This window comes from Schistocerca americana, chromosome 11, assembly GCF_021461395.2.
Source record: "Schistocerca americana isolate TAMUIC-IGC-003095 chromosome 11, iqSchAmer2.1, whole genome shotgun sequence".
Taxonomy (NCBI): Eukaryota; Metazoa; Arthropoda; class Insecta; order Orthoptera; family Acrididae; genus Schistocerca; species Schistocerca americana.
In genome coordinates this window covers 98,297,260-98,441,438 of record NC_060129.1, presented here as the reverse complement: position 1 = coordinate 98,441,438, position 144,179 = coordinate 98,297,260, and the positions used below count along the sequence as shown (strand labels likewise).

General features: G+C 41.0%; 1 long non-coding RNA gene across 1 annotated transcript; it reads right to left on the bottom strand.

Moving 5' to 3' along the window:
• Positions 1-47,591: 47,591 nt before the first annotated feature.
• Positions 47,592-124,154, bottom strand: LOC124554043. The gene is made up of 4 exons (XR_006968215.1): positions 124,020-124,154; positions 121,999-122,085; positions 103,241-103,330; positions 47,592-47,666 (listed from the first exon to the last, which is right to left on the bottom strand). It is a non-coding gene; the product is annotated as an uncharacterized LOC124554043 (long non-coding RNA).
• Between the last annotated feature and the right edge of the window lie 20,025 nt (positions 124,155-144,179).

The following is a 144,179-nucleotide window of genomic DNA, read 5'->3' as shown; positions in this document are numbered from 1 at the left end:
GCTAGCTCTTTATTCGCACGAAGTAATGGCCGCTATCGACAGGGGTTCTCAAGTTGGTTCCGTATTCATAGATTTCCGGAAAGCTTTTGACACCGTTCCTCACAAGCGACTCTTAATCGAGCTGCGGGCCTATGGGGTATCGTCTCGGTTGTGCGACTGGATTCGTGATTTCCTGTCAGGAAGGTCGCAGTTCGTAGCAATAGACGGCAAATCATCGAGTAAAACTGAAGTGATATCAGGTGATCCCCAGGGAAGCGTCCTGGGACCTCTGCTATTCCTGGTCTATATAAATGACCTGGGTGAAAATTTGAGCAGTTCTCTTAGGTTGTTCGCAGATGGTGCTGTAATTTACCGTCTAGTAAGGTCATCTGAAGACCAGTATCAGTTGCAAAGCGATTTAGAAAAGATTGCTGTATGTTGTGGCAGGTGGCAGTTGACGCTAAATAACGAAAAGTGGGAGGTGATCCACATGAGTTCCAAAAGAAATCCGTTGGAATTCAGTTACTCGATAAATAATACAATTCTCAAGGCTGTCAATTCAAGTAAGTACCCGGGTGTTAAAATTACGAACAACTTCAGTTGGAAAGAGCACATAGATAATATTGTGGGGAAGGCGAGCCAAAGGTTGGGTTTCATTGGCAGGACACTTAGAAGATGCAACAAGTCCACTAAAGAGACAGCTTACACTACACTCGTTCGTCCTCTGTTAGAATATTGCTGCGCGGTGTGGGATCCTTCCCAGGTGGGATTGGCGGAGGACATCGAAAGGGTGCAAAAAAGGGCAGCTCGTTTTGTATTACCACGTAATAGGGAAGAGGGTGTGGCAGATATGATACGCGAATTGGGATGGAAGTCATTAAAGCAAAGACGTTTTTCGTCGCGGTGAGATCTATTTACGAAAGTTCAGTCACCAACTTTCTCTTCCGAATGCGAAAATATTTTTTTGAGCCCAACCTACATAGGTAGGAATGATCATCAAAATAAAATAAGAGAAATCAGAGCTCGATCAGAAAGGTTTAGGTGTTCGTTTTTCCCGCACTCTGTTCGGGAGTGGAATGGTAGAGAGATAGTATGATTGTGGTTCCATGAACCCTCTGCCAAGCACTTAGATGTGAATTGCAGAGTACTCATGTAGATGTACTTCCCTTTTTGCGTATTGGTATGACTTGAGGAATTTTCCAGTCTTTAGGTACAGATCTTTCTGTGAGTGAGTGGTTGTATATAATAGCTAAATATGGAGCTATTGAATCAACAAGCATATTCTGAGAGGAACCTGACTGGTATACAGTCTGGACACTTGTCTTTATTAAGTGATTTAAGCTGCTTTGCGACACTGAGGATATCTGCTTCTCTGTTTCTCATCTTGGCAGTTGTTCTTGATTGGAATTCAGGAATATTTACTTTGTCTTCTTTGGTGAAGGAGTTTCAGAAACCGTGTTTAGTAACTCTGCTTTACTGGCACTGCCATCAGTGACTTCACCGTTGTTACCACGTAGTGAAGGTATTGATGCATCTTGCCACTGGTGTGCTTTATGTATGATCAGAATCTCTTTGGGTTTTTGCCAGATTACGAGACAGAGTTTCGTTATGGAAATTATTAGAAGCATCTCGCATTGAAGTACACACTATATTTCGAACTTCTGTAAAACTTTGCCAGTCTTGGGGATTTTGCGTTCTTTTAAGTTTGGCATGCTTTTTCGCTGCTTCGGCAGCAGCGATATGACCTGTTTAGTGTACCATGGGGGATCAGTACCATCACTTATTAATTTATGTGGTATATATCTCTCAATTGCTGTTGAAACTATCATTCTGAAATCATTCCACAACTTTTCTACACTTACATGATCAGATCGGAAGACGTGAAGACTGTCTCTTAAAACGGCGATGATAGCATTTTTATCAGCTTTTTTAAATAGATATACTCGTGCTTTGCATTTCTTTTTGATGGTTGTAGGTGTTACGGCATTCAGCCTAGCAGCAACTGTCTTGTGGTCGCTAACCCTGTATTCATCACGATACTCACTATTTGTCCAGGATTATTTGTTCTAAGAGGTCAAGTATGCTTTTGCAATCATTTACGCATCGAGTAGGCTCATGAACTAATTGTTCAAAATAATTTTCTGAGAAAGCATTCAGTACAATTTCGGATGATGCTTTATGCCTACCACCAGCTTTAAACGTGTAATTTTTCCAGCATATCGAGGGTAAATTGAAGTCAACACTGACTATAACTGTATAAGTTGAGTACCTATTTGAAATGAGACATGTTTTCTTAGAACTGTTCAGCAGCTATATCTTCTGAGTTGGGGTATCGGTAAAACGCTCCCATTAATAGTTTAGTCCGATTGTCAAGTATAACCTTTACCCATACAATTTCGCAGGAACTATCTACTTCAGTATCACTACAAGGCAAACTACTTCTGACAGCAATAAATACTCCACCACCAACTGTATTTAATCTATGTTTTCTGAACCCTGTTAGATTATTTGAAAAATTGCGGCTGAACTTATTTCCGGCTTTAGCCAGGTTTCTGTACCTATAACTATTCCCGCTTCAGTGCTCTCTATTAAGGATTTGGAGCTCTGGTTCTTTTCCAACACAGCTACGACCATTTACAACTACAATACCGATCGTTTCTACGACTAACATACTGTGTTTTATCTGTCCCCTTTTAGACAGACGCCGTTTCTGTGGTTCCCTGAGACCTTCTAACCTAAAAAGCCGCCCAGACCCTTCCACACAGCCCTCGCTACCCGTGTAGCCGCTTCCTGTGTGTAGTGGATTCCTGACCTATTGAGCGGAACCCGGAAACCCACCACCCGATGGCGCAAGTCAAGGAATCTGCAGCCTACATGGTCACAGAACCACTGAGCCTCTGATTCAGGCCCTCCACTCAGCTCTGCACCAAAGGACCACAGTCGGTTCTGTTGACGATGCTGCAAATGGTGAGCTCCGCCTCAATCTCGCAAGCAACACTGGCAGTCTTTGCCATATCCACTAGCTGCCCGAAACCAGAGAGAATCTCCTCTGCTTCCAAGAGACACACGCCATTGGTACTGACATGAGCCATGAACCGACATAAGCTTATAAATGGCCAAAGCTAAATCATGAAGGATGTTCTTTACAGCGAATCCGCGTTAAATAACTGGGAACTGAATCACTAGGAAAAGTGTGGCCTAAACGTTTCTGAACATCGTCACTAACATTTGCTAAAGAAATTATAAATGTAGAAATAAGTCTAACAAAACTGGAATACTATGCAGAGTCTTTTCACCTTAGCCACTGTTTCTTTTCTTTCTGTGTACTAAGAATATGTAAGAATAGCTGATTTTTTCTTCAATAGAGCTGACTATTTCACTGTTAAGAAACTGATACATAAATTTTGTTCTTATTTAAAGAACCACACACACACACACACACACACACACACACACACACACACATGCACACTGTGTTGAAATTTTTCATCTGTACTGCTACTGAAAAACCTACCTAGTACTGTGCATTCAGATATCTAGCCTGTGTTATGGAAGAACATTCAATAAAAAAAAAACAACTTGGCATAGAAAGTTAGCAATGTGCCAAGAAAACAAAGTATAATAATAAAATAAGAACTAGGAAGACGCAGATGTATGAAATCAGATACTGTAACATGGGTGAAGCACGGTGAATGTAGATTAACTTGTGGTATTAGCAGATGACGACAGCAATTTCATCGTCATCGTCGTCCCCTCCCTCCTCCACCATGCATCAGTATCAATACTTTCTTCCCACGAAACCTTAACTTTGCTGCAGTGTTCCATGCCATTCATACATCTTGAAAAACATGGTGAAATGCTTTTGTTGTTCTATTCTTTCAAACGTGAGTCGACCTTCATGACAGTGTGTCTAATGACCATGTAGTATTTGAGTTCTGTGGGATGTTTCTTCAATTTTTACTCTTCCTCACATCACACCAGATTATTTGTAATTTATCGTCCTACGTTTTTCAACCTCATTCGATATTACTGAGATCCCCTGCTATATCCGTAGGCCAGGACAGATAGTTTAACTTGTGGAAAGCGGCCAAAATAAGTGGCTGTCAGCTGCACTTGAACATACTACTTAATTCATTTTACAAATATTACAAGAGTAAAGGAAACATTAAAAACAGAGCAAGCCCAACATTAATTTTAGAACTTAATTCCCAGCTAAATGCACCATTCAATCTCACTCTTCAAGGGAAAAACGACTTTCATTTAAAACTGACTGAAGGCCAACCACTTAAGACTCAAAAAGGAGAATTTGAGTTTTAAAAGGCAGACGGCCTTATCTTAAAACTTTTCTCTAAATTGGGCTGAAGGCCCAAACAATCTCACGCCTTAAGGGCAAAACACGTTTAATTAAAATTCGGCTAGAAGCCATACACAAACAAACAAGGACAAATAAGAAGAGGCAGCACATCCAATGGCGCTCAGAAGTTTCCAAGGGCTGGCCTGAAACTCAAACTCGCTTAGGTGAGAGAGGCAGTTGGCCCAACATTTCTCAACTGGACAGCAACCCAACTGACAGACAGTCAACGGAACAAGCGACAGGATAACTTCCGCTCCACCGAACCAGCACACAACAGGGAGCTCAATGGAACATGTATAAGGTATCGGCGCCCACAACGAATTACACCTTCAACTGTCAGACTAAACACCGTGCTGGACAGCCACAACACGACAAGGAAAATACACTGCCTGAATTTAAGTCAATGTCCAGGGCAGGATACCAGAACGTTAACGGCCACAAGGCAGAAGATTTCGCTGGTGTACTTCAATTCAAAAATAATCAATTTAAGTTAAACTCCACACGAGGGCAGCTAGAATTTCGCCAACTTGAAAACAAACGTTGTTGCTCGCGGGAATGCCCCAGTAGCTACAACTAGATTCAAACATCACAATGTGAACAGTTGGGACTGGCTGGTAGATTAAGTAACGACCCACCTTTGCTGTTGAGGATCGCTGAGCCATGGACCTTGAAGCAATGGGAACACTCTGACTGCGCGTGGACGCCGGCAGCGGGCCTATCCAGACACGTGCCACAGAGACTTCGCTGCTGCACGCCAACCAACCAACTGCCTGCACAGCACAGCCAGAAACTAGAAGCGTGAAGCCAAAGATAGTACAAAGGTGCGAATATCGATACACGCTGCTGCTGCCACTCACAGAGACAGAGTATAACAAGCATAATCGTGATAACTGCGGGACACTAAACACAGAATAGCAACCAATGTCTAATGCAACGCATAAAACAAGCCAGCTATGGCTCAACCTCCCCCCCTTAAACTCAACACAGGTAGGGGGTGACTCAACCCATGAGCTATCTGAACTTCTTGGCTAAGGCGAACCCTATACTGCTTACCTGAACAGTTATCCTTGATCAACAGATTTATCAGGTCTAAGATACGTACGATGGTGCAACGCCCCAGAAAATGGGGAGTAAATTTGCTAACATTCCCGCCAAGCACCTGCCCCCAGGAAATTTCAGACATAGACATGATCCCCTGGCCTCCCCTTAAAGGTTTCTCAATTATAATTATAACGCTCAGCTTGTTTATTATGGGTTCTGAGTATAATACGTCTGGCCTGGTTCCAGTTTTCCTTGATAACTTGAGGACTAATATCAGCCAATATAAGATCTTGAATACCCCACAAGTTCGAAAGAGGGGAATTAATGGGATAGGAAAGGATCAAGGAGGTGGGCGTAGCTCGCAAAGCTTCATGACTGGCGGTATTAAAGGCAAAACTAAGCCAAGGAAGACTGGATTTCCATTTACTAGGGGTTTTCTGATGATAATTAATCAAAGCGGACTTCAGATTTCGGTTAACTCTCCACAAAGGACCCCAGGGGATAAAACAGGGTGGTCGTGATATGTTCGACAACGTTCTGAAAACAGAAGGCCCTGAAAGGAGCCGAAAGAAAAGCAGGAGCATTATCGCTAACATGCTGCTTAGGTGGGACAAAAACACTGAAGACATTAGTTAAATGAGAAATAGTGTTGGCAGCGGTAACGTTACGGCTCGAAAGGAGCCAATAAATCTGGAGAAAGCATCGATGATAATTAGCACATATCGATGACCCTTCTTACTACGAGGTAAAGGTCCTAAATAATCAATGTAGAGCTTGCGCGTCGGACAGGACTCTCGTACAGAACTCAAGAAACCCAGTTGAAGAACGTTCTTGGGTTTGGCTACATTATACAAGCGACATTGGGATATCATCTCTCTCACATTCCAGTCATGGAGGACCAAGTTAAATGCTCCTTGATTTTTTGGGGAATCTTATAAGTACCTAAGTGGCCACCCACCAACGAATCACCAAAATAACGAAAAACCAGGAGCACCAAAGCTACAAGCAAACAGATCTTGCACTCCTTAGCATCGCCCACCCTCTTACAGAGAATACCACTCTTAACAACATACTCATCGGACATATCTCCTGCCAACACACGTTGCTTAATCGGGGCGCAAACAGAGTCCTGAGCCTGATGCTCAGCAACATCATCAAACAAAAGGGGAATTTCACCCAACACCATACAATTAAGACTGTCGCCCTCCACCTGCTGGTTTCCCTTACTCGGTGTAGTTTCGGCAAACATCCAGTTGAAGACATCTGTGAGGATATTTTCAGAGCCTGTCACATGTTTAACTTCAAACTGAAATGCTGAAATACTCACGGCCAACCTGGCAATACGGCTAGTTTTACATGGCCTAGCCAACACCCAGCTCAAAACCCAATTGTCGGTTTCTAACAGGAAAACCTGATGTTCAAAGTAGAAGCGCTACTTCTCTAATGCAAATAAAACGGCCAAAGCCTCGCACTCGTAGACAGAGCACTTAAGTTCAGCATCAGTTAATCGATGAGACACATAGGCTAATGGCTGTCTCTGCCCCTCAAACTCCTGGAGGAGAACGGCTGAAATACCAGTATTAGAAGTGTCAACAAACCTTTTATTAAAATCGGGTACCCCAAGAACCGGAGGACTGGTTATTGCTGCCTTAATGTGCTCACAGGCAGCCTCCTGGGCGGGTCCCCATTCAAAACGCGCGCCCTTCCGGCGTAACTGATTTAAGGGTGCTGCCGAGCAAAATTGGGAACGAAACGCTTAAAGCAGTTCTCCATGCCTATGAATTTAGCAATTCCCCGCTTACCAGTAGGCGGAGGCAAAGCCCGTAAGGCTTTAGTTCGCTTTTGGTCAATGCGAATACTGTGACCCGACACTATATGACCGAAGAAAGATACCTGCTGCTTGGCTAGCGTCAACTTAGTAGGCTTAACGGTCAGTCCGGCTCCCTGTAATCTTAACTTGCTGTATATGTTCCAAATGGTCCTGAAACGAACGTCTATAAATAACTAAGTTATCCAAATAATTATACACATAGACTAACTTCAAGACGCCAAGTTTATTATCAAGCAAACGAGTACTCACAGCCGTACCAGTGGCTAGCCCAAAAGGAAATCTGTTAAACTCAAACAAGTTCCAATCAGTACAAAATGCAGTAACATGTTTACATTCTTCAGCCAAGGGAATCTGATAATAGGCCTGATTCAAATCACGGGCTGTAAACCAATTATCGCCAGCAAACCAAGTAAAAGAATTATGCTGCTGAGGTAGGGTGCCGATTTAACGACAACCTTAGCATTTAAACGGCGGTAGTCAACCACAGGTCTTAAATCGCGCCCCTGATCTTTAGGCACAAGAGATATTGGGGAAACATAAGCAGATGTAGTAGGCCTAATCACTCCCTGTTGGAGCATCTGAGATATTTCAGCCTTGAGTATCTTCAACTTAGAGGGTGAGAGGCGATATAGGTACTGCCAAACCGTAATATTGTCGGACAGACGGATATGATAATCAACAACGTTAGTAACACCCAAGTTATCACTCAGGACGTGGCGAAAACTACGCAACAAATTGCGTAACTGAGAAGCCTGATGGGGCAATAGATGGGCCGGATCAAACTCAATAGCTACGACCTCAACAGCCAATGCGCTAACAGTACGATGTACAATAGGTTTATCGTATTCGCAAAGGCCAAACTTCTCCTCAGGAGCAAACTTAAAGGAAAAGGTGTGCCCAGAATAATCCAAGACCAACCCAGTTTTATTGATGAAATCACATCTCAAAATTAGATCAACTGGCAGTTCCTTAACCAAGGCTAAAGACATAGGCCAGGAAAAATCGCCGACCGATATACTCCCCCAGAACTAATCATGTAGAGGCAACACTTGGCCACTGGCCGCCCAACATCTCTGCACCGGCGAAGGGACTGACCGAAGTTTCGTAAGATGCCCAAATTCCGAAAACCACTCAAAGCACAATAATGAAAAGGAACTACCAGAATCCAAAAGAGCACAAATCGGCTCGTCACCTATCCGAGGACAAACGTAGGACAAGGGCGGTGATGGCGGAGTGACTACACGAGTACACCAAGGTCTGAATGCTCGATCCAGAGTTCACAGTCCAGCCCGGCGTCATCTATTGGCTCTGGGTGCATGAAGATGAACACCAGAGCACACCAAATGCGCCATATTGCCGCACCTGAAGCAACGCCAGCGTTCCCTTCTGATAGCTTCAGTGGATGTAGATACTCTGGAATCAGGGCTGACGACCTGCCCCTTAACCTTGTGACGTACATTGTTACCAAGTGGTATTGCAGATGCTGTTACCACCACGTCACGCAGCTCTTCCCAGGTTGAAGGCTGCTTGTGGAAGACAAAATGTGACTAATCCGCCGCGCGCATTCCCCTAAGAACAATAGAGACCAACTCTTGTTCCGGTAAATCAATTAACAATGTCAAAGAGGCTATCTGTACTCTATCGACATACTGATGTAACAGCTCCTCACACCATGTACTTCCCAAATGTAAAGTCACTAACTGTTTACGAATTCCGGTGGTCAACGTTTGCCTAATCACCAGCTCCATTAATTGCTGCAGGGAAAACCCTTTCGCCATGGCTCGCGAGAGGAGCTTCTGCAACTCACCTCTAGCTAACGGGTACAACGATGATAAAATTACTTGGTGCGGAATGCAAAAGGCAGCCATTTGTTATTCTAAGCGAACCAATAACAATACTAATTTTTCCACCTCATCAAGTCGCTCCACAATCAATTCAGTAATATCTCAGAAGAAATAGGCCAGAGGATTAGGCAGCTTGGCAAATACAGCATCTAACGTAAGAGAGGATGCAACAGTACCCCACCGGGCTGGCTCTCACCCTCTCTCTGAAAGCGCAAATCCCGATCTTCAATCCTCCTCCCATCCAACTCCAAACACGCAAGCTTAACCTGTAATGTGCTCACCAAAGTTTCCAACCCAACCGTTAATTTCCACTGATGATCTTCCGAATCTAACGTGCCTAAATCCGCTATCTGATTAGTTAAATACATTAACTGTGCCTGCACCCTATCCAGGTAACTGTCACTAGGTTGGGTTCCCTCAAAAACACAAATAGTTTGCTCAAAGCCTCTAACAGCCTCAAACAAAAATTCAGTTGCTGCTCCTGTCTCACCCACCCCCGCCGATGTGACGTCAACCAGATGAAGAATGGCAGCGCGCAAACGGGCTACTAACTCCGGAACACTGCCCTCAATCGGTTGGCGCCTTATTGCCTACTTGTAAACAAGGTGGTCCTTTCTGAGCATGCGTATCCCCAGACACTGTCTGACTGCCATTACGATAAACACCTGAAACAAGTAACAGCCTAAACAATATGGTTCCACAGAACACAAAAACAGAACAAGAGTGAGAGTGACAGCAGCTGGAATAGCAAACACAAGCGAAATCATGCTCTGCTACCAGTGAGATCCCCTGCTATACCCGCACTACAGGACAGATAGTTTAATTTGTGGAGAGGGGCCAAAACGAGTCGCTGTCAGTTGCACTCGAACATACTACTTTATTCATTTTACAAACATTACAAGAGTAAAGGAAACATTAAAAACAGAGCAAGCCAAACATTAATTTTAGAACTTAATTCCCAGCTAAATGAGCCATTCAATCTCACTCCTCAAGGGCAAAACAACTTTAATTTAAAACCGGCTGAAGACCAACCACTTAAGACTCAAAAAGAAGAATTTGAATTTTAAAAGGCAGAAGGCCTCATCTTAAAACATTTCTCTAAACTAAGCTGAAGGTCAAAACAATCTCATGCCTCAACAGCAAAATATCGGCTGGAGGCCAATAGCTAGAGACTCAAAAACAGATATTTGAATTTAAAAGGCAGACGGCCTTATCTCAAAACTTTTCTCAAAATCAGGTTGAAGGCCCAAACAATCTCACGCCTTAAGGGCAAAACAACTTTAATTTAAAGTCGGCTAGAAGCCATACATAAACAAACACCAAGGACAAATAAGAAAAAATAGCACATCAAACGGCGCTCAGAAGTTTCCAGCGGTCGGCCTGGAACTCAACCACTAATGCTAACTTACGTGAGACAGGCAGTCGGCCCAACAATTCTCAATCCGACGGCAACCCAACTGACAGGCAGTCAATGGACCAAGCGAAAGGATAACTTCCGCTCCACCCGACCAGCACACAATGGGGAGTTCAATGGAACACGCAGAAGGTATCGGCGCCCGCAACGAATTACATCTTCAACTGTCAAACTACGCGCCATGCTGGACAGCCACAACACGACGAGGAAACTACACTACCTGAGTTTACATCAACGGCCAGGGCAGGTAAAGTGGGCATTATCGGCCACAAGGTAGAAAATTCCGCTGGTGCACTTCAATTCGAAAATAATCGATTTACGTTAAACTACACAGGAGGGCGACTAGAATTTCGCCAAATTGAAAACACAAGTTGTTGCTTGCGGGAATGTCCCAACAGCCCACTATGACATGAAAGACTCAATGTGAACAGGTGAGACTGGCTGGTAGATTAAGTGAAGACGCAACTTTCGTGCCTGGGATCGGTTAACCATGGACCCTGTATCAATGGGAACTGCCCATCACATTCTGACTGCATGTGGACTGCACCAGCAGGTCCGACCAGACATGCGCCACAGAGACTTCCTCGCTGCTCCACGCAAACCAACCAACAGCCCGCGTGGCACAGCCTTAAACTTTAAGCGTGAGGCCAAAGATGCTACAAGGATGTAAATATCGATACACGTTGCTGCTGCCACTTGCAGAGAGAGAGGATAGCAGCATGATCGTGATAACTGCAGGACACTGAGCACAGAATAGCAACCTAGGTTTAATGCAAGGCATAAGACGAACCAGCCATGGCCCAATTACACTACTGGCCATTAAAATTGCTACACCAAGAAGAAATGCAGATGATAAACGGGTATTCATTGGACAAATATATTATACTAGAACTGACATGTGATTAAATTTTCATGCAGTTTGGGTGCATAGATCCTGAGAAATCAGTACTCAGAACAACCACCTCTGGCTGTAATAACGGCCTAGATACGCCTGGGCATTGAGTCAAACAGAGCTTGAATGGTTGCCCATTAAGCTTCAACACGATACCACAGTTCATCAAGAGTAGTGACTGGCGTATTGTGACGAGCCAGCTGCTCGGCCATCATTGACCAGACGTTTTCAATTGATGAGAGATCTGGAGAATGTGTTGGCCGGGGCAGCAGTCGAACATTTTCTGTATTCAGAAAGGCCCGTACAGGACCTAAAACATTCGGTCGTGCATTATCCTGCTGAAATGTAGGGTTTCGCAGGGATCGAATGAAGGGTAGAGCCTCGGGTCGTAAGACATCTGAAATGTAACGTCCACTGTTCAAAGTGCCGTCAATGCGAACAAGAGGTGACCGAGACACGTAACCAATGGCACCCCATATCATCACGCTGGGTGATACATGAGTATGGCAATGACGAATACACACTTCCAATGTGCGTTCATCATGATGTCGCCAAACACAGATGCGACCATCATGATGCTGTAAACAGAAACTGGATTCATCCGAAAAAATGACGTTTTGCCAAACGTTTACCAAGGTTCATCTTTAAGTACACCATCGCAGGCACTCCTGTCTGTGATGCAGCGTCAAGGGTAACCACAGCCATGGTCTCTGAGCTGATAGTCCATGCTGCTGCAAACGTCGTCGAACTGTTCGTGCAGATGGTTTTTGTCTTAAAACGTCCCCATCTGTTGACTCAGGGATCGAGACGTGGCTGCACGATCCGTTACAGTCAAGTGGATAACATTGCTGTCATCTTGACTGCTAGTGATACGAGGCCGTTCGGATCCAGCACGGCGTTCGGTATTACCCTCCTGAACCCACCGATTCCATATTCTGCTAACAGTCATTGGATCTCGACCAACGCGAGCACCAATGTCGCGATACGATAAACTGCAATCGCGGTAGGCTACAATCCGACCTTTATCACAATCGGAAACGTGATGGTACGCATTTCTCCTCCTTACACGAGGCATCACAACAACGTTTCAGCAGACAGCGCCGGTCATCTGCTGTTTGTGTATGAGAAATCGGTTGGAAACTTTCCTCATGTCAGGACGTTGCAGGTTTCGCTACCAGCGCCAACCTTGTGTGAACGCTCTGAAAAGCTAATCATTTGCATATCACAGCATCTTCTTCCTGTCGGTTAAATTTCGCGTCTGTAGCACGACATCTTCACGGTGTGGAAATTTTAATGGCCAGTAGTGTACATTGAGGCTAAATGCATTTGACAGTAAGTGGGCAAATTCTAAAGTAGTATTGCACACCTGATAATCAGCAGCATGACAGAGTTGAAAATATATGATTTACGCACTGCTTCTTGTCACAGCGAGTACTGTGGATTGGGAGGAATGGGATGTGCACTGCAAGTTTTATGTTGATACATAATTTGACGATATTTTTAAGCTTTAATACAAATTTATGTTGCCATAAGAGATTTATGGCGATGATGACACTGATGACAATAATGAAAGGTTTTAAAATCTTAACGAATTATTTACTTTTGAATACATTATGGGAGAGGCAGTGATCAATGTCTTACAAATATTCACTATTAAAAACAGTCCTGATCACGATTTATTTATCAAGGTGACCGGTTTCGACCACTACTGTGGCCATCTTCAGACCTACCAGTTGTATACAAATCTTTAATTAGAGGGCTACATACATTAAAAAATACATAAAGTTATAAAGCCATAAAACCATGAATTACCATTGAGTAGGAAACTCTTTCTCTTCGAGAATCGATACTGGACAAACCAGTGCACGTCTTACTATATATAATGGAGGCTCTGCCCCCTTCTGATGGCATGATGTCATTACTAACCAATGAGTTATAAGTCGAAATACAATTTAAAATTTCTTTATGAAAAGAATATTGTCAAGAATTAAAAATAAATACACACTAAACTTATCTTATTAAACAGCTGTTGTCAATTAAGAAGCGTTAAAAATATTTAAACATGTAGGTAAAATGAACTTCGGTTTGGCAGTACATGGGTTGCCCTCTCAAGGCCTGTTAGTGAACCATTTGGAACCACTGGTTGCCATGGTGAAGTTGGACGCTGTTCCAAAGATGAGGTAGCAGGCTTCTTTCCACTGAAGTTGTTGTAAAGTCGATAGGCGAGCTAGTGGTTGGCATGGTGAGGACAAATGCCAGTGCAAAGATGTGGCAGCAGGCTTCTTTCCAACGAAGTTGTTGCGAAAGTGGAATGGCAAAGACTGTCACGTCAAACGATGTATTATTAAGCAGGAACATGTCTTTATTGAAACGATTTTCAATGAGTAGGCTGCAATAATCTTTAGATGACATGTATACTACATGCTGCACAAATACAATACGAAGTTGTTGTCCATATATATGAAATATTGTCAATGAAGTTGGTATGTAAATTACATGTGACAATTTTTAAAAGGCATTGCTATTCATTAAGTTATATGCCAGTCTTATAAACAAATAAAAATAATGAAAATGGAAGGAATTTAAAATTATAATATTATGAGCCATAGTGTCAAAAATAAAAGGATGTGAATTAGCAATATACAGTCTAAAAGCATATAAGCAAAAATTCTAAAACAGATCGTCAGTTATAAAATAATGTTTGGTGAAATAAAATTACAATGTAAAGATAAAATATTTCCTGAAAGTCTTAATAATCTTAAAAAACGAAGGACAGAAGAGTACATAGACTAAAGGCAGATCATCGAAAAACTCAAAGAAATGTTTGTCTTTGAACTGAATTTGTTCGTTTAAAACAGATAATGGATTACTTTTGTGAAGTGAAAAGATTTCAATTTCTTCTAAAGTATTTAGCAGTGGTCCTTTTGGCACAGTATGTAATATTTTCAAATTGTTAGAAACGCAACCCTCAAAATGATTGTATCCATCAAGATGTTGACCAAATATTGATTTGGTATGTGCAGTACCAGTAGTATGTTCTTTGAAATGTGTTAGAAAGTTATGGACAGTTTGGCCAATATACTGTTTCTCACAGTCATTACATATTATTTTGTAAACTCCTGACTTTTGGTATATACTTGAGTCCCCAATTGTGTGTTTCAGTTTCATCTGCAAGAAGTTATTAGTTTTAAATGCTACTGTCACGCTTGTGTTCTTAAAGAATTTATTTATTTTATCTGAAATAGGTCCCATGTATGTCATTTTTGTAAATCTCTTCTTGGAATTTATAACAGCATCACTTGTTTCTTGTAATTTTTGATATAACAGATCAACCTGATGTGAATTGTAATTGTTAGCAACTGCTATCTGTTTTAATGTATCAATTTCCTCCTGGATTGCATCAGGTTGAAGACGTAATTTCAGTATCCTATGTATCATAATTTTAAAAAATGCCATTTTGTATCTTAATGAATGTAGCATTTATTGTTGTCGGTTGATGTGGGTTTTCTATAAATAGAAATATTATGTTTTCCATTCTTGTTTGTTATTGTGAAGTCCAGTAAATTAATACTATTGTTACTTTCGTGTTCTACTGTAAATACAAGTTTTGGGTGTAAAGTATTTGGGTTGTTAGCGAAAGCATCAATTTCTTCCTCAGAATGGTTATATAATAGCAATGTATCGTCAACGCATCTTTTGTAGTATATAATTTTATTTGTTATTTCTGGATTATTTTTGAAAAATTGAATTTCAACATAATTGACGAAGATATCTACTATAGTGCTAGCCAGTGAATTCCCCATTGCAAGTCCATCTTCCTGTATGTATATTTTATTATTATATGAAAAATAATTAAAATCTAGCGTAATTCTTAACAGTTCAATGAATTCTACTATTTCTTTGGGGCTCATGATTTTGTGATACATTAAGTTAATATAGTATCTTCAATGGGTATATTCATGTAAATATTTGTGATGTCCAACGATGCAAAGCATGCGTTTTTTGGAATATCCACATCATAAATTAATTTTGTTAATTCAAAACTGTTTTTAATACTATAATTTTCTTCATAAATGTAAAAGAATTTTAAGATTTGATTAAGCTTTTTGTTCAGGTTATAAGAGGGACTGTTGGTATTATTAACAATTGGATGAATTGGTAAATTTGGTTTGTGTAATTTGATTTGTGATCTCAACTTTGGTAAGGTGGGGTTCATAACTAAGTGTTATTTTATCTTTAGGTGAAAGTAAAGAGTCACTATCATCAATCAGCTTTTTAATATTTGTTTGAAATCTTGAAGTCGGGTCTTTATTAACCTCAGTTATTCCATTAGCGTCAAAAACTGTAAAGTCTTAAAAACATAATCATCTTCACTGACAAGGACAAGAGTATTCCCTTTATCTACCCTGATTGCAATAGCTTTATTAGTTATCAACTGCTGATTGATTTGTTTTACAAGTTTTAATTCATTATTAAGTTTATTTTTATCTTTTTCATTAGTAATGACATTTTTAGTTTTACGTGCAATGTCACGTATTTCAGACCTACTAAATTGTGAATGTTTTGCAGCAACCTTTACGTCAGCAATCACAAGTTCAATGTTTGCATTGCTCAATTCAGGAGCTAATTTATATTTTAGGCCTTTGTTTAAAAGTGTTGTCTCTGCAGGAGTAAAAGTAATTTCGGTTAGATTGCTTACTTTTGGATAAAAGTTATGTACATTTGGTGAAACATCTTATGAACACACATTTTGGTGACTAACAAGGGCTGCAATTTTCTTATTATGCTTATTAAGAATAATTTTTCGTACTGCATTAATTTTGTCATCTGTAAAGTTAAGTAACTGCGAAAATATTAATGGTGACAACTGACTGCTAATTTTTAAATGTAAATTGTGCATTTCAAGATTTAATGCATCTTTTTCTTTATATGCATGTTTAATTTCAGATCTAATCCATAAAATGCTAGTCTTCTGTCATAAAAATTTTTCTATGTTTGATCTGGTATTTAAAACTAATTGTTACATAATTAGGACTCACATGATTCATTAGGCATTGTTTGTTAAAAGAAATTTTGGAATTAAGTTTCATAATTTTAGTGCATAACCCTCTAAACTTCTTGCAATCTCCCAATAGCTGACTTGGCAATAAATTAATTACTTTTGAATACATTGTGGGAGAGGCAGTGATCAATGTCTTACAAAAATGAGTAAAATGAATTTTATGATCATAAGATAAAAGTATATCTTACACTGGTATCTCACACAGGCCAGTGAATCAAACTTCAAATGATTAATGAAAATTGCTTCATAAATTTTTGTCCATATTTATGTGCAATTACACACACACACACACACACACACACACACACACACACACACACACACACACCAGAGGTTTTCTCCTCTGTGCTGGACTTGAAACTCCTGACTCATATTACACTTCCAGATATCTAGCTAGCTGGAATAAGCAGAAGATGTGTTTTGTTGGTGCTGCACATTTTTCTATATTTAGACTGTTTAGCACATGCTGCAGTGTTCTTCTGTAGCACGCTAGGGTAGAAGTTGGCACAGAAACAGCTAACTTAAAAACCTGTGCAGTTAGCGTGTTTGTTTATATGTAAAAGTTGACTTCGGAATTTTCCTTTGTGTGAGACTGAAGTGCTGAGTTGAAATTCTAGATTCACATATTTTACTGATCACATCAGTTAAGCATAATCTATTATTGATTGTATTAATATCCGTTTGTATTTTGGTCTATTGTGAAATTCGAACATTCGTGAGTGTCACAGTGAACGCCTACTGTTATTGTTAATTCTAGGCTTAAACTCAATTTTGCTCTTATAAGAATTTTGAGAAGAGTAGGCCTATCCTTTTGAAAACAATCTTTCTCTAATTGCATTGTATAATTACTTGAGAAATACTTGTGAGAAATTTCAGTCGCTTACAAAACTATATTTTCGCAAGTTACCTCTGCGAGTGTTTTTGGATAACTTATTTCATAGAAAATCAATGTTTGTTTTTCACAGTTACTGCCAAAGAGTAGATCACCCCAAATTTCACCGTATATCGACGCAAATAAATGCGCATTTTTGAGAATTTTCAGAAGTAACTTCTCCTGTGCATAATCTAACTTGTTGTAAATCAAAGTTTGTGATTTAGGTACTGTAGCAGACATATAATTTTCCATTAAATAACGTACATATTACCTACATTTTTCATAAATTAACTCCATTTTCAAATTTCCAAGTAGCTATAACTAACCTTAAAAAGTTTACTCTCGTCTTAATAGAAATATCACTTTCTATATTTGCTTCAGTTCTTACGGGAATTAGTAGCTTTTTAGCTCAATGGACATAAAAGACAACATGCAGGCTTAATTTGAAGTTATTTGTTCACTTTCCTGCAATACATTGCGCCAGCCAAAATTGAGCCCTGGAGTGAATGCAGATCTCAAAAATGGGATGAGCTGGTTGACATTTGTAGGCAGCTGGAAATCGCCTTCACTACTGTCAAAGGACTGTCAGCTGCTGCGAATCAGTGTGGTGAAGAGTTCCTGAGAGTCATGTACCTGTGGTACCAGTATCAATGGTGACTCAAGTACTGTCCTCTCCTGTGGACCCTGTCTCCTCTGAAGAGAGTACAGAATCTCTCATTACTCGTGCACTAGACTGTAACTGGCGTTTCAGTGGTAGATCCAGGTCCATGGAGGCCAGGGACCATGGAGGCTTAGCGTGCTGTACTGATACCCTAAATATCAATTTCTAGGTGCTGTCATTCACTGCAATTGAAACTGAAACTAGGCCAGTAGGACTCACTTCACCTGTTTTTGGGAAACCGGTTTCGTCCAGTGCCAGTAGAAGGTAAACGCAAAAAGGCAGTGGTGTATTAACTGTTGGCTGTTCAATTGTACAGGGAATGATGGTTCCCCTTAGGGAAACGGCAGCAAGGGACAGGAAAGGGCATGAGGTGCACCCTGTGTGTATATCTGGAGGCCTCATTCAACATGTTGAAGAGGCTATTCCAACAGCCATTGAGGGAATGAGGTGCAAGCAACTGCAAGCAACCATGTTGGAATAAATGAAGCCTGTTATCTGGGCTCTGAGGTCATACTGGGATCATTCCAGCAACTGATAGCGAAGGCTGAGAAGACCAGCCTTGTGTACAGTTTCAGCAGACCTCACAATTTGCAGCATTGTCTCCAGAACTGATTGTGGATCATTGGTTCTGCACTGGGTGGAACCACTGAACCAGAGACTTCGAAAGTTCTGTGACAAGCTAGACCGCTACTTCCTGGACTTGCGCCATTTTGTTGAGAACTGTAGGGTGCTCTACATGGGTCAGGTGTGCACTACATATCAGAGGCTGCTGTCCAGGTAGCTGATTGTATGTGGGAGCAAACAAAAGTTTTTTTAGACCAGGCGACCTACTATGCAATCCTGGGAAGCAGAGTTGCAGTAAATCCAGAAGAAGTATCAGTGTAAGATCGAAACAAATGCCTCCCACAGGTGAGAGCATTAAAATCCTGGTGGTTAACTGCTGAAGCATTCGCAACAAAGTGCCAGAATTCAAAGCACTCATGAAAAGCAATCAAGCCTCCATAATACTGAAAGCCATTTGAAACCTGAAATTGATAGCAATGAGGTTTTGGGGGAAAATTTAAGTGTACATCGAAAGGATAGGCTAATGGGAAATGTAAGCAATGTATTTGTCACAGTACACAAAAACTGAAATCCATTGAGATAGAAACTGAAGCTGGATGAGAGGCTGATTGGGCGAGACTCTGTATCAGTGGTGGACATGAAATGGTAATTGGATCCTCTACTGCCTTCCAAACTCATCTCCTGATGTAACCAGAAACTTCAGACATTCTGTGGACTTGAACTACTCAAAGTAGGTGTCTATGATGAAGTTTGATGTTACAGCAACGGAAATAATGGCAGAACTGAAGTGATGAATACAGTTGATATAGATCCTGGTGTGTTTAAAACAAAAGCTTTTTACACCATCGGCGAGACCTAGGTCGAGAAAGCTAATAGATCAATGTCTGACGTGCAAATATGGGCCAGGGACATGTAAAGAGAGAAGAGAAATCTGGAGGATGTATCAGTATGGACGATTTTAAAACTGAGGTAAGCATATTACATGTAGAATTATGAGAAGAAAATTTTTGAACCTCATTTTCTCTGTTTTAGGTTCTCACGTTATTATAACCATTCAAATTTCTGGCAAAATAATATTCTTCCATATTTTATAATATTTTTCCGTTAAAACACAGCTCCTTTTTTTTACACATGCAAGATTTTAGATTTGTACATTAATAAATATGCTGTAATGATTTTTTAAATAAATGTTTACATTTTCCATTATATCTCCCCTTAATGTACAGTAAGTATTTTAGATCCCATGTCTCCTACGCAGTTTTTCTTGTTATGATATGTACTACTGCCTCTCAAAATATGAAATACTAGTTTCTAAAACACTGTACACATTTGTTTCTGAATTTGTCCCCTTTACTGTATTTCCTTCTTTCATTTCATTCTCTTGTGGACTAACAACTGGCTAATAAATTTTCAAATTTCCACCATTGTTAAACATATTCTAATTTTTGCACAGTATCAGTCTACTCATGGTAAATGTATTGGCACTTTGTACTTCTAATAAATTTTGATTCACACAGTTAAAATAATTATTGCTTACCACATTTATCCTCAGTATCAACACAGCCTTTTTGTGTCATTATTACTACAGTATTTCTGAAGACTCCTTCCATTACGATTGTCCAAGTGTTTCCAATATTTTCTTTTTCTGAGCATGTCACTTCAACAGTTCTGCCAGATATGGAATATGACAACAACTACCCTGGGTCACCTAATGGGCAGCAAACCTTTTCTTATGGATAATGTTTTTTTTATTTCGTTACTGTAATATAAACCAACCTCAGATCTGAACAAATTCTGCTGCCCTGTAATTTCATGTCCCTAACAATAACCCTTCACCTACACCCTGGCCTATTCAAAAGGGTGAAAGGTTAAGAATGTACAACTCAGTGTGCTAGTCCAAACAAGGATCCTAAGATATTAATAATTTTTGTCTTTTCTTTTTTCGTTACAGTTCTACCTTCTGTGCTCAATCGTAGCTCGGTGCATATGCTAGTACAGTGGAGTTGATTTAGTCCGATATGCTTGTGAGTCTTTTTTTATTTACTTGTGCTAAAGCAGACATGGTTTGTGCCATCTACAACAGCCTCACTTGTGTTTTATCTCTGTCACAGAGCAGGCAACCCATCGAGACTGGCAACTTCATCTTTCCTGGAGGGCCCAATATAAACTAGCACTGCAATAACTGCAGACTTCTCTGACTATATTCATGACTCTTAATTGGCCCTCAAACAATCACGCAACCATCAGCTCTATCTTGCCCAAAATCCACCTGGTGTTCTGCACTGCAGCAGCTCCTATATTCCCAAAAATGATGCTGATACAGTTTCATGCTAGGATTTCATTAGTTTCTATTTTTGTTTAAGCACATCTCCAAGCTGCTACTATCAATCATCCTTTTAGTGTTAGCTAAATTTTCATACACTGAGTACTAATATTTTCCACCATATCCTTACTTTCCCTGTTCTTGTCAGAAGGAATATCAAACTGTGTTTCTATTAAGTAGCTTGTGCATCTTCATACCTGCAAAATGGTGAGAGTTTATGCTATGATTGTGGCATTCCAGCTAGTTATCCATAAAAAAGATGCAGTGCTGGGTTTATTTCGTTGCTAATATCACTGTACCAAAAGCTGTCTTGTCATGTTTCCTCCACTAACGTATGAATAATCTTCTTTTCTCTGGACATTAAAAACAAATGATACAGTTTTTTCTTACTGTTACTTTTATTACATTATTTATTTATTGATTTGTCATTTCAAAAGTCCCGAAATGTCAAAAATATATATAAGTGTTGACATAATTTTACACAAAAAAGGACAAAAAATTTGACACTTCAAGTGCATTTGATGTATCTCTCATAAGGTCTTGCATGGTGCACGTGGTTGGTGATGAGGAACACAGCAGATTGGTCCAGCATCTCGTTGTGTTTCACCGTAATCTACTGAGAGACCTCCTTATTGACCACTTCTCCGAATACCCAGTAGGAAGTTCTTCCTTTGGTGCGATCCATTCTCCCAAATACCGACATTTCTCCCGCCATCGCGTGATCCTTGCCACATATGGATTCCCGATGAGAGCCTCAGTAGTTGTCAAGAAGCTCTTTCTTGATTTCTGCCTCATATAGTGGATGGGCATTCTTCGATGTGGCCTTACTTTTCTCAAATCTCGCAGCTACCTGACGTCTCATTACAGGAGGATCTTTGCCAGCGAGCCAATGGAGTTTGTCCACAGGAATAGGTCTTAAGCAACCTGTGACAATCTGGCAAAACTCATTTAGAGCCTCATCTGCGTTCCTGGCATGACTGGACTTTTACCATACTGAACATGCATATTCAGCAGTGGAACAACATAGAGCAGGTGCGCTTGAGCTCACAGTGCATGGATTAGCACACATGACGTATGTGTCAATTGTCGCACTGTTTTATTTCTGGCTGCCACTTTGTTTGGTGTTTAAGCAATGCTTTTTATATGTTAACGCGCGATCCAGTGTTACTACAAGATATTTGGGAGTAGGATTATGTTTGAGTACGATACCTGCCCAGGATATTTTTATGAATCTATTTGCCTGTTTATTCTTGAGGTGGAAAGTGTGGATATGAGTCTTGGCAGGATTAGGAATCAAGTAATTCCCATAATTGTAAACAGTGAATTCTTCCAAAGATTTTGATGGCGTACCTTCTACAGTCTCAAAACAGTCAGCCTGAGTAGTGATAGTGCAGTCATCATCAGCATAAATAAAGCTTCGAGCTCCTTCAGGGATAGGGTGATCGTTGGTATAGATGTTGAATAATAGCAGTGCAAGCACATTGCCTTGTGGCAGCTCATTTTTCTGAGTTCTCCACCTACGTTTCTCACCCTAAAATTCCACAAAAATATCTGGAATTCTGGGGAATGTTTCTAATATTGCACATGCATGTGAAGTCTTTAGTTATGTCATAAACTTTATTCAGAAGAAGCCGATGGATGATCGCATCACAAGCTGTGATGGATAAATACAGCACCTGTAATGTGCCATTTCTCATATCCATCTTCGATATGTTGTGTTAAGTTTAATATCTGAGATGCGCAGCTCTTCCCTTCTCTGAAAGCTGTTTGCTGTGGTATTAGAAGAGGCTCTGCCTTTTTAATCATTCTCTGAAGAATGAGCCTCTCCAGTATTTTGTGGAGGTGATAGAGTAAAGAGATTGGTCTATAATTTTTGGGCTCTTTCCTATCCTTTCCATGTTTCGGTATGGCAATTAATCTTGATTTTTCGCCATACTTTAGCGATCTTGCACTCGCGAACACAGTTGCCCATAAATTGCAGTAACCAAAGCATTTTAGCGGAACCAAAATTCTTGATTTGTTCAGCTCTAATGTCAACCAGTCCTGCTGCTTTTCCGTATTTACATTTATTCAGGGCTGAATTCAATTCTTCAACAGATAAATAAGGAATAAGATACTATTCTCTTGATCTGTTTGCCTGAATAATTGTTTCCTCTCTATATTTCTGGATTTAGGTGATCTGCCATTAATTGGGAGTTCTTGAGAAATTTTGTCTGGTTTAATATTAAAATATGTGTTGACCTGAGTGTTATCATTACTCAGGCGACGTAATAGCCTCCAGGCCTTTTGACTACTTTTACTCATGTCACAGTCTGCCATTAATTGTATCCATTGTTCTCTGTTTGCCTCAGATATTGAAGAGAGACCATTCTGTGCATGAATTGATGTGGCTGCACTAAAAGGATCTTCGTCAAACTTTCTGTAGTACTCTTAAAGAAGAGTGGTCGTTTCAGGTGTTATACCCTTGATATAGTTCATTCTGCATCCCTTTAGAATTGATGCTCAGGAGGAGGCATTAACGACTAACAAATTTTTATATTGATCTGTCACAGGTGCTATAGTTACAATTTTCTCATGTAATAACTTTGATAATTTCTGCCAATCAGCCGTTTTGAAGTTGTACCTTCATCTGAAAGTGATTACTTGAGGGCTTACTTGTGGGAGAACTTGACACATAATAGGTCGACGCGTATTCGGTATGGGCTTACAGACGTATTTAGTGCAGGTATGAAAAATACTTTCGCTAACAAAAAGCAGATATGGATTATAGCCAGCGTCCACTGAAGAAAGAATGAGGTAGTTTGCCGTCGTGAAGGAGTGAGAGATGGAAAGTTTCAGCCCACAGGAGGACAGCCTCACCATTTTGATCCTCTTGAGTGTACCCCCCAAACATGGATGTGAATGTTGAAATCACATACCACAATAGAAGCTTTCCCTGTAATAAAATGTTCAGTAGGGGTGAAGAAAAAATCTGTTGCTGGAGGTTTATATGCTGATGTGACTCTAATGTTACTTAACAATAATAATCTCAATATTGTTATCCTCTGACTGACGAACACTACAGACTTAAAGGTCAGGTCTTATAAGGATGGCGCTTCCATACTGTGCATGTTGTGTTTCAGCAACCAGTTTTATTCCAGGAACTGAAGGAAGTCTCTGCTGAGTGTTTGTGTGTATTTCTTGAACACACAAAATATCACAGTGCTTAGTGCGGCGCGTCTTGCAAGAGTTGTTGCTTGTAGGGAGGTATTACGTCAATATTCATGGATATTATAGTCAACACTGGCCCAAAAATGACCACTGACTTAATGTCTGTAATACTTCTGATGTGAAAGGATCAGTCTACTCAATTATTCGTAGTAATGCAAATACTTACGAAATGTCCCATAACATGCTTTATGGCAATATTTGTTGAAAATCAACTAACCTGAGTATAACTGAATAGAGTTAACTAATGCAACCACCACAGAGGGATACTGGTGTGTCTCAATCTGTTCTTTGTGAGACAATGTATGAATTACATACATCTATCTCATGTGCCATGCACTGTAACCTAAGATACGAAACTATGTCGATGTGCAACTGCATAGCTACAACCTGTACAAATTTATGGGTATAAATATAAGAGAGTTACACCTGCAGTCGCATGTGGCACACTAGTTAACTTCCCCTTAGTAACCGTAGCCACATTAAACTTAAACAATAAAAAATTTTAATAGCACAAATACTTACACACACACAAATCCAAATAAGTAGCATCAACCTGCAAAGTCTTTTGACAATTTTATATTTTAGTGAAAACTAGCTTTTTTTAGCGTTGTATGAAAGCTGTATCGTCTTCCAACAACCTCCAATCACTCAAGTAATTTCAAACAAAGAGTACTCTAATTCTTCTTATAACAATATTTAGAATAACACTTACTTTATTTATGATTCAGTTTGGCCTCAAGTGAACACTAATGTTAGTCTTTTGGCAGATGACTAACGGTATAGGTTTTGAAAAGAACCATTTTGGACAGGAGTGGAAGGTAACAATTATCGTATCAACTGATTTTCCTTAGAACTTTTTGGTTGGCCAATGCCACCCATATTAGCTTGAAGTGAATGGTAATATAATGGCATGTGACAAGGGCCTCCTGTCAGGTAGACTGCTCACCTGGTGCAAGTCTTTTGATTTGACGTCACTTCAGCGACTTGCGTGTCGATGGGGATGAGGTGATGATGATGATGATGATTATTAGGACAACAGAACACCCAGTCCCTGAGTGGGGAAAATCTCTGACCCAGCCGGGAATCGAACTCAGACCCTTAGGATTGACAGTCTATTGCGCTGGCCACTCAGCTACTGGGGGCAGAGCAATGGTGATAATGTGAAGATAGTCCTTGCAGCCTTTATGGCATTTACCAGATATATTTCAGTACAAAACGTCTAAAAGTGGTCAGGAACATCATATGATGATGGCAGTAATAACCAGTTACTAGTAATGACATTTGTTTTGGTGTTATCATGTAAATACCACATTTTAACAATTAATGGCACTTTGTCAAAATAAAGTACTATTGTCAATATCTCTCATTCCCTTTGTGATTTGAAATCCGATTTTAACATATCACTGTGGGTTACTTTACTCAATTTCTGTACAGATCTTCAGAATCAACACAAGCTTATTTTCAGTGATGAGACTATTAAAATAGGACAGTTTCGAGTCAGGATTTTAGCTTCATGAGAGTAGCAGTATTGTAAGTTTGTGAATTCAGAGCTCTGTTCTTACTTGAATAAAAATAGTAATGATTTTTGTCTCAGCAAGCGTTACTGAGAGAACAAAATATTTTCTGTTATGATTATAGTAGACCATCCACAAAGACACAGTACCAACAGGAACTATAGTAGAAACATGTAACTAAGTAGCTGGACAGAATAGTGTAACAACATTATTATAAGGAGAACGACACAATTTAAAATCCATGCAATTTCATTCCAAGTCACAACCAAAATATCTCATCAAGTGTGTGAAGAATGGGAGCCCACAAACTGCAACTAGATCAGCATTCCCTAAATATTTAAAAGCCACTGCAGTATTATAGCCCAGATAACAGCACACTATTATGTTGCTAGAACCATAATGACAGATACATTCTCATTTCTGTAAAAAGCCACACAGCTTAAAGTGTTGCGAAACTCATAAATGCCTATCACTTAAAAATAACTGTCTCAAGTTATTAAAAGTATGACAAAACTTAATAAACAAACTACCTTACACCAATAAGAAATTGGTAGTAAATCGAAAAAAAAAACTGACCAAAAACAAACATTATGAAGTATGAAGCAAAGCATTAGTAAAGATTTCTGAAAACCTCACATTTACTCAGAGAAATTATGGTAAATACACACCATGAAATCATGTTTAAAGCATATAAAAGACAACTAAAAAATCAAATTAAAACAAAGCAATTAGAAAGAAACTACATTTGATAAATTAACTTATTACAATGAAAATTAAGCATTCGGATTAAATTCATAACCTAGAAATCACACTGAGCTCTTTCAACTGTCCTTGTGTTTCTACAAACAATTGGAATTATAATCTGATGGTAGTACAGTAGTTACATGATATTTAAAAACAGACAAATAATTAATAGATTTGATGCATAAAATTAAACTTCATTAACTCAGAATTATGTACAGAGCTTTGTAATACAAATATTTTTCACAAGAAATGCGGCACTTGAACTGGCAATAGTGTATTGACATACAATTTAACAAAGCAGAAAAACTGAATTACTACACAATTTACCAAAAGACCCTTCTTTGTGAAGATACACTGTTGATCCAAATCATTATACCCACTTCCATAGGAGGAGTGTTTGCTACGCAGTGGCACTGTGGTTATGTCATGTAGTAATGAAACTATACAACCAGAAGTAAGTGGTTATCATTCTAGTGACAGTATGTGAAAAAATGGCATAAATAACTTTGCCAAAGAGCAGATGGTTTTGCCTGGCGCCTGGATAAGTGCATCTCAGAAGCAGCGAATGTGGTTGGCTGTGCAGATGCTTCTGTCATGAGCCTCTATGGAACATTGTTGAAATATGGTGAAACCACAAGTTGACAAAGGTTGCAGGATGCCCATGCATTATCTAGAACAAGCAAATCAGAACCTAGCTGCTCTGTGAAGTGGGATAGATGGCAATCTGTGGAGACAGGAGAAAATGCTTGAGCAGGTTCGAGAGTTTCAAGCTATTAAGCAGACACTGTTAACATGAGGCCCCAAGTTATATAACAGCTTTGTATTCCCATGTTGATCTAACAATGTTGTAAGTTACAATAGCAATACAAATAGGACGATCGAGATTGGACTGCATACCTATAAGGAAGTGTCACATGTTGGGATGAATAACATTTCTTTCAGACCAGGTCAATGGTTGTGCTCAGATATGTCATTATGCAAATGAATAGTTGTTTCATACATGCACCACACAACAGGTGCAGGAAGATGGAGGCAGTGTCATGCTATGGGGTATATTCATACGAGATGGCAAGAAAACAGCTGGTGATAACTGAAAGCACCATGACAGATGTGGAGAACATGAACATTATTGCAACCTTATCACTTAATGCTTGATGTATTTACAGAGAGTGACAACATCTTGCAGCAGGATAACTGTCCAAAATACAAGGTAAGAACCACATTGCAATGGTTCGAGCAGCATGATGGTTCACACTGTTGTCTTTCCCACCCAGCTCACCTCATTAGATCATGATGAAATGAATCTGGGATGCTATTGCACACCAACTAGACAGCAACAAACCAATAGCCTACAGTTAATGGGAAAGGTGTGAGATGTGTGTAGACTTATAGTCCAATTTACAACTGAAAAACTAACGAAGAACTAATGAGTCCAAACCATAGAGATGCACTGTTGTATTGCGGTTTGTAGGTGAATCAAAACGCTACTAGGTAGATGATTATAATTTTTCCCTTATCTCAGCATACTTGCCACCATCAGTTATTTCCCAATGGATGTAGATTATTGATCACACAAATAGCATTACTATTAAGGAGGTAAACCTCAATAATATGTTTGCATAATCAAGAGATTTTTGTATCTTTGTCCATTCTTGAGATAAATTTCCTACATTATGAATATGTAATAAACAGATTTCTGCTGTCGCCTGGGTAGTGGATACAGCTTCATGAAGATTTAAATTGCAGTTTCTTTCAAATAATTAGCAGCATACTGGTACATTCTCTTGAAGAATATGTGGTCCTGATAAATGCACAGTACTACTACTCAAACGAGTAAAAGATATATCTCGATGCACAAATTTCGGGTAGCCCGATCATTAAAGCATGGAGCATTTGCAACAAAAAATCACAATTGTGCGCTTCATATGTTGTATTTAGTATCTAACTTCTTCAAATGTGAAGCTGCGGAAATGGATTTGTCGTATTTTTTGTGACCTCTCTGTAGCACATGCGAACAATTTTCATAAAACACGAGTGGTCTTCTATGAACATGTGTAGGTCTACAGACCTCAACAATACTTTGAGTGGTCTCTATGTAGTGTGTATTAATTCGTGTTTCCTGTGACTGCCCCAATGAGTAAAAGATTTTCCACAAATACTACATGTGTAGGGTCTCTTTCCACTGTGTGATAATTTGTGGGCCTTGAAATTACTCAATACATTAGACCCCACAAATGTGATACTTGTGGTAAATTGTTTCTCTCCTGTGTGTATTAATTCATGTTTCTTGAGACTGCCCCTTTCAGTAAATGATTTTCCACACACACCGCATTTGCGTGGTCTCTTTCCTGTGTGTATTAAAATGTGGGTCTTGAGATTGCCCAACTGAGTAAATGATTTTGCACAGACATCGCATTTGTGTGGTCTCTGTCCACTGTGTATTAATTCATGTTTCTTCAGATTGCCCCTTTCAGTAAACGATTTTGCACACACATCGCATTTGTGTGGTCTCTTTCCTGTGTGTATTAAAATGTGGGTCTTCAGATGGCCCGACTGAGTAAATGGTTTTCCACAGACATCGCATGTGTGTGGTCTCTTTCCTGTGTGTATTAAACTGTGGATCTTCAGATGGGCCGACTGAGTAAATGATTTTCCACAGATATCGCATTTGTGTGGTCTCTGTCCAGTGTGTATTAATTCATGTTGCTTGAGATTGCCCCTTTCAGTAAAAGATTTTCCACAAACATCGCATCCGTGGGGTCTCTCTCCAGTGTGTATTAATCGGGTGTCTGAAGATTGCATAACAAAGGAAACTTTTTACCACAAACATCACATTTGTGATGTCTCGTTGCACTTAGCACAGTGTGGACATGAACATGGTCACTTGTAGATAAAATTCCACAGTCATTACATCTTTCGAGTTTCTCTTCAGTTTCTTTCACAGTATGTGTATTACATATGTCATTAAACGATTTTTTAAAAGTTTTCCTGGGTACCTTGTATGAAGGGGGCTCCTCAGTCTGTTCCACGATTCCGTCTTGTACACACTCGAAGGAGATATTGTTTTCATGATCATCACTGCATTCAAGTTTCTCGCTGTTGGTAGCAGATAATGCTTTGTCACCCTCCCTCATTCTCAAATGTTCTTTAAAGCAGTCATCAGTGGGAAATACCTCACCACATGACTTACACACATATGAAGGTGCCTGCACACCGTCAATGTGGATGAAGACATGCATTATGAGTCTGTATTTTGAAGGGAAGCTCTGTAGGCAGAAACTACAGTTAAACTTATGGAATTCCTTTTCGCTGATGCTACAACTTAATCTTGTGCCACATAAGCCGTCTTCTTGAGAAGTCTGTATTTTGGTATAGTTGTGAGACACACTGAAATCTGTTGACTTCTCTGCATATATCTCCAGCTTGTCATTGACTACTCCTTGATGTGATGTTTCTTGATATGAAACGTCACAGCTGTCACCAGCGCTTTGAATGAAACTGAGGAAGGAGGAAAGAGGTGTGAAATGTTGATTTACACAATACAGAACAATATTTCACCATCCACAAAATCAGGGCCTATAAACCAAAACATAAAAATGTATGGCCATCACAGATAACTTAGTAAATGTAAGTGATTTAAAATTGTCATGACATTCTACCAGAATGATAGAATTTTCCTAATGTGAAACATTTTTATAAAGCAAATGACCACAGGAAATTGAATAACGCCCAGTCTCATTCAGTGCTGACTAGGTTCCCTTATTCTCTAGTAGAATCTATTATTAAAAGTCTTGTAGTATTTTTAAAATACTGTTCTACAATCTTTTACACGAAATTATTACATTTATTAGAAATAATAGCTTTTGACATAAAAATTTCCACCAAAAGATAAAGGGAAACAAAAAATAAGAGTAATCTATGATTTTAAAATAAAAACCAATCACTATTTCCATGTGGATTTTTTTTTGTTTTGGAGGACAGTTTGGGCTTTGGGTAGAAATTCTTAAAACCACCAATGATCAATCTATTTCTGAAAGCAATAAAGCATCGCATTTTATTTGACTCCAGATTAATCACCAACTCCCACCAACATCACATTTCTTATTGACTAGGTGGTATGGCCATCAACCATGTCGAAAACACCTGTACATATATAAGAAATAATGTCAGGTTAATAAATGAAGGAACACATACATAAATTTCCAGACTGATAAACAAATGTGAATGACATTCACAAATTATTCCAACATTACATATGTATTGTTAGACGCACAGCTTACGTGTAGCCCTTTCTAATTGACATACTGTCTGGCAGGGAGGATGCCAATGCAGTTACAGACTCCCATTCAAAATTATCTTTACAACTACTCAATATCTGGCCCCTTGGAGTTCCAAAACATCCTTGACTGAATCAAACAAACATATCAATGGTGACACCAGCACGAATCACGTACAGCGAATCCTACCATAGTCTTCTGAGAGCAAATAATTGCAGTAGGTGCATGGTCCATCCGTGTGACATCTGGGTCCAATCATTTCACCTGCAGCTACCCCATTCCATCACAATGAAAATGGACATCTTTGAGCTTCCCAATGAGGTCATTTGAGTGTGGATATGGCTGTGGGTGGGTAGGAGCATGCACATACTCCTGTGCTATTATTCTATCCTGATTGCTGCTTTTGACTGTTTTGCTTTTTGATGGATATATGGTTTCAAGTAACCAATGACAGTCAGAAGTTACAGTTTGCTTTTATCAAAAACTGTAACTTTGCTGCAGAAGATGTCTGTGCAAAGAAACATACTAAGAAATATTTCAGTCATCAGTTCGGTCATACACGTTAGCCTTAAAAGCTCTGAACAAAATGATCATGATCTCAATTGTGCTGCAGATTGTTGATTGCTATTTTCTCTGATATACTGCAGATCACATAGTTGTGGTAAGGTTAGGACACGAGTTTGTTTCAATGCTACAAAACCTGTCATCTGCCACATTTTAGTCATAGGTCACTTAAAATCAGCTGTGTTTGTGTGTTGCCTATAACCAAGCAATGTAGCTGGTAGTGGATGTAGCAATATTGCAGTGGCAAGTGACACACATCAGCTATCAAGTAGTTTTAATCAGACTACAGTAAAAGCTATTTTCTATGTGATTAATAAAAACCTTTGCAGTTAATCACTACATTGCGTAGAACAGTTATACACTGTGTCAATAATGCCATACACCAGAAAACTTTCTTTAAGAGAAACTTTCAGTAAAATGGGCTTCTGTCTAAAACGTCCAGACACTAAGTTAATGTAGAATATTATATCCCACTGACTACAGTACCGTACGCTGAATTTTTTTTTAAAAAAAAAAAACACCTTTTCGGTATGCCCTACGTAGGTATATTACTTACACAGTTGCTTCCACATAGGCCATATTATAAGAGTAGATGCCTGGTGTGCCCATTATCAAAGTGGCTGGAAACACCTCCCACTTTCAAAGCTTACAGGTGACATAGATGGCAGGCACTGCCTTTGCCCTAACACTCCTATCAACACATATACAAGGAGGACAAAGCCACAATTGCACATTGTTCCAACATATTATCTGATTAGGGAAGGGCAGCGTATTCCAGCCATTCACATTCTCAGGATCGAGCAATATCCTTCAAATGTACACTGGATGTGAGTGCTCAGTTTCTTGGATTCTACAGACCAGGTATGGCACATGCTGATAGAATTTTTCTTGTCATTTGGCTTACTGTTGGTGAGGGCCACCTTACAGTAATTATTGTGCAATGTATCATTTTACCCTGGGTTCAGTAGAAGAGGCACGATTGCTTTCGCACATAAAGCTGAAATTTTCCTACTAGTTCAGCTGTTATGTAGCAGTACTTGAAAATAATAAGTCATATCTAGGTTTCTTGTGGCATTATATCAATACTGTCAGAACTACCTCCTTTTCTCCCCTCTGGTGTTTAGGTTTGTTCCTGCCTGACACAGGAGTTTTATGTGCTATCACAACAATAATAAATCCTCCTCATTGCTACTCATATTTTTGTTGACCCAGATCACAAAAGAAACAATGCAGACAGCTGTTCTGTGCTAAATATTCGCTGTAGACGAACAACATTGGAACTATCACCAAGCTTTGCAGATGATGAATACTGTGGGTTGACACTTACTTCTACAACAGGGCAAGTGCACCAACAGTGTGGTGAATCTACCTTGCAATAATCACAGTCTGGCAAGATGTAAGCATTTTTGAATATCAGCAGATGGTAAAACAATCCTCTGTTTGCTCTATGTGGTACCCACCTCAGTGACCTCCTTTTGACATGCATATGTGTGTAGGTTACAATTATAATTAAGCAGGATTAGAGACTAGTTGTGAGAAAACAAATAACTGTGCTGAAGTAAATTCTAGCACTTGTATTTAGAAGACATAGCTCATCTCTCAACCCACCACGAGATGCTGACATTACACCTGCATATTACTGACATTAATATCTCCTACAAATGAAATGACTGGCAAAATTTTAGGATAATATTAGCAATGCTTCTTGCAAAGAGGATCTCGGCAAATCAAAACAAAATCTATTGTTATCATTGAGTAACTCCCCTAAGAATTGATACAGCTAGTGTCTGATCTCAGTCCTCACTTAGCCTCACTTATGCCTCACACACAGCAAAAACACAGGTTGTCCATTCAGCAATCCTTACCCATAGTGGCAACCAGTCAGATAGTGTGCCCTGACAGCATGGGAGTATTGAAACATTTACAGAGTGACTCACATGAAATACTGTGACCGTCTACAAATAAAAAGTTTCATTTACTTCAAATGTGCTATCAAACTATGAATGCTCCATTGCAGTATAGGAGTAATTAAATCAATGAGAAGCTTTTGTGTCATTACTACAATTGATTAGGGAGATGACAATTTTAGGGTTTTCACTGTGGAACTTGGTGGTTCCAACACAAAACCATCAATATTTGCATCTAGGGGCTGAGTCCACTTGTGATTCATGGGATAGGGTATTTGTACCTGATGCTCTGGAAGCATCAAGTCTCATTATTTTGACAGTTGTTATTTCATTTATGTTTTTTCTCCAATGAGTATGGTGGTGGCTTTAGGTTTCAAGTATTTTCTATCTTGTTCTGTTGGGATCGAGTAGAACATCAAGAAACACCCCCATCAGCTGCCACAACCCCCAAGTCACCATCAAATGTGTTCTTGAAGACTTTGCTAGTGAAAGTTCCAACACTGAATATAGCAAGATGTCTCATTGGAACCACCTTCCCATAACAAAAGTGAGTGACAGTCATGGTTCAAGTTGGTACAACTGTTGAAACACTTATGTTCCTGAATCATATGCAGCTTTCTGCTATTTCCCATGGAGTTCTTGTCCCTTAAATGACAGTACAACAAAGCTTGTGATATTTGGGACTTTTGGCATCATTTTAAAGATGATTGCATGAGCAGTTACACATATTGTTAACCCTTATGAACTTGAGTTTAATATTATATCTTTTAACTGCAGCTTACCATTTTAGTTATTCATAATTTTCCTCAAGTATGTGTTGCCTCATTTCTACCAGCCAATCCTAATTCCTGTGTAGCTTCTGAACAATAACGTATGATAACCAATAACTTACTAAAGAATGTAGTGAGAATATATGATATTAAGTGTACAATTAAAAAGTCTATCAGCATCTCCACAGCACAATGTCATGATTTCCTAATTTTATGACTTTTTGGTAATAGCTAAATTATTTCACATGTTTCAGTTGTGTGGCACCCACTTACCATATGAAACATTTATCTTGGCAAAGTGAAGTGACATGCATGCCTTAACACAACAGACAGACACATAAAGTACATAAAACTGCAATGGAAGGATATCTAGGGAGGGTCCACACACTAACATGTGGTTAATGAAGATGGATGGCAGGTCTTTCTAGTAGTAAAGGTAACAGCCACCCCATACCATATGCTTGCTTGCAGAGTATCTATGTAAATATAAATGCAGAATGGTTTGGATGATTATACAATTTGGTCTTGTACCATTAGCCAACATGACCTTGCTATGTTAGTACTGTGAACAGCTAAAAGCAAGGGGAACTACATCTATTGTAACCACATGCTGCTCTGCTGCATAGTTTAATGATCATGACATCCAATTGGGTAAAATATTCCAGTAGCAATATAGCCTCCCAATAAGATCTCTGGGAGGGGGCTACACTCGTGGATATCAGGTGAAAGAAACAATATCGCTACATGTCAGAGTGTGGAATGTGAAGTCCCTCGATTGATTAGGTGAGTCAGAGAACATGAAATGAGAAATGGATAAGTTGAAGTTTGATATGGTGGGAACAAAATTTCTGGTCAGGTGAATACGGAGAAAAGAAGGGTAATGCACCTGTAGAAGTTATTATAAATAAGAATACAGATTTGTAGGTAAACTATAATGAACAGTATTGTTGACTCAGTTTCATAGCCAAGACAGATAAAAGGCAAAACTATCCACAACTGTACAGGCACATATAATTACTAGCTCTGTCAATTATAAATAACTTAAAAGAATGTATCAGCCTTTACCTAGATAAAATTTTGAAGTGGTGCAAGGATTGCCCGCTAGCTTCAAACATTACGACTAAAAATAGTGTATTTCACAAAAATGAGAGACATAGTATCCTATCACTACTCTCATATGTTCTTAAGTCTAGCAATATGTGAAGATACCGAAAGGAATCATCACATTGGTTCAGTTGTAGGTACAGTAGTCGGTCCATTGCTACGATACCAGAGAATCCATTGCTAGGATACCGCAGAAATCCAATGCTCTCAAAACAACTGTGCGGCTCACCTCAGAACATTGCTGAAGGTTGTATGATGCTTATCATATAGGCCTAACCAGAGATATTAATCTCTTATTTCACTGTGCTTCGCAAGGAACAGGTTTAGATCTAGACACAGCAGTCACACTCATCTATGAGCATTTACTAGGTGAAAAACGGTTAATTTTTACCATGGATATACACAGTAAATGCAGAATTGAATTTTTTCCTAAAAATAATTTTGCAACCTCATCAGTCCAGCTTTCCTACACAACAGGCAAGTGACTACTACAGTTCTAACACCAAAAAGGCATAGCTACAATTTGGGATGAGACCATCTTGTGACAGGAAAAAAGAGCTTTACTGAGCACAAAGGAAGATCTAATTGTGCACTACAGACAGTATAGCAGAATATTTCACTATCACAGTTTGTTGTCTTCTGAAGTAGGTAGAGCTCTCTCTACCTTGCACAAGATAATCAAGTCCAAGGAGTTATTCATCTCTTCCTCTTACTTCCAGGCAGTATTGTGGTGGTTTACAGAATAAGAATACTAGGAAAATTATTAACACAAAGTTTAACTGTCCACCCACACTGTGCCCCTTATATACCGACTGATAACATTTGTCCTGTAATTTCCCTCTAATTCTGTGATGACAATAGTTTCCTCCAATGATCTGAGCACAACTGGTCAATATTCATTTTACTGTCATGGCCAGATAAATTACAATCAGTTTTGCTCCCAAATCAGCCAAATTTGCAATGTGTGCACTAAGTCCTTTTGGGGAATTGTACTGTGTTAGATTTCCCATATTCAACATAGGGGATTCTAGGTGTCCTTTGTTAGCTTCTCTCAAGTCACAAAAGATGACTCACCAGTTAAGTCTTCATGGCCATACTAAAGCTGGCTACAGCAGCTTTAGGAAATTTAATAACATGATGGTGGCCTGTAAACTGTGAATACAACAAGCTTGTTTCCCAATCCACATTGCTGACACAGTAATCCAAGAGTTGTTCACCCCAACATTCATTAATCTGAAGGGGCTGAAACTTGACTCCAGGTTTTGGATATATAACCACTCACCCTTTCCTCTTACTTGTTCTACATGGTAGGACATTAGCCTGTACCCATCACATTGAATTTGTATGACTTCCATGTCATTTTCAATTCGAATAGTTAGCACTATACAGCTGCTGACACCTCACCTGCACTTTTGTATAAAAGAAGTACACTCTTTTATTAAAGAACAGACACACAAACCAGCTGTTTTATAGAATGTGTTACTGACATAACTGCTTTGTAATATTTTTACTTATGAATAATAATGAACCATCATATATATTTCAAACATCATGCTTAACATGAATTCACTTAAGATGATCACTTCATTAACACCGGCAGAATATCAGTACTGGCAGTGATGTGCATGATATTGTACAATGTTTTACTGGTTAACAAATTTCATTCAGCATGGATTACAAACTGTGTTTGAGTCTGTAGCATCATTACATTTTTCATTAAACCTGAATTGTCAATGTTTTTCTTTTTTCCTAATGTTTCTCTAGCTGACCTTAGTGCATAATATTGTTGAGCAATCACCATCAACAAGGAAAACAAATGTGACACAAACAGCGCGAAAAACTAGATTCTATCAACAAGTGCAATTCCATGTTGAGATGTGCTTTTATATTCTTTAAATAGAGCCAGTAGTAGTAACACTGAGTTCCAAGAAGTGAAAGGGTTGTCATGCAGTAGGAAGCACAAAGCACAGATAAGCAAGTGAAACTAAAAATTCTGCAGGAAGCAGAATATGGTGTATTGAAAAACAGCACAATTGGAAGAAGGTTTAGACTCAGCAAATCTACATTATCCACACTACTTAAATGAAATGTTCTTAATTCTGCTGCTCTGTGTTCCACGTGCATGCTGAAGTGACTTCACAGTGTTATATATGAAGATGCTGAACTTCTACTTTTACAGTGCTTCAGCTATATGTGCACCTCCATTGTACCTATAAGTGGAAATATAATTCAGTGAACAACAAATTAGACTGCAGAAAATTTAGACATTCAAAACAGACTTCAATTGTTTTGTTTGTTGGCTGTGTAAGTTCCAAAATAGATGCCAAATTTCATGCTCAGTGATAGGCAATGAAATGAATAAAGTTGATGAAGAAGGTGCAAGCATTAGTTGCATGAATTTGACCAAGTGAGAGAAAAGTTTGCTGTATCTTATGCCAGCAATGTGGACAAAACTATTATTTCTTTACAACTTCTGCCAAGTCAAACCCACAAAACAAAAGGTGACATGTGGCATCGTGGGGCCAGCAGTAAACAACATTCTTGGGTGATCAGTAAATCTGAGAAACTGATATGTTTTAAGAACATAAAATTAGTGCTTCACCTTGCATCTACTCTCATTACTGGAAAGCTTGGATTGACAGTTAATCATAAATGGATTTTTTGTTCTGTTTGTGCAGTTATTGCAAACCACTGTTATAAATGGGACTGATGTACCTTGTAATATTTGAAAGCATCTTTTAAATCTTCTGCAATAACAGAATAGTACATATAGTAGTGTTTTCTCTGATAACATTCATAATGTTGCTGTAGTCAGTATATACTGTATGTATATACTGCAAATGGTTAATATATAGAAAAAATAGAACTCCAAAAACAGAACTTTTTAAAAATAACTTATGGTATTTTGGTCCCTAGGGGTTATTGTTTGTTTTCCTTTCACATGGAGTAACTAAAAATTTATACTGCTCAAAAAATTCTGCAGTGCATAATAAAAACGTACCTTAAACTATCAGATGCTTTTCTTATTGGGGCTGCCACCTGAAATAGTACAAAGAATTACTGGTGATTTAAAACTGATGAAACAGTAAATAAATAAAATTGTATTAACACCCACTAACATCTGAATGTTCCAAACAGTACTTCGAAACAGTATTATCAAAAAGAGACACTACATAAATGTAGCAGTTATTGAAGAAAATTATAGGTAAAAATTAACACTTCATTTCAGCACTTTGTTTTTAGCTGTGTAAGTAACTATAGAAACATTGATTTATTTGGAAACAAATTTTCTACTTGATACTTCAAAATTAAATGCGTGAAATACATTTCACCTCTCGGGCACATACAATTAGGCAAAGTATCAAGAGAAAAATTTAAAAAAATCATCCGATTTTTATTGATGAAACTGGCAAAGGAAAGAAATGCAGAAATATCTATCTGAGCTGCTATTAATTGTATTTTTTTTCACAACTGTAGCATTAAATATTATGCCATACTCTTGAGATAGCTCACTGCATGGAACATCATAGTCGTTAAATGTCCCATCAGTTTCATCCACAGAGAAAATCCAGAAGTACAGCTTGACATGAAAGCTATAGGAATTATTACATGAAGTGGTTTTATTTTATAGGCATATAAATGACAAAGAATTGTGTAGTACCATAAATAGGAAATAAACAACATGGTCAACATGAGGACAGTGTTCTCTCCAAATGAAAGAATGTGCTTTCATACATTTCACAGCAGACGATGGATTAATACAACTGCAGATAAATTCAGGTGGCAAACTATAAACAGCCAGTATACAATGAATACATATGAAGAAGCAATCAGAAGGTGGAGAGTTACAATAGCACTAAAACAAGTTTGTTACTGGAGCCTAGCAGAAAACCTTTAACATCAAGGATAATCCAGAAATGCAGTGAGCAAACCCGAAGATGATCACCTAATGAGAAACGTGTCAGATTAAACAAACTATTTCACAATAACAAGAAAGACTGAGTCATCTCTGACAGTACGTTGAATTAAGGTAACTATATCAATTAATTGATTTCAAAAAAATAACTACATTGAAAATGAGTAATAACAAAGAAGGATAATGTATGGTGAATTGGAAAAAGAAACCATTTCTTGGTGGTGGTCATGATTTGTTATTCAAATTATGTAATTTAATGAAGCACCACTTTCATGTTATTAATGAGGAATATAATCAGTACAGCAAGGAACTTCACAACACATGAAATTTTAACATAAACAGAAATAACAGAAGGTTTCGAGATAGATGCAAAGGAAACTATCCAGCATCACCACACTGGTACCTGCATGAAAGAGCACTTCTTAACAATAAGCTGCCTTATTGATGTATCAGCCATAAGGGGCATACACATCTCATATTCACCTGTCAACCTTGAATTTTGTCTGATCTCACAGTACGTCATTTCTTTGTCGGGGTTTGTGGAAGGCTCTATCTATTTGCCTTGCCATGCAGTAACTTAAGGTTCACTAAATAAAAATAAAAAAAACTTTGAGCACAAGAACTCCAAATGTGTTTCAATAAGTATGGGACAAATCTATTGCCTCAATGTTTGTTGCGTGTCCAGTTAAAGGAATAGTGAATTTTGTCAAAAGTGAATGAAAACACTGAACTTAAACCAAATTGTTAAAAGTACCCCATTACACATGCATGCATATAGAAGATGTACTCATGATAAATTGAATGGTTTTTCTGCAAATAAAAGCTTTATAGCTATACATCTGAACATAAAGTTATCCTACATTTGTATCTTTAATCGTGTCAAGGATATAACCTTTTTGGAACCTACACACGATCTGGTTACACAGCTATCACTTCCATTTCAGTAAAAAGGGTGATCTTACTCTGTTTTCTTGTGCTGAATTTATTTCTTCATTTTTTTTATTTCATTCATAAATTTAATTTCCCTTTCAGTGTGAAATCATACTGTAGCCTATATCCTGGTCAGAGAGAGGGTGGGAAGGTTGGTTATTCATTCATTCATTCATTCATTCATTCATTCATTCACTCACTCACTCACTCACTCACTCATTCATTCATTCTTGGATCTACACATTGTATTCCACAAATCATATTGTCTAGAGGGTTGCAGAATGTGACACATAGCATATTAAAAAGCAGAGGCTGCTACTGCAGATTACTTCTGTGAAGTCTACTGACAATCAGATACCTATGACTATTGCTAATCTCCTCACACTGATAAATATGGGAGATGTTTCCAGATTACATTATTATCATTATTACTATTTCATACATTAACTTTTAAGAGATTGTGCCTAAATTTAAAATTTTTTTTCCTATTCCTACATCCTTCCCAATTTCTTTACATACACAATGTGGATACTTTTGATCAAACACCCACAAAAACATCGGTTTTTCATGTAAGGTGCATTGTGCTGTTACCTACTGCCAGGTACTCCATATCAGTCAACTCTGTAGTCAACAGACATCATGAAAGAGCAGCATGGGGCACTCTGCAGAACCCACAGACTTCGAACTTGGTCAGGTGATTGGGTATCACTTATTTCATATGTCTGTATGCCAGATTTCCACACTCCTAAACGTACTTAGGTCCACTGTTTCCATCGTGATAGTGAAGTGGAAACGTGGAGGGACACATACAGCACACAATAGTACAGGCTGATCTCGTTTGTTGACTTACAGAAACTGCTGACAGTTGGAGGGGGCCGTAATGTGTAACAGGCAAACATCTATACAGACCATCACACAGGAATTCCAGACTTCATCATTATTCACTGCGGGTATTATGATTGTTAGGTGGGAGGTGAGAAAACCTATATTTCACCATCGAGCACCTGCTCATAAGCCACACATGACGCAGGTAAATTCCAAACGATGCCTCGCCTGGACTAAGGAGCGAAACCATTGCATGATTGAACAGTGGAAAATTGTTCTGTGGAATGAAGAATCACAGTACATGATGTGGTGACCTAATGGCAGGATATGGGTATGGCAAATACCTGGTGAACATCATCTGCCAGTGTGTGTAGTGCCAACAGTAAAATTCGGAGGTGATTCTGGTGTTATGGTGTCAATGTTTTTCATGGAGGAGGTTTGCACCCCTGGTTGTTTTGTGTGGCGCTATCACAGTACAGGCCTACATTGATGTTTTAAGCACCTTCTTGTTTCCCACTGTTGAAGACCAATTTGGGGATGGCAATTGCAGCTGTCAACACAATTGAGCACCTGTTCATAATGCACGGCCAATGGCGGAGTGGTTACATGACAATAACATCCCTGTAATGGACTGGCCTGCACAGAGACCTGACCTGAATCCTTTAGAATACCTCTGGGATGTTTTGGAATGCTGACTTCATGCCAGGCATCACCGACTGACATCGATACCTCTCCTCAGTGCAATACCTGTTAAGAATGGGTTCCCATTCCCCAAGAAACATTCCAGCACCTGATTGAACGTATGCTTGCAAGAATGAAACCTGTCACCATGGATAAGGATGGGCCAACACCATATTCAATTCCAGCGTTACTGATGGAGGGCGCCAAGAATTTTTAATCCATTTTTCAGGCAGCTGTCTGGATACCTTTGATCACATAGTGTATGTCCTCTGTGGTCTCTCTTGTGGTCTTCCAAATATTTATATCGATTTCTGTTTTCCATGTGTTGCTGTTTAAGTATGTTTCATGGTCCTTAACTCTTTTTCGATTTATTATGTTATCTTGTGGGAGTCCAACTTCTTCAGTACCTATGACCAGTTTTGAATTGCTTTTGCTAATGCTTGCTACCTCAGAGATCTACCTTGTGAGCCTGCCGACGGTCATCCTGTGATGCATCCACAAAATTTTATCGCTTTTTATCTAAAGCTGTCTCTTATTGTTTCTATCTGTCTATAAATCTCTCTAAAGGGACTCCATATCCAAATTCGTTCACAGAAAACTGGTCCAAATATTAAAACTGGTCCAAATATTTTCCTGAGAATTTTTCTTTCCTGCTTCTCTGTCATTTTTGTTTGACCATGAATCACAGTACTTTCTGCAGCAAAGAGTTATTCCAGTAGTAGTACTAAAATAGATTTTTTGTTATAATGACTCCATATCAGCTGACAAGCTTTTGAGCCAGAAACTCCTGAAGTTAGGTTTGACAATAAGCGAGGATCTCACTTTTGAAAGACTGACGATTTTGAACAGTGTGATCCCAAGACTTCAGCTGCAAAACATGTGGACAAACGATGCCAGGATAATGGTGAAGAACTAAAATAGGAATGATCAGTCCGCAATGCAGATGAGCTGGAGTGTCTGGACGTCAGAAACTAAAAAATTTGTTAACTCTTATTGCCCTAATTTTGTGCGTTTACTTTCAGGTCTTTATTTTGCAGAGAAACAATTTGTTTTACTAGTATTATATTTAAAAGAGTTTCCCCTCTTATTTTTATGTTGGTCTAGGATTATTTTTAGTACTAATTTTCTGCTCAATTCTCATAACTCCAATACCAATACTATTCAGTAATTCACTATTACTTCAATATGCTTACAAGGCTCTGATTCAGATGATAATTTACAGTCTTATTTCTACTTTAATAATTTATCATCGTATTACTGTGGTTACTCATCATTAGGACCAACAATAAGACAGCAGGCTGTCATTCCATTTATCTTGCTTTCATTATTGTTGTGCATACATTATTCTAGCTCTGTTCAGGAACTTTCTCTTCCTGTTTTCAGTTGACCATTCACTGACCATTCACTGACCAGTGAAAAGCATGGTGGCCTTGGCAACAAAACCTCCCTCCTCCTGGAGATATCTCCCACTTTCACTTCAATGAACCTTGCTCCCCTACCATAATGCACTCTGATATGCTTTGTTCTCATACCTTCACTGGCCTAAAGTATCTATTATCTTCATGAGCCTTGTAGCTAAATGCACTAAACTTCATATTCACACACAAATGTTCGATCTCTGCCACCTCATCATAACAAAGTCTGTCACATATTTCAAGACACGGACCTACATCTGATACTTCCGTCAGAGATGTGGCTCCAACCAAGTATGTCCACAAGTTCTGTAAATTGAGAAGACTACATCTTTTTAAGACACAACAGATGTAACTGACAACTGGGTGGAGTAGGGGCATACACATGCTCTGATTTATCATATAATATACTTACACACATCCAACAATCACGAAGATAAACAAGAGAAATATGTTCATAGAGATCACATCCATTAACAGAAAGTCACCAATGTGTGTCCTCTACAAACGTCCTGCAGTACCCAGGTTTGGCTGCTTTTAACTTGCTCTTTGAACTCACATGGGAGCATATAATTACGCTCCAACCAGATCTTCCTCTTTTCTCAAAATTCTTAGATGGTGAAGGCTTCTTAAATTTCCTTTCCATGGAACTCACTATAGCAGAAAGCTATCTTGTACATTTATAAATCCTTTTTATACCTGCCATTATTATTGTTGTCATTACTACTGTTACCACCACCACATTAGTGGCAACAGCTGTAATACTACTAGTACTGTCATTATCAACTTTATTAGTTCATAGTCAGTATTACTTACATTGCCACTTAAAACACTAATATCATTTCAATACTATTTGTCATATTAAAATTGTTGTTTCTTAGGTAACTATGATGTATGTGGGAAACCCTGGTCCAATGCAAAAGAGAACCTGATGACCCTTGTCAGAATAGGATAGATAAATAAATATGTCTTGGTGATTGGATGATCTCTCCTGGATATTTAATGTATGTATCTTGTGACACTTCCTCATACCAAGTTATAATGGATAGACCATCTGTAGGCTTCCTGTCCATTACTGAGTTTTCTCACAGATGATTTGTAGACTAGTTTTCTTTGACATTTTGTGAAGCTTCTCCAGGACAAGTTTGGCTTCTATACAGTATCTTAGAATAGTGAGTGTCTACAAAAGCCATACACCTCATGTTAATCCTTTGCTCTTTTTTAATTTCGATTTGGATTCCCTTATCTCCTTCCCCTATGTCTTCATAACTTTTTCAGAATTATTTAAATTAGAGTGGATCGTGGATCTCTGGCTGCACACTGTTGTGCATTTGAAATGCTTCTGAAATTTCCCCAATCAGTTTAATGTCTAGTGTTGTACCCATTTATGTCTATTGGATAACTGCCACTGTTTTCCTGTCAATTTTGAATTCCTCTGACATACTGAATCAAGTCTTTTTCTGTCAAATCATAAGCCTTTCTGACACTTGGCAAAAGTTGCCACAGTATTTACACATCGTCATCTTTGCAAAATTGACTTTGGTTCCCATATCTGTTCTCTACATGATTGCGTTTGCAAAATCGTGCCTTATACTCTCCTATTAATAGGCCTACTTGTTCATCCAGTTGCCTTCACAGGGCTTTTTATAGAATTTTGGACATAACTGGATGCAGTGAAATTCCCTGTAACTATTCAGACTGGTTTTATCTCATTTTTATGAAGAGGATCAACTAATATACATTTCCACTCTTCAGTAATTTTTTCACTTTTACAAATGTTCAACATAATTCTGCCAGTTGTTTGTGTGAGATTACTGTTGCTCAGTATCCATATCCCCATACTACTATGAGTTTCTGTCTTCTGCACATGACTTGTTATATTGCAAAGTACTGATTTACTTCAGTTCCTCAACAGATGATTTTTAATCAGAATTGTTTTCTTCCAAAACTAATTGTTCTTTTAGAGGCACAGAGTCGAGAACTGAGCGAAAGTAATAGACAAAAATTGTTATTTTTATGTTGGTTTCAAGCGACCCAGTTTACACATTTTTTATAGCCTTGAACATTCTTTTGTATACTTTTAAGGATTACTGCCATTTTCTGGGGTTTGTTACCATTTAAAGTTTCCAATGCTTTTCCCCTCGCATCTACTAGACCCTCATCATAGGCAATGTTCCACTACCTGTGTTCTCTCTTCCTTTGTGGTTAGCAAAATCTGGTTTTCAGTATGTCTGCAAGTTTCTTACAATTCATGGTATATGAATGAATAATTTGTTGAAAAATGGATTAATGATGAGTGATTTATTCATGTGTGTTTCTTTCCTGACAGGTTGAAATCTAGTGTTTATATGCAAGAGACATTGAAATGACTAAAAAATTCCTCTCTTGCTCTTACACCGAGAATTTTTGTATCCTTACTGGTTATAACAACAGGGTCTATCTGAAACTCACATAAAGCGAAGTTCAGAAAATTCAATTTTTGTAGCTTCTTTGCAGGTTTAAATTGTGTGGTAGTGATTTTGATCTGATTTTCCCAGCTTTATCTCGCCATTTGCATATATTCTCTTTTGAACTCCGGTTTTCCAAAATTTTTTTGTTGGAACATACGCATGCTTGACAATGTGACATCCTACCAGTCAGACATTGAAGCAATTCAGTGGCATGCTTCTAGATTTGCTACTATTAGCTTTGATTAGCACACACATGTTATGGATATGGGTCAGATACTCAAACAGGAATCCTTGGAGGGCAGATTACGTTCTTTTTGAGAAAATGTAGGGAACTGGAATTTGAAGCATACTGCAGATGTAAATGTTGATCAGTGTGTATTGTAAAGGAAACATAATGAAAGTTTGTGTGTGTGATTCGTACATTTATTATTTTTATTTAGCGTATGGCTAATACAGACATATCATGAAATTACATATACATATGTACATATTGACACACAAGAAACTGAAGTTTGTCTTTACAACTGAATATCCAGTCCTTCAATCCAGCGCACTGCATCTGGAGTTGCTAGCAGGAAGTCCTCTTTGGCGCCTTGATAGGCTCGAATCCTGCATTCACTGACAATGTGGTGAACAGTCTGGTATGGAGCCCCGCAGTCACAAGCTGGATCAGGCAGCTTGTTCCACTTAAAGAGAGCATCCCTGCATCGCCCATGGCTGGTACGGATTCTGTTGAGAGTAGACCACGTCTTGCGTGGTAAGTCGAATCCACTTGGAAGTTTAGCACCTGAGAAGATGTTATGCAGGTGCACATCTGTCACTGCTTCCCACTGACCTTTCCATTCTTCAAGCGGTTTGAAATTCTTAGCAACCATGTCAGCAGCATCGCACAGAGTTGGATGACGTGATTTCAGTCTCTTGCGATTTAAAAGTGGCAGGTCGCTATGCACGGGTAGGTTAGAATTCCTGGAGATCTTGTGGAATTCTCTCATAAGGGCAGTACATCTGCGTAGATCAGGAGGCATTATACCGGTTAACAGTGGAAGCCAATAAACTGGAGTAGATCTGATTGTGCCAGATATTATGCGCATTGTTGTATTCAGCTGGGTATCAACAAGCCTTGTATGATGACTATTCATCCAAACAGGTGCACAATACTCAGCACTTGAGTATACCAAGCCCAGAGCTGAAGTTCGAAGGGTGGTTGCTGAAGATCCCCAGGTAGTTCCACATAGCTTATGGAGGATGTTGTTTCGAGTCCTCAGCTTTTGAGCTAAGTTAAGAAGGTGTTGTTTGAAGCATAGTGTACGATCCAGGATGACACCAAGATATTTTGGGTTCCAGTTGTGATGAAGAATTCTGCCTCTGAAACTTACCTCCAGTTTTACATTCGCCAACAATATTTGCCTATAATATAATGCATCAAACTTTGTGTATCCTCCGTAACTGTCAGAGATAGACAGAGCTTTATTTTTCTGTTTACTGTTTTTTCATCTAGTATCTTTGGTTACTTCTGAAATCATCTGTTTGTGTATACTGAAACAGGAAACTATTAATAGGATTTAGTGATTGTAATATTCTAGAAGTCAGAGTTTAGATTTAGGTTTTTCAGTACTCTACCTTCTATTCCCCAATATTAGTTATGTCTTATTCCTGTGAGACGTTTATGAATCTAACCATCCACTTTCTCTTACGCAAAGTGGACAAAATTAATACCACAATATTTTATTTTACTGGATTAAATTTTATGCTTCATACACGCAGACCTTATCAAAGCTGTAGGTTACGCCAAGAAGATAACTTATTTGGATCTGGTATGACTTCTACGGTGTGGTAATACACGGATTTATCTGCATAGGTTCTAAAGTTTTTCTGTGACTGGCAAATCTATAAGTAATTCAACATGTACGATTGAGGTAGCCATACTGTAACTATTCTAAGATCAATGTAGCAAGGGTGATCTATAACATACAAATAGTATCACACTTCAGACCTTCGGCACCTTTGAAAATTTTTGGTTCAAACTGACAAATATCAATGATTCACTGAAAAGATGAACCATGTGCAATGTATTCTTCTGCAATCCATGCATCATGAGTTACTGAAAGGAAGAATATTTTTCAAATGATCTGCACTCCCTTGGTTTAAACTTATACAAAATGTTTAACATCCAAAAGGGTCACTGAAAATATGGTTAAAAACATTGTTACAAATTCTGTTCAGATTCTATTCAGAACAATAATCAAATAACAGTTGCTAATCCGCATCAAGTGGATTAGCATAACAGTAGTGTAAAATTATTAATTGCATTTATCTCAAGAAAACTCATAACCTGTGCCTGTCTCACAGTAATGCATTCCTTACATCAAGCAATTACACAAATACATTTTTACCACCCTACATGCAATAAATCAGAGATGCAAATGCTTACAGTATTCTCAGTTTACACACCTCCAAATTTAGTTCAGGATCCTCCTTGATAAAATCATTTGCATGAGAGATTCCCAAGTTATCTTCAAGACACTGAAAGAAAGAAAAAACTTTCAGTTAAAAATGCTTATACCCTTCTGTACTTATGACATGGCTCAATACTTTTTTTTTTATAAATATGATACAAGTTTTCAGAGATTTGTATCATGTATACACAAAAAAATTTAAAAAAATATATTTTAATGAGCAGCTATTCTGCCAACATGCATCGCCATAATTTCACACTGTGCCATACTGCACTAATTTTACACATAATCAGTCATTACATAGCGTACTTCACGGTGCTTACTGAGCTCTATCCTTCATTTGATAACCTGACAGTTTGCCCGTAGCAAGAAGAAGAGAGAGTGTGCTTACTCCCTGTGCATTAACATAGTAGGATTGGAAAGGCAGCGAGCCCGAGAACTACAATGAAATGAATACTCCTAGCTCCATACAGGCATTGATATAAGTCAATGGAAACAGCTGAAAATATGTGCCCCAATCAGGACTTGAACCTAGGATATCCTGCATACATGGCAGATGCTCTATCCATCTGTGCCACCAAGGACACAGATGATAGTGTGACTGCAGGGACTTATCTCTGGCATGCCTACCACGAGACCCACATTCCCAACCTATTGTCCCACACTATATTCATAGTGCCCCTACCCACTATACTCATTACTCGGCTTTTTGCCAATTCCCGTAAGAATTCGGGCACTGTTTATGCATCCACATAGAAGATGGTTGAATAGCCAGTTAGCCCTTTCGGACATGTCTGAAAGAACAGGTACCATCTTCATATGCCCAAGAACTACGAGTAGCACTGTCACTTGAGACTCAAGCTGACGTGTAACCAGGTGGCATTTGTTGCTTCTGCCTCAACTTATTTTGAGAGTTTGTTTACGGGCTTGTCAGTGAATGGTTAAGAGTTGAAGGCTGTGATTATAAAGAGGTGTTGAGAGTTATAGTTACTGGTATTTATAGAAGAAAACGAACAAAACATGTCCACATTTTTCGATCCAGTGAACCGATGTCGCTGAAGAGAAACTAAAGGTAAATATTTTGTAGTTCTCCAAAAATTTTCAAAATGGTTGACAGCAATTCCTCGGAAAGACAATCTGACTCACCAGAGTTGTTTTGTGTGCGATTCACATTATAGTGAGGAACAACATATGTTTATCGTCAGTAAATAAGTTGAAATTTTAAGACAGGGGTGGTCTTTTAAAACCAGAGGGGCTCAGTGGTTCCTCGCGTATTTCCCAGTTTACTGAAATATCTGTCGAAAATATTACACAAAAGAAAATCTTCCGTCAAGCACTCGCTAAAGGGAAGCTGTGGAAGGAAGACAGTAAACAAGCTGCAGTTTCAATGTCTGCCAGCGCTTCTTCTGCTAAAGGAAAATGTAGGGTGCAGATCAGTACTGAACGGAGTAGTAATCACATAAAAACAATGTTGATGTGCCAGGAACTGGAAATTGTCAGATTACGTGATAAATTAAGGAAAGCAAATGCCAAAATCAATCTCTTCCAGAAGCAAGTCTAAGATGAAAACCATAAGATGGCTCAGTCGAATGTTCTACACCATTGTACACTCAGTAAAAACAGAAAATCATATTTTCCACTATGTTGAAGAAATGCCAATTTAAAAACAGCAAGAAAATGCACTATGTGATGTGACAATGAATTTACTCTGGATAGCATGCCCTTGAAAATGATAAGCTCAAAGGATATAGACATGGTGTGAGGCACGCATTGTTTTAACAAACTTCTGATACATCTCCAAAAGTAAATAATCTCAAATGCTCATGTGGAATTAACCAAGAGGCTGTAGAACAATTAAGAATTGTTTTCGGAAACGACAAAATGAAAACAAAGAGATGCTGATTTTTGATGAAGTAAAGCACAAGAAAAGGGAGAGGGAGGGAGAGGTGTGAGGGGGGGGAAGTGGGTGGGGCGGAAGCGAGTGGGTGTGGGGTGGGGGGGGGGGGAAGCGAGTGGGGCTGGGGGGGGGAAGCGAGTGGGGCTGGGGGGGGGGAAGCGAGTGGGGCTGGGGGGGGGGAAGCGAGTGTGGGTGGGGTGGGGGGGGAAGCGAGTGTGGGTGGGGTGGGGGGGGAAGCGAGTGTGGGTGGGGTGGGGGGGAAGCGAGTGTGGGTGGGGTGGGGGGGAAGCGAGTGTGGGCGGGGGGAAGCGAGTGTGGGCGGGGGGAAGCGAGTGTGGGCGGGGGGAAGCGAGTGTGGGCGGGGGGAAGCGAGTGTGGGCGGGGGGAAGCGAGTGTGGGCGGGGGGAAGCGAGTGTGGGCGGGGGGAAGCGAGTGTGGGCGGGGGGAAGCGAGTGTGGGCGGGGGGAAGCGAGTGTGGGCGGGGGGAAGCGAGTGTGGGCGGGGGGAAGCGAGTGTGGGCGGGGGGAAGCGAGTGTGGGCGGGGGGAAGCGAGTGTGGGCGGGGGGAAGCGAGTGTGGGCGGGGGGAAGCGAGTGTGGGCGGGGGGGAAGCGAGTGTGGGCGGGGGGAAGCGAGTGTGGGTGGGGGGAAGCGAGTGTGGGTGGGGGGAAGCGAGTGTGGGTGGGGGGAAGCGAGTGTGGGTGGGGGGAAGCGAGTGTGGGTGGGGGGAAGCGAGTGTGGGTGGGGGGAAGCGAGTGTGGGTGGGGGGAAGCGAGTGTGGGTGGGGGGAAGCGAGTGTGGGTGGGGGGAAGCGAGTGTGGGTGGGGGGAAGCGAGTGTGGGTGGGGGGAAGCGAGTGTGGGTGGGGGGAAGCGAGTGTGGGTGGGGGGAAGCGAGTGTGGGTGGGGGGAAGCGGTGTGGGTGGGGGGAAGCGAGTGTGGGTGGGGGGAAGCGAGTGTGGGTGGGGGGAAGCGAGTGTGGGTGGGGGGAAGCGAGTGTGGGTGGGGGGAAGCGAGTGTGGGTGGGGGGAAGCGAGTGTGGGTGGGGGGAAGCGAGTGTGGGTGGGGGGAAGCGAGTGTGGGTGGGGGGAAGCGAGTGTGGGTGGGGGGAAGCGAGTGTGGGTGGGGGGAAGCGAGTGTGGGTGGGGGGAAGCGAGTGTGGGTGGGGGGAAGCGAGTGTGGGTGGGGGGAAGCGAGTGTGGGTGGGGGGAAGCGAGTGTGGGTGGGGGGAAGCGAGTGTGGGTGGGGGGAAGCGAGTGTGGGTGGGGGGAAGCGAGTGTGGGTGGGGGGAAGCGAGTGTGGGTGGGGGGAAGCGAGTGTGGGTGGGGGGAAGCGAGTGTGGGTGGGGGGAAGCGAGTGTGGGTGGGGGGAAGCGAGTGTGGGTGGGGGGAAGCGAGTGTGGGTGGGGGGAAGCGAGTGTGGGTGGGGGGAAGCGAGTGTGGGTGGGGGGAAGCGAGTGTGGGTGGGGGGAAGCGAGTGTGGGTGGGGGGAAGCGAGTGTGGGTGGGGGGAAGCGAGTGTGGGTGGGGGGAAGCGAGTGTGGGTGGGGGGAAGCGAGTGTGGGTGGGGGGAAGCGAGTGTGGGTGGGGGGAAGCGAGTGTGGGTGGGGGGAAGCGAGTGTGGGTGGGGGGAAGCGAGTGTGGGTGGGGGGAAGCGAGTGTGGGTGGGGGGAAGCGAGTGTGGGTGGGGGGAAGCGAGTGTGGGTGGGGGGAAGCGAGTGTGGGTGGGGGGAAGCGAGTGTGGGTGGGGGGAAGCGAGTGTGGGTGGGGGGAAGCGAGTGTGGGTGGGGGGAAGCGAGTGTGGGTGGGGGGAAGCGAGTGTGGGTGGGGGGAAGCGAGTGTGGGTGGGGGGAAGCGAGTGTGGGTGGGGGGAAGCGAGTGTGGGTGGGGGGAAGCGAGTGTGGGTGGGGGGAAGCGAGTGTGGGTGGGGGGAAGCGAGTGTGGGTGGGGGGAAGCGAGTGTGGGTGGGGGGAAGCGAGTGTGGGTGGGGGGAAGCGAGTGTGGGTGGGGGGAAGCGAGTGTGGGTGGGGGGAAGCGAGTGTGGGTGGGGGGAAGCGAGTGGGTGGGGGGAAGCGAGTGGGTGGGGGGAAGGGAGTGGGTGGGGGGAAGGGAGTGGGTGGGGGGAAGGGAGTGGGTGGGGGAAGGGAGTGGGTGGGGGAAGGGAGTGGGTGGGGGAAGGGAGTGGGTGTGGGAAGGGGAGTAGGAGGGGGAAGGGGGTGGGGGGAGGGGAGTAAGTGGGGGAAGGGGAGTGGCTGGGGGGAGGGGAGTAAGTGGGGGAAGGGGAGTGGCTGGGGGGAGGGGAGTAAGTGGGGGAAGGGGAGTGGCTGGGGGAGGGGGAGCAGGTCTGGGGGAGTGGGGATGGAGGGGGAGGGGAAGTGTGAAGGTGTTTCATCTCTTTTCCACATGTGTTAACACTCCATTAATAATGGTAATAAAAGTAACATATGCACAAAAAACTATAACAAAGTACTTACTTAATAAACTGAATGTAACTCCACTGTACAAACATGAGCTCAGTGAAGATATTTTGTCTACTCACACAAGAGAACTAGATAAAAAATGCTGGGGAGGTATAGTCTGTGTAAATTGAAAAGCAAGCAGCACTCATGCTGATGAAATTTCCACTTCCCACAAAAAGGTACAACTTCCATACAGGACGACAGAATCAATTTCACCTCTGATAGCATAGAACAGTCTAGAAAGATTTTCAGAGACTCTGTCTGTGTGTGTTTCTTCTGTTAATGTCATTAGTAACTGATATCAGCTTTTCATTAAGTCTTGACGCATTCTGTGGAAAATAAATGGCCTCCAGGCATGTCTGCAGACTGCGGTACTGCGCTCTTCATAGGCACATTATGGACAGCTGTAATAACTTTTGGTGGCTTTGGTGGCTTCTTGTGACGTAGTGGTGTAGATGGAATGGGGAATCACCACCTTTATCTTCAGTCTGCAGACCTGTGAAGGAAGGAAGAGCATGAACATAATCTGGCTATCGATCTGTCCGTTGCTTCTACTCCCAATACCTCGCCATCATCCTGTTGCGCTCCCAGAACACGATTTATCCTGTAATATGGCTGTACTACACATACATGTGGTACACAAATTTGTTTTTAAACCCTCCATTTAAAGATAATTAATTTCGTATAGTTAAAGCAATATTGTTAATAATCTTTTTTTTCTATTCCCTGAAATGCGGAAGCTATTAGTCATAGATGCAAAAAGAACATTTTTAGCAAATATTATGCAGTTTGATTCTGTATGGGGAAACATTTTCAGTCGAAACTCAATTTTTCAGTTACTCAAAATAAATCATAAGATGTGACCTTTAAACATCACTGCCCCATCCCAAGACACACACCCTACCATTCAGGATTTTTAGCATATTGATCAGGACACTCCATCTTGGCACTGTGCAAAAATTTGTGGCTACACGATTTTTCCCCTTAGTGGAACTTCTTTGGGCTTCACAGACAGGGCTATGAAAAGAGAGTGTTCAGTAGCCATTAGACAAATTAACACAGCATTCCTTAGTGTATCACCATAATTTACAGAATTCCGTACTGTTTTCACAATTTCTCGCTCTGTCACGACACCTGTTCGGTTCATGTATTGTATCCTCTATACTTTTTAAATAGTTTTCTGTAAAATATTGTCATTACTGACAATCTAAAGCTTACAGCCCTGGATATGAGAGAGTCCATGATTTGATGGTATTTGTTGTAACATTATCACTAGTTTTATAGCGTTACACTCACATAATATTTATATTGCCTTCTTTCACTTTTTCTTTTCAAACTTTTATATGGGGCTGATCTGCAATTCCTATGAGAACTGACCATCTTTATTACAGAAAATAGTGATGCAGGTGGTGGTTTCCATTCATTATACCAATCATGATAGTGCATTCATGAGGTGCAAACAATTATGAAGAAAGTATTTGATTGATCTGCAATCACTGCCCAGTGACTGAAGTTTCTCACTTCCAGGAGATTACTTGAGATTTTTGTCAGAACTGAAAAAATATTCCAATATTAAATATGTCTTATGACATTCCTAACACATCCCATTGATCTTCCTCTCATTAATGCGTTGTTAAAGATTGTTTTCAAATAACCAAGTGTTTCTCCCTCTCTCACATTAATTAAAGGTCTCACTGTGTTAAAAATAATGCACCATTTGTTATAAAATAACTTTTGTTGGTGGTGTTTTCATCCAAATGCAAGGAAAAATTAAATCAATTAAGAAATCATTTTGTTCAGAATATGAAAGCCACACAACATTCCTGTGCGTATAAAACAAACTGGAATTTTCTGATCTCATAAGATATCAAATACAGATTTAATTAATTATTTTATAAAAGCCAGGAATTCAAATTTGTTGCTTGCAAGTCATTTGTAATGCTGTTTATATTTTGTCACCCTATACCAGAAATAGCTGCATGAATGGTCAGTCACATCTGCATAAGAATTCAAAGTTGTGCAGAGATTGTCAACTTGCTGTAAATGTTCAGAAAAATATTTGTGTGTGTGTGTGTGGGGGGGGGGGGGGTGAATTCCTAAGTGACCAAACTGCTGAGGTCATCGGTCTGTTCAGAAATTAAAACAGCACTTATATAGTACACTTTGATTCGCTGGTAAAATACTGGGTAAATGCAACCAGTACACAAAGAAGACTGCTTATAAAACATTTATACAATCCATACTACAAGCCTGCCCAGGTCTGTGGCACCTGCACCACATATGATTATCACAGAATACTCAACATATACAAAGATGAGCAGCACAATGTTCACAAGTTTGTTTGACCCATGTGACAGTGTCATGCAACTGCTAAGAAATGAGACACACAGATGCTTGAAGATAGATGCCAACTATCCTATAAAAGCCTATTTACAGAGATTTAAGAACCAGCAGTAAGTGATGCATCTAAAAATATACTACATCCTATTACGTATCACTTCCCCAGGGAGTGTAAGGACAAGGCTTTACTAAATACAGCACGCACAGAGTCATTTTGACAGCAATTATCCTGCACTCAATACGTGAATGGAATTGAAGCCCTACTTACTGGTGTAGTAGGATGTATTGTCTGCCATATAACTCTCAGCAGATTCTGGAGAATGGATTTTTATGAGGACATTGATGTAGATGCCCTTCACTCTTTTTCCATTTTCCCTTCCATTCAACTGAATTAATACATCACCAGCTGTATTAGAATCTACACATCGACTATACTGAAAGGATGTTTGTTTTACTTGCAATCAGTAGACTGCACTGCTCGCCCACCAACCCTGCAACACCTCTAGACTCAACCTATGCTAGTCCATGTCCTCTACCCATATCCCCTTCCTTGCTCTCACTTCAGCAACACACACACACACACACACACACACACACACACACACACACACACACACACACACACACAGTTCCCATTCCTTTAGAGTAGTGGCATGTGAAGAACTGCTTCGCCAGTAGTCAGAAACAGTTCAGAAATATAAATAAAAGTCTAATTCTACCCCTGGAGACTACTTTTATGTGTATGGATGGCCAGACTAATCTTGCAGTGCTGAGATTATCTAGGCACATCAGTTAACAATTCCCTTTGTGTATACCCTGCTTCCTCTTATTTTATCATCATTTCTCCTGACGTAGTTTGGTGTCAAAACATACTTTGGCATTCAGAGGAAAAAAGTTGGTGATTGAAATTTTGAGAAAAGAATTCAATACAAAGACAAACGCCTTTCTTCTGTTTGGCACTTCATCTCATCTCATAATGTACACATTACTCTTTCCCCCCATTTCGCAGTAATACAAAACAAGCTTTCCTCCTTTGAACTTTCTCAGTCCCTTCCATAGTCCTATCTACAAAGGATCCCATACTGTACAGCAATACTCCAGGAGACAGCAGGCAAGCATGGTGTAGGTACTCTACTAGATTTGTTGCACCTTCTAAGTGGAATGCTAACAAAACACTTCAGTTCAAATTCCCATAACATTTTTGTGTGAAGTTAGGGTTTTTGTAATTTTAGTCCCTGGGTGTTTTGTTGAATCTCCAATCATTAAATCTGTATGATTTATCATGTAAACCAAAATTTAGTGGAATTCTACAGTTCTGGTGTGGGTGACCTCTCACTTTCTGTTGTTCAGTGTCAACTACCGCTTTCCACAGACTTCATGGCAACAATCGGCACAGAGCTGTTAACCGACACTTGAATTTAAGTCAAGTGATTACAGACTCCTAGTAAGGTCTTTTTTATTCCAAATATGATTGTATACATCACTACCATTAATTTTATATATTAAGGAAACAACATAGGATAGAAACAAAGCATTTTACGACAAAGGATTCATACAGAAATCAATAATTTTATTTTTTAACATGTATGAAGAATTGACATTACATAGGTTGGAAGAAATAGGTTTTCAGTGGAAATATAATGATAAAAATAATAAATGTGTATTTACAGTATTACCTAAAAATGAGACTTTTGTCAATATATGAGCTTTAATGGATTGGAAATGTCAATGTACATAAAAGGGAGAAAATAAAGCAATATTTTGATATGGGAATGAAGAATGTGCCATGACAGCTATACAGCCATACATACTGGGGGGAACAGAAACCAAAGTTAAGCATCTTTTTTTGGAAAAAGTGTAGCAATGTAATGTAATTAGTGATAATGCCAATCAATAATTTTAGTTTAAGCAGTGAGGAAATAACACAAGATATAAACAAATCATTTTGTGATTCACAAGGATTGTTAGAGAAATGTATGATGGCATTTATTACTAAGTATGAAGCATGTTTATTATGTACATTTGAATCGACAGGTATCGGTGGACACTTCATGGTAAAAATAATGAACTGGTACTTACAGTATTATATAAATCAGAGAGGTCTGTCTACATTAACATCTTAATTCTGCAAACCACTGATGTGCATGGCAGAGGTAACGTCCCACTGGCTTTTCCCCATTCTATTCACATATGGAGCGCAGAAAGAACGACTGTTTAAATGTGTTCATGAAAGCTGTAATAAATCTAATTTTGACAAGACACATATGGGAGCTATACATATCGGACTTCACCACCAAGTGGTTCTAATTAATGAGCAGCTACTCGCACACGTTCAATGTGGAATTTGATCATCATATCAAAGCAAAACTTGGTAGCTGCATTAATGAGGAATTGGTTTACACTCGAAAAAAAATCAGTTCCAACTTTGGACATCCCAGTGCAAAATTTGACACTGTACACTGTTTGTCTGACACTATGACATACATGCTGTCATTTGACAAGCCATAACATGAGTGAACAGTGTGGCTATCAAGTGAGACTGTGGGCTGTTAGTGAAACAGTTTCCTGCGAAGAGCAGGAATTACAGTGCTGCACTGACACAGTAAGGTCTGAGGAGAGGACCAATGTCATTAAATGGTTTAAAGGATATGATAATGAAATTATAAAACGTAAGTGAGCTTGGTGCAGCATCTGGAAGAGGGAGGCATCCTATCTGGATGGAGTAGTTGATTGCTATAACTGACCATGTGGCACATGTCCCGATCAGGGTACATGTCATGAGAACTGTTCATTCCACAGAGTGGTGTGAAGTACCTGTACTGCCACTTTTCTTGATCCCTGTATCATACAGTCATTTTTTTGTTTTTGCTTTGCTTTGCTTTGATTGGGTCAGTTTGGCTGGACCACCAGAGCACTCATTTGATGTGCTGCTGCAGATAAGGTGGGTACATCATTTGTTTGCAAATTATATTTAGAAGCCTCAAACATGAGCGACTTATTTTCAGTTTTCTGCGTGGATGCAGTTTACTTCCTAATTTATTGCATGTCTGAATACTTACCAGGCATAGTCTAGTATCCTAATAACTGGGTAGTATACAGTTTTTCCATCTTTGGTATGAATAGGGACTGACTGCTCTGTCCTGATTTGAGCCTAGTTGGTGACTCCTAGCAAACAGCTCCAGGTGGTGTTGGCTGTGGTCAAACAGCTTGAGGCTGTTGCCAATGGGCATCACTATGGAAGACTAGACGTCTACTACGTCCCACACATCCACCCAATTGGTTCACTACAGTGGCCCTCCTCTGAACTGCCTGCACTGAAGGTGACCCATTACCTACAGTCGAGTGGTAGGTAGCTCCAGCAAAAGAATTTCTGAGGGGCTGATCAGAGTTCCACCCCAGATAGCACGACAAACAAGTTCTGGGTGCTGTTTGTGGCTGACAAAATCCCTGAGACTGATAAAGGCACTCTTTTTCTAGAGCAAGCCACTCAGCCCACAAGGTCTGTGCATTCACAGAGAGTGGGTTTACTGATAGTTGGGAGTTCCAACATTAGGAGATATGGCTGCTGAGGATGGGAAGGAATCCATTGTGCACTGTGCACATGTAAGGAGGAATTTTGCAAGGCATTATCCTAGATGGGGAATGGGTGCATCCAGATACCATGAAGAACAAAGGGTGCTGCCAAGTGCAGGTAGTGGCTCATGTTGAAACTAAAAAGATGCGTTTCATTGGATTGGAAGAGATTCTCTATGGTTTTGAGTGGCTAGCTGAAGTAGTAAAGACCAAGTCTCAGTTGCAAGATGAAGGCAGAGATCGCCATCTGTAGCATCATATACATAACTGACTGTGGTCCTGTGGAACTGTAAATAAAATGCAAACTGAAATCACACACAGGCACCAAAAGAAATTAGAAGCCATGTAGCTAAAACTAAATCAGCAGCAGGACACCCAACCACCCAACGAAACAGTTTCAGAAAGAGTCGTTAACCAAACTGGTATCACGTTCATGAAAAAGAACAACGTCTATTTAAGGAAGGGCTAAAGCACAATGTAGAACCCTGATTAAGTACTAATAACCTAAAACGTCTCATTGTACACACTAAAAAACCAACTGATTTAGCTGATCTTAATAACACTGAACAGACTGTCCTAGCACACAACAAAGTTATTCAGGAAAGCATAAATAACCATAGTGAAATCCCCAAAACAGTTTATCAGCAGAGAAAGCTATTAAACAGCATAAACATGAAACTCAATAACACCAATGCCACGTTTCTGAAAGCTGACAAAAGCAATTCTGTAGTAATTATGAACAAAGATTAATAACTCACTGAAACACTAAGTTAATTTTTGAAAATAACATAACAGAGCTCAAGCAAGATCTGACTCAAATTCCAAAACAAAATCGGAAAAATGATTGATAAATGCAATTTCCTCTTCACAAAAAAAGAATCAAAAACATGCCTTTTAATGAATATCACAGCTCCAAGACTGATAGCTCAACCTAAGACCCATAAACCCTAAGTTCCATTGAGGCCTATTGTTAATTCTGGGAATACACCTGCTTTAGAGTCTCCCAATTACTGAACAAAATTCTGAAGCAGTACTACACCATTGATAAGACATAGTTATTTAAGAACACAAAGGGATTAGCAACTAAAATTTTGCCTCTTTTGATGTAACTAACCTATTTACAAAAGTACCAACTGAAGAAACAATAGACAATTTTTGAAAACTTAATAACACATAAAAAATTGTCAATTGTAGAAATATCAGAAGTCAAGGACACGTTGCTGTTAATATTGTCTTACAATTACTGAACATTCAATGGGAAAGTTCACCAACAGAATTAGGGTCTTGCCATGGGCAGTAGCCTATCACGTGCTCTTGCAGACATAATTCTCAATCATCTGGAAAGTAAGTTCTTTAATGGAAACAATAGATTCAAAAGTAAAATAAGATATTACTGGAGATAAGTTGATGATACCTTGCTTCTATTTCATGGAACAAAAAATGAGGTTGAGGAACTACTAGCAGTATTCAATTCTTTCCACATAAACGTGAAATTCACAACAGAACATGAGGACAACAAATGGATAAATTTCCTGGTTCTTAAAATCACCAACCATCAACAAAAACGCGTGCACACACACACACACACACACACGTAACACTGGACAACTCATCATTTCATCCCACCACACAGAAACTCACCACATTTAGATCCATGCTGTACAGAGTACACTACCTTGCCCGAGAAGGTAACACCATTAAGAATGAGATAGGTACAATAAAGAGCATTGCCATAAGCAATGACTACACAACCAAAACAATTAACAATTCAGACAGACAAACATACAAAAGCAAGATAATGAATGTCAACACTATGAAAGAAGAGACAATATTCACCAGTATCCCATACCTGGGACCAATCTCTCAAAGAATAGCTAACCTTTAAAAAAAAACAAATGTAAGTTTCATTCTCAACTAATAATAAATTACTTAACTTACACATCTGTAACAAATTCAAATATACAAACATATAACAACAGTAGAGTGCATGAAGTATCATGCCCTAGTTGTCCTGCCACCTATGTACGGAAAAAAGCACGAACTTCAAAACCTGTCTTCAAGAACATGTGAATGCTTTCAGGCTTAACCAATTGGAAGAATCAGTCATCGCACAAATATGTTGGAAACGAACCATGTCATCAACAATCTAGAAAACAATTTGATAGTATTACATAATGAAGCCAATAGTAAGACCCTATATCTGCCCGAACTGGAGATACACCTTCACAAAATAAAAAAAAAAAAACAGAATCAATGTTAAACGAAAAGATTTCGCAAGCCACAGCTATTTCTATAATTTTAAATACATGTTCTGAATTTATTTCCTGTATGTGTCAATTGTTTAATACTTAAATCTTTAGCACTATGATAAATGCACCTTTAACCAAAACATGTACAAAAACGTTTGTGAAGTGTTAGCAAACACGTGTTTGTGAAGGTGTCTCTTGAATGAAATTATTTGCTTGAAAACGATGAAGGAAATAACTTATGCCATTACTAAAACGTTAAAAACGTTTTTCTTGGATTATTTGATAAGTGTACACTGCTCATCGTTACCACTATTTCGCACATATCTTCCACATCTGACTTACGAATTTGTAACCTAACATCAAACCTTTTTGTGAGAGGAGTATGCATTTCCCCTCATTCAATAGAACAAATAAAGCATGTATTAAGACGAATTACACCTGAAGATGGCCCACAGGATCCGAAATGCAGCGTGTACTGAATAAAACACGAGTGTAGGAATTTCTAATTTCTTTGTTGCTTGAGGGTTCTTATGTACTACAAATAGAACGCAGTTTAGATTTTGTCAATCTATACAAGAAAAGTGCTGTGCAAGTAGTCACATATTCATCAAATTTCGTAGTGCTAAAATCGGCAACTTGCAGTAAATTTTCAGAATATTACACTTTACACTTCACAAAAAATGTAGGATCCCACTACTACAGTATCAATGAGTCACAGCTGGAAATGGTCCACTAGAACAATTATGTGGATGTAGCAACATTTAGGAATTTGAAATTCAACAATAACACAGGATTAGCTATAGGTAAAGCCAATGGCAGACATCAGTTCAGTGGCGGACTACAGGAAAAACACTGAGCCTCAAAGGAAATTGCTTACTAACTCTTACAACCCATCCTAATACAAATCTGAAGCATGCAGCACTTGTATGAAACAGGACTGACAGGAGATTTTGAACATACACTATGAAGAGAAGCTCAAATGGACACTTGTTAATTTGAGCCATGTGACAGCATTATGGACATGCTAACAACTAGTCCTTGACCAATGATGCAGCAAGCAAGTAGCTTAAGTGCTTCTACACCTAAATCTGCATCTACATGATACGTCTGCAATTCACGTAAGTGTTTGACAAAAGTTCGTAGAACCACTTCCAGAATATTTCTCTACTCTTCTACTCTCAACAACGATGTGGGGGAAATATGAACACTATCTTTCTGTGCAAGTTCTTTATTCTCTTATCATACTTCGGAATTTGGAAGAGGAAGTTGGTGATTGAAATAATAGGAAGAGATCATGCTACAAATTAAAACTGTTTTGATTTGATTGCGACCCCAGCTAACATATGCATATAATGCATATAGTGCACACATATTTTGTAAAGCTGTAAGTCTTTAAATTTGGGCGAATTTCGTGCAGTCATAATTTGAGTTTTTTTAGTACTCATGTAGGGGACCACGCATTTTTAATGTTTAGGTAATTTTCTATTTTTCCACCATCTACATCTACATGACTACTCTGCAATTCACATTTAAGTGCTTGGCAGAGGGGACATCGAACCACAATTATACTATCTTTCTACCATTCCACTCCCGAACAGCGCGCGGGAAAAACGAACACCTAAACCTTTCTGTTCGAGCTCTGATTTCTCTTATTTTATTTTGATGATCATTCCTACCTATGTAGGTTGGACTCAACAAAATATTTTCGCATTCGGAAGAGAAAGTTGGCGACTGAAATTTCGTAAATAGATCTCGCCGTGACGAAAAACGTCTTTGTTTAATGACTTCCATCCCAACTTGCGTATCATATCTGCCACACTCTCTCCCCTATTACGTGATAATACAAAACGAGCTGCCCTTTTTTGCACCCTTTCCATGTCCTCCGTCAGTCCCACCTGGTAAGGATCCCACACCGCGCAGCAATATTCTAACAGAGGACGAACGAGTGTAGTGTAAGCTGTCTCTTTACTGTACTTGTTGCATCTTCTAAGTGTCCTGCCAATGAAACCCAACCTTTGGCTCGCCTTCCCCACAATATTATCTATGTGGTCTTTCCAACTGAAGTTGTTCGTAATTTTAACACCCAGGTACTTAGTTGAACTGACAGCCTTGAGAATTGTACTATTCATTGACTAATCGAATTCTAACGGATTTCTTTTGGAACTCATGTGGATCACCTCCCACTTTTCGTTATTTAGCGTCAACTGCCACTTCCCACACCATACAGAAATCTTTTCTAAAACGCTTTGCAACTGACACTGGTCTTCGGATGACCTTACTAGAAGGTAAATTACAGCATCATCTGCGAACAACCTAAAAGAACTGATCAGATTGTCACCCAGGTCATTTATATAGATCAGGAACAGCAGAGGTCCAAGGACGCTTCCCTGGGGAACACCCGTTATCACTTCAGTTTTACTCGATGATTTGCCGTCTATTACTACGAACTGCGACCTTCCTGAGAGGAAATCACGAATCCAGTCGCACAACTGATACGATACCCCATAGGCCCGCAGCTTGATTAGAAGTCGCTTGTGAGTAACGATGTCAAAAGCATTCCGGAAATCTAGAAATACGGAATCAACTTGAGATCACCTGTCGATAGCGGCCATTACTTCATGCGAATAAAGAGCTAGCTGCGTTGCACAAGAACGATGTTTCCTGAAACCATGCTGATTACGTATCAATAGATCGTTTCCTTCGAGGTGATTCATAATGTTTGAATACAGTATATGCTCCAAAACCTTACTGCAAACCAACGTCAATGATATAGGTCTGTAGTTCGATGGATTACTCCTAATACCCTTCTTAAACACTGGTGCGACCTGCGCAATTTTCCAATCTGTAGGTACAGATCTACCGGTGAGCGAGCGGTTGTATATGATTGCTAAGCAGGGAGCTGTAGTATCAGTGTAATCTGAAAGGAACCTAATCGGTATACAATCTGGACCTGAAGACTTGCCCGTATCAAGCTATTTGAGTTGTTTCGCAACCCCTAAGGTATCTACTTCTAAGAAACTCATGCTAGCAGCTGTTCGTGTTTCAAATTCTGGAATATTCCATTCGTCTTCCCTGGTGAAGGAATTTCGGAAATCTGCGTTCAATAACTCCGCTTTAGCGGCACAGTCGTCGGTAACAGTACCATCGGCACTGCACAGCGAAGGTATTGACTGCGTCTTGCCGCTTGTGTTCTTCGGATTTTCTACCAAATTTCGAGACAATGTTTCGTTGTGGAACCTATTAAAGGCATCTCGCGTTGAAGTCCGTGACAAATTTAGCGCGTCTGTAAATTTTTGCCAATCTTCGGGATTTCGCGTTCTTCTGAACTTCGCATGCTTTTTCCGTTGCCTCTGCAATAGCATTCGGACCTGTTTTGTGTACCACGGGGGATCAGTTCCATCTCTTACCAATTTATGAGTTATGAATCTCTCAATTGCTGTTGCTACTATATCTCTGAATTTGAGCCACATCCCATCTACATTTGCATAGTCAGATCGGAAGGAATGGAGATTGCCTCTTAGGAAGGCTTCTAGTGACACTTTATCCGCTTTTTTAAATAAAATTATTTTGCGTTTGTTTCTGGTGGATTTGGAAGAAACGGTATTGAGCCTAGCTACAAAGACCTTGTGATCACTAATCCCTGTATCAGTCATGATTTTTTCTATCAGCTCTGGATTGTTTGTGGCTAAGAGGTCAAGTGTGTTTTCGCAACCATTTACAATTTGCGTGGGTTCGTGGACTAACTGCTCGAAATAATTTTCGGAGAAAGCATTTAGGACAATCTCGGAAGATGTTTTCTGTCTACCGAAGGTTTTGAACAAGTATTTTTGCCAACATATCGAGGGAAGATTGACGTCCCCACCAACTATATCCGTGTGAGTGGGGTATTTATTTGTTAGGAGACTCAAATTTTCTCTGAACTGTTCAGCAACTATATCATCGGAGTCTGGGGGTCGGTAGAAGGAGCCAATTATTAACTTAGTTCGGCTGTTAAGTATAACCTCCACCCATACCAATTCACACGGAGTATCTACTTCGACTTCACTACAAGATAAACCACTGACAGACACAAACACTCCACCACCAATTCTGCCTAATCTATCTTTCCTGAACATCGTCTGAGACTTCGTAAAAATTTCTGCAGAACTTATTTCAGGCTTTAGCCAGCTTTCTGTACCTATAACGATTTCAGCTTCTGTGCTTTCTATTAGCGCTTGAAGCTCAGGGACTTTTCCAGCACAACTACAACAATGTACAATTCCGACTGTTCCTTGATCCAAGCACGTCCTGTATTTGCCATGCACCCTTTGTGATTGCAACCCACCCCGTACTTTCCCGAGGCCTTGTAACCTAAAAAAACCGCCCAGTCCACGCCACACAGCCTCTGCTACCCATGTAGCCGCCAGCTGAGTGTAGTGAACTCCTCACCTATTCAGCAGAACCCGAAACCCCACCACCCTATGGCACAAGTCAAGGAATCTGCAGCCAAGACAGTCGCAAAACCGTCTGAGCCTCTGATTCAGACCCTCCACCTCGCTCTGCACCAAAGGTCCGCAGTCGGTTCTGTCAAAGATGCTGCAGGTGGTGAGCTCTGCCTTCATCTCGTACGCAGCCTTTACCAAATCAGATAGCCGCTGAAATCCTGAGAGAATTTTCTCAGATCCAAAGCGACACACATCATTAGTGCTGGCATGTGCCACCACCTGCAGCTGGCTGCACCCTGTGCTCTTCATGGCATCCGGAAGGACCCTTTCCACATCAGGAATGACTCCACCCGGAATGCACACGGAGTGCACACTGGATTTCTTCCCCTCCTTAGCCGCCATATCCCTAAGGGGCCCCATTACGCGCCTAACATTGGAGCTCCCAACTACCAATAAGCCCACCCTCTGTGATTGCCCAGACCTTGAAGGCTGACAATCATCCTCTTAAACAGGGCAGGCAGCTGCATCTGGCTCAGCCAGAGACAGTGCCTGAAACCTGTTTGTCAGATGCACCGGGAAGGCTTTCTGATCAGCCTCTGGGGACGTCTTTCGCTGCCTGCCACGCCTTGGAAAGACCTCCCAATCAACCACAGGCCAGGGCTCAGCCCCACTGCGGGCAGCAACCAGGGCAACCACAGCGGCAAACCGATCTGGGGACAGACGGCACGAGGTTGACATCCCCATGATACCCAAGCCCGGCTCCCCACAGTGGTGCCCATTGGCAACAGCCTCAAGCTGCGCGACCGAAGTCAGCGCCGCTTGCAGCTGTGAGCGAAGGGATGCCAACCCAGCCCTCATCCGAACACAGCAATCACAGTCCCTGTCCATTCCAATCGATGTTGAACAACAGTTACTGAAACACGAGTCCGTGCCTAGATAACGCAAGGGAAACACGCAAAGAATGTATTAACTAACCTGTACAAATGCCTAACGACTGCGCTACAATCTGCCTGAATTTACGATTACAGTAACTAAAACTCGAAATTACACCTCCTATACGAAACTCCCACGCAATTTAAGTTAGAATTTACGAAGTAAACACTAAAGCGCGATGCCACAACTCTCAAATACTATAATACGCCCGAAATTTATGAATTAACAATGCAAGTACCCAAAAACACGCAAAGAAATTAAGAATTAAACGTTGTAACAAATATGTAAGCTAGGGGTATACGACTTGCTGCTGCAGCTGCTTATCCAACGGCGGCAGGGAGCACACCATATAGATATCTTGTATAAATCATTTTCAATTTGTCTTTATCCGATGAGTTTACTAGAAAAACATCTGTAAACAAAGACAGCTACTCAGATTGTCTCCTATATCATTTATGTAAACTAGGAACGAAAGATGCCCTATAACACTTCCTTCAGGAACCAACTAATTACTTCAGTACCATTACAAGACTATCAGTTCCTATGAATTGTGACCTTACTGACAAAAAAATTAGGAATTAGTGCCATGACTGTGACAACAATGAAGGCACATAATTTGACTGGAACCTACTTATGACAAATGATTTTAACAGCCTTCCAAAAATCTAAAATTATGGTATCAACATGAGATACGCTATCACTAGCATTCATCGCCACATGTGAATATGAAACCAGTCATGTTTCACATAGACATTCAGAATCTCCGCTGATTGTGTGTCAATAGATCATTTTCTTTAAAGTATTTCATAATGTAGGAACTCACTATTTGTTGCAGTAGTTGGGTCCCACATTTCGCATATAGTGACAAAATGTGGGCTGTGACATGAACATGACCTCATGCTTGTGAGGAACTACCTAAGAGGCGAAGACTTTTACAGAGACTCCAGCTGCATGGCATCAAAACACTTACCCTTAGCCATGATAACACCTTCCACTCTCGTAGGCATACGTTCAATCAGGTGCTGGAATGTTTCTTGGGGAATGGCAGCTCATTCTTCATGGAGTGCTGCACTGAGGAGAGGTATCAATGTCTATTGGTGATGCTTGGCTCATAGTCTGTGTTCGAAAACAACCCAGATTCTGGTCAGGACTCTGCAGAGGCCAGTCCATTACAGGGATGTTGTTGTTGTGTAACCACTCCGCCACAGGCCGTGCATTATGAACAGGTGCTCGATCGTGTCGAAAGATGAAATCGTCATTCCCGAATTGCTTTTCAACAGTGGGAAGCAAGAAGGTGCGTAAATCATCAATGTAGGTCTGTGCTGTGATAGTGCCACGCAAAACAAGTGGTGCAAGCCCCCTCCATGAAAAACACAACAACACTACCACCACCAAATGCTACTGTTGGCACTACACACTCTGGCAGATGACATTCGCTGGGAATTCGTTGTATCCCCCCCCCCCCCATCGGATCGCCGTATCGTGAGTCCTCACTCCACACAACGTTTTTCCACTGTTCAATCGTCCGATGTTTACGCTCCTTACACCATGCGAGGCGGCGTTTGGCATTCACTGGCATGATATGTGGCTTATCTACATCTACGTGATTACTCTGCTATTCACAATGAAGTGTCTGGCAGAGGGTCCAATGAAACCACCTTTAAGCTGTCTCTCTACCGTTCCATTCTCGAATGGCACGCGGAAAAAACGAGCACTTACATTTTTCTGTGCAAGCCCTCATTTCTCTTATTATATAGTCATGATAATTTCTCCATATGTAGGTGGGTGCCAACAGAATTTCGAAATTGGAGAAGAAAACTGGTTATTGAAATTTCATGAGAATATCCCGTCGTAAAGAAAAATGCCTTTCTTTTAATGACTGCCACTCCAATTCGCATATCATGTCTGTGGCACCATCTCTCCCATTTTGCGATAATACAGAACGAGCTGCCCTTCTTTGTACTTTTTCGATTTCATCCGTCAGTCCCACCTGATGCAGATCCCATACCGCACAGCAATACTCCAGAAAAGGGCGGACAAGCGTGGTGTAAGCAGTCACTTTAGTAGACCTGTTGTACCTTCTCAGTGTTCCGCCAATGAATCGCAGTCTCTGGTTTGCTCTACCCACAATATTATCTGGGTGTTCGTTCCAATGTGGGTTAGTGGTAATTGTAATCCTTAAGTATTTAGTTGAATTTACAGCCTTCAGATTTGTGTGACTTACCGCATAATTGAAATTTAGCTTATATCTGTGAATAAATTCACACTTGTCGTTCTTCAGGATCAATTGCGACTTTTCGCACCATACAGATATCTTACCTAAATCATTTTGCAAGTTGTTTTGATCATCTGATGACTTAACAAGACTGTAAGTGACAGCATTATCTGCAAACAATCTACGACAGCTACCCAGATTGCCTCCTATGTCAATAATATAGATCAGGAACAATAGAGGGCTGTAACACTTCCTTGGGGAACGCCAATGTCTTTCCATCTATTACTACGAACTGTGACTTTTCTGACAGGATATCACGAATCCAGTCGCACAACTGAGGCGATACTCCATAGGCATGCAGTTTGGTTAGAAGACGCTTGTGAGGAACGGTGTCGAAAGCCTTATAGAAATCTGAAAATATGGAATCAATTTGACATGCCCTGTCGATAGCACTTATTACTTCACAGTATAAAGAGCTAGTTGTGTTTCACAAGAACGATATTATCTGAAACTGTGCTGTGTCAATAAATCGTTTTCTTCGAGGTACTTCATAGTCTCTGAATACAGTATATGTTCCAAAACCCTACTGCAAATCAACATTAGTGATATAGGACTGTAATTCAACGGATTACTCCTACTTCCCTTTATGGGTATTGGTGTGACTTTAGCAATTTTCCAGTCTTTAGGTACAGATTTCTGTGAGCAAGCGGTTGTATATAGTTGCTAAATATGGAGCTATTTTATCAGCATACTCTGGGAGGAACCTGACTGGTATGCAATCAGGACCAGAGGCCTTGCCTTTATTAAGTGATTTAAGCCATTTTGCTACAACGAGGATATCTACTATGTTTCTCATCTGGGCAGTTGTTCTTGATTGGTATTCAGGAATATTTACTTCGTCTTCTTTGGTGAAGGAGTTTCGGAAAACCGTGTTTAGCAAGTCTGCTTTAGTGGTACTGTCATCAGTGACTTCACCGTTGTTATCGCGCAATGAAGGTATTGATTGCGTCTTGCCACTAGTGTGCTTTATGTATGGCCAGAATCTCTTTGGGTTCTCTGCCAGATTTCGAGACAGAATTTAGTTGTGGAAATTATTAAAAGCATCTCACATTGAAGTATGCGCCATATATCGAACTTTTGTAAAACTTTGCCTATCTTAGGGATTTTGCCTTCTTTTTAATTTGGCATGCTTTATTCACTGCTTCTGCAACAACTATCTGATCTGTTTTGTGTATCATGGCGGATCAGTACCATCACTTATTAATTTATGTGGTATATATCTCTCAATTGCTGTTGATACTATCTCTTTGAAAACATTTCACAACTTTTCTGCACTTACATGATCAGATCGGAAGGAGTGAACTGTCTCTTAAACAGGTGTTGAGAGTATTTTTTCAGCTTTTTTTAAATAGATATACTTTGCGTTTCTTTTTGATGGTTGTGTTATGGTATTCAGCCTAGCAGCAACTGCCTTGTGGTCGCTAATTCCTGTATCCGACACAATACTCACTATTTGTCGACGATTATTTGTTGCTTAACGTCAAGTATGCTTTCGCAACCATCTACGCTTCGAGTGGGCTGATGAATTAATTGTTCAAAATAATTTTCTGAGAATGTATTCAGTACAATTTCGGATGAAGTTTGATACCTGCCAATGGCTTTAAACGTATGATTTTTCCAGCATATTGAGGGTAGATTAAAGTCACCACCGACTATAATTTTATGAACGGGGTACTTATTAGAAATGAGACTCAAGTTTTCTTTGAACTACTCAGTACCTATATCGGGTCGGTAAAACGATCCAATTGATAGTTTAGTCCGATTGTCAGGTACAACCTCTACCCATACTATTTCACACGAACTATCTACTTCAATTTCGCTACAAGGTAAACAACCTCTGACAGCAATAAATACTCCACCACCAACTGTATTTAATCTATTCTTCCTCAACACTGTTGCATCATTTGAAAAAATTTCGGCTGAACTTATTTCCGGCTTTAGCCAGCTCTCTGTACCTACAACTATGCTTTCAATTAGGGCTTGGAGCTCTGGTTCTTTCCCAACACAGCTACGACAATTTACAACTACAATACCAATCGTTTCTACACCTACCTCACTTTGTTTTACCTGCTCACTTTTAGACTGACGTCCCTTCTATGGTTCCCTGATACCCTCTAACCTAAAAAAAACGCCCAGTCCTTTCCACACAGCCCCCAATACCAGTGTAGCCCCTTCCTGTGTGTACTGGACTCCTGACCTATTAAGCAGAACACGGAAACCCACCACCCGGTGGTGCAAGTCAAGGAATCTGCAGCGTACAGTCACAGAACCCCCTGAGCCTCTGTTTCAAACCGTCCACTCGGCTCTGCACCAATGGACCACAGTCGGTTCTGTCGACAACGATGTGGACAAATGTCATTGGTACCAACATGAGCAGTTGGCTGCACCCTATACTCTTCATGGCATCCAGAAGCACCTTTCCCACATCCGGAATGACCCCCTGCACACTGGCTTGCTTCCCCTCCTTGGCAGCCATGTTCCTAAGGGACCCCATTATGTGCCTAACGTTGGAGCTCCCAACTACCAGCAAACCCGCCCTCTGTGAATATCCAGACCTTGCGGAGTGAGAAGCTTCCTCTGGAACATGATGGACAACAGTGTCTGGCTCAGAGACATCATCAGCCGGAGATAACGCCCAAAACCTGTTTGTGAAATGAACCAGGAAGGCGCTACAATCGGCTCCTTGGAAAGTTTTTTGCTGCCTGCCAGACTTTGGAATGATTTCCCACTCGACTACAGGTGAGGGGTCAACCTCATAGTACCTGGGGTGGGCACAGCAGTGGACCAATCAAAGGACATGTGGGACGTGCTCGACATCCCTTGCAACCCCACGTTCGATGCCCCACAGTGACACCCCTTGGCAGCAGCATCAAGCTGTGTGTGGAAATCTCATGTAAAGATGTATGACACAAGTGACACTATCACCTGACGAAGTTCGAAGTCCACGAGTTCCGCTGAGCACCCCATTCTGCTCTCTCACGATGTCTAATGACTACTGATGTCACTGTTATGGAGTACCTGGCAGCACAATGCACCTAATATGAGAAATGTACGTTTTGGGGGTCTCAGGATATTTTTTATCACATAGTGTACATGTGAGGTAGTCCAATATTTAATCAGTAGCCAAAAATATAAAGTTGTGAAATAAAATTTTTGTTGTTCACAAGCACATTTGCTAGTATTTCGTTTCAGGGCGTAAAAACAACAAGGTTGATACGTGCCCATGTAAAAACTGTGAAACATGGAGAAAAAGAGGAGATAAAAATTACCACATATCAATCTCAATCGACTGAAGAGAAGACAGCTAAAAACGGATACATAGAGAAATGTCTACAAAATACAATATAGAGAAACAGAGGTCCATAACTAAAAATTAAATGGCCTTTGCCATATTGCTATGATGAATAAGAAGTATAAAGCAGTCGACAGCCAGCACGTCATTCACTAAGGAAAAAATGGCCAATAACTCTGACAGCAAATCCAAGCAGGTACATAAAAAGGGCATTCTCTCAGGAAATGGCAGACAATTACAAGTTGGCCGGAACATGCACAAAGTGGTGAGGGACCGCCACTTATCAAATGCTGATGGCTAAAAAGGCAGCGCCCAATACACAACATAGTTAAAATAACCTCTTTGCGGCGGGAGGGTTGAGAGGAGGTTGTCCAAGGCGATGCTTAAAAACCTGGAGCTTAGTCCCATGAAAGGAGGACGTGTGACAATGCTGAAGTGACACCACCTCCTGCCAGACAGCAACACACAGATCATCAGAGGGAATGCAAGAACTAGTGGGTTGAGGTATGAGGAATGCAGCCTTGGCAGCAGCATCATCAGCAGACATGTTTCCTGTCATACCGACATGACCACGAACCCACATACACGTCACAGTGGCTCCATCAAGAGTGTGCAAGGGACAGTTTCCCTGGACCCATTGCATGATGGGATGGGCGGTGTATGTTGCACAGAGGCTTTGAGGGCACTGACAGAGTGAGCAGATGATAATTGTAAAGGCTGTATCACCATATGTACTCCAGCGTTGATACAGGGAACAGAGCTCTGCTGTAGCTACTGAACACTGTGCTAGAAGCCGATTCTGAAAAACATCGCCAATGATGAAGTCATATCGACTCCATGGTCAGTCTGAGAAATGTCAGTGTACACAAAGGTACTATCATGACGTTCCATTTGAATGTCATGGAACTGAATGAAATAGGGCAAGGCTGGAGTAGTGTCCCTAGGAAGCAAATGAAGGCCAAGGTGAACGTTGGCCGCCACACGAATCCAAGATTGTCAAGGGTTCTCACCCACCAGGAAAGTTGCAGGTAGTGTGAAATTAAGCTGCTGGAGCAAGATCCTAAAGTGCAGATGCATGAACAAATCACCGGTAGTCTAATTTCGAACATACAAGGGATCAGTACAAACCAAGGATGGTGGCGTACCATTGAGGACGTGCGGAACATAGAGGGATCACATACAGTGGGCTGCAGGTCAGACGTGGGAGGACCAAGAAACTTTCCTACCGAGCAAGAGACCCAGGTATTTCACCGTTTCAATTAACAGATGAGCAACAAGGCTAAGATGTAAAGACAGTGGAAGAAATCAACTGCATGCCAGAAATTCATACCAACTGTTCTGTGAGCGGAAAAGCGAAAGCCACTGTCGAAGCCCCATGGGAAAAGACGATCGAGACATCGCTGAATATGCTACTCAATGAAACAGGCCCATGATAAATGCAATGGATGGAAAAATAAACAAAAAGAGAGCTGGAGGTGCCTGGAGGGAGACAGGCCATTATAGGGTTAATGACAATAGCAAGGAGGGCGATGCTCAGGACGGAACACTGAGGCACACCATTTTCCTGGATAAAGGTGTCCCAGAAGTGCATGACACATGACTTAGCGGCCAAAAACTGGAAACTGTGGGCTAGAGCCCATGACTGCACCTTGTGAATAGCTCCCTGTAGGTGCCGTTCAACAACACCAGTACTGGTGGAGCAGTACGAAATGCAAAAGTCGTCTGAATACAGAGAAGGTGAGACGGACGACCCTACAGCTGCTGCTAGACCATTAATACCCGCTAAAAACAAAGAGAGACTCAATACAGAGCCCTGTGGGACCCCATTCTCCTGGATATGGAGCAAACTATGGCAGGCACCAACTTTGGCGCGGAAAGTGCGAAGTGACAGGAAATTCTGGATCAAAATCGAGTGCATTCCTTGGAAACCCCACTCGTATAATGTGGCAAGGATATGATGTCGCCAGGTTGTGTCATATGCTTTTCCCAATCAAAAAAGTTGGCAACCAGGTATTGGCAGCTGGACGAGTCTGTCTGGATGGTAGACTCGAGGGACAAGATTATCAGTGGTAGAGCGACCCTAGTGGAAGCCGCCCTGACATGAAGCCAGTAGGCCACTTGACTCCAGGACCCAACCCAACTGCCGACACACCACACTTTCCAGCAGCATACAAATAACGTTGGTGAGGCTGATGGGGCGAAAGCTATCCACATCAAGTGGGTTTTTACTGGGTTTGAGCACTGGAATGATTGTGCTCTCCCGCCACTGCAATATAAAGATGCCATCGCACCAGATTCTGTTGAAGACAAGGAGATGACGCTTGTACTCAGATGAGAGATGTTTAATCATCTGACTGTGAATCTGATCTGGTCCTGTAGCTGTGTCAGGGTGATGTGCAAGGCACTGAGGATCTCGCACTCTGTAAATGGAGCGTTATAGAATTCACTTTGGAGTGTAGTGAACGAGAGGACTTGTCCTTCCAGCAGCCATTTGAGAGTGCGAAAGTCTTAGGTAGTTCTCTGATGCAGAGGCCCGAGCATAGTGCTCAGCAAAGCGCATGGCAATCACTTCTGTGTTGGTACATAACACAAAATTTATGTTAACAACGGGAATACTTGTTAGAGTCAGTTACTCGCGAGACATTTCATCTTTGCCCAGACTTGGGAAAGTGGCGTATCGCACCCAATGGTCAAGACATATCTCACCAAATATTCCTGCTTCTGTCGTTTGTTAAGTTAGTTAACATGGCCAAGAAGCCATTTAAAGGCTATGAGGTGCTCCAGGGAAGGGTGCCACGTATGCCGCTGAAGAGCTAGCCAACACTTCTCAATTGCTTCAGTGACTTCTGGCGACCACCAAGGGACTGCCTTTCGCTGGGGCACCCTGAAGAGCGAGGGATTATGTTTTCTGCCACAGAAACGATTGGTTTAATCACCTGCTCAACCATCACATCGATGTTGCCGTGTGGGGAAGATTCGATGGTGACAGCAGAGGTGAAAGTTTCCCAGTCCACCTTCTTTAAAGCCCATCTGGGCAGGCGTCAATGGGCCTGACACCGGAGCAGTGACAGGAAGCTGGGGAACTGGTCACTACTGCACCGGTCTTCATGTGCTCTCCAGTTGATAGATAGGAGAAGTCCTGGGCTGCCAATTGATAAATCTATCACCGAATAACTACCATGAGCCACAATGTGTGGCAGCCCCAGTATTTAAGAGGCAAAGTTCGAACTGAGTAACGTTTCGACATCTCTGCCTCAGCCAATTAGCACAGTGCAACCCCACATGAGGTTATGGGAGTTAAAATCTCCCAAAGTAGGAAGGGTTTGGAAATTGATTACTCAGTGTAGTTAATACATTCAGGGATTCTGCACTATCTGGAGGAAGATATATATTGCATATAGTTATTTCCTGTGTCATCCCTATCCTGACAGCCACAGCTTCAAGATGGGTTTGAAGGGGCACAGGTTCACTGTATACCGAGTTCAGGACACAGACACAAACTCCAACTGACACACTATTAGTCACTATGGCTCCTGTAGTATCCCTTACAGCCACAGAGGGCAGGGGTCTGCTTTGCCAGGAACCACGTTTCCTGGAGGTCAATGCAGAAAGCAGGTGTAAAGCTGAACAGTTGCTGTAGCTCAGTCAGGCAGTGGAAAAAAATGCAGAAATTCCACTGGAGGATGATGTCATCGGGCGACTGGGAAGGCATGGAACATTCAGCAAGGCAGTTTACGCCTCAGGGTCACCTGCTGCCACCGACTTTTTGCCTGAGCAGCCCATATCCATTGTGTGTGATGGTCTGGCGAGATCTATGTCCTCAGCGGACACCAGAATCTCCACTTTATCTGCAGATGAAGAGCTTATAGGTAGTGGTGGTTTGAGTTCCACCACAATTCCCTTGGTCTTGGGGACCTTTTTTTATTTCTCTCACTGGGTTCCTTGACTGAGAGAACTTCACTGATACAGTCTCTGGGACTGAGGATGAGCGTGAAGCACTATGACCAAATGTTTTTGGGCTCTTCAGCCACTGGTGGGTGTCATCTTTACCACTAGCAGAAACCTGAGAAGGCAGTGACCCAATGGACCCCTTCCTAGCAAGAGGAGCCAAAGATGACTTACACTTCCCCAGCTCAGAAGTGGGTATCGATATCCCCAATTGTTGGGAGGATGTCGCTCCCATAGTAGGCGGTGCGGGAGCAACAGGGCAGGAAGCACCCCGCACCATCAAGGGGGCATGTGAAGTCTTCTGGTTCCAAGAGGTGACAACCATTCTCATAGTGGCTGTGTAAGATGTCATAGCCAAAGGATGCAGGTGATCAAATTTCCTCTTAGCTTCAGTTTAGGTCAGTTGGTCCAGGGTCTTATTTTCCACGAATTTCCTCTCTTTAAGATCCTGCAGTCTGGTGATCAAGGTGAATGATCGTCTCCACAGTTGACACACATGGGAGGCAGGGCACATTGATTATTGCGACGTGATGGACATCCATAATCTTGACATTTGACGCTGGAAGTACAGCAGGCAGACATGTGGCCACTTCAAGCACCTCATTGGGGGAGGGATATATGGCTTGAGGTCACAGCGGTAGACCATCACCTTCACCTTCTCGGTCAATGTGTCACCCTCAAAGGTCAAGATGAAGGCACTGGTGGCAACCTGATTATTCCTCAGACCCCAATAAATGTGGCAGATGAAATGAACACCTCGCCACTCTAAACTGGCATGCAGCTCGTCGTCAGACAGCAAAACTAGGTCCCTGTGGAATATAATACCCTGGAACAGATTTAAGTTCTTATGGGGGGGGTTATGGGAACAGAAACATCCCCCAGCTTGTCACAAGGGAGTAATGCCTGTGACTGGGCAGAGGATGCTGTTTTTATCGAGACTGACCCAGAGCGCATTTTGCACAAGGCCTTCACCCCGCCAAATGCTCCACAAAAAACTGAGGCTTCATGGACATCAAAGATTCCCCATGAACTCTTGTACACACGAGGTACTGGGGCGAAAAAGCTTCACTGCCATCCTTAGCCTGGCATTCCACCCATGGTGTGGCCAGGGAGGGAGACGGTTTGGGCTCATATTTCTTAGCAATGAAGTTAGACTTTGCCCACTTAGAGACTGCTGGCGGCATACCACCAACAAGAGATGATATACTATACTTCATCGTGTGTCATGTGCCCTTATGCCACCCACTCTGACCAGGAGCCCTCCCCACAGGTGCCACCCAGCCTCAGCAAGGATCACCAGGCAGTATGGCCATTGCTGGGAGTCCCGATGCCCCAGAGAGATGGGCATCTATTCCATGGCATATGTGGGGAGTTAATGGCGCAGACATCAGCAGAGCAAACCCTGTGTTGTCAGGGGGTGCTGCAACCAACAGGGTACATGGCAGCCCCACCACAACAGACTGGATACCGTGCTATATATGAGGTGCAGGGAAGTCCATGGTCATCATTGGCACAGAAAGTGACGCTGCACAGTGCATGGTGGAAAATGTACCCAGGAAGGTGTCCTCACCTTAGATATGGAGACTGGGCGGGAATGCAATCGATGATGAGAAAGTGGACTAAAGATCTCAATGCACGATGGACATGATGCACCATACAAGGCGCCCTTCCCCAATTGGCTCGCTCTTTGGGAAAATTTAGAAAGATGGTCAAACAAGTCAGGGGACCATCACAAGGGCCACAACGTGAGTGACTCCTTTTAGACACCTCTTATGATAGATAGGCATACCTCTTGCCTATTCTAGCCACCGGACTTCCAGGGGAGGGGACGGTCCAGAAGGGATGGTGTGCAATTAGTCACTGAGCAGCAGAAATGGGTGAGGTAGTTGCCCAATAAGCTGAGAGAGTCCTCTCTGGTGATATTGAACGATGGAGGGATGTAAGTGATGCAAAGGGAAGTTGAATGAGGAAGGAAAAGGCCAACTGGAACAGCTTGAAGACATGTAGTCAGGGAGATGGGTTTACTATGAACATCATCCAGTATGAGGAGCATAACTCCCCCAATAGATGGAATGCCAACCTTGGGGGAAAGGTCAAAACAGACCAGGAAGAAATGCAAAATATCAATGCAGTTATGAGGACACAATTTTGTTTCCTGAGGGATGGGTGCAAGTGGATGCTTCAATTCTAAAAGCAGCCATAAATTTTCTTTGTTGGAGTGAAGGCCACTAACATCCATTCGAGGAGTCCTGATAAGGAAATAATGATGTATGTCACCTCCAAGGCTGCCGAGTGCCATCCTGCCCGGAGTCAGTGCTACAGAGCCAGGTCAATCCTGTTCCATTTAGTCTACAGATGTGTCGTCTTTGTTGTGCAGCCAGCTTGCAGAGTTCAATACAGAGGAATGATTTGTGGGGCTCACCAGCCACAGGAAAGCCAGCCAGGCCAAGGTATCATGTGGTGACATCACCAAAGAGGATCTTTGAATTGGCAAAGGAGAAGACCATTTGCCTTTCTTGGACTTCTTCGGACCTTTCCGGCTAGCAGATGAAGACTCAGGTGGCGGCTGGCAGGAGACACATACGAATTCTTCTTCATGGGAGTATTCCTGCTCTCCTTTCTGGCCTGCCAGTTGTACAGGGTGTTCGAAAAGTCTTTCCCTGATTACATAAATTGATAACTAAGGCTACAAGTAGGATACAAATACAAAACTTGTGTCGAATTGTTTACAACTGTCAAAGTTTTTTCTGTTTTAGGTTCGCAGAACGAAAGTAGTGGATGAGGTGCAGTGCCCAAGAAGCCATGTTAACCAATCAGGAGAAGGCACAGTGTGTCCAGTGGTACCATGAGACACGATCAACAACCACAGTGCAGAAACACTTCCAGGCAACATTTGGAAGGAATCCACCTGATGTCAAGAGGATGAAAGCCTGGTATGAGAAGTATGAGAAGTTCAAGAACACAGGATCGGTTGCTGATCTTTCGAGGTCTGGTCGACCAAGAACCTCAGCAGACAGGGTGGAAGCTGTAAGGCAGTCTTTTCTGCGAAGTCTGAAGAAATCGGTGCGCAGGGCCTCACGTGAATTACAGATGCCAAAAAGCTCTCTCCATGACATTTTACACAAACGTTTATTGTTTCGTGCACACAAAGTGCACATCGTTCAGGTCTTGTTGCCCAATGACAGTACACGTCGATATGACTTTGCAGTCTAAATGCTATCACGTATTGAGGACGATGATGGTTATCTCAGACGAATTGCCTTTTCTGCCAAAGCGACCTTTCTTCTCAGTGGAGTAGTGACTCGCCATAATGTGCGCATTAAAGGTTCACAACCCCCTGACAAGGTCATGGAGTGCACCAGAGGCAGTCGAAAGGTGAATGGTTGGTGCGTGCTATTGCACGATCGAATTATCAGGCCAATCTTCTTCGCTAAGGCTACCATCACATCTGCATTGTATCTGGACATGTTGCAACTGTATGCTGTTCCTCAGCTGCTTCAGTATCACCCTGATGTCTATCGAACACGTGTACCAGATCTTGAAACCCTGCGGCAACAGTCAACCACAGTCGTTGAATCGATACCTCCAGTGATGTTGGCTAATGAGTGGATGGAAATTGAATATCGCCTGGATGTGCTACATGCTACCAAGGGTGCTCATGTGGAAGTTTACTGATGTGTGAAAAAAACTGATAGTTTGTAAACAATTAGACAGCAGTTTCATATTTGTATCTTACTTCTAGCCGGAGTTATCAATTTATGTAATCACGGAAAGACTTTTCAGACACCCTGTATAACTAGTGACTTCATCCCATATGGCCAGAGTTTGATAGCTTGTTGCACAGCTGGAAGAGGGAATAGCCATGCTACGATGGCACTGCGCAATTTCACAACCTCAGAGTTGAATTTAAGGTCTCATGTCTGCATGGAGCGAGATTTAGCAAGAACGGTACTGTAAGTACCAGACAGTAGAAGGCAGGTTTTGCGACTAGCCAGTAACTTTCGAGCAACCAGGTGAGGAACTTTTTGATTACCTGGATTTCCTGGACACCCCACTCATCGAGATACATGGGACTGAGGGGCAGCATGGTGGCCATTGCTGTTGATACAGTGGGGAGGAAGCGAACAATTTCCCTTGTGTGCATCCCCACCACAGGTTACACATTTGGCTGGGGGTCAAAAAGACATTCTAGTCTGATTGAAATGATGACACTGGTAGCAGAAAATCAGATTCAGAATACATGGTGGGACTTTGGTAACTTCATAGCCTGCTTTGATCTTTGACAGAAGCACCACTCTATCAAAGGTGAGAGAGAGAGAGAGAGAGAGAGAGAGAGAGAGAGAGAGAGAGAGAGAGAGAGAGAGAGAGAGAGAGTGTGTGTGTGTGTGTGTGTGTGTGTGTGTGTGTGTGTGTGTGTGTGTGTGTGCACGCACACTATAGATGCATCTACCTCTTTCATCACCTGATGGACAGCAATGGCATGAGAGAGAGAAAGAGAGAGAGAGTGTGCACGCACACTATAGATGCATCTACCTCTCATCACCTGATGGACAGCAATGGCATCCTGGTCAGAGCGGTATGTCTGGATTTCGACCTCGGTCAGACCATCCAGCAGCCTACTGTAAACACCACCACAGAAAGAGTAGAGTTCTATGGGCCTCAACACAAATAGGGTGTCATCGAGAAGCAGAGCAGCAAGCCGTCATGCTTGAGAATCAGAAGCAATCTCCAAAAGCAAAGTGCCATTCTGTAAATGAGAGCAGGATGTCAAGGGCTAGCAATTGCATCAACACCCTTCTGAATTAGAAACAAATTTAGTGCTGTGAAGGAGTGACCATCTTCAGTAAGTGAAACCACAAAGAGTAGACAACATTCCAATAGAACTACTGATAGCATGGCAGACAGGCGAAATACCCTCAGACTTCAAGAAGAATACAATAATTCCAATTCCAAAGAAAGCAGTTGTTGACAGATGTGAAAATTACCAAGCTGTCAGTTTAATAAGTCACAGTTGCAAAATACTAACATGAATTCTTCACAGATGAATGGAAAAACTGGCAGAAGCTGACCTCGGGGAAGATCAGTTTGGATTCTGTAGAAATGTTGGAACACGTGAGGCAATACTGACCCTACGACTTATCTACATCTACCTCACCTGCACCTACATGGATACTCCGCATATCACTTAAGTGCCTGGCGGAGGGTTCACTGAACTTAGAAGATAGACTTATGAAAGGTGAACATACATTTGTAGCGTTTGTAGACTTAGAGACAACTTTTGACAATGTTGACTCCAATACTGTCTTTCAAATTTTGAAGGTGACAGTGGTCAAATACAGGGAATGAAGCTATTTACAATTTGTACAGAAACAGGATTGCAGTTATAAGAGTCGAGTGGCATGAAAGGGAAGCAGTGGTTGGGAAGGGAGACAGACAGGGTTGCAGCCTATCCCTGATGTTATTCAATCTGCATATTAAGAAAGCAGGAAAGGAAACAAAAAAATTTGGAGTAGGAATTAAAATCCATGGAGCAGAAACGAAAACTTTGATGTTTGCCGATGACACTGTAATTCTGTCAGAGACAGAAAAGGAACTGGAAGAGCAACTGAAGGGAATGGACAGTGTCTTGAAAGGAGGATGTAAGATGAACAACAAAAGCAAAAAGAGGATAATGGAATGTAGTCGAATTAAATCAGGTGATGCTGACGTAATTAGGTTAGTAAATGAGACACTCAAAGTAGTAGGTGTGTTTTGCTATTTGGGGAGAAAAATAACTTATGATGGTCGAAGCAGGGAGAATATAAGATGTAGGGTCACAATGGCAAGGAAAGCATTTCTGGAGAAGAGAAATTTGCCAACATCAAGTATAGATTTAAGTGTCAGGAAGTCCTTTCTGATGAATTTGTATGGAATGCAGGCATGTATGGAAGTGAAACATCGACAATAAACAATGTAGACAAGAAGAGAATAGAAACTTCTGAAATGTGGTGCTACAGAAGAATGGTGGATGTTAGATAGGTAGATAACATAGCTAATTAGGAAGTACTGAATAGAAATGGGGAGAAGAGAAATTTGTGGCACAACTTGACTAGAAGAAGAGATCAGTGGGTAGGACATGTTCTGAGGCATCAAGGGATCACCGATTTAGTATTTGAGGGCAGTGTGGTGGGTAAAAATCATAGAGGGAGACCAAGACGTGAATAGGATGTAGGTTGCAGTAGGTACTGGGAGATGAAAAAACTTGCACAGGATACATTAGCATAGAGAGCTGCACGAAACCAGTCTCTGGACTGAAGACCACAACAACAGACATCGATTGAGAAGATGATTGGCAAACTGTGAGGAAATCCCCCCCCCCTCCGGCCAATGACAGCAAGTGTCTCCAGTGGCATGATCCTTTCAACTGAAGGTCACAAGGAGGGCACAATCGCCTTAGGTGATTGAAACTTCCTGGCAGATTAAAACTGTGTGCCGGACCAAGACTCTAACTCGGGACCTTTGCCTTTTGTGGGCAGGTACTCTACCAATTGAGCTACCCCAGATTGTTGGTAGAGCACTTGCCCACGAAAGGCAAAAGTCCCGAGCTCGAGTCTCGGTCCGGCACACAGTTTTAAGCTGCCAGGAAGTTTCATATCAGCACACACTTCGCTGCAGAGTGAAAATCTCATTCTGGCCTAAGGTGATTGTTTACACCTCAGGTCGCACCTCCCAAACACCTGATAGGGAGACCAACTAGCAATTCGGAAAGGTAGCAGCTCAGGCAATCTCCCCTCCGTGGGCCTGGCTTGTATCTCTGAACCCTATCTGTTGAACCAGGGCTGGGAATTATGCATTAACCAGTCGCCTGTTACATGTCACACAGATGGGCTGGCCATCAGGAACACACTGGGAAGAAGAAGAATAGGAGCCTCAAACGCCAAAGTGGAGGAAGGACAGGAAAAGGTGAATGAAGAAAGGAAAAGGGAACGAAAAACAGTGTGAGATTTTTCGTATGTCAGCTACGGACAGTGCGGAAACACCCCAGACTTGTTCCCCAAGGGAGCGGAAAAAGAATACCAAGAGGACAGACAGGCAGCACCAAAGGGAAAAGATGCTGCAAAGTCTGGGGCCCTATCATAGCGAAGCACAAACCTACCAGAGTGGCGAGAACCAAGGGGTGTGGGGGGGAGGGGGAGTGGCTCCTCACCATGGGAGCCAATGCACACAGCTAAGTCAGTCATCTAGATAAGCTGGACACAGCTCCACTGTTTCTGCTGCTGCCCGAAATGAATCACTGTACACTAAAGGTTTTCCATAATTTTTCTTTTTTCTTCATAAATAGCCTACTGTGATTTGGAAAATAAAAAGGGTACCAGCAATGCAGACATGTACCGGCAAACAAATCAAAAAATAATTATTGAACCAACTTCTTTAAAGACTGCCACTCACATGTAGCAGAGTACAGATACAGATGTATAAACAGAACGAAGATTAATCATGGGTACATACATGCAGCAGATAGCTGCAAGACAAACAATATTGGAAAGGCAATTATTTCACACTGAACACTAACAACAAGAACTTTGTTACAAATTTTACAAAATGGGAATCTTCATATATGTCGAGTAGACTAGGAGCCATGGGTAGGCATTGGATGTGGTTAGGTGCCAAGTCTTATGCATTGCAATTGTCTCCGTACAGTTCTCATAGCAACACGCCCTGCTGCCTTCAAATTCAAAGTGTTGATCATCTGACTCACAGTAGTATGTTGATCACCTCACATAGTTCTTTTCTAGGTCCCAGTTTATCAAATATTTGAGGTCACCTTTACAGTGATTTCTGCCTGTGGAAGCATACTCTTTGTGATAATGCGTATCTGCCGTAAATGCGGTTCATGTCAAAAACCCAAAATCTTGTTTAATCTCCAACAGATGATGACACGTCTACCAATAACTGTAATCTTACATTCAATGTTTGGTCCACTTACTGTATACTGTCATATTGAATTCTTATTTGTCTGCAGCACACTGCAGATCAAAGCTACAGTTTCAATGCATTTTGGAAATACTGCCATCCTCAATTCAATGTCAGTCGCCTGGAAACACAGTGCCATATTCTGTACTCAATTGTATGTAACCAACTGCTCAGGTACTGTGCCTACAGCACTTGTACCTTGAGAAAAGGAGAGATCTAGTTCTGTCATGGACTATTCCACAGTACTGCCACATTTATGCTTTAGAAACTGAATTGTGTGGATGTAACGGTGAACTGTGGTATCTGTAAAAAAGCAAAGCATGCAACACCCTAGACATTCGCATGTCAATCACTGCAAAAAAAATGTAGACAGGCACTGTGGCAATGTTCTTTAGACAAGATTGTTCTGGCAGTACTTAATCATAGAACAATATACATGAATCCATGCTTTGTCAAAATAAGCCACTTGCCACTTCAGTAATATGCCTCATTTTCATAAAAATCTGTTTGATATATCTGTTTGGAAATTGTGTTGCCTTGTTCATGCATGATAATTTGTTCACACAGGTGTAGTGTAAAAACAAATTTCATTCAGTGAACAAATTTCCTCAGAAGTGGAGGATGTACAACATATTGGGGCTGTAGAATAGTGGTAACGTATCTTACGCTGCCAACTATCTTACAGTAAATCTGTTCTAACTGTTGAGCTGTTGTACAGCAACTTCATGCATGGTAACCACATGAGATGAAATCACCTACCACCTATTAGAACAGTAAATGCATTAACATTGGTAAGAGTGCTGTAGTATCACAATGGGGCTCCACAGCTCATAGGTGTGATGCTACTTTCATACTTACTTTTATATATCTGTTGGTTTTTTTGTGGGGTTTTAGGGCGCTGAACTACTGAGGTCATTAGCGCCCAGTCACAAATTTAAGTGCACATATAATCTGGTAAATCTCAAGGGGGGGAGACACAAGAAGGTTCTTACAAACACACAGATAAAATAATTAAAAGTGTTAGATGTCTTTGGATAAGTCTGTCAAAGTAATAAAACAAAGAACCCAAGCAGCTACTTGAGCATCATCAGCTAAAATTTCCTGTAGGGAAGAGGGCAGAGACAGGACAACACAAGATTGATTAAAACGGGGACAGGACAATAAAACATGGCGTACTGTCAATGCATTACCATAAGGGCACTGTGGGGCAGGGTCACCGGATAGCAGATAGCGGTGGCTAAACCGGCAATGCCCAATCTGCAACCTGGCCAAAATGACCTCCTCTCGCCGGGATGGTCAGGAGGAGGTTGTCCAAGCTGTTGGGAACGGTTTTATGGCCCAGAGCTTATTTTCTTGAAGTGACGGAACGGTTTTATGGCCCAGAGCTTATTTTCTTGAAGTGACGACAAAGTATCCCACCATAATGACACAAACCTCTTACAAACAGCCCCACTAATGTCAGACGATGGGACACAAAGGGAGGCTGGCCGAGGCAAGACTGCAGCCTTGGCCGCAGCATCAGCAGCCTCATTCCCAGGCACTCCTACATAAAGCTAACAGGAGAGCCATCATCAGCAAAAGAATGGAGGGATTACTGGATCCATTGCACCAAGGGATGGAGCGGATATGGAGCTCCAAGGCTCTGAAGAGCACTGAGTGAATCGGAGCAGAGTACATACGGAGAATGGTGGTGGCGGCAGACATACTGAACAGCCTGAGAGAGAGGAAAAAGCTCGGCCATAAAGCTGGAACACTGGTCAAGGAGCTGGTATTTAAAGGGGACGACCCCAACAACAAAGGCACAGCCAACACGATTGTCAGTTTGGGAACCATCAGTGTAAATAAAGGTGTTATTGGCGAGTCGCGCACGAAGTTCGACATACCGTGAGCAATACACTGCATCCAGAATAGCCTCCTTCGGGAGCGAGCGGAGTTCAAGATGAATGTGAACCAGAGCCTGGAGCCAAGGTGGTGTCGGGCTCTAACTTTCTCTGAAGGTGGTAGAGAGGGCAAAATCCAATTGTCGAAGCAGGGGACAAAAGCGGACTCCAGGGGGCAGCAGGGCACACACATACAACCCATACTGATGGTCAAGAGAATCGTCGAAGGACTGATAAGAGGGGTGGTCGGCCATTGACAACAGCCGGCAGGCATACCGACAAAGCAGTACGTCGTGCTGGTAGGTCAATGGTAATTCGGAAGCTTCAGCGTAAAGACTCTGGACAGGACTGGTATGGATGTTCCAGTTGCAAGACATAACCCCCAATAATGGATGGAGTTGAGACGGCGTAAGAGGGATGGCGGAGCAGACGAGTAGACGAGGCTCCCATAATCCAGCTTTGTTCGGACTATGGACCAATATAAGCGAAGCAGGACAGTGCGATCCGCTCCCCAAGATGAACCACTAAGAACATGGAGGACATTAAGAGAATGTGTACAACAGGCAGCCAAATAAGAGACATGTGGAGATCAACGAAGTTTCCTGTCCGCTGTGAGCCCTAAAAACTCCGTTGTCTCCACGAAGGGGAGAACAATAGGACTGAGATGTAAGAATGGTGGAGGGAATGAATTATATCGCCAAAAGTTGAAGCAAACCGTCTTCTTTTCAGAGAACCGGAAGCCATTAGCCACACTCCATGAGTATAGGCTTTGAAGACAACGCTGAAGGCAGCGCTCCAGGAGGCATGTTCTCTGGACACTGCAGTAGATCGCAAAGTCATCGACAAAAAGAGAGCCAGAGATGTAAGGTGGAATGCAATCCATAACGGGATTGATCGCTATGGCAAAAAGGGCTATGCTCTAAACGGGGCCCTGAGGCACTCCGTTCTCCTGGAGGAAGGGCGTTGGACAATACGGAACCCACACGTACCCTGAACATTAGATCTGTTAAAAATGATTCAAAAAAAAAAAAAAAAAAAAAAAGGGGGCAGGCGACCATGTAGGCCCCACCTGTGTATAGTGCGGAGGATACCTCCTCCCCAACAGGTATCATAAGCCTTCTCCAAATCGAAGAACACAGCTACCATTTGGCGCTTTCGCAAAAAGTTGTTCATGATTAATGTTGACAAGGTCACAAGGTGGTCAACAGCGGAGCAGTGTCGATGAATGCTGCATTGAACATTAGTAAGTAGCCATCGAGATTCAAGAATCCAAACCAACCGAGCGTTAACCATGCGCTCCATCAGCTTACAGACACAGCTTTTAAGAGAAATGGGGCAGTAACTAGAAGGAAGGTGTCTATCCTTCCCGGGTTTGGGAATGGGAACAACGACGGCCTCACACCAATACGTGGGGACCTGACCTTCGGTCCAGACGTGGTTATAGGTATGAAGAAGAAAGCATTTAACCTGCCGGAGAAAGGTGTGTCAGCATCCAAACGTGAATGCATCTGACCCTGGAGCAGAGAACCGGGACAGTGCAAGTGCACGTTCAAGTTCCCGCATGGTAAAGGGGGTCTTATAATTTTCCAGATTTAGCGATTCAGCGAGTGGAAGGAAGGTCGCTGAGCCTCTTCTGCCTCTTTTCTGGGAAGGAAGGCAGGGTGGTAATGGGCAGAGCTTGAAAAAGCGGCCGAAGGCATTGGAGACATCCACAGGGTCCACAAGTACCTCATTACCTGAAGGCAGGCCAGGTATCGAGGCCCGACAGCCGGCGCAGGCCACCCCAGACGACAGAAGAGGGAGTAAAACTTTTAAAGGAGCTTGTGAAAGAGGCCCAACAAGCTTTTTTGCTGTCTTTGATGACTCGACGACATTGCGCTCGGAGCTGTTTGTAATTAATACAATTCGCCAGTGTAGGATGGCGGCGAAAGGTGCGTAAAGCACGTCGTGGAGCACGGATATCGTATCTGCAAGCCTCATTCCACCAGGGGACTTAAACTCGACGTGAAGAAGAGGTAGTATGAGGAATGGAACGTTTGACAGCATTGATGATAACAGACGTGAGGTATTCGACCTGACTGTCACAGGTGAGAAAATCTTGGTCCATAAAAGTCGGCAGGGAGGAGTCCCCAGTCAGCTATCGGTATGTTCCAGCTCAAGGGATGTGGGGATGGGGTGTGGTGCAGGAGACGAACGACACAGCGGAAATGATCGCTCGAATAGGTGTCAGATAGGACATACCACTCGAACCGATGGGCAAGAGTGGTAGAACAGATCAAGAGGTCCAAGTGGGAGTAGGTATGAGTAGAGTCCAATATGAAAGTCGGGGTGCCAGTATTGAGGCAGACAAGATTGAGATGGTTGAAAACTTCCACCAAAAGGGAGCCTCTCTGACAGGATGCAGGAGAACCCCAAAGGGGATGATGGGCATTGAAGTCGCCAAACAATATAAACGACGGAGGAAGCTGAGCAAACAGGTGCATCATGTCAGCCTGACTAACTGCGGAGGACGATGGAGTCTAGACAGTACAAACAGAAAAAGTAAATGCAGAAAGTGTAATACGGACAGCTATTGCTTCTAGTGGGGTGGTCAATGGGATGGGATGGTAATAGACATCATCCTGAACGAGCAACATGGCCCTACCATGAGCTGGAATACCGTCCACAGGGGTTAGGTCAGATCACTCTGAGGTATAGAGGGTAAAAGCAATACGAGCAGTTGGGCATAACTCCGTTTCCTGGAGACCAATGACGAGCAGACAGTGCAGATGGAGCAGCAGTTGTAATTCCTCCCGATTAGATCGAATACCTCTTATGTTCCAATGTAATAGAGCCATTGCGAGTCAAGAAAGGGGGAAGAACTAGTCACCTCGACGGCCGCAAAGGGCCAGGTTTCGAGGGAATATTACTACAACCGTCGGGAGGCGGATCCCGTTCCATCATCACCAGCTGCGGCCACATTCCTGGGTTGGACAGGAGAGGCAGCATTGTCCGCTGGCGACAGGCCTGCGGAGCGCCTGGCAGCAGAGCATCCTGGCGAAACTGAGGACGGTCGGGAGCAGCGACTGTCAGATGGAGCATCAGACGAAATGTGCCGGGGTGGATAGGGGGATAAAGACTTCTTCTTTGACGCCTTCTTGCAAGACCAATGAGTCACAGGGATGGTGGGCTGTGGGGGCTGAACCCGAAGAAAGTCCTCACGCTTGGGGTCCTTTTTCGAACGCCGGACCTCGGAAGCTGGGTTGGTTGGTTGGTTGTTTGTGGTTTAAGGGACCAAACAGCAAGGTCATCAGTCCCTTGTTTCAAATGTGGTCCATTCCGCTAATGTGACATCTCAGGAAAGTCAGAACAATAAAAGGGAAAATGCGAAAAACGTAAAAGGGCAGTTATGTTGTCAATGGTAAAAACAAAATGTGGGAAGTCAGCAAGAGAACGAACCCAACACTATGCTGAAACAGCATAGGCAAGACCACCTGTGACTTTAAAGGGGCAACCGGTAGAGTGTAGAAGTACGTATGGGAAAAGGAGACTAACCAATCCTTTAAAAAAGGGGTGAAAACAAAGTAAAAGGGAAGGAAAGAGGATCTCAGTTAGGGAGGTGAGTCGGGAATCTCCAAACATGGCTTACAGTGGGAGACACCCAAACACTCACTGCCCTGCCCCAACACCAGAGAGAGATTAAAAACCTTAAAACTGAGAATAAAAAGGACTTTCCCGGAGGAAACCGAGAGCCAGAGAAACCATCTGGGAATCGTCAGCCAACATCAAAGGTAAAGTGTGGGGGAATCTGTACTTAGCACGGAGAGCCAAAAGGAGGAGGCAGTCAACCAAAATGTGGGCTACTGACTGGAAGGCTCCACAACCACAAAGTGGGGGTGGCTCATCACGCAAAAGAAAACCATGGGTCAGCCTGGTATGGCCAATGCGGGGATGACACAGTGTGGTCAAGTCCCTTCCGGAGAGGCGAAAGGAAGAACGCCATGGGCCTGGTGTCACCTTAGTCACACAAAGTTTATTAGACAGGGGAGTAGCCTCCCTAGAATTGGCCCATGACTGTGCGAAGTGGGATTTGATGTGAAGCCGTAAATCTGCTGCAGGAGGGGTTACAGAAAACGGGGGGTAAGTGACTGCTCCCCCAGCCAAACGATCAGTGAGCTCATTACCCGGGATACCCACATGGCCAGGGACCCAAAGGAAGTCAATGGAACAAGCAGCACAGTGAATATCAGCGAGATGGTCATGGATGGCAGAGACCAAGGGATGGCGCGAAAAACACCAGTCAATAGCAAGAAGGCCACTCATCGAGTCCGTACATAACAAAACACGGTTGTGCTGGGACTGTTTAATAAAGGTAAGGGCCTGGGAAATTGCCATCAATTCCGCAGTTAACACCCCACATGTAGGTGGCAGCAGATGATTTTTCGTTCCAACAGAGGACGTGAAGGCATACCCCATATGATGAGCAGATTTAGAGGCATCGGTGTAAAAAACAGCATCCCGAAACTCCCATAAAATTTGGCGGAAAAAGGAACGGAACACCAGCGAGGGGATGGAATCTTTCGGACCTCGGCAGAGATCCATCCGAATTCGAGGCCGAGGAACTAACCAACGGGGGTGGAGGGGAGGGAGCGAGGAAGACAGGACAAAGAAGGAAGCTGAAAATAACGGCATAGAGACGCAAGGCACAGCCCAACCGTTAAATCCGCCTGAGGGCGGGAGTTGGGTGGGCGACATCCATGGTCTGGAAACAGGATAGAATAGGAAGGATAAGTGGGAGAGGAACGGATAGTGAGTGCATATGACACTAGAAGCTGGGACCGCCGAAAAGAAGAGAGGGGGTGGGGATCCCAGCTTCATCCAGGAGACTATCAACAGGGCTCGTAGGGAAGGCACCAGTGGCCAAATGGATACCACGATGGTGGACTGGATCCAGCACGTACAGTGTGGAAGGAGCAGCTGAACCATAGACTTGACAACCATAGTCCAAGCAAGACAAAACTAGAGCACGATAAAGATGTAGAAAGGAGGGAACGGTCCGCACCCCAAGAGGAGTGGGCAAGGAAGCGAAGGACATTGAGTTTACGGAAACATCCTACCTTCAGAAGTCTGATATGGGGCAGACAAGTGAGCTTGTTGTCGAAAAGAAGACCCAGGAAACGAAACTGTGGGACCACAGGCAATCGTTGTGCATCAAGATAGAGCTCTGGATCAGGGTGGATCGTAGTATGACGACAGAAATGGACCACCCGCGATTTTTAAGTAGAGAATTGAAACCAATGTGAGAGGGTCCATGCTGAGACACGCCATATAGCTCCCTGGAGCTGCCGTTCTGCAGATTCCATCGAAGAGGAACCAACCCAAATGCAGAAATCATCCACATACAGGGCAGGGGCGACCAAAGGACCGACGGAGGCCACAAGTCCATCGATAGCAATGAGGAAAAGAGGGACACTCAAGACAGAACCCTGTGGGATGCCCGTCTCCTGGGTCCGTGGAGAACTAAAAACAGTACCAACTCGGACTCTGAATGACCGATGGAACAGGAACTGGCGGATAAAAATCTGGAGTGGGCCCCGAAGACCCCATTGATGAAGGGTAAGTAAGATGTGATGGTGCCAGGCCGTGTCATAGGCCTTGCGAAGGTCAAAAAACACTGCAACCAAATGGCGCGCTGGGAAAAAGCCTGCCGAACTGCGGATTCCAAGCGAAGTAAATGATCGATTGGAGACCGTCCCTCTTGAAAGCCACACTGGTAAGGGGACAATAGATCCCGAGATTCGAGGACCCAATTGAGCCAATGGGCTACCATCCGTTCAAGTAACTTACAAACAACATTGGTCAAACTAATCGGCTGATAGCTGTCAACAGATAAGGGGTTCTTACCAGGCTTAAGGACAGGAACCATGATGCTATCCCTTCACTGAGAAGGGAAGTCACCCTGGAGCCAGATACGGTTAAACACACAAAGAAAATGTTGCTGTTGTATAGCACGGAGATGTTGAAGCAGTTGGTTATGAATGGAATCTGGGCCAGGGGCTGTTTCATGAGAAGAAGATAGAGCAGAAAGAATTCCCATTCAGTAAAAGGTTCGTTGTAAGATTCTGACTCACAAGGGGTAAAACATAAGGTCGAAGCTTCAGCCCGCTGTTTCTGGTGAAGGAAAGCAGCTGGATAGGAGGCTGATGCTGATGCCACTGCAAAATGAGTCGCAAGATGTTCTGCAAGAACTAATGGGTCTGTACAAATGCCATCTGGGAGGTGAAGGCCTGGGAGGGTGGACTGCCGATGGCAACCTTGGAGAGAGCGAAGTGTAGCCCATACCCGTGACACAGGAGCAGTAGAACCAAGGGAAGAAACGAATCGTTCCCAACATATCCGCTTGCTATGTTTGATTAAATAACGGGCTTTAGCGCAGAGGTGTTTAGAGGTAGCAAGGCTGGCTATGGATGGGTGCCTCTTAAAGTGTTGCAAAGCTCAATGGCGATCACAGATGGCAATGGCAATGGCCGTACTCCACCACGGGACTTGCCAGCGACGAAATGGTCCAAATGAGTGCGGGACAGCAAGGCTAGCAGCGCGAACAATCGCGTCAGACACGTCACGTAGGACGTCATCAATACAACCCAACAAAGAGGGAGAAAACACGATCTGTGCAGTGTATAGAGGCCAATCGGCGCGTTGGAAAGACCAACGAGGTAACCTGTCCATCGGGGAGCGGGAAGGGAGTGAGATAATCAACAGGAAATGGACACTATCACAAAGGTCGTCGTGTGGCGACCAGTGTAATGAAGGGAGGAGAGAGGGAGAAGAAAGAGAAAGATCAATGGCAGAAAAGGTACCATGACCGGCACTGAAATGAGTAGAGGAGCCATCATTAAGAATATACAAGTCGTGGTCTGCAATAAAGTAGTCTATGAGAAGACCTTGTCTAGATGGAAAGGCACTGCCCCACAAGGGATGATGAGCATTAAAACCCCAAGGAGGAGGAAGGGAGGAGGAAGCTGCTGAAGAAGGGCAGTTAAGGCAGCAGGTATAAAAGTCCTGTCAGGAGAGAGATAAAGATTGCAAACCGTGACCTCAGAGTCTAGGTGGACCCTAACAGCAACCGCTTCCAATGTAGTTTGAAGAGGAATCCATGTGCTAGCAATGTCTGTACGGACAAACGTACAAACGCCACCAGAAGCCCGCAGGGGTCCGATCCGATTTCGACCTGGGGACCAACAGACCGCGGCTCTCGCGGTCGTTGCATGGCGTTGCGTGGCAGCAGACCTTTGGCCTGGAAGGTGCCAGGAAGGGGCATCCTGGGAGAGCCACCCTTGACCGGCAGATGCCGAATAAGTGGGACACTTCTCCAGCTGGGGAGGGGGAGCAGTGCCCAGAGGAGAAGGTGTGGGAGCCACATGGGAGGGGGGAGGAGAGGGGTCTGGGATGGGGGTAAGGAAGGGGGAGGAAGGGGTGAAGATGCAACCAAAGCGTAACTAGATGCCATGGACACAGGGTGAAGACGCGTATACTTGAACGGGCCTCTGTGTAGGTTAAACGATCGAGGGACTTATATTCCTGTATCTTTTCCTTCTTATATACTGGGCAATCTGGTGAACGTGGAGAATGACTGCCATGACAATTTACACACACAGAAGGAGGAACACAGGGACGCCCCTCATGGAGTGGACGTTCACAGTCACCACAGAGAGGGGCCTGTGAACAGCGGTAAGACATGTGTCCAAAACACAAGCACTTAAAAACACCTCATAGGAGGTGGGATGTACGACTTCACACCACATCGATAAACCATAATCTTAACTTTCTCAGGGAGGGGATCCCCTTCAAAGGCCAGGATAAAGGCACCAGTATCAATGTAACTGTCTTTAGGACCCTTCTGAACACGCCAAACAAAGTGAACACCCCGCCATCCGAGACTGTCCCGAAGTTCCTCATCAGTTTGAAGGATGAGGACCCTGTGAAAAATCACACCTTGAACCATATTTAGAGACTGGTGGGGGTAATGGACACAGGAATTGTGCAAAGATGGGTACAGGCACGAAGGGCCGCAGATTGGGCAGCTGAAGCAGTTTTGATCAGCAACAAACCCACCCGCATCTTGCTCAGGGAGTCCACTCCGCCAAACTTGTCTTCAATGTGTTCCACAAAGAATAAAGGTTTGGTATTGGTGAAAGTATCTCCATCAGTCCTGGAGCAAACTAGATAATGGAGGAAAGGTTTCGCCCCTAGATGACGGGCCTGACCCTCTTCCCAGGGGGTAGCCATGGAAGGGAAGGCCGAAGGGGCAAGAGAAGCAGCACTTTAATCAGTTCCATGCAGAGAGATGGCCGCAGAAGAACGGCTAGAGTTCTGGACCCATATGCGTTTCATTTATGTAGCGTCCGCCCTGATACCATCCACTCTGATCAGGGGCTCTCCTCACGGGCACCACGCAGCGACAGGAAGGGCCCTCTGGCACGGCGACCATTTCCGTGAGTTCCGATGCTCCAGGATGAGGAGCAACCACTCCAAGGCATCCATGAGGAGGTCACAGCTCAGGTATCAGAAGTGTGATCCCTGCGTGTTCAGGGGGCTCAACCAGAAGGGTACATAGCGACCCCACCACACGGGCTGGCTACTGTGCTGGCTATGCACCCGAGCATCAGACAAGGACGTGAAAGGAAAGGTGGAATTTACTAGGAGGGCGCACGTCAGAGACATTAGGTAAGGTGATCTTCCCCAAATGGCACACACTACGGAGGAGAAATTTTGTAATGGAGGTCAAACCCCAGAGGGGGAACAGGGAATGCCAAAAGGAGGAGATGATTACGCAACAAAGCCGGAGTGTAAAACCAACAGAACCAGGAGGATAGCGGGGGCCAACATAAGCAAGGACACCAAGAGAGGGAGAGGAGAGGGCGATGGGAAAGGAGCGAGGAGGGGAAAGGAGGGGAAGGGGAAGGAAATGCAGCCCTGGAGAGAAAGAAGGCTGCAATAGCTCGGGGCCCCGTGCTCGCCCCGCACGTATCCACAAAAAAGTTGTGGACTCCGCTGGGGGGTTAGTAGCCAGGGTCCGTAACATTTCCCCGATGGATGCCTGAGAAGAGGATTGCTTCTCAGGAGGAGGAGGAGGAGGAGGAGGAGGAGGAAGGGTGGCCCCTGGGGCAGAGGGGGCAGGGGCCACGAAGGAGGATTTGGAAGGGAGGGATTTGGGAGGCGCAGGCATGGACCCTGGATGGGGTGAGGAGATGGAGTGGGGACAGGATAGGGGTAAGGATACTGCGGAAGGAGTGGACACGACCAAAGCAAACGACGTTGCCAACATCACGGGATGGAGGCGGTCATATTTCTTCCTTTCCTCAGAATAAGACAGACGGTCCAAGGTTTTCAATTCTTCTATCTTCTTCTCCTTCTGATAGACAGGGCAGTCGAAAGATCTAGGCGAGTGGAGGCCAGCACAATTGACACACCGAGGTGATGGGGTGCATGTATGTCCCTCACAAAGAGGACGTCCACAATCGCCACAAAGGGGTTCAGCTTCGTACCTTGACGACATATGCCCGAAGTGCAAACATCGAAAGCATCGCATAGGAGGTGGGATGTAAGGTCGCACGTCGCACTGGTGGCACATCACCTTAACCTTCTCTGGGAGATCATCGCCCTCGAATGCAAGGATAAAGGCCCCAGTGTCGAAGCTATGATCATTATTGGGGCCGCGCTGGACTCGCCGGACAAAATGCATGCCACGGTGCAGCAGGTTGGCTCTGAGCTCATCACATTGCAGCAAGAGGTCCCGATGTAAAATAATCCCCTGCGCCCTATTGAGCGCCAGGTGTGGGACAATGGACACTGGAATGTCCCCTAGTCGGTCGCATGCCTGGAGCGCCATCAACTGTGTAGCGGAGGTGGTATTTATTAGAATGGACCCCGAACACATTTTACTAACAGCCTCGATTTCTCCGAAGATATCCTCGATATGCTGTACAAAGAACATGGGCTTGGAGGTGGCGAACGTCCCCCATCAGTCCGAGAACAGACTAAATAGTGGGGGAAGTATTTCGCCCCAAGCCGGCGGTCCTGTCCTTCCTCGCAGGGAGTGGCCAAGGGGGAAAGGCAGAAGGACCAGAACCAGAGACGGAGACAGAACCTTTCTTCTTAGAAGACACGGACGAAGAGCGACCTGATGCATGTTGACGCTTCATCTGCAAAACGTCCGACCCGATACCACCCACTCTGACCAGGAGCTCTCTCCACAGGTGCCTCCCAGCCTCAGCAAGGCCCACCTGGCAGGATGACCATTGCTGGAAGTCCTGATGCCCCAGGTAGACGGGCATCTACTCCTTGGCTTACTTGGAGAGGGTGCAGCTCAGGTATCGGCATACGACCCCTGTGTTGTCAGGGGGCTACAACCTAGAGGGTATATGACTACCCCACCACAACAGGCTAGCTACCGTGCTGGATTTCGAGTGCCATGGAAAGTCCATCATGATCAAAGGTGCAGATGGGGACGCACTACGGGCATAACCTATGCAACCCATCAGGTGTTTAGGCCCAAACTGATGAACAGTGGGTGCAGTTACGACGCTGTTACAATGATGAGTGTCAAGGTCTTAGTGCACTGAGGACCGGTGATACACCACGTAAGGTGTCCTTCCCCAAAAGGCGCGTACTTCTGTATAATTTTAAAAGTGGAGGTCAAACCCCAATAGGGACCATCACATTGAAGGCCAAAACGGTTGAAACTCCTTTTAGTCGCCTCTTACGACAGGCAGGAATACCTCGTGCCTATTCTTATCACGGACCCGCAGGGGGATATTTGTTGGTGACAGCATGTGTTGGCATATGACTGAAAATAAGGGTTAAGAAAGCTGAATTTAAATCATACTGGTTAATGGCTGTAAAATTAATATAAAAAACAAATGATGCATAATGTCCCTAGTAAGTTGTTTCTTAATTTTATTGCAAATTTAATGCACCAGTGGCAAGCTGTACATGTAACGTTCATGGTGCAACAAAAGTATCTTACTGATTTTCCTATCACGACATGCACTGAAGCTGTCCTGCAGTGTGAGAGTACAGGAAGTGTAGAGGAAAAGAGAAGGAAAATTCATTGTGTAGTAGGATCTAAACCACAAACCTCATCTGCTCTACTAAACGAGGTGTGATCTTTTAGAGAGATTTAAATTTGTCGATATATATGTGGAACAAATGCCACCATGACAAATGGTTTTTGGGTGGGATACCCAGCACTTTAAATAACAGCAGCCTCAGTCTGTTTTCCTATCCCTTTGTCGGACTGTATGCTAGCTATGCAGTCCATTTCTCTTCAACATAAGCTGTGAACCTCTAGCAAAGTTTGTACTTTTTTGCATTGTTCATCAGCTCACAGAATTTCTGCCATACAACACATTTATCACATTTCCCAGGCATTTATACTGTGTACATGTTGCTGCTCTTCCACTGGCATAGATATTCCAAATATACTCATCTCAGTATTACATACTTCTTGCCGCAACTTGCAAACAGAAAATTGGACATTTAATATTTGTTTTGTGTATTCTTTCATCCTTTGCCTCCGCAATGTCATTGCTTTATCAACAAAAAAAATTAATTTTGTTAACTAGTTTCCACCAGCCCATAGCATTGAGCACAACTTTAACTGGAACATGGCTGTGTCTAGTAATAAGAAATAGTTGATTCCTACTGCTGCTTGGTATGTGTTTCACATTGCTAACTAATACATTATTTTTCAAGGTGATAGTTGAAGTACTATGGCTACATGACACTGTAAGTAGACAGGTATGTCATTCTGCCTGCAAGGGAGCTCATAGGTGGACTGCACACATTGAGGAGAAGTTGAGGGGCAGAGAGAAAAGGCAAGGACGAGACAGGCAGAGAGAGTGGATGAGAAGATGGGAAAATGGTGGGTGAGGAGGAGACAGAAGAGTGACAGGGAGGAGATGGAATGAATGTGGTAGAAGATGGACTAACAGATTGGAATATATACCTACCCTGGTAATACCACAAACCCAGCTGGTTACTAATATACTGCTGATCTCTAGAAAATTCATGATGTATGATTATTTCAATTAGCCAGTGACTTTTCTCATTCTACATGCAATATTAGTGATGTGAATGCTGGAAATGTTATCCAGATCATCCCACCCCAAACTTAGTCTGGGATCCTCACTGATACACTCTCTGTGGCAGGATAATCCCAACAGACCTTCAAGAAAATAACAAAGAATATTCGAATTAATACAGCTTGTGCAAATCTGTCCATACAAAGACATAATTTGCTGATCAGCTTTTCTAACTCACATTCCCATGATTCCACCTTGTGGTACATTTCACTGTGCTCTTTGCAGAGACATTGACCACTCTCTCCTACACTGTATAATTCACAGCACAGCACTTACTGACCCTGACCATCATCTGGAGACCTAGAAATTTGCCTCGAGTTGCGATGTTGTGCTTCTCCCATCCACACACCATTTATCACTCCTCTTCAGCCTTCACCTGCCTATTGTTCCCCGCATTTATCCACTTATCTTGTTCTCACACTCGCAGCTTTAGCTCAAATGAGTTCAGGCATTTGACACCCATTACTGGACAATGTATTCTTTTGACTTCTCCTCCTCCCCAATCAGTAGTGTATTGCACTGGACCAAAAATAATGTCCAAGATTTTTAGCCCGCAAAATTTGTTTTGCATTGCCTGCCTGTGTCACAATCAAGGACCTGGTTCTAGAAAGCAACAGGGTAATTTAATTTAACTCTATACAGAATTACTTTAGGACTGGCAGCTAGATATGAAATAGTGTGGACACATTCAAAGACTGCAGATCATACATTCACTCTATCCCAAGGGATACACCTTCACCACACTGCCAATATACTATGCAAGTGTGGTACAGTTCAGTTTTAGGCAGCTTGCTGTCCTATGGAATCGCTCACTGCACTATGAGTTTCTGTTTGTGTTCATTTTGTACACTTATAGGATTGAAATTTTACCAGTCATTACTGTTATCAGTTCTGGAGTGTGCAGTGCTTAAGAATGTTAAAAGCAACTTCAGCAAATGTTATTCAGTGGATATATCGATATCACTCTTGTTCAAGGCAATGCTATATAAAACCAAAATCAGTTGAGATAAATGGCTTGTGCATAATCTGCCTACATCATCAACATCTGTTGTTGATAGTGTTCTGTTGTTGACGAGAATCTTATGGTAAAATAAAAGGAGGAAATTATTGGCTTCAGCATATGTAAGTGGAAGTAAGTGAAACATTTAAAAATATGGAGCATATAAATCCAATACCTCTCCATAAACCGCAGTTGCCCACATACAAAAACTGACAGGTTGACAGAAACATACAGGCATAAAATAATTAGGCTGACAAGTTCTCACTGGCACTTCAACCCAACAGAATTGATATGGACCTAAATTGACAATTATGTTGCAAAACAGTGATGAAACAAGCAAAAAAGGTACACTGTCCACAGTTGAGGAACTCAGTAATGAAGCTGTTAGGAAAATTACCAGGGAATGTGTGGTGTATTTACCTGCAGAGCAGATTGTATTTTCATAAATTTTAATTGTTACTAAGAATGCTGTTACTGGAAACTACAGTCAAATGAAGTGCACCTCAGGAATTCAGCACTAATGACACTAACAAGATCTTCATTGTTTCCATCTTAATAGTTGCAATTGGAAGGTAGTGAATGATGTTATCACTATTCTTCTTACTTTCATACTTAAATTTCCATACCTCTACCAGGTACCTTTCTTGCTACAAAGATTTGTAATGTTTGATCAGAAAATGTAATGTCATGTTAACCGTAATTGCTGTGTTGTGTTTCTCTCAACAAAACAGATGACTGATACCTTATCATATGAGCAGAGCATCACACACAATGTTTAATTTAAATTAATCTTATGTTAGACATCTCTGACAGAGTTTGGAGCTGTTGAAAGTAAGATATATTCTAAATATTTTGTTAACACAATTTTGACATTTAAACTTAGTAACAAAGTTTCCCTGTAAGTCAAATTTTCAGGAACATTGAACAATGCATTTTCGAAAATATTCTGCATATAAAATTTAAAATTTATTACCACAAGCACATCTCAAATGAGAATGTAGTAAAACTCCTCCAGAATCTATTGATCCCACTTCCACCTTTGTACACTGATTAGTATGCAAATTTGAGTGTGTTCAATGAAATGTCAGATCATGCGAACAGTCAGGGAAGAATTAAGCAACTTCGTTTTGCATCTCCATGTGTTCCTGCTCTAGTGTCAATCCCAAAGTAATTGTGAGGAGATTATACATCACATGCCTCAGTTTTAATTTTACTGGAGATTGTGACTTTACACCATCATTTTCACAATTTCAAAGTTACTGATGTACTAATGCTATAGTGCTCTACATTCAGCTGTCGCTTGTATCCATGTGTCAACAGTTCTCAATGGTGGCAAACATGAAATTCAGTATGAAGTGGCACACACTGCATTACTCCGGAAGGAAGAACCACCACATCTGTTTCCTCGGATAATGCTCTACAGACTTTCATACATGCTACAGACAACCTTTTTAGCTCTGTAATTTGCCACGACTGTGCCAAGCACAGATTCTCTCATTCAATATATCACTGTTAATTTCTCAAGTATTATGTTGAATGCACTTGGACAACGACAACGATGTTTTTCAACACACTCGCAGTGCTGTGCAATCATTGTCTGTGAGTACTGTGATCTTTAAGAAATGGATTCCTTATTCTCTCATAATCTCTCCCAAGTGTGTCTCATAATAAATGTGTGATTATAGTCCATATCCCTGCCTATTAATATCTGATTCTTTGTACACCTTCATCTACGCTAGACTAGTCGCCTAATGGTGCATGCCAGAGGGTACTTCTGATACCACTACATCCATTACTTCACCATTTTCTATTCTATTTGAAGGTAGTGTTTGGAGAGAACAATTGCCAGGAAGCATCTATATTAGCTCTAATGCCTCCTATTTTGTTGCTACAATTACTTTGCAAGATATACCCATCAAAAAAGCACTTCTTTATCTACTAGTTTAGAGCTGCCAGTGCTTGATGAGGTTCCACAATTGACTACATAACAGGATTAACTACACCCCATTTAAAGTTCCTATATGATATGTGTAATAGTAGCATTTTTCCCCAAGTGAGAAGGAAACACATCTGACTAGTTCACTACCTTATGTCTTAACATTTATGCTATCATCCTGTCCCTTGTTTTCATCAGCATTTTCCGTACATTTCTTTCCTCGACTGTTCTGCTGAGGACTCCATATTCCCTCTAAGTTCACTTAATTTTCAGCAGCATTCTCTAATCCCACATCTGAAATGTGAGAGTTCTGTTCTTTTTCATTTTCCAATCACATCTACCCAGTAAAAATTCTAATACTCACCGCAACTGAACTTAGTCCACAGAGCTGGATACCGTTACAAAAAATAGATTTCTACTAAGTACTACAAATTTTTGTAAATAGCATTAAATTTAACTGTTGGCTTTCCCAGCGTAAACTGTTCATGAAGGTTTCTCCGGTCTCCAGCCGGGTGGTAGCATTGATATCTTGCAATGTTTTTGACAAAAAAGAAGATGAATGACACCAGAGCTATGGTCAATTTGACTGGAAAAGAACTGGCTGCTGCCACAATGGCAGTCCTCAGGAAAGGACTGAATTTTGCCCCCATCCCCAGAACAAACTCGAAATGAGACATTATCAGTGGCGTGGAAGGCTTCCCAAGGAGGAAGCAGAGGAAGTCACATGGGAAACTTCCAGAATAATCGACAGATTTCAATTGCCTAAAAATAACATATCTGCGGAAGAACGAGCAGCTCTTTGGACCCTTAGAGATGACCGTGAAATAATGATCCTACGAGCAGACAAATGGAATGCTACAGTGCTATTAAGCACTGCTGAATACCAGCAGAAAACCTGCTGCAACAAGATGAGGCCTACAAGAGGCTGAAGACGGATCCAACCCTGACGATAAGTAGAAAGACGATAGCCCTGCTTAAGAAATCTGACTTACCTGAGCCAATGAAGAAGCACCTATACCCCAGAGCACCAGCAATACCAAGCCTCTATGGACTCCCTAAGATCCATAAGGAAGGGGTACCTCTGGACCAATTGTGGACAACTCTCACTGTTACGGACTTGCTAAATGCCTAGAAACACTGCTCAAACCCCTTGTGGGGGACTGCAGCCACCATGTGAGAAACTCAGCCAAATTCGTAGAAATACTCAGGGACATATGACTACAAATGGAGGACCTACTCGTTAGCTTCAATGTGACGTCGCTTTTCACAAAAGAACCCCTTCAACACTCCTTGGCAGTTTTAGCCCAGCACTTTGACCCACAAACAGTCAGGCTCTTCAAACAAACACTAACAACCACCTACTTTCAGTGCCATGGGGAATTCTTCAAACAGATCGATGGTGTGGCCATGGGCTCCCCACAGGCTCCTGTGATTGCAAACCTCTATATAGAACATTTCGAGGTGGTGGCCCTTCAAACTGCCAGACAGAAACCAAAGCACTTCTTCGGCTGTGTCGTTGACACTTCTGTCATATGCGGACATGGCAAACAGGTGCTAGATGAGTTTCTGCAACACCTCAACAGCATCCATCCGAACATCAAATTTACAATGAAAATGGAAGAAAATGACTGGCTCCGCATCCTTGATATTTTAATTAAGAGGAAGGCAGATGGTTCACTAGGCCATGCAGTACACAGGAAGAAGACACACAGACCTATACCTTCGTGCAACAAGCTGCCACCATCCAGCACAAAGACAAACAGTACTGACCATCCTGGTACATAGGGTGCATGCCATCTGTGACAAAGACAGCCTACCATCTGAGCATTAACACCTGAGGGAAGTCTTTTACCAAAATGGCTACAGTCAAACACAGATCAACAGAGCACTTCAAAGGAAGAAGGAAGCAGTGATAACCCCAGAAAAAGATGACGAAGAAGAAGGAGACCGTCTCGCATTCCATCCGTACACGGTTCCGCTCCCGGTCAAAATTGCACAACTTTTGGGCAAATACAATATCAAAAGCATTCTCTGACCACCATCAAAGACCAGGGAGCTCCTAGGTTCTACCAAAGATCCGCTGAACCTTAACACACCAGGAGTATATATAGCATACCATGCAAATGCTGAAAACAATACATTGGGCAAACACAGCACTGTATATCTAAATGCTTCGGAGATCATATCAGATGTGTGCGACTAGGCCACACTGAAAAATCAGCCACAGCAGAACACACCTTCAACTTCAAAAACACGAAAGTACTGTGCTGAACTTCTGGCTTCTGGGAAAGCATTATCAAACAATCCATAGAAATAAGGATTCACGACAATCTGGTCAACAGATATAATGGATAGAAACTCAGCGCACCATGGAACCCTGCGATAGTGGCAATCCATCGGGAGCACGACCCTCAACGCCCTCCGCTGTGGACACAGACATAATGCTTACACCGATAACCGAATGCAGCCACCATCCCCAAAACTGCAGCCACCCGAGGTCTAGTGAAGGGGAATGCTGGCACATATAAATAGCCCACTCCCCACGAATCTCGACACTACGCCAGAAGATGGGTAATATGACTTCCTGAAACATCACATGAAATCAATGCTACCATGTGGCTGGAGATCTGACAAACCTTCGTCAGCATTAAATTTAGTACACTATTATGATGGTTAATCAAACTAATATGGAATTTCACAGACTAAATTTAATGCTGTTTACAAAAATTCTTGCTATCACGTTTTCTCTCTGCAAGCAGTTTGGGATAAGCGATGTTCCATTACACTGTAAATTTATGCCATACATACTGGATAAACCCATTGTCTTTACACAGAGCCAACACAATTCCAATAATGCAGTTTGTTTTTCATTAAATACTTCAGCAAAAAGAAATAGTATGACAAACACAATACTTATCTGATAACATACTGCTTACAGTTGATTGCTTTACCTCTTACATCTTACATCTTTTCTATTATAGAACTCTGACAGAGACATTGATAGCTGCTGCAAGGAAGTCATCTTTGGTACATTTGGTCCAAGAATGAATTTGAGGCATTCATTATTTACATGTACAACAAAATTACCATGGGTTACAGTTAATAAACTTATGTTTCCTGCAAGTTTCATTCAAATACCATTACACAACAGAACAATATACCTACAGTCAATTGAAATTCTATAAACATTCTGGGGGAGTGCTAATATCCTAGGTTTTAATGTTTCATCATTTATGATCACTAAAATATACTGCACCCAATGCATCTCATGATATTCATACAGTACTTCATGCACAATACATCACTGATGTGAAAACTTACATCACTGATGTGAAAACTTACATCACTGATGTGAAAACTTACATCACGCTCAATGCCATCCTCCTGTTTCAGTTCTAGGTCTTACTTTATATGGAGACTAGGCATTAAAATCTTTAGCGGACCTTCAAGAAACTGAAAAAAAAAAAAAGAATGGCATATCTCAAAGCTTCTGTCCCTTGCATTTGATTGGTGGTTACACATCATGTGGGGCTAAAAACCTATTGGTCACATGTATTCACTTACTGGCATTAGGTAACAAGAAACTGTCACGTTAAATTAGATTTACTTTCATCCCAATTGATCCACACATTTGAAATCAAGACACTGTTTAATTTGGAGATAGACACATCAGACATCAACCAAACAACAAATCATTTCATCCTTGCCAAGCAGCTACTTTCATTACACACACACACACACACACACACACACACACACACACACACACACACACACTATTATTTTTCTCAACTAAAATTTTGCTCATTTTGCAAGGGAGACATGTTACTGTGGGTAGTTGGCTCAAAGAAAATTGCACTAATGCAATACCATTTCATTTCATGGAAAAAATTACACACGCCATGTAAAATGTCATGGTAATTTTCTCCTTTTCACCAGTACCACTGTCATCCCATTTCATTCATTATTTAAACATTTAAATAGTGTGCCACCATTGTAATTTGATTTAGGCAACTCTGCCAGGGATGGTCCCAGTCACCAGCATAGATGTAAGGCACTGAGCATGTCAGGATTTGCGTAAGCAGGCAGACATTTCTGGGTATCATTAAGCAAATCATACTATGTGACAAATTTTAGAATTTCTACTGTTTTACTGCAACATTTATTTATTATTGTGAGGAACTGAATAAATTTATCTGCACAGAAATGCACTGTATTTACTAATGAATGGAAGATGTTGATTACTCAGTGTTTATGTAGGTGCCAACATGAATTATTATTATTATTATTATTATTATTATTATTATTATTATTATTATTATTATTATTATTATTATTATGATATTTGAAATTGCATGACTTGAGAAACTCCAGTAACATTACTAAACTGAACTGTGTGCTGTATGAATGAAGCCAAATAGAGAACCTTTCGCGTTTGAAGTGTGCAGGAGTAGGGAAAACTGGTCAATTGCCTGCAAAATGCTTGGTGAAGAGTGATGTGGTCAATGGCTTCAAGCTTGCAATACAATTCTATTGAGCTCTCCACTCTATTTATAAGTCAAAGATCAACTGCAAGCTCTCTTATTACATGTAAAATACTGGTTCAGATGCTAACTCCTTTATAAAGCAGAACATAAAATTTTACAAAACAAAAGGTAGTTTTATGTAACCTAAGCTTTCTGTTACAGTATCTGATTAGCTTTAAATTCTATTCCTCTACCCTGCTATTTAACTTATTTTTACTGTGTAATGCAAATATTCACTTTTTGTTTCCTTTTTAGACATTGGACCTGATATTACTAATATTTATTGGAAGTCAGAACTATGACTTGTTCAAATGGAATTCAAATTGAATCACTTGACACATCACAATAGCATTTCTTGATTTTTATTTTGGAATTTAAGTTAATTTTATTTTTGGATGGTTCCAGTCCTTCCTGCCCCCTTTCAGCCTATTTCAATCAATATATTACAAATAGAATCTGCAAGAAAACACAACTGGCCATTTATGAGAAACTCCAAATATCATTTGGGCATTTGAATGTATCCATTACAATCGGCTGACAGCAGAACTTTCAATTACATGAAATGTAATTTGGTTCATATGACATTATAATTATGACATAGGGGTCTTTAGACACCACAGAATAATGTCACAAACCACCACAATAAGGAAACTACTGTTGACAGTAGTGTGGGGTGAGTCATGGCACCATGTAGATGACTGCATCAAGTACATGTCTTGACAGCTACAGGTTTGAAGAAGGTACTTTGGTTTTGCCCAGTGTGAATGTGGAAACACTTATGCAGCAAGCTAGTTAAAATGCTTCTCACTACTATTTTGCACATGGAAGCCATGTAAGTTCTTTGCAAAGTTCTTTTTATTTATAAAGTTAAAAGACACCTCAGACAGGAAATGAAGTTATGCATCTGCAACCCTGGAGGAAAATATGACAATCCAAGATAAGCTGGTACAACTTTTTCATGGGCCATCCCCTCTCCAACCCCTAAGTGTATATTGGTAACACCTGTTGCAGGCTGTAATGGGAAGTTATGATGGCTGAAAAGCCGATTTATGTAGCCAATGACATATTTTTAATTCAATGGAGAGACAAAAACGTTGTTTAATCTAACAACTACCTTGACATATCAGATGTTAGACTGGGATCAAAGTCAATGTTCAGGGAAAAAGCCTGTTTGCAGTGGCCAAACAAAAAAACATGTAACACTTAATGTAAAACTGGGTTTTCATGAATTATTTTTGCACTCTTCTTTCCGATATTGATTTGTATCCAACAGGACTGTGGACAAAGACCGGAAATAAGGGGAAAGTGTCAGTTTTGAGGCCAACCTAAACCCCAGGGAAGGCTATATATCAAGTCTGCCACAACATAGATTCATCTCTGAGAGAACGCTGTTAATAGTATTTGAAGAGAGGCAGTGAAACACTGCTCTACACCCCAATACAAGAACCTCTTGTAAGCAGCAGAAGAACACAAAGATACAACTATGCAGACAATACCACTCACCAAAACCAGGATTGTATATCAGATAAAATTAATAAACTTTCAAAATCAAAGCTGCACATGTGTTCTGTATACACACTTATATGATTATATTACATTAACAGAATTGTCAACATGTATCAAAAGCATGCTGTGAAGTAAAGGCCATCCACAACATGATTAGTTTGAATGTTAATGGCAGGACTGAGATGGTTAACAGCTGTGCATTGTCTATGATGTAATATCCTTCCATTGGCTGCCAACAAACCGGTCCAGAGACATGACAGAAATATCTACTTTTTACCATAAACTAGTGCCGTACGTGGAGCACTGTTTGTGAAGTTTAGCTAATAAACCTGTCCACAGGAGTTGTTGACTTGAGGAACTATGTTATTAATGGGGACACACAAAACTATTTCAAGGTAACGTATGTCCATCTAAAGTACCTGCACTTATCAGGTCTCCATGGCAAGGACTAAGGAATGACAGAAGCCCCTGGTTCCAGTCAAGATGCCACAGGCTCATAAGTTTTCCAGTGTTCTTGACTTCACTGGTTTGTCTTCAGTCAAAAGGAAAGGGAGGGTACTGGCTCCATGATGTGCAGAGTACTGTTGATTGGACACCCAAACCAATGCAACTCGCTTATTTGGGCCTGAAGAATGCCTCACTGCAGCATCCAACCAAGCAGTGAGGGGTTGCTCTTCACTGTGAAATTCAGTGTCAGAACAGTGAGACTCAGACACACAGCAGCACTGTGTAGTGATACACACCACTACGAAGTAATGTGGTGACACACACCGCTGTGGAGAAGTTGATGCATATCCCTACATCATATTTCTGATAAATGATACTAGCAACTCTGAGTTATTTATGTAACAAGATTAGAAAAATAAAATAATGTTTTTAGGATAAAAGTACAGGGAATAAGATGCATGTCGAGATCTTGTGTTCGCCAAAGTTCCATCTGAGATGTGGTATTCCAATGGTGAGTTTGAGTAATGTATAGTACAATTACTGGAATTTCTGATCCACCTGTTACGGAAACTTTTTGTTAATAAATGCCCAAAAATTATTCAGCATTTTTCTGCAATCATCAGTGAGTACTTTTATTCAGCTACATGTTTCAAGATCTCATAACAATTTATGTCTTTTCAGTATTACCAAATTTTTGTATATTTCTAGTTTATATATGATCCTCTATATCTTTCTACGTACTGATAGATTATCAGCTGCAACTAAATTATGTTCCTGTGAGTTTGGTTGGCTAATCACCAAATCCCTACCTATGAAGCAATTTTGTTGCACCACAAAATTTCATGTCCATTTTGTAGAACTCCACTCACAAGCTATAATTCTTTTCTTTACTGAGAACAATGTTTATATTCCTGTGTCTATCACTATTTATAATCACTTGGGTTTGACACTAAGTTGGAAATTCTCTCTCGCCTCTGCCTGTGCCACAGTGAAGGCCCCAATAAGTATATTTTTTGATTTTATGATGATCTCAGCTCCCTATTTTCTGACCTGTGTTATTCAGTGGAAGATGATAGGGTACCTCTGCAAAGCCCATGAGGGCACTATGGTCAAGAAGGAACTAAACAAGTAGCAGGTTATATGCAGAACACATTTTTTAGATTATAAAACCACCCCTAAAGACAATAAGCAGGTAAATGCAGATCTAAGTGTGGGTCACCTAATTTTGGTACTCAGGAAAATACATCTCAAATGTCACCAAAACTAATGCAAACCCAATGTAAAAGTGAAGCTTTCAACAACTTGGAGGTAGTTGTGTGATTGGATTGAAGACATCCTAGGTAACAGAACACATCACGTCATTCTCAATGGAGAGAAGTCTTCCGAAGTAAGAGCGATTTCAGGTGTGCCACTGGGGAGTGTTGTAGGACTGTTGCTTTTTCACAATATACATAAATGACCTTGTGGATAACATGGGAAGATCCCTGAGGCTTTTTGCGGATGATACTGTAGTATATCGAGAGGTTCTAACAATGGAAAATTGTACTGAAATGCAGAAGGATGTGCAACGAATTGATGCATGGTGCAGGGAATGGCAATTGAATCTCAATGTGGACAAGTGAAATGTGCTGCGAATACATAGAAGATCCTTTATCATTGAGCTACAATACAGCAGGTCAGCAACTGGAAGCAGTTAATTCCATAAATTATCTGGGAGTAGGCATTAGGTGTGGTTTAAAATGGAATGACCAGATAAAATTGATCGTCGGTAAAACAGATGCCAGACTGAGATTCATTGGAAGAATCCTAAGGAAATGCAGTCCAAAAACAAAGTAGGTAGGTTACAAGACACTTGTTCGCCCACTGCTTGAATACTGCTCACCGGTGTAGGATCCGTACCAGATAGGGTTGATAGAAGAGATAGAGAAAATCCAACGGAGAGCAGCATGCTTCGTTACAGGATCATTTAGTAATTGCGCAAGCGTTACGGAGATTATGGATAAACTTCAGTGGAAGACTCTGCAAGAGAGATGCTCAGTAGCTCGGTACGGGCTTTTGTTGATGTTTCGAGAACATATATTCAGGAGGAGTCAAGCAGTAAGTTGCTTCCTCCTATGTATATCTCGTGAAGAGACCATGGGGATAGTATTAGAGAGATTAGAGCCCACACAGAGGCATACCAACTATCTTTCTTTCCATGATCAATACGAGACTGGAATAGAAGGGAGACCTGATAGAGTTACTCAAAGTACCCTCCACCACACACCATCATGTGGATTGCGGAGTATGGATGTAGAAGTAGAAGTAGTTATTAACATCTTAGTGCTCTATTAGGCATTGTCTTACTGGATGTGGTATGCCACTGGCTGCCTCCAACTTCTGAACTCACTGACATAGTAAGTTACATGAAGACCTAGAGCTTCACACTGGAATGGAAACTGTCATTTTCCACATAGAAAAAGTGACAGATGATGCTTGGGACTGAACTCAAAACACTTGAATTTGTAGCCTCACACCCATTCAAGAAGCAATCCTCGTACTCTTAGAAAAGTATGTAAGCATTCAAGACAAGATCCAGAGTTTCATTAACTAACAGTGGCATTATACACACAATGCTGGAAGGAAAACTAGAAATGATTAGCTACAAAATCTGATATTCCATACAGAGGACCCATTAGAAAGATGCACCACAGAATGCAGGCAGTAATAGCTTTATTATCATGAAAAATCAGGACTGTAGAATGAAATAAATCTGCATTTATCTCATTGCATGTTACTGAAATTTGAAATCTGCATAAAGATAAGTATCAAATGTGAGGAAAAAATAATTTTAAAGTGTCAAATGTGATGTGGGAAAAAAAGAACATTTGAGTTCCAACATCCATCCATCATAGTAGACTAATGCTTAAGATACAGTCTGGTAAATATTGTATACAATCGAATTTCTCTATCATACTGTAGTGACAGGATATATATACTTCTCAGCTACATAACTGAAGATGCATGCCTTTAGATGGGGAGAAAGATGTGGAGGAAAATTACATCAATAAAGTACAACATGACATGAGGTTGGGCAAATATAGACAACATGAGCCATGTCATTTTATCAGAAGCTGTCCATCCATTTCCTTGAAGAAATTTAGAGAATCCATGGAAAACGTAGACCTAAATTTCCAGAGGACAATCTGAACTCATTCATCTCAAAATCACATCCTGTGACATTAGCACAGCTGTGAGAACAAAAATTCCTGTGAAAATCTACAAAACATGTTTTCCAAAACATTAGCCTGTGCAACTGTTTAGAAAACACACACAACAGGAAAATATTTATTCTGTTAGCAATAAACATGCCCAAAATAATAAATTCTCTAAATACAGAGATTGGAACATGAGCACTGGACTACTGAAGCATCACAGGTTGCTACTGTTAAAAACAAATTCTGAAAGATAGGAACATACTTCTGCCTAACAAACCTGGTAAGGTGATCAAACATGATGTAACAGCCAATACACCCAGTATGGGGAATGTTGTGGAATAGGGTGAGGACCTGCAAATGTTAACAACATTACATAGTTACATGACAGCAGAGATCTGTACAGCAAATTCAAATGAAGCTAAATCCCCTGAATCCCCATGGCCAACCAGAAGTTGAACATATGAGACCCACCAAGACAGCCTATATAAGAAGTCTTCCATTAATTTATAAGCAAGATCATATCTTGCAAAACATGAAACAAAAAATGAAAACCCCAGAACTTCTGAACAAAAATGTTAGAAAAGGGATCAAAGACAACTCTACAAAGGGAAGTTGACAATGATGCATGTGGTAGCAAAACAGATGACAGTAACAGAAAAGTCATATTTACAATGCTTTGCCATAGAAAGTTTCTCCATTAAAGAACATAAAAATGTATTTCACATTTTTGGCTGCAGCATGGATACTAAAATGACAGATACATAATTGACTAAGGTGGGGACTGGAGGGAGAAGGAAAAACCAAACTTTTTCTACACAGTAGACCACTAGACCTGAAGTGGCAGTCATCAGATTAAATAAAACAAGTACATCTTGCAGCACAACCTCTGGCAATTGAAGTGTTCCTTTATGGAACAGTGGCTTTTCATGGGAATAGAAAAATGCACAGGTCATTTCAGTTTGTAAGAAGAGACACAGGAAACATGTTTGGAGCTAAAGACCTGAACAGCAGATAATTTTGTTCCCCTATATGATTTTCGAAAGAAAACAGTTCCTCTGCAAGAATAAAAAAGGATCCTACAGTCATTGATCAATTAAAATCAGTTGCTCTATTCACTCACAATTCTGCTGCAATGCAGTCAGCCAATACAATTTTGAATACCAGATAAATTATGCTGATCAGAAACATTCACAATTTGATCCAATGGCTGCCTAATATTAGCGAATTGTCTATGAAACAGACGTAAAAATTTATTTTGGCTGCACTGATGAGTTAAACCTGGATTTCTTGCATTTTATGGGCTGTCACCTTAACCATTATGGACACATCCCTGCAATAATAAGAACTTGACTGAAAATGGTATCTTGCAAATCATCCTCTTCAAGTTCCTTCAGATTTAGAGTATTTGGAGTTCAGTGCTGGAACATCAATTTCCTAAACCAGCACTATGCAGTTAGCAAACAACTACAAAAATTTGACTTTGATGATCACAAGATTTCTGAGTGCTGTCAACTAAAAAATATTTCCTAATTATTAACACAATTGCTGGTAATTGAGACTATAGCACAAAAGTGCCTTAATGAAAAAGCTGCTGGTTCGAATCTTCTAGTCGGAACTACTAATTTTTGAAAACTTCCATGTCTACTAACAACTCGCAAATTTAACAAATACTGAATTGTAACGGTTTAGTAAAAATTACATTTTTTTCAACATTCGACATATTAAAACAAAAATTTTGATACATTTCTGTGATATTTCTTTATTTTCAATTTGATGCTCTCCATTTTTGTACCAAATTGTAATTTTTCAACAATACTTGCATTTTTATGTAACTTTTACTTAAAAATAATTTTAATAAAGTATGATTCAGCATGATATAAAATTAACATTCGTTTTACATATGGAATGTAAATAAAACTAAAAGAACTGGTAGCAATTAGTCTTATCTGAACCACCAATTTTATGGTTTTTATACTGTTATCCTATGCACTCAGCTACAAACAACTATATAATAAATTTTTTATACTTACCAGCACTAACAAATCACCCAACTGCCAAATGCATTTCTTGTTTCTACTTCTATGGAGAACTGTGTCATACTGCTTTACAAAATTATTGGCTGGTCGCTGACCTTAAAATCCTGAACCTAAGATGAAAATCTATGAGGACATGCAAGTGGCATCCCCTTGGCAGCCCTGGAGGCATGCTTGGTTAGGGTAATTTTTAAAGTAATTGGTCCTGAAACCAGGAGTTACAGCCACAAATCTGAGACATAGCAACAGTTTTCATCTGTGGGTTTGTATGTGTACCAATGCAGTCTCACAGAATTGTTATTTGTGTTCATAAGATAATGAAGTAATTCTACAAATATACATGCTAAGACTATTTCTTCTGCTCCAAGACAGCACTTTAAACAATAGTACACAGCCCCCACACCAAATGAACCATGGACACTGCCAAGGTAGGTTTGCTGGCATGTCAACCATATTGAAAACAGTTAGGTGCAAACACGAATAAGTATTATCTGAGGAGAAATCAAGCTAACACATGGTTCCTCAAGAGAGGCAAAAGCCTTTTCAGCAGTTGCAGGAGCAATGGTCTGTATGATCAACTGACCTGGCCTTGTAGCATTAACCAATTTCCTGTGCCAATACTGCAAGTAGATGAAAGCAAAGGGAAACCGCAGCTATGTTTGTTTTCTTCTTCTTAAGAGCATGCAGCTCTACTGTACAAAATTATCTTAGGCAAAATATTCTGGAGTTAAAATAATCCCCCATTCAGATCTACAGGTGGAGGCTATTAAGTAGGATGTTATCAGGAAAAGCAGGCCAGGCAGTCTATATGTCTGAGTGTGGAGTATTACATACCTTAGTAGGGTAAGTATGTATCACTAGGGGTAAGATAGATACTGCCTACAGGAAAATTAGAGAGACCTTTAGAGAAATGAGAAGCACTTGGATGAATATCAAGAGCTCAGACAGAAAACCAGTTCTAAGCAAAGAAGAGAAAGAAATGTGGAAGGATTATATAGAGTGTCTATAGAAGGGCGATGTACTGGAGGGCAATATATGGAAATACAGCAGGATGTAGATGAAGATGAAATGGGAGAAATGATACTGTGTGACAAGTCTGACAAAGCCATGAAAGACCCAAGTCGAAACAAGGCCCTGCAAGTATACAACATTCCATTAGAACTACTGATAGCCTTCGAAGAGCCTAACCTGACAGAACTCTACTATGTGGTGAGTAGGATGTAAGAGATAGGTGAAATACCCTCAGACTTCAAGAAGAATATAATAATTCCAATCCCAAAGAAAGAAGGTGTTGACAGACATGAAAATTACCAAACTATCAGTTTGGTAAGTCATGGCTGCAAAATACTAACACAAATACATTACAGATGAATGGAAAAACCGGTATTAACTGACCTTGGGAAAAATCAGTTTGGATTCCGCAGAAATGTTGGAACACGTGAGGCAATACTGACCTTCCGACTTATCTTAGAAGAAAGATTAGGAAAGGCAAACGTATGTTTCTAGCATTTGTAGACTTAGGCAAAGCTTTTGACAATGTTGACTGGAATACTCTCTATCAAATTCTGAAGGTTTCAGAGGTCAAACACAGGGAAAAAAAGGCTATTTACAATTTGTACAGTAACCAGATGGCAGTTGTAAGAGTCAAAGGGCATGAAAGGGAAAGAACGGTTGGGAAGGGAGTGAGACAGGGTTGTAGCCTATCCCTGATGGTATTGAATCTGTATACTGAGCAAGCAGTTCAGAAAACAAAAGAAAAATTTGAAGCAGAAATTGAAATCCATGGAGAAGAAATGAAAACTCTGAGGTTCGCCAATTACATTTTAATTCTGTCGGAGACAGTGTCTTGAAAGGAGAATAGAAGATGAACACCAACAAAAGGAAAATGAGGATAATGGAATGTAGTCGAATTAAATTAGTGATGCTGAGGGATTAAGATTAGGAAATGAGACACAAAGTAGTACATGAGTTTTCCTATTTGGGGAGCAAAATAACTGATGATGTTCAAAGTAGACAGGATATAAAATGTAGGGTGGCAATGGCAAGTAATGTTTTTCTTGAGAAGACAAATTTGTTAACATTGAGTATAGATTTAAGTGTCAGGAAGTCTTTTATGAAAGTATTTGTATGGAGTGCAGTCTTGTATGGAAGTGGACGACACGGACGACAAACAGTTTAAACAAGAAGAGAATAGAAGCAAACATCAAACAATGGAAAATCCAGGATGGAATGTAACAATACCAGAGAAGGAAAGTTGCTACTCACCATATAGCAGAGACGCTGAGTCGCGATAGGCACAATAAAAAGATTCACACAATTAAGGCTTTCAGCCATTAAGGCCTTTGTCAGCAGTAGACACGTGCACCCTTGCACGCACGCTCGCACACTCACACACTCACACGATCGCAGTCTCAGAGAGCTGAGACCACAGCTTGGCAGTGTGGTCTCGGCTCTCTGCACGTACATGCGTGTGTTCACGTGTGTGCGTGCGTGTGCGTGAGTGTGTGCGCGTGTGTGTGCAAGAGAATAGAAGCTTTTGAAATGTGGTGCTGCTGAAGATTAGATGGGGAGGTACTGAATAGAATTGGGGAGATGATGAATTTATGGCACAACTTGACTAGAAGAAGGGATTGGTTGGTAGGACATGTTCTGAGGCATCAATGGATCCCCAACTTAGTATAGGAGGGCTGTGTGGAGGGTAAAAGTCAATGAGGGAGACCAAGAGATGAATACACTAAGCAGATTCAGAAGGACGTAGACTGCAGTTCATACTTTGAGATGAAGAAACTTGCACAGGATAGGGTAGTATGGAGAGTTGCACGAAACCAGTCTCTGGACTGAAAACAACAACAACAGCCTAGGAAGGTTAGAGACTTTAAATAGGAAATTGGATAGGTTGTATTCAGTTGTAGTACGAACTGAAGTGCAGTGGCAGAAAGGACAGGACTTCTGGTCAGGCCAGTACAGGATTATCAACAAAAAATCAAATAGGGGTCATGCAGGGAGAGCCCTAGTAATAAGCAAGAAAATAGGCACTTGAGTAAGCTATTATCAACAGCAATGTCACTGAATTACCATAGCTGAAATAGGCATGAAGAAAATACAACAGTGGTAGATATTTGTATGGCAACCAGACCAGCAGATGGAATAGTAAAAAGTTTGATGAGTAATTATTCAATAGCTAAGGAAGATGACAGCCAATTCTAGAAGATAATTAAATTCAATAGTAGGAATAGGATGTAAAATAGTAAAGAGAACATCCAATGGCACAAATTACTGAAAGGGGGAAGCCGCCTGGTAGAATTTTGCACATTGCATGAATTAGTCACTGCAAACACTTTTTTCAAGTATCATGAAAGAAGCTGTGTATGTGGAATAACATGGAGAAACCAAAAGGTTTCAAACAGATTATGTAATGTCAAAAACAAAGATTTCGAAACAGGAATGTAAACTACAAAACATTTCCAGGGCTAGATGTGGACTCTGGCTAGAGTTACTTTTATTAACTGCAGAGTAACGTTGAAGAAATGGTAAAAGTAGAATTTAAGTACATGGGATTTGGATAAACTTACATGAACCAAAACTCATTGATGGTTTGAAAATGAGCATTAGGCAACAAGTGATAAATAGAGGGTAAGTATACACTGGGTGATGAATAGGCAGCTTTGAGATGAAACAGTGAAGGCAGGAGGAAACATAGGTAAAAAGTAAGGCCTAGTAGGAATACCTTCACAACTCATGAGATACTGAATTTAATTGATGAGAAGAGAAAATACAAACATGTAGCTATTTAAGCAGACAAAAGGGAATACAGACATTACTGGAATGATGTTGACAGAACATGCAATATGGCTAAACAAGAATGGTTGTAAGGCAAAGGGGAACAAACATGCGCAAGAAAGGGGAAAGGAAGTAGTTGTAGACAAGACTGTAAATATCATAATATGACCAGAATTTGATACAGCACTAAATGAGCGAAGTAGTAACAAGGCCATTGCAGTTGATGACATTCCCTCAGAATTATTGGGATACATGGGAAAGCCATCCATGACAAAATTATTCCACTTTTGTGCAAGACATGAGATAGTTGACGTACAGTCATACATCAACCAGAATGTAATAATTCAAATTTGAAGAAAGGCAGGTGCTAACAGCTGTGAATATTATCAGATTAATATGACATGCTTGCAAGAATGGAAAAGATTTTAGAGGGTTAACCTTACATAAGATCACTTTGGGTACCAGAAACATGTAACACAAGGCAATACTGCTACTATGACTTACCTTAGAAGATGAGTTAAATGAAAACAAAATTGTGTTTACAGCTTTTGCAGATTTACTGAAATGCTTTTGAGAATGTGGAGTTCACTGCACTCTTTGGAATTTGGGCAGCAGCAGAATAAATAGACAGGAAACAAAAGTTTGTTTGCAACTTTCACAGAAACCAGGCACCAGTTTTAAGACTTTAAAGACATGGAAGGGAAGCATTGAGCAGGAAATGAGACAGGCTTCTAGCCTACATCTGATATGCATTCTGTACGACGAAGACACGAAGGAAATCTGGAAAAAAGTAGAGCAAACTGCGTGTTTACCAATGATAATGTAATTCTATCAAACAAAACAGGCATCTTGAAACTCTCAATGAAGGGATGTGTGGGCAGTATAACTCTGAAGAGTAAAATTGGCTATTATCACTAAAGGAGATTGTATGACAAACATCAATAAAAGCAATGGAATCTAGCTGAAATATATCAGGCAATGTTGTTTCGACTATAAAATGAGACATTAGAAGTAGTAGACAACTTTCGCTATTTGGCCATCAAAGTAACTGACAATGGCCGAAGTACGAAAGAAATAAAGTGAAGACTAGCAATATCAATGAACATGTGCCTAATAAAGAGGACTGTTCACATCTAATATAAATTTAAGTGTTAGGAAGTCTTTTCTGAAGATATTTGCATTGAAGCCCTGTATGGAAGTCAAACACAGATGATAGGCAATTCACGCAAGATGAGAATGGAAGCATCTGAAATGTGATGCGGAAGAATGCTGAAGATTTGATGGGTAAACAAAACAGCAAATGAGGGAGGAACATAGGGACCAATTTCACTAACACAAGGAACCTGTTAATAGCACAAATTCTGAGGCTTTTAGGGATAGTAAAGTTGGTAATGGAGGGATATGTGAGGGTAAAAAGTGTAGAGGGATACTATGGCTTGAAGACAAGAAGCAAGCTCAAATGGATGTAGGAGGTGACAGTCATCAGAGATTAAGAGGTTTGTGAAGGGTAGTCTAGCATGGGCAAGTGCATAAAGCCAATCTATATTATATTCACCAAAATTGAGCCATAACATAACACTGCTTAATTTCATACAGCCACACAAATTCTAGAATTACCTGTTGGTTCACTTGCTCATTGATTCAAAAATCTGTCAACAGTTCTTTTAAGAAGACAATTTTGAATATATTACAAAAAATTGTCACATATTTTAAGTCTATGACACTTCTAAAGAATAAATGACTCATTCTTTTCAGAGTGGCCTTCTCAGTGACAGTCAGTAAGGTGCATTTCAATGGTAGTGATCTAAAAGTTATATGAATGATCAGTGACAAGAAATTTGAAAATTTATTAGCATATTGCACTTCATTTTCCTATGCTGCTACTTTGAATCCTATTTCCTACTCCCATAATCTTTATTTACTTATCGGTAACTATTTTATACGAAATGCGCTTCATCATATAAAAAAAACAATAGTGTAGTGAAATCAGTGGGTACAACCAGAATCTTTAATATTGAAATCAACAATACCCACACCATACAACTAATTGTAACATGGATTTTCTATTAGCCAATCACACAGTTTTATTTTGGAATTTTAAAATGATGTGGATGAAGCAGGGAGGGAATCATAAATAAAACTTTTGAGGTCATTCACTTTGTGAGAGTTTCCTGTTCTTGCTAGCCCATGCCTTGGGATGTGGATGTTTGCATTACTTACAGTATCTTCTTTGTAAACTGCATCCTCACAACACATTCCTTACCATTCTTCCTAATGCCAACAGCAGAGTCATAGAGATATCAAAAACTATTAGTATTCTAAGCCTGGTAAACAAATACAGGCACCACTATATGTTCTGCCTAACATATTCCACAGATTTTTTTATGCCACTGATATCAGCAGAATAAACAGGTATCTGACAAAGGAACCAAAATATGACATACAGAGCATGTTACAACCAAACACTACTCTCAGTTTACACATAAGGTACAACAATCTTGAGAGCTTTTCTTCCAGATTTGGTTGTGTTTTTCCCAGTTCACTTTCCCATCAACATGAAATTTGGCACATTTACTTTCTATACTGATTCACAGATATGTACAATGAAAGCGTGTTAAAAATTTAGATTCTGGACAAAGCCCATCTTCTGAAATAAAAAAACACACACACACACACACACACTCACACTCACACACACACACACACACGTATGAGGCAGCACGGGGCAGGGAGAGAGGGACAGCAATGTAAAGGTGGGAGGAGGGGTGGGGGGAAGATAATGTGTTCTCTGTCACACCATGCAAGGATGTGGCAGAGACAGTATGGGTTGCTAACGGCAGTTTTGGGAAGCTGTACTGTGGGAGGGGAAGGGGAGAAGAGAAACTGAGAAAGGGAAAACAATAACTGCACAGTGCACTTGGAGAGGGAGTGTGTGTGTGTGTGTGTGTGTGTGTGTGTGTGTGTGTGTGTGTGTGTGTGTGTGTGTGTGTGTGTGTGTGTGTGTGTGTTTGGGTTTTTAATTGTATTTTCGTGTTAGTGGTCATGTTTACGTAATGACGTCATAGGTGCCATATTGGAGTCGTAGTGTATGGTTGCTTCTGCCATATTTGTGATGTCATGGATCAAAGTAGATGGGTGTAATTGGACACTTCTGTATTTGTGACTGACTAGACAAGGCATGGGAGATCTGTTTCTGGGATAATGCTCGAAAGGAAATTTTAGGCTGTGCAGGCCTCAGTGTGACCCTTAGTATATTCCTTGCAACCACATTGTTTCCCAATATTGTTAGCTGATGGAGTCTCCTTACAATTCCTTTCCCCATAACACACTGTATCAGAAAAAATCTACCTTACACTCCTTCAAATTCTTTCATCACCACCACTACTAGCACCACTAGTGGTATCAACTGCAGTAGTAGAAGTACTGCCAGTATTAACTTTTAGTTCATAGTATTATTCACTGACATTGCTAATTGAGACACCCAAATCATTGTAATACTATTTGTCATATTAAAACTTAGTTTCAGGAAAATATGATACAAAAAGCGTACAGTATTTGTGAAACCGTGGTCCAATTTAATAGAGGGTCTGATGGAACTAATCAGATCAGGTTCAATAAGCAAACCAATAAGATCATAAAAATGTCATCAACGAATCTTGATCTGGTGAAGGGTGTGTGATTCTGGGTGGTTAGAAAGGAATCCTCTAGGTGGCATATGAATGAACTGGCAGAACATGGTGCCATACAAATGCCCTTTGATGTTCTGTAGATTTGTTTGTAGGCGGTGCCTTCAATGGAGAATTGTGGGTGAGAATCTAGTTGGTCATGGCGACCAGGAAGGGGCTGTAGGTTAGGAGAGAGTCAGACACTGGGAAAGGTACTGTTCAGTAACAGAAAGCCATGGGTGTTGGAGGATGTAATCATAGAGGGTGATAGCACTGACAATGATGAGCAGGGTGCCAAATGGTATAGGAGCAGGAACTGTGAAGCTCAGTGAAGGAAATGATTGGTGTCTTTTGTGGCAGGGTAGGTTGAAGATGAGCAAAGATTCCATCTTTGGGAGCACATTAAAAAAACGCACACACATAACAAGCTTTTCTAAATTGTGCAAATGGAAACTCTTCGTACAACATATCAGTCATCCCCATAAACCTCAACGTCCACTAGTCTGTATGCTCCACCCCACCTATTCCCTACCTTGCTCTCATTCTAGCACTGCACACACCTATCCCACAACTCCACCCCCCCCCCCCCCCATGCCCCACACAGCCTCCCAACACTGCACCTACCAGCCCTATTCTGTCCCCACATGTCCTTGACCAATACCACAGGCAGCACAGCATCACCTCCACCCCTGCCCTGCTATCCCTCACTTCCCACCCCACAGCACCTCTTTATCTCTCACTCCAACAGATTTCTACTCACATTAGATGTGTTCATGCCCTAGTGTTGTTCTGTATTTCATATGAATTACTTTGTCCAAAAGCTTAAATATTTGGCAGTCAATTCATTCTACCTACCTGCAACCTAAGGTCTCCTCAATGTGTTGAGTTGGAACGCACGCTTTGTATATCATTACTCTATCCTGACATTTCCCATGTTTGATTTTAATTTCTCTGTTCTTTGGAAAACACAACTGAAGCAACTGAGTTTTGTTTGTCACCATTGGTCCAGTTCAGATACAACCCCACATGAAAAGCTTGAACAGCGATTGCTCAGTTACACAGCTTTGAGCTAATGGCAAAACAGATACATTTACAATACAGATGTAACACATGATATGAAGGTGCAATATAGTCCTCACTTCCGTAGTTATTCCAAAAATAAGTGATAAGAAGATTGGTACAGTGAAGGCATGTGTGCTATATCTACAACTACTTGCCTTAACCAACTGCTGACATTTTGATATCAATGCACAAACTACAATACCACTAGAAGAATGAATAACCTGAATATGAGCACGACACTACACACACTGAGTTCATAGAAAGAAAGGTAAGTGAGAAATTCGAAGCACAAAGGTTTTCTTCTTTTGGGGGGGGGGGGGGGGGGGGGGAGGAAGGTCCTACTTGACGCAGACTTTGGCAGCTGACGCTAACAAAAACCTGACAAGGCTACTTTTATAACATGACATTGTCTAGCATGAGTGTACATTTGTGTTTTCACTGCTTCTAGAGAAACTCTCAAGATGAATGATTCAGAGCAAATGACATCTTTACAGTGTCACAGGAGTGTTTTGATCTAGCTACATGAAACAAATTACAGCGCTTTGATGAAGAAAGAAATGAAGGATATATTTTCAAAACCAGCTCGATGAGGAGTGAATTTTCCATAAAATGTTGATGGCCACACACTGGAAAACTGAAAATCCTGCTAATCTCAGAAAAAATTAATCAAGGAGTGAGCTCTAACAGTAACTTCAGCATGTTTTAATTTGCCTGACGCTGACAGTGACATTCTGCTATAATTACTTCTTTTATGATCACCAAACCTGTAAGCATATGTTGTATGTTACAGACGTGTCATACTTGAGCCCACACAGTTTAACTCTGTGATTATATTCAGATTTAAGTAATTTATTTGATACTAAATATTTAGAGTAGTAATGTGAAGATCTACTGGTTAAAGAGCACTGCAAACATTCCAACATTCTGTAGTTAAAACTATAACACTCCTTTTTTCCTTTTAGTTTCAGCATTACCACCATTTCTTTTTAGGGTTGTACATTACACTACCAACTGCTGTTCCATTTAATAGTATTTAAGCTCCTCAAAGGATTTCAACAACTCTTGGTCCCCTACCATTTCCCTATGTTTAATAGATTCTGAATACCTACTGACAAAACAAAAACAGATCAAGAACGGTAGTATCGCTAACGATAACTTTGAGGGTATAAAACCAATTAGATGAACAATAGGAAAAATTATACACCAGGAAAGAAATATTGTAGGTCGTGAGTTTAGATTTCTCCATCATGCACCATGACGAATAGACTGCCAAATATTGTCTTTGCAATAAATCCACATATATATCCCTCTTGTCTGAGAAAGCAACACTGGTCAACTTAAAAAAACTGACCACAAATATAGCATATGATCAATTCGTCCAGCAAACCATTCAACTGAACTACAGTAGTAGCTAAATCATCTGCACTCTATCAAGTGGAGTCCACTCATATATTACTTTATCATATCCATTAATAATACCTCTTTCTAAAAAAGGAACAAATCTAGACATTAACAACACACCGAACTAAATCTCAAAGCAGAAAATTAATTTGTAACAAGTGATTGCTAATGTCACAACTCAAGAACGTTTGACAATTTCCTAGTAGACAGCAAACATGTGATCATTGACTACTGGGATGCCAACATCACACTAACATTAAGCTGCAGAAATTTTTTAACATATTAAATATTAGCGAGCAGCATCATATACTACAAGACACCAACCCATTGCAAATATGTTGCACACCCAACACTCACAACTTCGTTTGGTCAAGAAGCAAAACCAACAGTCAATACCAAATTTTTCATCTGACAAACAACAGGACATGTAATCTGCTTGTTTACACACCACACTGCACAAAGAAATTAATGAAACAATGGTAAAAAATACAAGAAGCTATTTACCAAGGATTCTGGTTCAGCATATATTTCACTCTTCTCTTTTTTCACCCAACTAGTTCCCTTGCAGTCCATGATTGCCCTCCTAAGCCACTGAAAAACAAGAAAGCAAAAGTTATATGTTTACATTGTTATTATTCGACATAGTGCACAGGCAGTATTTTCTGGCTGCAGCAAATGAGTCGATGCATATGAAAAATTTAAAAATGGCTGAGGGACAAAGAACCTGACAAAATGAACTGATTTACAACTTGCTGGTTATGAGGGCTCTGAAGCCTCAGTGTCATTAATGGTAAACAAAACTCAATTTGAGAGAAAACAAAAACCCCCACACAGTGGAAACAAATGACTTTCAGTTACTGCTGTTACTTAGTAGCATTTGCTTGTGGTAATCAGTCTTATTCTGAATATGGTAGCTGACTCTTTTTCCACATAAATTTCTAAGTGTCATGTGAAGCAACTAAGATAAAGTGAATTTACCAGACAAATCTATTTACTGTAGACAATTTTACATATGAAAAATAAAAGATTAAAATTAGCCTTGAGCTATATCGAAGCCTGTTAATGTATCCTGCAAATTCCTTAATATATAGAATAATGTAAGAGGTTTATAATTATGTTCTTAACAACATATGCAAGAACAGAAAAGAATTATTTCTCAATCATACTGGCTGCATTTTCAATCAATCTATAAACCCATATTTGCTCATGGTATTCAGAAAAGCAGAACATGAAAATCCACCCATACAGACAGAACTTTCTTTTTTTCAGTCAGTTTAGTATGTATTTTTAAAAACTGTTTCCTTATACAGTGATCCATATTCAACGTTATCAACTCAATATAGAGCAATGCTGCAATCTTTACCCAGTCACTAAAAACCACACACTGCTGCCTGCACGTTGCATAGAAAAACAAATGATTCTTGACTGTCAAGATTTAACAACGATTAAATTCCTCTAACAAGACTTAGTGAAATTACTTTCTCATAAGCGTACCCATGACAATGTTCTGTGGTTTTCGTATGCTTTTGTCGGTGGCAATTACACATACCCATTAGGCCTTACAGAGTCAATTACATTCCCATATCCTTCCACAGATTGAAACGTGCACACTACTACAAACAGCAGTTAACACTATTTACTAAACTATGGAGCACATAGGCACATTGAAAATCCATGGAAAACGCAACACAGTGAATTCCCTCTACAGCATTCTCTTTCATACCAACATAACCAATCCCTGATACTCTGTATTAACGTATACTAACGAATCTGATGTATCGGCAGTACAACTGTTTGCGCTACAACCCGGGCGAACTACAGATCAGATTACAGTGAGCTCTTACTGTCCCTGTTCCTTCCTTCACAAATATTGTTACCGAACTTCGCATGCACAATACAAGTAAATATAACAATATGAATGCAGCGTGTGTGTGAACTTAATGAGGGCCTTTTTTCGTCCATGACAAAGTATTTCACAATGACCTTCACTTTCTCTAACCACCACAGCATATAGACACTTTTCCGGTAATTACAGACAACACATCAAAATATCTGGCGGTTCTTTTGCTAAATCACGGGAAACATTTAGCAATTTTATCGGACAGTACGAAAACAGCAAGCACATTACATACCCACGCGTCGATCTGGTGTTCTTCGTAATTGCCGAACAGCACAGGTACGTAATGTGCGCTAATATGTTTGTCTAAACACTAGTCACCTCCTGCTCGCAATGCGGAAACACAAGCTCACTGAAAATAACAAGTGTTTGGTTCTGATACACATAACCTGAAATAACTACTTACGAAATTCTAAGGCTATCTCAAACCATAACCAGAAGCGCCAAGGATGATACAAGAATTAAATGTGGAACAAACTTATCGTTCAAATGTGCCCAATAAATGAAATTAAACTAATATTATAATTGTACGAACAGTTCCTATAGCATCAGTACAAGGCATTGGCAAACTACTTCATTCGACGCAGCTAGCTGTAATGATAATAAAAATTAAGTATTGACTTAGTACCACACTCAATATGTGTCTTTCCGTGATTTCCTGTCTCCACCATCAAATCACTCACATATTACACAGAAAACGCAACACAATACCGTACAAACGTATGACACGAACTACTAAACTCTACAGTCGTCTGCTGCTGTGGTCAAAGTCAATCAATGCGGAAGAAGGATCCTACCAAGGAGGTCGTTCTAACATTCTTGGAATCAGAACTGCATATCTGCTAGGAAAAAATTAAAGTCGTTTGTTGGTTAATTTGGGGGAGAGGACCAAACAGTGAGGTCATCGGTCCCGTTGCTGAAGGAAGTCGGCCGTGCCTTTTCGAAAGAACTGTCCTGGCATTTGCGTGAAGCGATTTAGGGAAGTCACTGAAAACCCAATCAGGAAGCCTGGACTCGGGTTTGAACCGTGGTCCTCCGGAATGCGAATTCATTGTGCTATAAATGCGCCACCTCGCTGTTTCATGAAAGTCGTACGGGAAACTGTGTGTTTTTTATTAATTTTTTTCATAGTTGCAAGTATGGTTTCGAAATCTACAAATAATTCTACAGTATTTATGGATACTATGGTCACACAATTTAAAAAACAAAAACATTGTTCACCCAATCGGCTATATTGCAAAGCTTCAACTAAAACAATATTGCGAAAAATATATGCTGTACTTACTAAATTTTAAAAATAATACTACTAACGAGAACAGAGACTCTCATGGCTTGAAGTGTAATGTGGAATGCATGATTTGTCAGCTTAATACTTTCTTAAGGAACCATCTATCAGATTTTAAACAAATTTAATTAAAGCAATGCTTTATACAACTTTAGCATTCAGAGAATGCCCGAGGCAGGATTTGAACCTGCGACCGTAGCAGTCGCACGGTTCCAGACTGCGCGCCTAGAACCGCGAGACCACCGCAGCCGGCTCAGTTACATCGCAAAAATTAAGTAACATTTATCTTGCGACATAAAGTTCAATTCGATTCTACTTTCTACTCCACTTACCATTCCCACCAGTGAATTGCGTCATTTGGCTGCGTCTTTTTGACTGAATTTCAAAGCACCATCACTGTAATTAGGTTTCCATTTCATAAAATTGTCTTGTGTGTGATGCACATTCTGGAGTACCAAAAACGTTTAAAGACCTGTTGTCAGCAGCATTATTACAGATCCTTAGCTGTAGGGAACGTTCTTTTTCTGGAAGTACAAGACCCATCACCAGAAATACAGAACTTTAGACAAATAGGTTGCTTAAATTATAGATGTCTGAGCCTGAAAATAATGGCAGTGAGATTTCTGGGGAAAATTTAAGAGTATATCGAAAGAATAGGCTAACGAGAAATTCGTTGCAATAGACAAAAAACTCAAAGCCACCATGATGGCAATTGAAGCTGCATGTGAGAATGTTTCGCTTCAACGACAGTTTCCAAATCATACTGTACTCATTGGGGGAACTTTAGTAATTCAACAATCAATTAGGAAAATTACAGTTTTGTTAGTGATGGGTGTGGTAAGACACCCTGTGAGACATTATTAAATGGCTTCTCTGAAAACTACCTAGAACAGACAGTTAGGAACCTCTCTCATGATGAAAATATATTGTTTCTAATGGCAACAACAAACAGACCTGACCTCTTTGAGGATGTCCATATCAGTGAACATGATATGGTTGTGACAGCAATGACTTTTTTTTATTTATTATTATTTTTGAATTTATCTGTTGTTCCAGTGATCCATGTTGTGACACTATCACAGGACATGGAATGTGTCAATTTTATAAGCTTTTGGCCAGAATTTATGGTAATACACAAAACAAAACAAAAACAGTGAACAGTCACTTAGGTCCCACTACAAAAAAATACATTTTAGAGATAGACAGAGGTTACAAAACAAAAACAGTAAACAGTAACTTAAGTCCTACTACAAAAAATACATTTTAGAGACAGATAAAGATTACAAAATAATAAGTGTTACAGAGAAATAGATATTACAAAATACATGTTTGCAATAAAAATATTCGGTATTACAAATACAAATTTGGGCATACATTTGCAATTTACCGTACAAGAAATGTTAAACACTGTAGTTCAATGACTCTTCTATTGTATAAAATGATCCTTGCAATAGGAACTGCCTTAAGGTTTTTTGAACAAGAGATCTTTATCTACCAAACACTTAATTCTTGAAGGGAGGGCATTAAAAAAATCTTACAGTAACTGAAATGGACTCCTTTCTGCACCATACTTAGATTTAGCTGTTCATAGTGGATATCATGTTTCTTTCTAGTATTGTGACTGTGATATGCACTATTCAGCTTAACAGAGTACTAACAAAGTAGAAAGAATAACTGAAACAAGCATATATATACACTGCTTGTGTCTGTGTATATGCGGATGGATATGTGTGTGTGTGTGTGTGTGTGTGTGTGTGTGCGAGTGTATACCTGTCCTTTTTCCCCCCTAAGGTAAGTCTTTCCGCTCCCGGGATTGGAATGACTCCTTACCCTCTCCCTTAAAACCCACATCCTTTCGTATTTTCATCTCCTTCCCTCTTTCCTGATGAAGCAACCGTTTGTTGTGAAATCTTGAATTTTGTGTGTATGTTTGTGTTTGTTTGTGTGTCTGTCGACCTGCCAGCACTTTCGTTTGGTAAGTCACATCATCTTTGTTTTTAGATATATTTTTCCCATGTGGAATGTTTCCCTCTATTATATATATATATATATATATATATATATATATATATATATATATATATATATATATATGTGTGTGTGTGTGTGTGTGTGTGTGTGTGTGTGTGTGCGTGTGTGTGTAAGTGTGTGTGTGTGTGTGTGTGTGTTGAGTAAACTAGATAAAAAATCAATAGTGTCATATCTCAATGAGGAACTGAAAGTTTAAGCACAGGGCAGCAGCATGTAGAGGAACGCTGGCCCAAGTTTAAAAGAATAGCTGAGCATGCACTGGATAGATATGTACCCAATAGAACAGTTCATAATAGGAGGCACTCTCTACAGTATACAGTTACTGTAAAGAAACTGCTAAACAAACAGAGACTACTGTGTAATAGATGTAAAACAAAGCATAGAGCTGTAGCTAGAGAATTGTCGAATAAAACGCATTTGTCTGTCAAGAGATCATTGTGTGAGGCTTTCAATGGCTGCTGTAGCAGAACATTGTCAAGTGTTCTGTCAGCTGCCTACGTCGAATGTCGATGCTGTGACTTTGAAGTGGAGCTGTGAAGGAATAAACATAGCTAAACCCAGACCAGGCAGACCTCACGTACTGATGGGCAGCAATTGCCAGGCATTGTTGTCAAATAATATTTCACAAAACCCAAAGCAATTCTGGTGGTATGTAAAGGCTATTAGTAGCACAAAAGTTAGTGTCCAGTCCCTAGTGAATGAAACAAGAACTGAAACAAAGAGTAGCAAAGCAAATTCTGAAATGCTTAACTTTGTTTTCAGATTTTCCATTGCAAAGAAAAACCAAGGAGAAATGCCCCAATTTACTCCTCATATCACCGGAAAGATGAGGGAATAAGTACGAGTGGCAGTGGTGCTAATAAACAGCTGAAATAGTTATACTTGAATAAAGCTCGAGGGCCCAATGGAATCCCTGCCAGATTCTATACCGAATTTACAGCTGAGTTAGCCCCACTTCTAACTAAAATCTATTGCAGATGCCTCAAACAAAACATGGTGCTTAATAGTTGGAAGAAATCACAGGACACACCCTCTGTAAGAGGCTGGTAGAAGTGAACCACAAAATTAGTCTCCAGTATCCTTGACATCGATTTGTTGTAGAATTTTAGAACATATTTTGAGCTATAACAGGATGAGCTGTCTCAAACAGAATTACCTCCTCCATGCCAGCCAGCAACGATTCCAAAAATATCGGTCATGTGAAACCCAACTCATTCTTTTCTCACATGACATACTAAAATCTTTGAATCAAGGCAGTCAGGTAGATGCAGTATTTATTGATTTTCGAAAAGTATTTATTGATTTTCAGACTCAGTACCACACCTGTGCTTGTCATCAAAAGTACGTTTGTATGGGGTAAAAATTGAATTTTGCAACTGGATTGAGGAATTTTTGGTAGGGAGCGTGCAGCATGTTATTTGGATGGAGAGTCGTCGTTACGTGTAGTAATAACTTCACATGTGCCCCAGGAAAGTGTGTTAGGATTTTGCTGTTCATAGCGTATATTAATGACATTGCAGACAATATTAACAGTAACTTCATACTTTTTGCAGATGATGCAGTTATCCATAATGAAGTACTGCCTGAAAGAAGCTGCGTAAATTTTCAGTCAGATCGTCATAAGATTTCAAAGGCATGTAATAACTGACGACTTGCTTTAAATGATCAGAAACATAAAACTGTGCACTTCAACATGAAAAAGCGTAATATCCTATGACTATAATACCAATGAGTCACAGTTAGAATAGGCAAACCATAAAAATACCTGGGTGTAACACTTTGAAGCGATATGAGATGGCTTAGTCGTTGGAAACCAGAGGGTAGACTACAGTTTATTGGTAGAATACTGGGGAAGTGCAATCAGTCTACAAAGGAAATTCCTTACAAATCAGTCATGTGATCGGTTCTAGCATATTGGTCAAGTGTGTGGGACCCATACCAGATAGGACTAACAGGAGAAATTGAAAGTACACAGAAAACGGCAGCACAAATAGTCACAGGTTTGTTTGATCTTTGTGAGAGTTTCACAGAAATACTGAAGAAGCTGAACTGCACAATTTGAAGATAGACATAAACTATCCTGAGAAAGGCTACTAACAAAGTGCCATGAACCGACTTTGAATGATGACTCTGTGAATATATTACAACCCCTTATGCATCGCTCACATAGGTATACTAAGGGCAAGATTACAATAATTACAGCACATGCAGAGGCGTTCAAACATTCATGCTTCTCATGATTCATGGGAATGAAATGGGAAGAAACACTAATAACTGGTATTTGGACATACCCTGTGCCATTGACTTCAGGCTGCCTTACAGAGCATAGATGTAGATGTAGGTACACAGGAACTGTCTACAGTTGTCATTTAGTTGTGCCAAAAGCTAAAATAAGAATTAATCACTATGTCTAAATCAATGAACATAAGAAATTGTTAAAATCTCAGAAGAGTGGCGTGTGTATAGATTTATCTGGCACCTAAAAAGATTGTTTTCTGAAAATGTTTGGCACTACATGAAAAAAATTATACTTTAGAAACCTGTTATTTTATTTTATGTGTGTTTACAAAAGCTGCTCACGGAAATTGGTAGGTTGAGTACAAGGTGAGTACGCAGCAATTCTTACAACATGATCTGTGTGTTCTTAGTTAAATTATTTCAATAGAAGCATATATCAATTTCCTACTTTCGAAGCTGTTCATAGTCAAAGTTTTGAGATAGCAGATATGAGCACAAATGGTTAATATATGTGGTGGAAATGTATCGTATCCATGCTCTCTGGTACATGGGTAGGTTCTGGTTGTGTGTAAATATGTGAAATTGAATTACTGCAGCTCATTGAATTCTAAAAATTTTGAAAATCAATGCATTATTGGAAAATGTATTCAGATCATAGTACTGGCGACATACATTTGAGCATCTATCCAGTGAATTTCAGAAAGGAAGTAACGAAGGTTACTGATGGCAATATACTTTCAACTTTACTCTAGCTTTTAATACAGCAACATGGATATTCAATGTTACATTATATTATAGTGCACTTAAACAAAGCATAACTCCAAAATTTATTATAGAATAACATTAATGTTTTGTCATTTTTAACTGACATTGGGTGCAAGGATGAAAAAATATTAGCTTTCAAATGTGTCTTCTGGTCATAGTAAACAGCATCCAACAGAACATTCCGGAATTAAAAAATTTGTATTTGGGGACATGATATAAATATTGGGGAGATGACAGGTAAATGCCACATGTGAAATATCGAAGTGTCATTTGCAGTTTCACTAGAACTTATAATGCATCCTTAATATGAGTATCTGATTTTTAAATAGTGTCCAATATGCAGCTCCACAACTATGCAGCATTTGTTCTTGTTATTCGAAATTGGTTCACAGATAGAAATTTTATTATGATTGCTACATCTGTAAACAGCATCCTTCATCTCATATAAGTACCCTAAAACTGTATTTCTGAGGACACTGTAGATGCACTATAACGCTGACAAGCCAGTATCTTTCACCTGCAGTTTCAGGCAAACTGGGTTTGCATCCAAAATTTGTGTTCCTCATCTTTAAATGGAGCTTGGTACATGATTCAAGAAGTACTCAACATTTGTTTTTGTAGTTAAGAAATGATTTATAAAACAGTTTTCATGTTTTAATGGCAATACTTTTAATGGCGAATTTGTAATTTCCATTTAATTCCTGTCTGAAATCTGTTTTGGTATCCTTTGCATATTCTTTCATGTGTAATTAATTCTTGACTCAATCAATTCGAATGCCACGATCTGTACTACTACATAATACCTGCCTAAATAATTTCAGTTGACACTGATGCTGTATAGAAAACTGTGTAACTACGCAGAAATTGTAGCACCCCGATTACTGTGGCATCACTTAAGTGAAGCCACTTTTAACTATTTCATAAAAGGCAAAGTCGTTTTAACTATTTGTCACTATTTTCCTTCACCCACACTAATTAGTGTCAGAAGTAAATCGAGCAATGTGCTACAGCCACAGGAAGTGGTGTGTCTGCCAGTCCAACTGGCACTTATAAAGACTGATTTCTAAACATTATGTTGCAACTGTATAATTGCAAATAAGTTATATTATAGCCTACTTAAAGAAAGTAATAGTTAATTTTATGTGCATTTAGGAAAATATCCTACATATTCTTTCAAATGCAGAGAGATAGTTGTGAAAGTTTGATCACAATAATAATGTTACTGTACTTAAGCGAAAGAAAAGAAAAAGAGATGTGGAGCATGATTTCATTATTGGTGAGTACCAAGTAACTTTGACAACATCATGGGTGCTTTTATTCCAAACAGCATGTGCCCTGACTGTGACTATATGGTGTGTATTTTAACAGCAATATAATATTAACTTTCTACATTTGGGGTTGCTAGCAATGGAACGTTTGACCACTGCAGTTGTGGGCATGTCATTGTTCATTTATACTGTCGATGATGTTCCATTATATGATGCACAGTTAAGATTTCTGTCTGAGTAAGTAAGTATTATTGTATAATTAATGGAATGTGATTTGTAGTTGCACATTAGCGCTCTCATTTCTACAAATGGTGAAACTAAATACAGAACTGGCAGTATATTCGGATTTTAGGTTTGGCAGCTTCAGTGCTCTCAATCCTTCCCACTCCAATGGCCAGTGGCGCCCGATATTCCAAATATTGCTTTTCATAGCTCTTACATGCGCCATTCTCGAACTTGATTGCTTCCCATTGAGGGAAGTCTGTGTCAACTCAGTGTCGAACTATAGCCATAATGTTGAGAGAAAAGTTGTAATTACCATGTTCAAGTAAGTAGGTGTGAAATGGCTAGTTCTTCATATACATTCCTTTCTAAGGTAGAGATTGTAGAGCTTTTACAGAAATCTTAAAGTGAAAACTGGAACAACAACGATTTCCATGTCAGTAGTCTATATAATGACAGTGATTCATCTGAGAACAATTCGAGTAAAATGATAGTGGAAACAGACCACCCTGAAGAGATTCAAAAAATATCACACAATGAAAAGTTTTGGATTGTAATGCTGATGTAAATATGCTTGCAAGAAAGTGCACTTCTTGTTTTAATGTATATCCTAATTGTTGGTCAGTGACCTTATTGTTTCCACAAAGAGTGCAATTCTCTGTGGCACACTCGCCACCAGGTGATGGCGATTTAAATATGAGTGTACACAGATGCCCAATGTCTCCATTACAGAGTACAAAGCGTTAGACACTGACCTAGTGGATTCAAGGAAGGAAGTAAGGAGGTTTCTGGTGACAGTATAACTTCAGATCAAGTATACTTTTTAATAAAGGAAATGAACGATATTCGAGAGATTAAGTGTAGTTTTTAACAATGCAAATGAATTGTATTAGAGTGTCTTTAAGTGCACCTGCACAAAGCATAATTCCAAATTCGTTATAGAGTAACTTTAATATTTGCTCCTATTTAACTGCTGTGGGGTGCAGGAGTGACTTGCAACCAATGTGATGCCACAGCAAGTGGAATAACAGAAACTGTATGCAGTTTCAACTGTAGGTAATTATTATTATTCTTGGATTGATTTAATTTTGCTTCAGGAAGCGATTAATAGCATTCAAAATACAATTATTTCATGTAAATATCTTGTTAATAATTGTTACAAGTAATGTACATATTTATATTGAAAAGTCACATGGAACTGCGATCCTCAGGAAAAAAATAAGAAGCCAAATGAAGCTTAAATGTCCTCTTTTTAAAAAGTGCTAACAATGACAGAAAACTTTAGATGTTGAAAGAAAATAATTGTGTTAAAGAAATGCGCAAATTGCATTAGATGAATATTTAACTGCCCATTTTCACATTTTTACTTCAAATTAGTTTAGAAATAAAGTCCAGGAAGGAATCCAGAGGGTAAAGTCACACTCAGTTTGTGCTTTGTTCCTCTCTGAGTCTGTGTGTTTTCTTAAATTGTGCGTTTACTGTAAGCTTTATACTGGTAGAAGAAAGTCTATGACAAAAGTTCATCAATCACTTTTTATTCTAATTTGCTAATTTCAAATAAGAATACTCCACTTTCAAAAGTTTCCTTATGTTGAAAAGGTACTACAGCCAGTTATCGATTTCTACATAAATACATATCAAGCAGGTGTACATAATTTTTGTTTTCTTTGTTCACAAAATTTGTTTTCTGATGGTACTTTTGTGATACTTCACCACATGTTTCCAGTAACCTGCTCATTATACATCTGTTCCCTAAGCTTAAACTGGCACATTACTTCTCTGAAGTTTCTTATAATGAGAAATGAGAATCATAGATCTCTACGTACTTTAAAGAAGTAGTCTATAGGCAAGATTTCGATCTAACCTGTTCTTTATTTACCAGTTTCAACAGCTAAGTTTGTCACCTTCAGATCATTAAAAACTTGTTCGGGTCTACATCATGTTCCATTGTGCATTCATCACTCATGTGATATTCACATTTGAGTAGAGATCGGATTGCACATTCCACACAGGCTTGACAAAAAGTTCATTGCTGATAGATTTACCACAAGTAAAAACATACACAACTAAAATGCACCTTGTGGAACTTGTCTACACAGCAATCTTTGGCTGCTAATCAGTTGTTAAAATCCCTAACGTTTAGCAAAAGTGCACATTTACGCCACTGTTTACATTTACGTAAAGAGTGAAGGACGTGTTGGAATCTTTTGACTCGAAATTCATAGATCTGTTTAGCATCTCTGGCTGCTTGTGGTAAACATGTCACAACTAGTTCACTTGGTCTCTGCCACATGCCAATCAGGGGAACACGTCTTTCTCCGCAAACGCACTTTAGAAAAATGAAAGAATAAAAATGTTTTAGCTTCATATTAGCTCGAGCTGCTCAAAATAATTAGCAGTACCCTAAGGTTATCTAGTTCTCGAGTACATCATATACTGGTGTCATGCCGCTCGTGACTAGTACTCAAGTGAAATTTTTCAGTGTCAGATATACACATCATCTGCTATGTATTTACTATCAGATAGGAATACAGAGAAATTTTTATCACTGGCAGCATACAAGCCCAATCCATTTTTTAAATTGGTTTCTCACGTTCTTTCATGTCAGTCTTAGGAAGAGTTCAGTGCATTTCTCATCCTTCTGAAGAACTGGAAACAGAATTTTCTATTTTATCCATAATGTTATGTTCTCTATGCTTCCAAATCTGTCCAAGGCCGTTTCTCTGTCCAAGGCAGTTTTACATTGTCAGGGACCACATTAGTCCTTCCTTTCAACTCTTCCAAATTAAGTGACAATGGAAGCAGGAATGTGGTGATCTTTGACTTAACCCCATAAGAAGAAATCAAATTAAGCTAAGAGAGGTGACCCTGGGGGCCATTGGAGAAGACGGTCACGATGGGAACCATGTGCATTTCGACACTGAGGCAGTTCGGCATCGAGATAGCCACAAATGTCTGAAAGAAAGTAAGGTGGAGCATCGTATTATTGCAAAATGAACTGTTCACTTGCTTGCTGTACTTCAGGGCATAAGCCACAGCTGCCGTGTGTGTAGATAGACGAAACCACAGTTTTCTCAAGGAAGAAAAGTGGTCTGTAAACTTTTGAAGAGGACAGGGCTCAAAAGACGTTAATGTTAGGTGAACCACGAAATTCTTCTATAATGTCGTTTGGATGATTCATCTTTTGAGACACACAAAATGTGGCTTAATCACTGAAAACCAACATTGTCAAAAACTGTCTTCCACTTGTAGTCGCTTGAAGTCGTCGCTTGTAGGTGGTATGGTTTTAAGCCTGTTTTACATGATTACCTAATATGTAGTACTAAGCCTATGCAGCAGAGCCCCAAGCGTACATGTTTGGAACTGCACATTGGTTAACGTCACTTAATTACATGATGCAGACAGAATAGTCCTAGTGTAAGTCCAGGCACTCACACTAGATGGTAATTATGTGCAAATCTTGAGGTGGGCTGTCTGATTTCTTGTCAAGGTGTTCATTCAAATTAAAAATGTCTGACAACTCGAAGTTTCAATTTATTAAGTAATTGTTTGCATTTCTTGTTATTATTATTTATTAAGTAATTGTTATTCTCTTATGTAAGTACCATGGAACTATATTATTTCTGTTCTGAATTATGGGCTAAACTGTTTGTTTTAAGTTATGACATATGGCATCACAAGAATATGTTTGTCTGAACTGCACTGTTACAACATTATGCACATGGAGGATGCAGTTGTTTTTTGAGCTACTGGACAGGCAGTGTTTGTCACTCTTAGGATTAGGGGAGTATAATGAAGAGCACAAGCCAGATATTGTTGGGTTCAAACCAGGCTGGGAAAAAGGGAGGAAGGTGATGGCATGTATTCCCTATTGATGAAGGAACTGACGCACATCTGCAGAAATTCTGGAACTTCGTGAGAATGGGGTGGCTTTTTTCGACAAGCGGCTGTCGATGAAGGAAGTAATTCACTCAACTGATACAGTAATGTTAGACACACTTTCATCTAGACAGAAGTAAGACTTAAACCAGTAAGTCATTTTTTACTCATTTTGTAATCGAGCACTCTCACCTACTCTTGGCAGTTTCTCCTTCCTGGCATGTTGAAATATACCAAAAGATGAAATCAAATGAAACGTGACCTTTCAGCAACAATGGCACTACATATAGAAATCAAAAGTACAGATATAATGTTATACACTTAATTACTCAGAACTAAACGTTTGCCGACGACTTTAATATGATCCAGTGGGTTGTGATGACCATACAGACACGATGCTTCACCAAACACATGATTTATACCGCTAAATGCTCGTTTATTTGTTTCTATTTGTAGGATACGAAACAATCAGTACAAAGACTGATTTCCTGAAACAAATTGTCTAAAATAAAGTTTGTTGGCAAAATATCGCTTTTGTTTAATTATTACATTTGTGAAAATTTAATCACAGAAAACTGTGGTAAATTTACACTATGGAAACCTGAAGTTTAAGTGCGTTTAAAAAAAGTGGCGACTCTCAACACTTCACTACAGAGTGAGTGGAGGGAAGTGCAGTTTACGAGTGTGTGCTGGGCGGGTGAGCAGGTGACCACAGTGTAATGGCAGTACAGACCTACTCGGTGCAGAACCAGTCCGGCTCGCTTAACTGCCGCTCAAGCCGGCCAATCTGCGATCTTTCTGAAACGATTTTAAAGAAACTATTCGGTAGTAAATGCTCATTCTCGTGCATCTCATAGCTTAATGCGCCAGCTTCATGATGAACCATCTAGCATTTCGTTAATGGTTATATTTACTGTGATACTTCGCTAGTAGGTAAAGTATTCAAGAAATTCTTAGTTTGCAGTGAAAAATAGGTACCGCTATGAACCTGTGTTTGATTCGTGTCAGATTACATGTTTCTGTGTATTAAATGTAGATAATATATTGAATCATTCTTTAAACTTGGAAGTATATCGCTGTCTGTTTCCAATCTCGAGATAATAGAATGTATGAAAAGCGCTCCATCACGAACTCGTGTGTCAGTGAAAAACTAGAACGACTTATTCAAAATTTCCTCGTACGTCATTAATGGTCTGAGATATCGAAACAAGATTTTGGCAAATGATAGCACGAGAGTGTTTTGGCATATGATTAATATGTAAAATTCAATGTCTGCCTCGATATTCAAGCGACTCCAGGCTTTTTGAATGAAATAATGTAATTATTGAGAACCATAGATGTCTTGTGAAATGAGAACTGCTGTAGGTTTTGTAACAGTACATGTAAAGTATTTACAAGTTTATTTCTATACTGAGACTCGGCTGTTTCACAAACTATTGACCTGACTTGCACTTAGTTGTTAGTTTAATAATCCAATTGTTCATTATTCTGCTGCAATTCCATCTCTATTAGTCCGTAATGGGGTTTGTTTGCTTCCAAAAGCTGAGATAGAATATTTAATTTTTATCATCTTTTGCATATAGTTGAGAGTATGTAGAATCCAAAACCCTCAAGACAATTTAGGTGGACAGAAAACCACAAAATTTGGGTACTTTTCTCGGGTTTTCACCTATTACTCGGTCACAATGCATCCCACTCAGAATTTCAGTACTAGCAAAATGAAGGAGCATTATATTTTGCATCGAATTATTACGTAAATGCCAATATCGGTGTAGCCATCTGGCTGCAGTAAGTTGTCAAAGTTCGTTCATTTTTAGCAACTTGTCTAAAAAATCGTCTTCAACTCCTATAACTCAAAAATGCCTACTCCAAATGGAAAACGTAATCAAAGTTGTAGAACATGAAATTTCATGTTACGAAAGCATATAGTTTTTCAGTTTTAGGCACTATAAATTGTTCATACTATTGGAACCAAAGGTATCTGTTTTTCTTTTTACAAGCAAAGTTATTCAATAAAATGAATTTCCAGTGGGAAGACGGCTCTCTAATGAGCACATATGTGTTTCTATGTACATCTTTTCATGTTTCCTCATTCGTGTGTATTTTTATTCACTATGATGTATCGCTTAATTGGTGATAGTGAATTGCTAAAATGAAAACCAAGTACATAGTAATGGCCAGTATGAGTTTACGTATGAGTAATAGACAAGTATGTACAAATCGCAACGTAACCTTTCAGTACTGATGGTTGCATAAGTCCACCTACATAGGTAGATTACCGTCGCTTTGACATGTCCTACCGCTCCTGCAAGCTACCGTCTGCAGTAAATGGTTTCTTAAATTCGTGTGGTCCACGAAATTACTGGCCCCTGCGAGTTATTGCTGGGTATTAATAATTTCTAGCGGAAGGTTTTAACGAACCAGTAGAAGTTTGAACGCAACGGATAACGCATTTTTTGAACCACTACAGAAGGCACCTATACAGGGCGTAATAGGCAGTATATAGCTTTTATTTGCTTTCATGACACAGAATTCGACTGTGGCACTGACTGCCACCTGTTCTTTATGATGGAAAGAGTAAATTATCAGTCGAGGGTAGAGATTAATTGATATTTATTCAGTACCGATGGTATTTCAACAACTAGTCGTGTTTCTCTTGCAGTGTACATCATCATAACCGGTCTCTAGCTAACATGGTTCAGTTTCGCCACGTAATTATGGAATGGGACAGAGGAGCGTAGACCTGGATTCAATGTAATTCTATACAACCGCACAATTATACCTATACCATCGGTTATTACGTTCAATTACTATAGATTACTCAGAACAAGTTCCGCAAAGACAATACAAGCAAAACTAGGTCAGGGTGGAAGAGTATTTCGCAAATCTTTATCAAATCAGTGGGCATTAAAATCCGATACTTTTCCTAGTGGCACGAGTATTTTACTTAATGCACAACATCGCCAACAAATCAAATCGTTATGGAGGTGCAGAAGAAACATCACTTCAATGCTGTTCAACCCACATGGCGAAGTTTCAGTGGCCAACAGAAACCTAGAAAAATATGGACACACACGATTATTCCTTCCTATTTTACACTCGCTCACTATCGTACGATTATTCATCGTGTACAACATATTTTCAGACCGAAACTACAATTTATCAATGCGGTGGTTGCTCCAACCGACCACGTGGCGCGAAAGCAAGTTCACAAAGAAAACATACGGAAAATAAATTTAAAAAAGCCAAAATATTACTGTAAATGGAAGAGCAGATTAAAATACATTGAATGAGTGAATTTCCGTTAAGCCCAGAGCAATAACGTGACCGTGAGCTTAAGGCACATGAAACTACAATTTATCACTGTGGCGGTTGCTCCAACCGATTACGTGGCGCGAAAGCAATTTCACAAAGAAAACATATGGAAAATAAATAAAAATCCCCAAAATATTACTGTAAATGGAAGAGCAGATGAAAATACATTGAATGAGTGAATTTTCGTTAAGCACAGAGCAATAACGTGACAGTGAGCTTAAGGCACATGGTGCGTTGCCTGAACAAGACACTAACGCACGGTCTACTCAAATTCGAGTAAATTAAGAAAATCCATTCCCTTACGGGGTTCAGTGGTAATTTCGCCCCTGATTTCAACATCTGGACTTCATTACAGAGCAGATTTCAGACAATCTAATACCTATGTTAACATTACCAAGACGTGAGCTGCGTCTCCATGTCTGTCCAGCACCACGACCCAGGAACAAGTGCTCTTCCAACCGAATTCGCCTAACCGTTCCGCTTACAAACGTGGTGGGGGTGGCGCGCCAACCTGACAGAGCCAATACGCGCGCCTGCCTGTCATCTTTGCCCTGACCTGCAAACTTGGTATCTGCTAAACTTGTTCACGCTTGGGGGGTTGGTACTACCCTACCACAGAACGACTATTCATGCAGTGTTACAATATGTGCCTAAAGCTTTCTGCTAGTTCAGCCACTCACTCATTTATGCCATCCAGGCCGCACAAGGGAAAGGAAAATGGGTAACGTGGTACACAACAGAAAAATTTCAATAAATACCCTGTTTAGTCCATTCTCTCCTTTTGGACACCAGCTGAGGTATTACCTGCAAGAGAAGAAACTCTTGCTAATAATTTCTGCGTGCTAGCAATTTAATAAAACATTGGGATGGTACAACAAGTTCCGTTTCAACATTGTCGTGTTGGAATTTGAATTTGGCGCAATTTTCTAGTGGAGGTGGGCCTATAATAATAAATAATAATAATAATAAATGATAATAAATGACAATGAATGATAATAAATGGCAGAGAATGATAATGAATGTTACTAAATGACAATGAATAATAATGAATAGTAATAAACAAAAGTAAGGTTTTGCAGCCATTATCGTGTTGGAATTAGAATTTGGAGGGAATTTTCTAGTGGAGGCAGGTCAATAATAATAAATAATAATAAATGAAAATAAATGATAATAAATGATAATGAATGATAATAAATGATAATGAATGATAATGAATAATAATGAATAATAATAAAGACAAGTACGGTTTTGCATGAATTATCCTGTTGGAATTTGAATTTGGGGCCTATTTTTTCTGGGGGCTTAGGTTAGTGGACATAGCCCAATTGGTCTATTTAAATGACAATAAACGATAATGAATGTTAATAAATAATAATCATTAATAATAATAAAGACAAGTACAGTTTTGCATGCATTATCCTGTTGGAATTCAAACTTGCCACCATTTTTTCTTCTGGAGGCTTAGGTTAGTGGACATAGCACAACTGGTCTATTTTCCCGCCAAAATTCAAAATTCCTGCCATTTTTTCTGGAGGTTAGGTTAGTGGACATAGCACAATTGGCCTATTTTCCCACCAAAATCCGCCATCTTGGATGACGTCATCGGCTGTTGTCAAGTCTACATGCCGCCATATTGGATGACGTCAGCGCCGCCATCTTGAATAAATTTGGCAACAATGGAGAGTGGGCTGCAACGAACCTTGCCCTAGTAGTATTGATGATGATGATGATGATGATGATGATGAAGAATATGAGGTTCCACATAAGGGCATGTACAAAAGTATTATCCACGTGCGTTAAAGTGTTGGCAGCTGCTTTATTGAGCGACCGAAATTACGCTCTTTGTGGTAAGAAGAGTGAGGCGATCGCTGGTGTACGAACAAGACTTTAGGCGTTTAGGGATGGCCAGAATACATCTGATCGAGTAAGGACCCATCCGTACCGCTGTGCCCAGAGTCACGGGGCGCTGTGTCGCCGGCCACTGCTGATGTGCGGCAGCCTCTGCCGCCGAGTGGGTGGGTGGCTGTGGTCGTAGCTTCCGGTTTCCTGAACAGTTTCTCACACACCGCGTGGACTCGAAGAATACAGACGTGGAATATCAATAACGTTTGTTTCATTTACAGACTTTTAACAACTTCCATAAAAAAATCGCAGGCACTACTTTACAGCACGCCCCTGTAGATGAATCTGAGTCAGAGAGACAAAAATACGGAGACATGAAGTCCTCTTGCTATCCTCTTACATACCTACGGCACAAGAATAATACTATACGGAAACAAACACACGTCATCTATTTCTACTGGCCAGAGTCTAACTTTATGACATATATTTACAGTTTTAACTACACTGCCTCACGCCTCAACGTAGGTCAACTACAAGAATTTAATAAGGTACCCGCTGAAAGTTTCCATGTTCATACTGAGGCACCAGTGTGGGCAATAAAACAAAGACAACGTTTACATGATCCACTAAACTAGCAAGGTCGACTGTCAAACACGAAGGAGTATCGACATTATACTTGACAAGAGGTTATAAAAATGATAACTTTACTTGATTCCGAATGTCAACAAGACGTGTTTGGGTCCGTTTCTACATACGACAGGACTGTTGATGAGATCACGGCACCATTTCCGTACAGGAAATATAAATGTCACAGTAGTGTAAACACGTCGTCTACAGGGCTCGCGTGATCCTTTTGCTGAATCAGAAGACAGAGCGATTGATAATTGTATAGTCGGCAGCTGTTACCAGGAGAGTTAAAACCGATCGGGCCGCGCGGGATTAGCCGAGCGGTCTCAGGCGCTGCTGTCATGGACTGGGCGGCTGGCCCCGGCGGAGGTTCGAGTCCTCCCTCGGGCATGGATGTGTGTGTTTGTCCTTAGGATAATTTAGGTTAAGTAGTGTGTAAGCTGAGGGACTAATGACCTTAGCAGTTAAGTCCGATAAGTTTTCACACACATTTGAACATTTTTTAACAAAATCGATCGGAAAGATTTCCGCCGTTTGCTTTTTCAAGATGTATCGGGGCCGACATTAGAACAAAAATGAGACACACTGGAAAGTAAAATTAAAGAAAAAAAGTTTTTCCATAAACGCACGGAACTTTCAGAATAGTCATTGCATTACTTTGAGAAGCAGAGTGTCAGAGCAGACACACTCGATTACAGGGGTAGCATACGTGGCAGTGCAGGATCGTTAATAACGAATGAGTCGCGAGTGTCGATGTTATGACGTCACCATAGTGTATCAGCAAGAGACCTCCCCCAAGACCAGAGTATACGTAACGGAAATGAAGCGAAGGGAACAGTTAATCCTGCGAGGGTCGGACATGCTCTTCAAAACTGTGAGCTGGAACGTCGAAGAATGGAGAATGACAAACGCCGGAGACGTAAACTCCTCCAGGCTCAGCCACGTACTCCACCTTCCATCAGCTGTAATGTCTGTGGCCGCCTGTTCCACGCTAGGATTGGATTGCTGAGCCATCAACGACACTTCCACGCGTGAACCGTGACAAAGGAAATCTCAGCAGAGAAATGAAAACTCGGATACGAGTATCAGCCGACGACGACGAGTTAGGTTTAAGTAGTTCTCAGTTTAGGGGACTGATGACCTCAGAAGTTGAGCACCATAGTGCTCAGTGCCATTCGAACCATTTTATTCGGAAGAACGTAACATTTCTTATTGTGTTTTCTGTGGATTAAGGGAGACATCACTATGCACTTTCAGTCTGTTCCCATAGGAAATGAAAGTAAAAGGCAGAACATTTGACGAGTTGGTCCAATCACTTCATCGCCTCGTTAGCAGGCGCGACCCGGCTTGATAGCGTCTCTGGTTTGGAAAGAGAGATTCAGCCGTGGGCAAAAGTTTGCGGCCGTTGCTTAACTAGAGGCGCGCCCCTACTTCCCAGACACAGCAGTGCACACATCGAGAGCTGAATATTAAACACAAAAATAAATGTGACGAAGTTACTACAATGATTCTGTCATGTTTCTTCTGGTCTCAGTGTATATCTAGTGCAGAAGACTAACGTAATGTCGATGTTGTGGTGTACGTGGAGAAGTGATTAAACATAATGTGTCGGAAAAAATGGGTGCTATCAGTTCCTTACGGCATGACAACAACGTAGGTTCATTTGTTACCAATATTGAGTAAACTGAAAGTTGCTAAATATCGTCTCCAGAACCGTATTTGGATAATCTCTAAAACAGCAGCTACAAGATTCGATATTTACATCGAAGCATAGGTCTGAATGAAACAAAAGTAGTATGCGTCGTTCACAGAAATGTTCTGAGTACCGGAGAGGCTTTCCTACGTAAAGTCAGTCTACCAAAGACAAATAAAACACGCCAGTAGTACACAGTAACTTCAGCTTAGCAACTTTTTTTGCCCTAATTGGGACCTGGTTTTCAAAGATTAGCTACATAAACGATTCCCGCAAATTTCAAATACAGGTTTCTATTATGGACTATTCAGACACGTCGGAGGGCGGACACCAAATTTCGCACTAGCACCTAATATGATAAATTTCATCTCTTTCATTATCCATGCAACTATGATGCCAACTTGATACTTGGCCGGAATGTGTAAGAAATCACAGGATTACTTCCTGCATGAGGATGGAACCACAACGTTAACACTTCGGCAACAGAGGTTGCACAATTTGATTGTGGGGTCAGAAAATAAAGCGATGGAAATTTGTGCGTTTGGCACTTGAACCCGCTGCGTGCCAAACGATTGGTTAGCTGTACGCCAGTGATGTTTTTCAAGAGTGTTTAAAGCTGTAGCAGAGCAAAAAGGCACTCCCTTAAAAAGATTAACTACATAATAGAACGAATATTTGGGAATACTGAACGTATCAGCTGAGGTACAAGAGTATAAGGCCGAGCTCTGTCGATTGTAGGGGCTGCATTATGTGGCGTTGGATAGTAAGACGCGAGTGTCCGTGTCACGACGACAGTGTTTGTGTGTCACGAAACGAGGCCTGCCGTGACGTGTATAGAATATAGGGGAATGACTGTAATTCTGTCGTTCTTCAAAATATGGAATTTTCGGGACAGTGTTTGAAACGTTTGCTGTCATTCCACCTTGCCAAATGAACAGGGGTAGTCATGGCATTAACAATGTGAGTCTTGAGGAAGTTAGGTTAACTGAATTACAACGTGTGTGATACTGGCACAACGAGGACTTCAATTGTAAAAATAAGTGCTCGATTCCAGCTACAGATACTGTGACTGTCTAATACATTTGGTTTCAAACAACTGCATACTTGCAGCGCTACAGGAACATAACTGAAATCTGACATACAGATGGCTTTACTCTACACGATCGGTAATATACAGAATATGTATACATAAACGGGACCAAACGTCACGATGAGAACAAGATAAATTTCAAGTATCACTTACACGTATATCTGACTTAGCTGACGCACCAGACTGTGCTTTTTCAGAAACGAAGACAATAACATGTTCATGTTTCATTTTTGAATATTCCTTAAAAGGGCCAAAGTAAATGGAATATGAGCCACCACTTAATTCACAAAATCATGTATAACAAATGTTCAAACTGACCACCGTTTCCATGCTGGCGTAGCGCCTTAGGTATTCAGTTACGACCTCTAGCTTCTATACTGAGATTCCTTCATTTGACGCTGTCTTTGTGCCCTACACTTTTGGTCAAATTGTGTTTCCGCACCCTGCATATGCCAGACGAGACGTGACGAAATGTTGGTCGAATTCTCAGGAGTCCAGTGCACTTAATCTCTGGCAGAAAGTTATTAAAAACT